A 144,179-nucleotide genomic window follows, 5' to 3' on the forward strand; every position below is an offset into this window, starting at 1 on the left:
AAAAGAAAAAAAGAAAATAGGATAAGTAATTGAATAATGTATTGTTATTAAACACAGCACAATTAAAACATTATCGCTCCAATGTCCAGCATTTTAAAATTGTTAGCTTCAGAAGTTGTGTTCCAGAGGCAGCCACAGTTATACCTCATGTTGGCAGTCAAACTTGGTAGTGTAAGAATCACCAAGTGGTACTGGCTTTGAAAGAATGAAGTAGTTATGGAGGGCAGGAGAGGCTTGTCACTGAGAAGCCAGGAGAGGCCATTGGCCATGGGGTACAGCCTCATAGCCACTGAAGGTCTAGTATTGAAGGGGCCATGCAGAGACATTGAGGCTTGGGATAATTAAGAATATGTCTGACAGTGCAGCCAAGTTGCAGAAGAAGACCTCAGCATTTTGGAGATGCGAGTACGCTGGAATGACCACTAAGGACAGCAGCAGCCTTAATGTCGATCCTACCTGAGCTTAGAGGAGAAGCTCTGTGTGCTACAGAGGGCAGACATGGGGAAGTGACCCAAGCCTTTTGGAAGAGCCCAGAAGATGGTGCATGAATCTCAGATAATCAGACATTGAGATATTTATACTTCATAGGAACACTCTGTTTAGTTGTTCACACATACATCCTCATTATTTTATTCATGATGGGATGGAATACATGGACTGTAGCGGGGATGCCAAGGTCAAAACAAAAGTGAGTGGTAAAACCAATGTCTGTCTGAACCTGAAACCCAGTGTGCGAAAGCCCCACAAATCATAATGTAAATCAACAGCATCTTCTAGATGTGGCTAAATCAGATGTTAAAAAGGTTGTGCATCTCTACTCAGGCAAGTGGAGGTTTTTTTTTTTTTAACAAATATGGCAGGTGGATTTTCCCTAAGTTTCCACTGCTGCTGCCTCTGCCATTACAACCCTCTTCCTCCTCCCTACACACTCCTTCACGCCATTCCTTTCTCTTCTGCTGCCTTCTCCTCCTCTTTAGCTCCGCCCCCTCTACCCCCTCTCCTCCTCTTCTCTTTCCTTCCATTTTTGGTTAAGGTTTTTAGTTTAGCTCTCATATTGAGATATAGCCCACCATAGTGTTGAAGTCATGGCAGCCGGACTTTATAACCCTGGGTTAATTTGCACCTACCTTCAGGAAGCAGAAAGATGAGAATGTTGCTGTTCAGCTTTTTGGTTTTATTCTTATAAGTATCTTTCACTTATCCATGGACAATCTCATACATGCATACATTGTATCTTAATCATATCTACCTCTATTTCACCCTCCCTTCCCTTTCCACCCCAAGCATGTCCCCTCTAACTTTCATGTTCTCTGTTAAATCTATTTTGTTGTGACCCACTGAGTTCAGTGAGAGCTGCCTGCTGGGATGTTGACTGATCTTGTTGACTTGACCTTGTCTAGGTATTGGGTAAGTCATCATAATGATGGTGAGCTCATGAGTGCAATGATCATCTCATGTGCTAAAGACAGCATTTCCCTCTATTCCTTCCTACCCTCTGGCTCTTCCTGCCTGGCCCCTTTCTCCCAACCTCCTCTGAGCCTTGGAGAGTGAGCGAGATGAAATAGAGGTCACATTCAGTACTACGCTATCAACAGTCCATTATAACAGCACCTTGATAAGAGCTATGAGTCTCTGTGCAGCTTCCCAGAGCAAAACAGGTTCCTTTGCCCAAGACTGGAAGTACCTCTAATCTATGGGTATAAACATAGAATTAAAAATGATAAGCCGGGCGTGGTGGCACACTCTTTTAATCCCAGCACTCGGGAGGCAGAGGCAGGCAGATTTCTGCGTTCAAGGCCACCCTGGTCTACAAAGTGAGTTCCAGGACAGCCAGGGCTATACAGAGAAATCCTGTCTCTATAAACAAAACAAAACAAAACAAAACAAAACAAAACAAAACAAAACAAAACAAAACAAAACAAAACAAAAGAATACTCGACTCAATGAATGCAAATATGAAGGAAATAATCCAAATAATGTTAGTTAAATTAAAACTGAATAGTGAATATATTGCTGTTCATTTAATTTCATTCTTTTTTTAAGATTTTATTTATTTGTTGTGTATATAGTGTTCTGCCTGCATGTATGCCTGCAAGCCAGAAGGAGGCACCGGATCCCATTATAGATGATTGTGAGCTATCTTGTGATTACTGAGAATTGAACACAGGACTGTTTGGAAGAGCAGCCAGTGCTCGTAACCTCTGAGCCATCATCTCTCCATTTCATTTCATTCTTAGTTTGAAGTTGCCATTTTTTGGAAACCTTTAATATTCAAAAGAGAAAGTGGAGATTACCTGCATAAAGTTTTCTATGTTAAGTTTTACATAAAGTATATCCAAGTATCCGGCTAGATTTTCAGATCCATTGTCTTAGTGCAAGTAAATGTTTCCCATTGCTTGCGCATTTTACATCTAGATGCAGACAATTTAAATCGTGATCGAAGAAACTGGGGCACATTGATCAGAAAATGCATATGTTCAAAAGTCAGAGAAATTTAGACATTTTCATGAGAAGGAGATTATTCAGAAAATAGGAGAAATGAATGACACATTGAAGTGCATACTGCCCTGGCAAACTAGCCTGCATAACTATGTTTAAGAAATAGCTAAACATGGTGCTTAGGACATGGTGTGACTGGCTTGTAAGAGATCATAAGGCAGTGATGTGTATTGAATTAAGAGTAAAATAAAAAAAAACATAAGTAGAATTCTTAAAAGAATTGCTTTCCTGGCCCTGGTATTCCTCTGTACTGGGGCATATAAAGTTTGCAAGAACAAGGGGCCTCTCTTCCCAATGATGGAGTGAGTGGGTAGGGTAGAAGAGTAGGGGGAGGATATAGGGGACTTTTGGTATAGCATTTGAAATGTAAATGAAGAAAATATCTAATAAAAAAATTTAAATAAAGAATTGCTTTCCAGCACTGTACCCCATGACATAATTAGCTAAGGAGCAGTGTAGAGTCCTTAGAGATTGTTATCATTCCAGGGATGAAGTCACAGGATAGGAAGATGATGGTGGTGGAGGAGAAGATGTGAGAAATGATCGAGATTCTTTAACAGTGACAGTAAAGTCCTGTGCTCAAGCAGCTAGTGTGTCCCACAAGGCTTGGTTATAACTGCCCCAGGTATTTCTTGCTCCTTAACCTGCAGTGTTAACTTAGCTATTAGCTCTGATAACCAATTATACCAGCTCCTCACCTTCCAACTTCTGTTTGGATTTTCAGAAGTGGCCTTTGCTTCTCAGTAACACTAAGCTCACTGGTTTATTTATAACTACTACCCCATTGAATTTTAGCAATAACTATGGCAGGTCATATGCCAACTTCTGAACAGAGACTATTCAGCATTTGTATCTAATTCCTGCCTCCCCAACTTTGCTTTTGTGTCACTGTTACAAAACTCCTCTGGGGGTGGGAGGTGAAGAATGTTCTGTACTCTAGCTGAGATTCTGCAGGATCTAAAAAGAGAGTCCCTTGCAAAGTTACTGCGACTGTCACAATGACCTTGTCAGCTTTCTCTCTCTCCCATGCTTTTCCAACCCTTGCATAGACCAGTTTTAGCATTTTTCTCCAGTGTTCCTATTATTCATCTTGTTTTCTTGTCATACAAGTTCTTGCATATGTGAACTAAGATGTTTTGACCTTTATTTATTTGCACATATGACTCCTGCTGAGAAGGTAACCTACAGACTTCGGATGTTATATGGTCTATCACTTCTTGATAAGAAGGTGCTTGGTGCTTGATTTTGTTATCCTATCTGCTTCTATTTGGGTCAAAACTACATGATTTGGGGGTGGCTCCTCGCTGTAATCATTCACCAGGGTTGCTCACACCACAGATTTCACAACGTTCTATGAGGTTATTCAACTTTTCTCCAGGTAACATTTAAAACTTTCCTTTTTAGGACAAATATTTCATCCTTTCACCACTAATTACCAAATAGATATCACTCCTACATTGAGATGCCAGGGGAACTGTCTGGATGCTGGGAACCAGTGTGAAGAGTTGGTCACCAATGTCCTTTCGGAATAGTATCTTCCATGTCAGGGTGTGTTAGTTCTCATAACTTTGCTCTCTTGATTATCTAGCAAGGAAGTGTGAAGGTGCCACATGGTCAGGAAGGAAAGGCAACCAAACAAAACAATTGAAAGAATGAGGAACTAGATCCATTTCGTTCCTGAATTGATTTCAAGCCCTCAGACATAGTAAGCACAGGCTAACTGAACCAACACCACTATTGTTCAGTGTATTAAAGAAAGCTTTGTAGCAATTCACCATCGAAGGAAGATTCTGAGTTTGAAAGTAGGTGATTGCTTAAAGCATAATCAGTGGAATGGTTGAGTTTCTGTCGAGATTAAATAAACACATAGAAGTATCTGGAGGAAAATGCTGAAGTGCTGTGCAGTCCCTCTATACCACAGATCCAGTCCATTTTCAATTAGGCTTAATTTATGAATCTGCCTGTACAGAAAATACAGACTCCTGCCCCCTCAAGCCAGGTACAATAAAACCATCCAGAAGAAAGAAGAAAAGTACTATGACTTAATGAAAGTAAAAATTCTGAGACAGTTCATAAAGCATGAATTATGTCTCCTAAATGGACAATTGTCTTGAGTACCTCTTGTTCTACCTTGGTTTTCTTCCTATGATAACAATACCATCATGAAAATAAACTAAAGAAAGGTTTATTTGACTTAAAATTCCAGATCACAGTCCACTTCTGAGTGGAAGTCAAGGCAGTACAATTTGAGGAATCGCATCTGCAGTTAAGAACAGACAGGGGATAGGCAGGAATCTGGGTCCTGGCTTGCCTGCTTGCTGATTTAAGTAGTTTCCTTCACTCTCATGCAATTCAGGGCTCTCCCTATGGAAGAGTGTTGCCTATACTGAGTTAAGTCCATTGAAAATCAAGATAATCCCCACAGATATGCCCATGAGCCAACCTGAGCTATGTAATTCTTCAACTGAGGCTCTATTCCAGTGACTCTCAACCTTCTTAATGCTGTGATTCTTTAATATATTTTCTCATGATGTTGTGAACCCCCAACCATAAAATTATTCACACTGCTACTTCATAACTGTGCTTTTGCTACTGTTATGATCATAATGTAAATATTTGTGTTGCCCAGTGATCTTAAGTGACACCTGTGAAAGGGTCATTTGACCAAACAGAAGGGGTTGTGGCCCACAGTTAAGAATGGCTACTCTATTTCCAGGTGTCTCTAGAATGTGGCAGGTAGACATTAAAAAATTAATCACAGCCATATACAGTTAATTGGGTGTGATTAATGTACTTATATATAAAGATTTCCATTAATTATTATAAGAAGATTAAAATATGCCTACCATGTAATTGTTACTACTTTAATTGTTGAAGCTACAATAGAAAAAATAGACAGTACAGAACATTTTAAATAGACAGAAAAGTAAAGTGTGTGTACAGAAATGGGAATCTTCAATGATTTTTATTAGACTTTCCAAACTGTGACATAAAGTCTCATAACAGTGAATAAGCCATTATAATTAAATGTAGTATGAAAAGAAAACCAACACTTTTATTTTAATAGAATATTCATATTCTTCTAAACTGCCTGAGGTGGGGAAGTCCGCTGGATCGTTTCAAGTATTTTCAGCAAAAAGAAAATGAGTACCCAGTAGAAATTGGTGAAAACATATTCAATAATTTCTATAATTGTAATCAAACTAGCTCCACAGAATAGTCCCAGCTGACCGCCAACATCTGCTGTAATAAAAATTCATAAAGAAATTACATTTTATACAACAAAAAGTAAATATTATTATCATATATAATATTTGAATCCAATAATTTTATTACAACTGATATGTGATGATACATAAATTATATTATTATCAAATTTAGTATAAACAAAATAATACACACTAGTAACATGAAATAATAACATTCACACAAATCATTTCCAAAAGGAGATGGTATAAAACTATTTCCAATAATTGATTTAAAATTTGGAAGACTAGAATTCTTTGGAATTCTAGAATTAACTACAATGTAATGTGCACTCATGAAATGCTAAGCAGAACTGGAAATTGGTACCAAATGGCCTTACAGTGATTATGCTGTTTTCCAACAAGATAATTTTCATCATAAATATTAAAATGGTTCATTTAACCAAAATATATATTTATAACATTGCATTTTAAAACATGTTTTTAACTTACATCGAAACTCAAAACATTTCCATCTGAACAATTTGTAAGTGTGTGCTTCTAAGACACTAAGGACCCTCAGTTTTTGGCCTTCATCATGACCATCTCTAAAACCTTTCCATGTTCTCCAGAAAAACTCTGTTGAAAATAACCTCCTCATTCCCTCCATCCTCAAGAAGCCAGCCATCTCCCTTTTGCTTTCCCCCATAGATGTCCCTGTTCTAGTACTACCTTCTAAAGGAGATTACTCTATTAATCATCTGCTTGGACTCATCTTTAGAAAAGTGGTGTTTGCTAAATGCACCATGGAAGTCTGTTTTCTGCCAGAGATTTGAAGAATTTGGAAAATACCTCGCTACCCAGCTCTCAACTGCTTGATCTGACTAGGCTTATGCCTGCATCTAATGCTCTCCTCTGATTCCTGTGTGCCTTCCTCGAGTGTGTAACTGCATCTAGAAAATCAGTAGTTTGTTAAAGATTCCGTGCCACAATAGCAGAAGCTAAGAGCAGCTGTAAAGGAAATCAATAATATTGCTTGCTTAGGACCATTTTAATTTTCCCTGGGATGAAACCCTCTGTGGAAGTTTGAAGTAAAGTACTGTAGAGTAGTTACATAGGACATGTATGTGTGTGTGTATGTGTGTATAACTGTGGACACACACACACACAACATACATATAAATGTATATACATACTTATATAAATTTGGATATATACATATGTATACGTGTGGAGATACAAACACATATATACATATATGAGTGTGTGTGTGTGTGTGTGTGTATCATGATAGGCAGATTGAAGGGAAAGCAACTGTGAGTGAAACATCTTTTTTGGTAAATTCCTGTGGGGTGAGGTCACAGTGACCAGTGTCTCCTAGGGAGTACAAACACTGGTAGGAGACAAGGACAAATGGCTCTTCTTCCTTCACTGACAACCTGAGCTCTGTACAGAAAAGTAGTCTGACAGACAATGAGAGTTGAGGGAGGGGTTAACACACTTACCAAGTAACTCGGGCACACTCACGGCCTTTTGTTGCTGCGTAATCTTGTAGTTTAAGTCGCTATAGTTTATTTCAATGTTCACGAGATTCTCCCTAGGGATAAAAACAGAATGAACAAGGCCTGCAAGTGTCACCACAGTTTTTCATCTCCGTTTTAGATTCAGGAACCATTTAACATTGCAGTGGACCCAACATGAACTAGCTCAGTATTAATTCCATTAGCATTATCTTGCCATGGTGATATTTATAAAAACACACACATGCACCCCACACATACACACACATGCACACAACACACATGCACGCACATGTACACACGCACGAACACGTGCACACATACACACACACATACACAAAACCAAAACCACCTCTTTCCTCAACACCTCAAAAAGTTTCTATGCCTCATTTTTGAGAAACTGAAGAAAGACAGAAAATGTGATTATCTAACTGTGGCCCAATACATCTACAAACTTTTGGATTATAATCCTAATTCTAGTCTTGACTTTTCCAAGTTACTTAGATGATCATGAAGAAGTAGTGTTGTTTTCCTTGTCCAAGGTCAGTATAATAGAGCTGAGCTTACAGGGTTTAGTGAGAAATTAAATATGAACCAGAGTAAATATAAACCAGCTGTCCTACTGATAAATGCTGTCTTGTTTATTGTTGACATACTTGAACAAAGACTCTATTTTCTTAATGTACTCTATAGATCTTCACATGTGTTCAGAGTGGCTCAATGCCATCTTACAACCACAATTCTTTGTATAGTTGGAGGCCACAACTCTCTCTTTTCTCTACCTAGACCTCTATTTTAAATTCCAATCATGTATTTGATTGATTTTTGATAATTCCACCTGCTTGTCTAATAACTTAATGCATTCCAACTCATTCTAAATCAAACTCTTGATATTTTCCATTTGGCATCACTAACCAGTCTAAGAGGAAATCCTGTGTGTGGACCCATCAGTGTCTATATAGAGTCCCATTGCTTCATACCCATTGTCTCACACTCATTGCCTCACACTCACTGCTTCACAACCACTGCCTCACACCCATAGCCTCACACTCACTGCCTCACACCCATTGCCTCACACTCAGTGCCTCACACCCACTGCCTCACAAACATTGCCTCACACTCAGTGCCTCACACCCATTGCTTTAACTATCTCTCACCCATTGCCTCACACCCATTGCCTCACACACACCCACTGCCTCACACACTACTCTCCTCAAGATCACCCAATACATCATAATCTCACTAGGAGTTCTGTAGTAGTTGTCTGGCAAGACAAAATGCTTTAATTTGAGGTACCCCACCTCAATAAATACCATCTGTTCTCCACACCATAATCAATAATTTTTCAACCTGCTAAATCAGGACACACGGGCTTATTCCTCTGACAATCCTGTGGCACTGTTAGTGAAACATCTGCATGGACTTTTGTAGAATTCTGTTCACTTCTGCTCTAGGTCATTTCCACTCACAGTCCACAAACCTAAAGACAAGCCTTTTTTACTCTGGCTACTCTAAATGATTTTCATCCATCTTTTCTGTTACAGCCCATAACACTATTTAATACAACTTACATATTTGTCATCCACATCCTCCAGAGCAGAAATATGTGTAATAAGGCATGACTTTCATGTTTTATCCATCAAAACATTCCCATGCCTATCAGAGCCAGTGAATCCAACAACCCAATACATGTTTATTGTATATTTTTAAAATCACAACAACTTAAAGATGAAACCAACAAACCTGTGGCTAAATATTAACCTGCCTGTGCTGTAAACTGAAGTTGAAACCAATTACCACATGATCTTTAGATAGCAATAGAATTTTAATGGCGAATGAACCCTACTAACAATGTTTCCTGAAATAGCATAGCATTCCTCTAACATAGCTAAGAAACATGGATGTAAACCACTTTCCTTATTGGTTAAAGTCTGGGGAATCAATACTCTAATGTACTTAATTAAAAATGCTCCATTAATGTGTGTAGTCGATTTCCATTAATCCTAATGCCCCGTAACAGGAAAATGTTCAATCGTCACACAGATCCTCCTTGGCGGCTGTAATATTTATGAGGGATGAAAGAGTTACCAGAGTGAAAGACGTAACAGTGTTGTCATAGGAAGTCAGAAATTTTAGTGACACTCGCATCTTTGTGTTCTCTACTGTATTCTGAATTTGCATGCACACTGCTAATATTGTTTGACTTTCTGAGCTAAACATTAATGATCATTTACAGAGACTATCCATCTGTGTTTTCTGGAGATGATAAATTCCTCTTCTACACAAGTATTGTGATATTTATGCAACTTTTCTCTGTTGGTTGACTCATCCACCTGTGTGGGCCTCTGCAATGGAGACTTAGAGTAATAATTAAAAAAAATCATTCTATTAGTACAAGAGCACTTGCTTGTCTTAGGAAAAAAAACATTGTTATAAAATAAAATCAGTTTTAATAACAACAAAGAGGTAAAAGAAAAGTGATTATGTGTCTATATTACTAGCCTCTAAGGGCTTGAGTAGAATTAGTATAGCATTAGAGGGAATGACCTAGGTATGCACAAAGCAAGCCATTTTGTACAACTATTATTTCAAAAATTCTCCAGTAGAACAATTTAAAACACCCACTGTTATGACCAATACGATCTGCTCAAACTCTGTCACAAATGAACGTGAACTCCCTGCTACACTGTGGCCGTCCTCAGGTAAGTTAAACCTCCCTTCATCTACACACCAGTGCTCAGCAATAGCTGTGTGGAAGGCTTGCACAGCCACAGCCTGCAGTCCATTTCTGTTCCAGGAAGAAAGATGTGTAGTGTGCTTCGTGATTTCCTGAGAGGTTGTTTCGCTTTACATCTTATTGCTAATTCCATAGATACTACCTGGAATATGTTTCCTGACACTGTGGTAGAATCCTTTTAACATCTCGCTAGCTGCGTCTGGCAATCCCTGTGTCTGGACACATTCGGTCTGCTACTTGCTTTTTCATCCTGGTCATAGCTAGTCCCAATCACAAATGGTCACTGCCATGTTGATTAAGAGAGGTTTATTAGTAACAATCAGTGGGTTAGAAAAGGAAATAGTTAATGGTGTATATTTATGTGGGTTGTATTTCTAATTCATCAGTATGTCTCCAGTAACATACCTATATACCTTACAAATAAAATAATTCTGAATTCAGAAGGCATTTAAAAATGGTCTTCTATATCGTGCTTAAAGATATTGACATAACAATTCGCTCAGAACAGTTTTCCACATTTAAAACGAACACAGATGTATTTAAAAAAGATATAATTGTGATTTTTTTGTTTTTCTTTTTTATCTAGTATATGTTGTGATTTATACCTCAGAAGGCATGTTCTTTTGAAATGCCTTTTAAATTTTTCTGATTAGTAGAGATATCATCTATAATTTTTACAGGATTTTTAAAACTTTATTAAAACAAACCCTAAGGTAAACTCAATCAGAACATGCTTTCAGTAAGGTACTTGGCCATGCAAGTATCATGCAGTGAACGTTAACTTAGTCATTGTATTTTTTATTTTAGAAGTTATAAGTACTAATGCCAACATACTACTCCTGCTGGCCCTAAGTCTACAAACAAAACTGAAACACACACACACACACACACACACACACACACACACACAAACACACACACACACCACCTTAGCTTTCTGAGCTATAGTGCCTTTTGGTAAAACACTAGATAACTGTCTCTAAAGCCTGGCTAGGGGGTTCCCTGGAGTGGAGACCAAAGCTTACTACAGGCTTGGTAGCCTGACCACTTGAAAAGCAGATGTACCACATCTTCTGATTTGAAAACTCTCTTTCCAACTTCTTTTAAAAATATTGCTCAGTACCTCAGAACAGATCTGTGCATTTGTAGCACTGACCTTGGTTCCTGGTGCTTTCTACCTGCTTGGGTTTTCTAGAGATCACAACCTGTGTACGATGTAACAGTTACATTCAAAGATGAGCATCCTGTATGCATGGAGAGAGAGCTTGCTTAACAATACACTATGGTGGGAAATGGTTCAGCCAAACAAAGGGCTTCTTTTTCTTGTCATCAATAATTCTGAAGGCTTGATCCCACTCCATGGAGTCAATAATCTACATAAGTAAATTATTCCAAGTAGAAAAATATGGGCAAAAATTAGATCCTGGCAATTGTCTTTTTTCCTTTGTGTGTGACTATGAATATAAACTCAGGAAGACACAGCAAGGAATGAGAAAGTCAGCATTTGTCAGTAGGATAAGTCTCAGCAGTTTCTCTTGGTAACAATGAGGAATGAACCTGTTATAGGTGTTTTGGAGAACACACCATTTAAAGTCCTTGTCAAGGGCCACAAGCCAATATGTGTAGCATTGTTACCATACAATAGTTCCAGGTCCCTTCTTTTCACCATTCATTTCTGGTTGAGTAGTATTTCAGATAAGCATAGGCTTTTCAATGTTCTCTGTCTATGCCAGTCTGGAAAGTTTGTTACTAAAATGTGGCAAAAAATATTTTTAAAATGAGATGTGTTTGGCTTCCTTCCTCTAAAAGACATTAAAATTTCATTACAGCTTTGCTTTTATAATTTTCCAGGAGCAACATGGTGTGGAAAAGAGGAAACTAATTTGACACTAAGTGTTGGAGTTAGAATCCCATGCCATTGAAACTTAGTGAGCAGAGACCAAGTTCCTTCCACATCATTGGCTACCTTGGTAGTCAGTTATTTAAAACTCAATGAACTTCAATTTACTGTGGGAAAATAAAAATAATTTCTTCTTCACTTCCTTTATATAGTTATTAGGAGACTCAAAGCACAGAAGGAACAGGCAAAGGCTTGTTATACTTTAAGCATTAGCTAATATTAGTTAGCATTCACATTTCTCCAGCCAAGTTAGCAAAGGAAAAAAAAAACATGAATAATGTCTTCAGTCAGCATCCTAAGATTCGGTTTAAAAGCTAAAGTAGGGGGCAAGAAGATGTGATTCTACCTGGTTTTAAATTCCTATTGTTTTCTTTGTTAGCCCAATGACATCTGCATGGCCTTCTTCAATCGACTACCATGTCATTTCCTGAGACTCCAAGTGTTCAGTAAAGAAGAATTAGCATTAATCATGAATAATTTATAAGACTAACTTGATTACCGGATATATTCTTGGCTTTGATTCAATTTCTTGGCAAGAAATCTTGTTGCTCTTTGACTTGGGAAAGTAGAATAAGAAACAGTAGCTGGGTATTCTGTTTCCTCACATGACACAGGGCAGCTGGAGTTGTGTGTTCCCATTGTGCATAGTCCCTGACGCTCGATGTGATCTGAAATAGAAACCAGAACAATGGGCTCATAGAAGACTCCACAATGGAGGATAAAATTCATGATTTCTCCTTCTGTATTTAAAATGTAGTTAACTATGCTTAATATTTTGTAAGCCATGCTTATATTTTACTGTTAATAAAACCAACGAGGCAGAATATAAAAGTATGACTTTGATCCCCAGAGTCACTGGGGCCACATCTTCATTAAGAATGTGAAAGTCTAGGAAGCTCCTGGACTGTTTCCATGTCAGATCAACTGTTTGGACAGACCAGGATGGAGAGTAGTGTGTGCCATGCCATTTTGAGAGGAAGTCACAGATATAATTCTAGGCTACACTTATCTTTAGACTTATCTTAAATCAGAGTGAAATACTCTGTTGGCTTAAGGCTTCTTGTTTCTATGGTCCCTTAGCTTTTCAGATGGCCCCGAGATTCTCTGTCTACCAAGTTGTCACCTTTTAACTGTCACACTACGCATTCCTCTACCTACATACACACAATCCAACACACATAACTTCAACTGCTATTTTCACACAGACACTCGCACACATGTACTCTGACATACTCCCACACTCATACCCACTAACCACCTACACATGCAGGGATGTGCACACTCACACACTCACACTCACACTCACACACTCTGACACCCTCATGTGCTCCTAACACTGTTCTCACAATCACAGGACAGCTTTGTGACCCTATTTTATTACAGCAGCCCCCAAACTGCTACATGTGTAACTTTTCCTGGGCTCTCTCTGCAGCTTTCACCAGAAATAGGAAAGCATCAGTTTGGCAACATAAATCTGATTCATTTTGTTTCTGGTATGACATTTGCATATTTGGTTGGGCAACTCAAGACAATATAAATTCTACTTTATCAATAGACCTTGAAATATTTTATAACAATTGAAAATAAAATGTTAATTCTATTGCTGCTGTCTTAAAGATATTTCTAGAATGGGTTGGAAAAGAAGGCTTTCATAGAAGACTAGAATGGTTAGTTATGTCAACTTAGAAAAACCTAGAATCGTCTGGGAAGAGAATTTCAATTAGAGATTATCTAGATTGGGTTGGCTGAGGCCATGCCTACAGTATATATTTATTTTGCTATTAATTAAGGTGAGAACAGTTACTAACTGCGCGTGGGAAGATTTAAGACACAGTTTCGCAACCCATGGGTTGTGATCCACTCTCTAAGTTAAGTAATTCTTTTACAGGAGCCACCTAAGACCATTGGAAAACACAGATATTCACATTATAATTCATAACAGGACAATTACAGTTATGAAGTAGCAACATAAATAATGTTATGGTTTGGGGCTGCCACAACATGAAGGTATTAACAGTCACAGCACTAGAAATGCTGACAACCACTGATTTAAGGGATCTTGAAGATCTTGAAATGCATGAGCTGGGGAAGTAAGGTGGGAACAGGTGTGCATTCACCAGCTCACTCCTCCCTGCTCTTGACTGTGTCTGTAACATGTGATGTGATCCGCAGTCCCTGCCTCTCACCACCTTGTTCTCCCACAGTGAGAAACTGTAGATAGGCTAGAATTGGGAGCCTTTCTCCTTTCTCTTATGGTTGTTTCCATAAGTTCTTATGTCCCAACAACAGAAACAAACATATATAAGATATTACATTTTAGGAGAGCGACCAATGATGTCAAAAACCTTAATATGAAGTTAATTATATGGCTCAAATTATATAAACATAGAATATAACATTGGGATCTATGAAAATATGTAGGCAAAATAAATCCATTTAAATTGTTGTCAATGAATAAGACAGTTGTGTTTATGAGTCTATTTACACAAAATGTTATGTGTGACAAGTGTGTGTAAATAAAAGAATGGTTCTTAGAAAATAGAAGTGATTTTCAAACTAACAAGCTTTTACTGAGTATTATGTGTTTCATTTTCTAATTTGGAATATTTCATCTAGTGGTAAAAATGTTTTAGTAATGCCATAAAAATCCAGGATATTTTGATAATATAGAGAGCAGAGGTTATAAACAACATAACAATTTGGAAATAAACCTGCCAGCTCTTGCTGGTACTTTGTTATCATGACCTCTAACCTAGAGATAACTTGTGGTCAGAGGGAATTTTCTTTTACTATCTATGTTTATGTAGCAAATAGTAAGGAAATTCTAAAAAATCTTTATGTAGCTTTTTTTTTCATTTCTGGTATGTCTATAATGTTTCATGTCTTATAACTAAATAATCTTATATAAGCTTTCAAAGTAAAAGAGTCAAGCCACTTACCAAGGATGGGAGACACACAGTTGTAGTATTTTAGTAGGTCACACTCTACACCATTTCCTTAAAAACAGCAAGTGTAACATATAAAGAGTTTTCTGGAAGTAAATTTCTCCCATTAAAGATGATAAAGTTTTGCATTGTACACCTATCTGGAGAGGTACTTCAGGGATTGATTCTGGATATGGTTACCTGATTTCACTGGAGTCTTTACTTAAAAGGGTGCAGTTCATTGAATTGAGGACCTTATACATGCTAAGCACACTTCCAACACTGAGACACCTCACCACTGAAACAGCCACCCCCTCTACTGACACAGTCACCCCCTCCACTGACACAGTCACCCCCTCCACTGACACAGTCACCTCCTCCACTGACACAGCCACCCCCTCTACTGACACAGTCAACCCTCCACTAATACAGTCACCCCTCCACTGACACAGTCACCCCCACCACTGAGACACATATGGGCCCCATACTTTTGATAAAATTAGCAACCTAAATCAAAAGAACATTTCTTCCCTACATCTTCCTGCCTATTTATCCCTCGTGGATGCTTATTCCTTGGAATATGAACTCACAGACATACCAAAATCCAAGGAAATTGATTGTTAAGAAGAACACTGTTTGGATTCTTTTTGCTCGTCTCTTCAAATCAAGTCTTTGTGTTTATTTTTGTCTAATTTTATCCTGTTCCATAATCTTACGATGTAGGAATTATCATTTTCCAGATGAATAAATAAATTTCAGAGTGGTTTGTCCTAGACTATGTAGTTAGAGAGGCTTTGGAGTACTCTATCTTATATCCTGCTCTGTATATATATTAACATTATTTTTTTGCTATTAGTACTAATACATAAGTATATATGCAAAATGTTCTTATCCACAATGATACACACAATGTTGAGGTTGTATAAGTGCCAATATTCATCATGCACCTCACATAGATCTTGAGACAAAGAAGAAAAATCAATTTACAGTATATATAGGTTTACTCCCTGGTCAGATTAAAACAAAAAAAAAACAAACATGGCCTTTAAATCTAGCAGGGTATTTGTTTATTGGTATAGCACATGTGGTTTCTGAGATTAGCCACAATGCTTACTCAATAATCCTCAAACTCTAAAGGAGACCGTCCTCTGAGAATTGTGGACAATTGTAAGAATACTTTTGAGAGTATAGAGGAGAGTTATTCGTGTCTCAAGTAGAAGAAATTTAAAAGAGTAGGAGGAGGAAGAGGAGAGGGGAGGAGGAGGAGGAGGAGGAGGAGGAGGAGGAGGAGGAGGAGGAGGAAAAGAGGGAAAGAGGAGGGGAGGAAAGAGAAATAATGTGCTAGTGCACACTTCCATTTTTCTTACTTTTTAGTGAAATAATATTTTTGTGAGGCTTATTGAGAAACATATAGAGATAGAAACTGATAGATAAATAGAAAGAGAGAGCGAGAGAGCTAGAATGAGAGATTATGAATGATTTGGCTAGGTCACAGCAGCGAGGGAAGTCATCAAACTCTTCTTCGGTCTTTCCATTTTCAATGGTGTAATCGCCTACATCTCTTTATGAATACCCCAAGGAAAGGCAGCAGAATAAATATCAATTAAATTGTTCATCACTTCTTGGTTTTTTTTCTTACAAGGACCCTGCCCCTGAGGACACAGTTCTCCTATTCCACAGAAAACAGAAAAGATAATTTTCTCTTCCAAAAATCTCTGTGATGTTTCCCTGCTTTCAAATGTACCCGCTGAGGTTATCTGGGAATGGAAAGCAACTCAAGGACACACTAACTTCCTCCTTTTCAAATTAAGCAGTGTGGGAAGAACTTATCAGTCTCCATCTACCTGGAAGCAGGAAGGGCAGACATCCACATAGCCTTTGTATATGCCAGGCTTTGCACTCCTTCAGACAACCATAAGTGCTGTAGGTAATGAAGTTTCTCAGTTTGATGTTGGGATTGCATTCTCCCCATGGGTACTCCTGGTGGACAGTCTGAAGGCAGAACAGATGTTTGTTAGGGGGACTGAACTCTGTTGATCCATGTATGCTGTAGACTTTTGCTTACCTCACAGTTCTTCCTTTATTTTTTTGATACACTAAATTTACCCATTTGTCCACACTTCTATCATGAAAGTCCCTGAAGACCACTATCAATAGCAGCCTTTAAACATGTAAGCTAAATGTTAATGAAAACATATAGGCCAACCATTTGAAAACTTAATTCATATAAGAACAAAAAACATTTATGCAAATATTATGTCCTGGTTGTACTCAGGGTACTCACGACTCATTCATCAATATGACAGAAGTCTGTCCTTTACGGAGCAACCACCATCTAATGTGCAGTAAGTAGGGGCCATTTTATGTTACTTCACTTAAACTTTCTAACTCTGGAAAGGACAAGCTGTCCATATGCCAAGAGAACAAGGAAGTGGATGCAAATTCAGAAAGCTAATTAGTGAATTTCCTGAGTAAAACAGCCACGTGGAAGCCTGCCATAAGGGCTAGCTGGTCTCAGTGGCTGCTTCTCTTCCACTTTAATTTTTTAGGTGACTTCTTAAAGGAAGCATTCAATTCTAAAGCTTACTTTTGGTCCTGTTTTAAAACAGATCTGAAGTTACCTTGGATTTAATAGGCTTCTGTGGGATTTTTCTCTAAATAGGCTAACTTAGGTTGGACATAGAAATATACTGCCTAGGAGCCTACAGTTAAAGGAAAGGGGATCTGTAATGTAATGCTGGCCTGTTCAACCATGGTTAAAAGCACTGGAGAAAAAGATGTCCCGTAAGAAAGGTCGTGTGTTTAATGGATTTCATCACCAGCTAATTCTTTCTGCCTCCACATCTCTCAAGTTCTTACCTTCAGTTGGCGGATGGTCACCCGTGCATGCATTCCCACAGGAGAAGACAAACCTAAGCCATCAAACTGTGGCTCCTTCTTTGGTGAGTGAATAACAAAGATGACCCCAGCATCAGCAAAACCAGGGACTGGGTTGTCAGTGAATTCCTCCTGAAATGAACACAGATGTGGTTTTATCGATTCATATTGAATTCGATTTCCTAAAGTTAGTTATACCATATTAGGCTTCAAATCTATTATGTGTGAGAGATGTGGAAATTTGTTGTCTAAAACACCCCTTTTTCAGGCTGGATCATATAGGTTCCTGCTTCTGAGTGAGTGTACCAATGCTCCTGTGTCAGTTGCTCCTGAGTGAATCCACATTGTTTTCCCTGATGACCTCCTTTCCTCTGTTCTTCTCATCTCCCAAGTGACTTTCAGAAATTCCTACTTGCCTGTTCTGTTTTGCTACAAATGCATTAGAGAACCATTGGACTCTCTCTTCTCTCTAATTAAAGCCCAGACCTTATTTAAAATTCAAATGTATTCTTTAATGATTGTTGAAATTAACACTATTTCTTTAACAATACTTTTTTAAAAATTATTTATTTGATGTATATGAGCACACAGTTGCTGTCTTCAGACACACCAGAAGATGGCATCAGATCCCATTACAGAAGGCTGTGAGCCACTAGGTGGTTGCTGAGAATTGAACTCAGGACCTCTAGAAGAGGAGTCAGTGCTCTTAACCACTGAAGCATCTCTCCAACCCAACAACAACTTTTGTTTTTTAAATATATAAATGCATATTAGGTAAAGATCCAAGTAAATTTCTAGTGATGCAGTAGTTTCGGGCTATAAAAAGGTGGGTGTGTGCATATAAGAATTCTGCAGTGAATCAATCCACTGTTGTGCAACCATCCTTAAGGAGCATACTTTAGGTTCCTGTAATTCAGAGACCCATTTCTACTGGATATTTTAAAACACTCTAAGAAACATTGACAAGGTTGGTTTAGAGAAATAGCTCGGTGCAATTTACTTACAGAACATTATATTGCATTTGTAGATTTCAATTGTATTATATACACTTATTTTGGATTATCTCCTAATAAAAATTCATAATTAATGTTTAAACTAACACTAGGGCTATTATCTAAATACTTTAAATATTGGTCAAATATTTGCTGAGTGCAGGGTTGCAGTTTGACCTTAATATAATTATTTTGAGTGGGACACAGGAGGAAGTTGTAAATATATTAACAGAAAGCCACGCCTTTATTAATGTTTATGGGAATAGAGTAATTTGCTATGATTCAAAAATGAGGTGACCATTGCTCTCTGATGTTCATTGTCTTTGAATACTTAGTATATCAGAATGGCAGAAATCATGTATAAAGCATAGGGCAGGGCTGGGAGCTAGTCATCTAGTGCCTTTGTAGTAAGTGCAATGCAATTCTTAGATGTTGTAATACCCGAGTCCCAAGTCAAAACTAACTTTCTAGGCCAATCACCAAGCAAAAAGAAACCATTGATCGATGAGGCTTTAAGTAAAGTACACTCTTGTACTATTCTTACTGAGTATGTTTTCGTCTTTTCAGAGAATTCTATGACTAATAAAGTACACACAGAGTTATTCTAAAAACATACTTCAATGTTTCAATGTCCAGATGAAAATCCTACTACAATTATGTTTTTAAACTGTCATAAGCTATGTACACAGCATGATAGAACTTGCCATTTCTTTATTCTGTTACACGAACAGTCCCTGGAATCATGATAATAGAAGTGAGTAGAACACTGAAAATGTCTAGCTTATGCCTGGATGATCTCCTTTCTGAAACTCTAAGACAACAGTAATTCACAATCCATGGGGCATTTGGAAAATGTGTCCAGGGGTGAGATAAACTCTGCTGGTACAAGTTATTTGACAGAACAGTAAAAGTGGAAACCTGTGCCCTCTCTCGTTGCTTTTCCACGCAGACAGAGATGAAGCAAAGTGGATACCTGGTGGACATCGAGGAGCAGCTTCAAGCCTCTTCCGGACAAACTCACTTTATTCTTGCTTTGGATATTCTCACCGTAGTTAAAAGTGAAGCAATTCCCATATTCAGTAAAGACGTGCTTGAAATCCTTCAATATGAAAATGAGCCAAATAGAGAATAATCAGTAGGAAATTCCTCAGGGTTCCCAAATTCCAATTACTCTATCATTTTTTTATATTTGCAAATGTTTATATGAGGAGGCCTATATTAGCAAGATTTGATAGTTTGGCAAGTTTTGCATGTATTTGATGAACAGTTTTCACTTGTATAATGAACTTTTAGGTAAATTTTCATGTTATTTTAATTGATACAATTTTACATATGATTAAGCTTTTTTCAATTTAAAATGACTTGTTTCAGTTTTTTGGTAATGATTCACAAAAATCATGTTAGCCTTTGATGAGTGGCTTCCGCACCCTTCTTTTGAGCACTCAGGGCTCCCTCCTCATGTTCCCTGGAAGCAGTCATATTTTGCTTCCAACTGATCTCTTTTGATAATCCACTCCATTCTCAGAGATATACTTGTTATATAAGCTTGATGATCTGCAAGCCCCAACCTCTTTCCTCTGCAACTGGTTTAAGAACAAAAAGAGACTTCCATTAAATTATCATCTTGATTCTTGAGTGTCTGGATTCTAACGTGTCACTGTGAGAAAAGTATTGGCGGCTGAAGTTTTGGCTCTCTGTGTGAAGAGAGCATATCAAAAGTAGACCGGCAAAGTTAGGAGATGGAAAGTTGGCTCATGGGTATAGCATTTTCTAAAGCCAGTTCCGTTTTTGATTACCCACTTAACTAAACCAATTAATATATTTTACTTCACAGATTACTAAAATTCCATTTCTGTATTAGTGAACACAAAGTGAGGAGGAGACCTGTTTACGTTAAAGGTCAGGTCATCTCCACTGCTTATTTTCATCCCCATCAAGTCTCTCTTGGGGATTTCTCTTATATATCTGTTATATCATTAAAGAATGAAATTGATATTAATTTTGAATCTATCTCATAACGTAGAGACATGGAGATGTAGAAAATAAGAGCTCAGAATCCAGGCATGTTGTACTTTATCCTAGGCTAATTGTGTAAAACAGAATTTTAGATGTTACATGTTCACACAAAGCTCATTCAACATCTCCTGCATGTGACACAAGATAATATAATTCTTAGTTGAAAGCTGGAAGGCTTGCTTTCTGTGTATTCTCAGAAAGTGCTTCTAACTTAGATATAGTGTGATACCTGCTTAAGATGGACAGAAGTGTTTTCCTCAAATACGTTGTTGAAGGATGAGGAAAATTTTGAAGTATTCTATTGTGTTAAGCTGTTTTATTCTTTTAAATACTATGGTTCAATTAAATCTTCAAAACCATTGTCATTTAACATTTTTATATAACCTGCCCTCTCCTCTTCCCATTCTCACTCTGTGTGTGTGTGTGTGTGTGTGTGTGTGTGTGTGTGTGTGTGTAACTGTGTATGATGTACATATATGTGCAATGGCAAAGAACAACTCTGATTGCCCTAATGTCCTTATGTCCTTGAGTTTAGCTAGTATCCAGCCCAGACAAGATTCTAGTCTTTGCTTTCCACAGTGCTGAAGCTATAGGCACACACAGACTACCAGATATTTTTTGTAAGGGTCCTGGATCTGAATTCACACCACTATGCCTGTACAGCAAGTAACATTCTTACCCTTCAACCATCCCTCCAGCCCCTTATATATAACTTCTTGAAAGAAGAAATGTATCTCACATGGATGCCACATCTCCTAATATTATAAAGCAAGAGGTAGCAGAGCTAATGAAAATTTAAGTACATAAACTTAGGTTGCTTTCTCAATGGATTGGTTTTATTTGAGCATAAAACAGAACGAAGTGATAGTCTAGTATTTTGATTATATTTGGAGAAATGTTCAAACATTACCTTTGGACTGCATGTTTTGCCAAAGAACTCACAGTGCACCAAAGTGTCGTTATTGAGATAAAAACCACTGTTCTTGACAAACTCTGTAATGCTGAAGTTTTGGTGATTCGTAACAAAATCTAAGGTCTCTGGAGAGACAGTGTGGTTGGCACTTGTTTCCTGAAGGCGGAGGACTTTGGAGACTATGTCCCACAAGAAGAAAATGATGCCAAATCTAGATACTGCTTCTGTTTGGAATCTATTAATAGGGATGAAGGCATTGGTTACATTGATAATACTTAAATTTTCTAGAAGACAGAAACAAGGCAAAACTACATCAGTAAAAGGTTAGATTTGTTAAGCAATTTCCACTGTGCATTGTGTTCAGATTTTTATTTGCATGCCTTATTCCTTGCATTTCTCAAAATGACAGCAATTATTTCATATTTTGATCTATCAACACCAAAGTGAGCAGCTTCCCTCTCTTCTCTTTGACTGGCAGTGGAATGTGTGGTCCAATGTTGGTAGGGTTCCATGCCATGCAGCACATAGTTTACATATCATTCTAGAATCTTCTTATATTCTAGACTTTGCCATTTATTTCTTTGTAAAACTATTATGAATTTGGCTTAACTGATCATAAAGGCAGAAATTAGATATTCATTAGAGTGATGTTATGAATATACTATGTAGTATCTATGCCAGTTGAGCATAGTTGTGTCACATGGTTTAGCATAATGCTCTCCAAACCTATCCGTGGTACAGACAAAAGATTTTCAGTTTTAACGCTTAATATATAAGGATGCATATTGTGCACATGTTCTATTGCTTCGTTATCCATTCATCAGCTGATGGCCTTTCATATCATTCCTGTCTGCTGATCACTAAATGGTGCTGTAGTCATTGTTGGCATCTACATACCTGGATGTGAATATTAACATTCTTTTCTTTAAATAACTAGCCAGCAGTCAGCTTTCTGGATGTTGAGTTCTAGACTTAGTTTATTGAGTAAGCGTAGTCCTACTTTCACATAGTTGTAAGAATTTAACTCCCAGCAGTGTGTAAAGTTTACCCCTTTCCCACAACCTCACAGGTGCTTGTTAGCCGTTATATTTTTAGAAATAGGTATTCTTGCATGGGGGGATTGATGGCTCCTGGTGGTCCTGACCTAGATTTTATTTTCATTCATTTTTCCTTTTCGGGGGGGGGGGTGTTGTTTATTTACTTAGTAGTTTCTGTTGAGCTACTTATGAAATGATTATCACAAAGTTCTACTGAATATAATTAAAACATTTTATATATTTCTCAAGTTTTTATATCTACAGATATTATCCTAGTGATGATAATAATTACCATTACATGTCTGTTTTCACTTATTTAAATGTAAACTTTTATGTATCGCCCCCACCACATCTGCTCCACTTCCAACCCTTCCTGTGTCTACCTCCCAAATTTACAATCTATTCTTTAATTTTTATTGCTGTGTGTGTGTGTAAAACTATAAAATGTTTTTTGTTTTAAATGTTTTCTTTGTAGTATAAGCCATAGTGGATGAGTATGAAACAGATGCAAAACAAAGAAACAAACAAACAAAAAAAAACCCTAAGCCAATATTAGGTGACAACTCTAAACATGCCAAAAAGTGCAGTGGTTTTCATGGTCAACATCTAGTATTCTCTTGTGTCTGATTCCAGCATCTCTGGTCCTCCCATGCCAGCCTCCATCCTGACTCTGCAAGCAGTCTGCTTGTCACTCTGAGACCCTCCTGGCATTCATTATGTCCTGATGCCTCATAGCCTCTCTGATCTTGCTCTAAATAATTTCTGGAAACTATTTTTCGGGAGTTAGTAACTGATTTGGATATAAAGCACAATTTTTACCCTGAATCCATGGCCACTCTCCAACTTTTGATACCCTATAAAGACTAAGATGAAAAGCCTCTCACAAGATTCATTTCTATAGTCATTTGAAGTTAAATGAACTAGTCTTTCAAAATTAGCCTTCCTGTGGATGGCATAAGTGTAATGAATAAAGTTATTAAATTTTATATGTTTTAATAATTACTATTATTTATGCCATTCAAAATTTTTTCTTGAACTACATGTGTTACACTAACAAAGTTTGAGTCTACAGTGATATTTTACCATATTAAATAATGTAATTAAAGCCTAGTTGCACACATACACACACCTGCACACACACGTATATATGCACACATGAACACACATACACACACTCATAAATAAACATGCATATACATTTACACAGATTTGGGGAACATAAGTAAGCACAATGGCTGTAAAGACAGAGACACAGAAGAACGGGAGCCATGGGTTTTGAAATAACAGTTAACCACATGAACTCTTCACCCATAAGGCATGAGCTCTACTTTTAGTAGAAGGAAAAAAATATGGATAGTTTTGGCAATATGTAATGGAAATTTGTGATGACTTCTATAATGATGATATTTAGCAGGAATTTGATACAGAGCTATTAATAATTTACTAAAGTGGTTCCAAACAAAAAGCCCATGAATAATAGCTCATTTTCCAGAATCTATTGTACAACTTAATTTTTATGACTTCGTGCCAAATATACCTTTATGAGATTAGCTCTTCTTGTCTGTACAATGCTTTGTGTAAAGAAACTTTTCAAATTTTAAATTAATGAATATTTTTAATAATTTATAAATGAAGCAGAATGACAACCCCAGCAAGCGTCTACTAGGTTTAATATATGAATATATGAATATATGAATATATGAATAGGTTTAATATATGAAGGCTATACTGAATGCGATATTGTATATACTAGACACTAATGCCCTAAGAGGCTGATTTTGATGAAGTCATTGACAAGCTTGCATTACTGTTTAAATAGAAATGTAATATTTCTATTAAACACTGCAATGGATAATAATGTAGTCCTTTTCTAAAAATAAAATGATAATAATAGTATTATTACTACTTTTTTTCATAAATTTTTATTTTTTTCCCTTTTGTGTTCAGCATTTTTACACACTCATAATTTTCTGTTTTATAACTAGGTTATTAGTGAAAAGAATTGTGTCATCTAGGTCAGGATAGGGAAAGCCTGCAATTCGCATTCTAATCTCCACACATACCTGGCCACCAGAGACTTATTAAAAATTTTTGAACCTCTTGTAGATATGGTCATGAGTCTCTGAACAGCATTTTCTCAAATCAGCTGTCAGTTTCCTACTGATAAGTAGCTCAACACAAGGAGATGCTGAAAGCAGAACCTCCAGCACCTCTCTTCCACCTGAACCAGGGAATCGAAGAGATTCAGGGTATCCTGAATGCCCTACGTTACACTCATCTAAAACTTAGCCTCTGCCACATGGACCTCGCTGTAGATAACACGTTGTCACCCACCCACCCTGAATGTCCCAGGACATGGAAAGCTCTGGCTTGGAGGTACAGCAGAGGAAACTTTGGTTTTCTTGCCCCACACCACTAGGGAGCAACTTTTGTCACTCTGAAACAAAGAAGTATGGGAAAGGAGAAAACTTGTCTAAGTTGTACAAAGCTTCACATTTGGTGCTGACATTCATTTCTGAATGAAAGTATCCCTGATGGATCATGTCTTCTTCGGCTGTATTTCCTTCAGAAAAAAAATAGTTTCTGAAAATATTTTTGCCCACCAGTTACAGTTGAGTCCCCAGGAAGAACTGTGACTGCGGATCCACTTGCACGATCCTTCAACTACATCAGCTCCTTTTAATCAAGGGTGCCTGCAAGCTAGCCTTGCCTTGGCCAGCACGCATGCCGTTTGAATAGTGTGAGGCAATGAATACAGAAAAGGCTGGCTTATCTTGGTCTTCTGACACCTTAATGCATACATTAAAGCTTTGAAGGACTAGAGTCACACAAACCTCTCAGAGCACATACAACATATCCTAGTTCTAGAATTACCACAGAAACTAAGAAAACTGCATTACTTGAACTAATATCACAGAAAATATGTAAAATGGATGAATATATTATGTATAAATAGATAGATAGAGGTATGCCTTTTCTCTCTCCACACACATATATATGCATATATGTGTGTATATATATGTGCATGTATGTGTGTGTGTATATATATATATATATATATGTATATATGTGTGCGTGTGTGTATTCTCAAATGATAGTGGGATCTGCCCATAATTATGTCATTAATAAACTATGAGTCTTAAAGAGTACATCCATTCTGCAAAATTCCTACGTATGTCTCATGATAGACAGTCCCAAGACTTTGCTGTGAAGACTCCACGGAAGGAAGATGACCTTCTCACTGCTGGCCTGGTACAGTGACTAAAACTTCTACAGTGGAGTGCAGTCCAGAGCTTGAGAGTTGCAGTGAGAACTCAGCTGAGTGTAATGTTCTTCAGAGATCAGGGCCCTAAGGCACCTGACCACAATACAGAGCTTTTGGTCTCTAGCTCTCCTGCCTCTACCAAGGCAGACTTCACATCTTAAAAACAACTAAACCTCGAATCTTCATGTGTTTTACATTAGATCCCTTGTTAGTTCTTTCTCAGTGCCACTCTACATAGAGAGCCTGGGTATGTAGCTATACTGGGCTTAATAATTATTCACTGACTTAGGGATACTCCCTATCATTTGCATACTTCAGTTCAGGAAACTAGATTATTTAACATCTACTTAACCCTGGAGCTTACTCCTAACCTAGCATATTGTTGTACAAAGTAGCAAGGGAAAGGAAAATGAATGAATTAATGAAAAAAAAATTAACACGCCTCTCTACTTTTTTTATCTTTGTACATTATATTCAATTTAAAGATTCCAGTGCTCTAAATACTGCATCAGAAAATCTTATGATAATCATCCAAGTAAATTTGGACTTAAATTAATTTTTAAAAAATCATGAAAACAATACTGATTCATACCTGTTCAAGTTACAGAGTGTCACAGCTGGGAACTCGATTTTTTCCACATACTGAACTTCTATAGATGTTGTCGTTGGCCATGTGAAGTAATTGACCAAACGACTGTAGATTTGCCAGACCAAGAGCGAGACAGAGCCCAGCACCACAGACAGCCAGATCACCTTTCGAACTTTGTTCTGGTTCTGGGCAATATTATGTATCCCATGAAAGGAAGTGGACATGGCAAAGTCTTGATCGAACTTCTTCCGGTCAGTTGGAGATGGCAGTGGTTTCTTTGAGAGGCAACGTTTTATCTTTCCTAAGAGTCCTAGTGCCCACAAAATAGAAACGTACAAATAAACAAACAAAAACAAGTAAATGGGTTATCAAAAGCTATTCATAAAACCTACAAGTCAGAAGTGACTGAACGGGTTATCTTTCTAATATGAAGTTTGTAAAGGCCCCCAGAATCATTTTCCAGTAGATGGTTTATTCAGATATCAGGAAAAGCACCAACTAGGTAAATCTACTGCTAATAAGCTAGGGCCATCTGATACCAGCCCTGGTTAAGAAAGAGATACCGATAGCAGAAACATGTCGGTATGTCATTAAGTCCAGCTTCTAATGAGTTGTTCGTGACAGCTCATAACTTCTAAAAATAGTCCTAGCTTTTAATTAGTCTTTCACCCCAGGAAACCACAGAGTTCCTTGAGTTGGATTAGGCTTATTCTCCCAAGAGTCCTATGTGAAGTCACACACCACAAGTTCCATAGCTAATCTTTGTCACCGTGCTGTTATTTTTGGTGTTGTGATGTCTGTGCATTGTATGTTTTGAGCAAAACTGTTTTACTCCTATGTTGGCTCATCAGAATGTCAGGTTTGTAGTTCGGTGACTTGATCAGCTTCCTACCTTCTTAGAAAATGAACTGGTACTTTTGAAATTCCTAGCAATAAATTAAATAATGATTATTGATATTGGTTTGTAAAGACCAGTGAAAGTTTCACTAAAATATATTTGATGATATAGAAAATAGTCATCCAGAATTTCCCTTAGGTTACTATTCTTTTGATTTGGTGATAGCAGATGCAAAGCCTCTCTGTCAAGTTAATGGGATGAGGTCCATCTGCAATTGGAGACTTCAACTTCTGCTCTAAGTCTCCTCTCCCATAACCTAGGCAACTTCAGCCATGTCTGCATTCTCCTTCTGCTTCTTCTATTAACTGGCAGCAATAACATCTGCCTTATGGCTTTTCATGTTAAATAGTGTAATGCTTAGAGAACATTCAGTGTGTAACATGGATCAGTAGAAGTACTCAACATTATTCAATATTTTTACTTTTCTTGTAGTGATGCAGGAAATGGTTACATAGTCAGGGGTTTAAGGAATGATTTAAAGTTCCTGCTTCCAAAATGAGTGCTTGGACAAGCAAGATGACTAGATGGCTGTCTCTTATTGGGTAAAGGAGTAAGCTATGCAAGCTTCATGAGCTAAGTCACATCTTTGAAATCCATGGAAAGGATGAAGGAAAGGATGAAGGAGAGAATCCCTTACCTAGATTTGTCCTCTGAGCTCCATACCTGTGCAGTGGCACCTAGGCAGCCAGCTCACATCTTACACACACACACACACACACACACACACACACACACAGATAATACTAATAAAAATAACAACGCAAATCTCAGAAACAAAAGAAAGAGATGAGATCTTTAAAAGCCAATAAATTCTCACAATGAAGTTATTTGAATTTTAAATCCTTGTTTTAATTCAGTAAATATCATTTTGTCAATTATGCAGTATTAACATTCTTCCAAAAAAAGTTCCAATCTTTTCTCATCATTAAGTTTAGTTTAATACCTTACTAGTTTCTAATCAATATGGTTTTTTTTTTTTCAGTTTGGAAAAGCTAATGATATAAAATGCATTTTCTAAAGTTTCCCATTTCGTGCAATGTACATGAACATCCACAAATACTGTTACGCTCTTAAAGCTAATTCAAACTATATTATCATGTTTATATCATCCTGACTTTCTGGAATTGTGCTATAGTCTATAATAGCATTATTTAATGTTTCTTTTAGTATCAGGTTAATCAGCACATATTTAAAAAAAACTGTCAAGGCTTCAGATAAAATCAGAAGGCTGAAAAAAACAATATTACTTAACAAAATAAGCTTAACTGTGACCTATTCTTATTCCTTAACCATTGCTTGGAAGCATTTATGAAGGCTTTACCCTGATTAAAGAAACAGCCCAGTCCCTAGCAACTCTCACCTTTCCTACTGAGGGGACATGGGCTATTAGTGAGAGGAGTAATCTAGGAATAAGTCCCTGGCCAGACACAGTGCAGCTGGCTGCAAACACTACCCAAATAATACATTTCGGATGTCAACTCTTTAAATTAAGATAGAAACATTGACAGTTGTGTTAACCCTACTGAAGCATTTCCTACTATTTGTTAGAAACATAGTGTTTTTTTTTTCTTTTTGAGTATTTCAAATTGAGAACCTACAGAGTGATATGCCTGTCAGGAAGCCCAAAATGGGCAGTGCAGACCACCAGTCCACACAACTGAGGCTTTGAACTTCCCTCTTAGAAGTACATTTCATCAGGTGAATAAACAAAAAGTTTCATTAAAAGGTTGGTCATTATAGAAACGTTAGGAAAGCAAGCACTGTATAGAAACAAAGAAACAACAAAAGTTGATTGTAACATATAGTAATATTTTTTGTAGTATTTTGAGTCCTCATAAGTTATTCTTTTGCTACTAAAACTGTATTATTCATTTTAAAATTCCTATTTGTTACTGTGAACATAATACTGAGAATCCAGTTTTCCAAGGATGAAACCTACCCCTGCTCTCTGCTTATTTCCGGTATTTAGGAATGGCGGATATTGCTGTTTAAGGATCTCTTACCTTTCTCCGTGTGCACGTGTGATTTCTCAGTATGTTCCATGTTTTGCTCTCAGTGATCCCAAGTCCTCTGGTGCATCCAATTTTTTTCAATAACAATATTCATTTTGTGCCTTTTATATAAAATACAGCACTTAAGGTTGTAAAGTGTAGGGGCAATTTAAATATTTGTGTTGCTATGTTAAGCCTCATGAAGCACTTAATCTGTAAATCAAAAAACACGGACAGAACCAGCTATGGACATTTACAGACTGGCAAGAGGCCATGATAGATTAAAACCCAGAGAGCACCGTTGAAACCCACTTTCTGAAAAAGAAAGAAGGAAAGAAACAAAGAAACAAAGAAAGAAGAAAAGCTGTGACCTCACAGTGGCCTATGATCATACCAGTGGATACCCAGGTGACAGTCTCTTCACGTTTTACTTAACATTCAGCTTCATACAAATCAAATTGTGATTGTGATTGTGTGTGTGTGTGTGTGTGTGTGTGTGTGTGTGTGTGTTTGTGGACGTGAAGTATCATTGTTTTGAAGTTTCTTTCATAAAAGAGATACAACTGTAACAAAGTGACCAGGGGAAATAGAAGAATAATAAAATTACAAAAGAAAAAAGATACTAACTAAAAAAGAAATACTAATAAAATAATATAAATTTTCCAAATCACAAAGGCCACCTTTTTTATAGTAACACCTTTGAGAACTTACCATTAATATTATTAATAAACCTAGATATGCATCCACGTGTATAAATGCTGCCATCTGTTGACCATACACAGTAATTACATGTTTCTCCACTAGATCCTGATGCCTTTGTCATGGTAATATTTCACAAGCAATTTTTCCCTTCAACATTGGACATCTATTGGGAAACTCCAATACCATAACTTGAAGCTGAGCTAACGTGGTTTGGTTTTGTCAAGAAGTCACTCTTGCTTCTGCTCCTCCCTCTTAGTGACTGAATTAAATTTGAATTTCAACTTGTGTAGTTATAATTCCCTCTCCATTTTTCCTCACTTTCTTGTTTGAAATCAAGACCAAGGATTCTCCTCACAGATATAACTTGTTCTTTTGTAAACCTGGCCTTTTCACTTTCTAAGATACCCAATTAAAATTAAACATAGATGCTCACACTTTCTTTCTCTGATGGTGATGCTATGTGGAATAAGCCTATGTGACAGAAGATAGATTTGTAAGCCCCTCTTCCCTGCCCCACCCCACTTCCCAGTAAAGGTAAAGAAAGCTACAGAATAGCCTAATAAAGCCAATCCCAGGAGAACTAAGAGAATTCTGAGTCATCATTATCTCCCTTTATGCACTTGTAGCACCAACAGCAAAGGATGACTTATTAATGCAGACAAATAATAAACGATTAAATAAAACATGCTGGACAGAAAAGTAGACAGCAAACCCAACTGCCCTTTCACTTAGATTCTGGGCATGAGTGATCCTTAGAATCAATGAACACTGTCTAGAGGACTGTATTTACTCTGGCCCAGCCCCAGTTACAGAGATACAGTTTGTGTTAGCTATTTAGTTATTGAAGGATACTTTTGCTAATTCTACTTTTGACATATTCATATGTTTTCATTACTCTTTCCTGTTGTGAGTGTGGCAATGGAACCCAGGCTTCTGCTAAAACTAAGCAAATGTTTCACTGCCCAGTCAGGTACTCTGTCATTTGGCTCCTACTTTGCAATTTTAATTTGAAGTAAAATTTTATGTTTTATTTTCTCTTTGGGAGAATGCATGTCCCTTCTTGTCCTTCTTTGCTCCTTCCCCTTCCTCCTCCTGCTTACTCTTTCTCCTTGTCTTCCTCTTCTTTCTTTTTCCCTGCCTTCATCTTTTCTGTTATATTCAGAGCATGTATATGTTTTTTTTATTATACTTAAGATAGATGTTTGGTTTGTTCTTAATAACTTTGGAAAATAAGTTATCAGCTTACCATGTATGTAAGAGAATAAAAATTTAACAGTGTATCTATCAATTTGGGTCTGAAATACTATTAAATTAAAACTGTTAGAAATAAGTGTTTTTTAATTGGATATTTTATTTATTTATTTATTTATTTGTTTGTTTGTTTGTTTATATTTCAAATGTTTATCCCATTGACTGTTTATCCTCAAATCCCCTATCCCATTCCCCTTCCCCTGCTTCTATAAGGGTGCTTCCCCCACCCACCCATTCACTTCTGCCTCCCCACCCTGGCATCCCCCTACACTAGGGCATCGAGCCTTCACAGGATCAAGGGCCTCCCCTTATTTTGATGCCAGACAAGGCCATCCTCTGTTACATATGCAGCTGGAGTCATGGGTCCCTCCATGTGCACTCTTTGTAGAATCAAGTTCTTATAGCTGGCAAGTACAGGTGATGTTTTTGTTACAGCATTCTTTATATAAAGACCATTTTAAATTAAAATGAATAATTTTCTTTTAAAAGCTTAAATTGCATGTTAGTCACAGAGGTTTTTTTGTGGCTTGTTTTATACTTTGTTAGTTGCTATTCTTGAAATGTCAGTCTGATGGGTCATTTTTCTTTTATTGATTTTATTTTTATAGATGCACATACTAATTTTTGGTACCCCAGTTCCTCAGTTCCAATTTTTCCTATCTTCTCCTCACCATTTTTCCCACTCAAGTTTATGTATACTTTTCTAAACCCAAGTCCACTTAGTGCTGACAGTTTATGCATGGGTGTAGGGATGTCCATCAGAGCGTGGGTAGCCCACCAGAGCCCACCATCGCTGAATAGAGCTGACTCCCCCTCATCCAGGAGCCACCAGTCGCTAAACGTTTCTTAGCTGGGGAGGATGTGGACTTCATGAGCCCCTCCCACATCTATATTGGGATTGGGCCTGGCTTGATCTTTCTCAGGTCTTGTTCATACACACTTAGCTGCCAGAAATATCATGTGCATATTATGTTTACTTTTATAAAGCACAAATAAGAAGAAATTAGTCAATATGTCATATCATATATAATTAAAACCAATTCACATAAAGTAGAGAGTGACCTTAGTATTCAATATCAATCAGCCCTTGTGTCCTGGCACAAGCCTAGCTCGTTTAACAGAGGAGGCAGCTCAGAAACAGGGCCAGACAGTGAAAGGTCTATGAGGCTGGACATTAAGCCTGCTTAGTTTGCTATCTACTATACTCATTAGAAAAATAGATAGCAAGTAGGAGACAATCTGAAAACACTTGATGCATGACTAAGTGATTTGTTCCAGTCTTGTACTCTCTTCATTTTTATACCAGAAGACAACTCGTGATATTTTCAACATTTTATTTTGAAAATGAAACTCATAGTAAATTGCCTTATTACAGGAGTGGGATATAGGGACACTTGGGTTAGAACATGGCAGGTTTGGAGGCTCTTCCTATGGCACAAGAGCAGGGAACATTTACCATAGAAAACTACGTAGTGAACAAAAAAGTGGAAAATTTGAACAAGTTTTCAATAAATACTCACACCATCCTTATGAATGAAATGGCCTCAAAAATTAACAACAGCAGTGTTGCAGGCTTCATTCAAGAAACAGGGAGACAAATCCAAGAAAGTAAACTGGTCCTTGTCAGCAAATAACAAAGCTCAAAGCCAGCCTGTGCCTGAGGCTGGCGCTAAGGCTGAGCAGTCTCAGAAAAAATGTGCACATATCCCGACCCATGTCCCTGTGCTGCAGCCCTACAGTATACAGTCTATGTGGTGTCCTCATACCTTCTCATCAAATGTCCCAGTGTAAGGTTCCCATAGGTTCCTGGCTACTATGAAGACTCTCACAAAAATTGATTTTCTTAGTTTGGAATCTCCAACCTTCAGATGTTTTCTTTCAACTCATTACCTGTACAGATGAAAGAGAAACTAGAACCGAAGATCAATTACCTTGTGATGATTTATAATGAATGCTGTAACAGAGTCTTCCAGGAATAAGGAATAAAACTATGTAAGCACATATAAAATTGTGCATCACCTTCAGAACTCAAGTGAAAGCAAACTAAGCACAAAACACTGCTTCTTAGAACACAGCTACAGAAGTGTGGCATGCTGAGAGATTTATTCTGGAAGGACTTAAAACTCTTAGAGCCCGCCCTATTTCCTATCCTTCTAAGCCACACTTGAATCCCCCGTTTCTTAGCTTGCTGCAAATTTCCCTTATCGGGTCAAAAAATTTCAGAACTATCAAAGGAAGACTCACTTGCAGTAACTACTATGAGTTTCGTAAATACAGCTCACATCATACCATCAAAGCACTTGAAAAGAAGTTGCCTTGTACCTTGGTGTATACAGTGCAATATGAAACAATCATCTCTGCATCTTAGCCACTATCTCTTCTGTATCTCAAAGGTATTTAGCCAATGTCATGGTCTACTCCTTAAATACTTTGAGTTCTTCTAAAATATCACTTACCAAACCCTTGAAATTCCCTTTTCTGTGTTGCCTCTAGAGAAAGGGGATTGCAATGTGTTTTATTTGATTTGGCCAGTGGCCATGTTTGGTGATGGAACCATTAGCCTGTGCTTACTTTGACGTGTTAATAAATGTATATGCCTTTGGTCCTAGGAAATTATACAGTGAATACACAGATAAGTGTTTTACTTCAATGCATCATCTCCTTCATTAAGTTCACCTTCATTCTTAAATATATTGGATTTCTTAAGAACCAGAACTCCATGGAATGAAGAGAAAATGTGGAGCTCATTCAGGATGCACAGCCCTGGTGCAGCCCTATTATTTGAGAAGCCATGTTCACATGTTCTGTAGTCTCTCCCTAATCCAGGATCTAATCAAGGACCATAGATTGCAGGTTTCATGTGTGTTTAAGTAATGTTGAGTCCAAAGAGACCTGAAGTCATTCTTTTACCTTTTATTTCATTGGTATTTATTTTCAAAAACTCCTGCTTGATGCTTTGCACAGTACATCTCCATGCAGAATTTTCCTTTCTCCTTCATTGTAGCTTCAGGCCAAATATTCATGATCCACAGACATCATAGAGAGAGACCCAAGGTCTCAGTTTCTCCTGTATTCAGTGACTGTAGTTCTTCCATTGGATGGCATATTCCAGGGGAGGATATCTCTTCCTTTCCAAAACTGGCAAGCAAACTGAAGCAGCAGCTGATTTCGGAAAAAGAGTGTTCCCTTCCAAGTCATGTTATGCCATGGCTTTAATGAAAGCCAAAGAATCTTATTGGTAAGAACTATTCCTACGGTGTTTATAAAAGAGCCATATTTAATTTCTATTGCTCTTTTTGTATGTGTCGACTGGGATCCTTTTGTAATGATATGATTGAAGATATTTGATTTCTCTTCCTCCTGATTAAAAGAAAATTGTGTATGTAAATTCAAAGATGGCTCTATAATTTTATACCTTAGACAGTATTTGATAGGTATTGAATACAATTTTTTATTTTCAATTTTTCTGGAAAATAATTAAAATGAGTTTACTGTATGATTTTCCATAGAAAATTTCTACAGAAAACATGTTATGGAAGAAAAATTCTGATCATTTGATAATTCACATTTGTAATGCTTAAGACATTGATGAGCCATCTCAGATACTACGATCCGTAGGTGTAGAAAAGGAGCTATCTTAGAACCATTCCCACTCTCATTTATTTGAGCTTTATGAAGAGATGCATGAGGCAATGCATAGGTGACAAACTTTTGGATGTTCCTTTTAAATAACTCAATGATTTTATTCATGCATCATGTATACATTTTATAATTTTATATCAAATATATTGAAAATAAAATTTCCATGCTTCCTGGGTCATAAAAAGGCAAATATCATAATTTCTATTGCTTATTATGTGTCTGTTCTATGACTGTAGCTAACAGGATGCGGAATTTGTTTTCTGAACAGAATTGCTGATTTTTATTCTCATATATTGAACAAAATGCTGTTACTTAGATCTCTAAATGTGAAAAGTAGCTTTTATTTGCATTATACACAGGAGCAAAGAAGGCAGAAAAGATATTGTATTTGTGACATCATCATTAACAAACATGACTGAAATGCATATCTTAATTATTTGTGCATTTGAAAACTGCACACCAGGGACACTATGCTCAGTTTTCTGAAAGCAAAAGGCACTTGGGAGAATGCTAATGGGCTTCTAATTCTTCTCTTTCATTAGTCCCTGGTGGCCTGCTATTGGCTCAGCCCGTGGGAGGGTTCTGTTTGTCACACAGCTACATCTTGGCCGGAAGGACACAGCTCGTCCTTAAAAACTAGTAGGTATTTCATACATAGTTATCAAAAATGTTCCTGCCATTGGTCAACAGAGGGGGAAGGATTCCACTAATGCTTAACTTGCAGGCTCACAAGATTGCAAAATGATGTGTCCATACAGCAGACGACACTATGGGTCAAGGTTACCTGAAAAAAGTTTCTCCAAATACTCACCCAGAAATTTTATGTTCCTTTCTGCTTTCTCAATTCTGAACTTTTAGTTCTGTACAATGGAACATCTGGCTAACAGTTTCCTATATTCCAACACCCTAGAACAAAAATATGTATTTGCTATTATAGTAGTACATTTGAACATTATTCTAATGAAGATCATAAATTGTGTACTTAATGTTTCTTTTGTAACACAAAGCAAAACAAAAGTAAAGATGACAAGGCAAAATCTAAAAAAATCTAAAAAACAAAACAAAACAATACAAAACAAAACAACAACAACAACAAAAAAAAACAACTTCATTTGGGTAGGGTTTTTGAGTAAGGTTTTTGCCAGATAATTCTTCAATGGTGTTGTAATAGATCTTAATGAAGTTATGACAGTCCTAAGTCTAAACACTGGTGTCCTTGTGGGAGACAGAATGAGAGGCAATGTGAAAGGACAGAGAGAAGGGAAGGCACTAGAGATAGAAACAGGCACAGAGATTAGAGCTGTCAGGCTAAGGAATGCCAGACCTGACTGAAGCTGGTGGATGCATGCCAGAAAGGATTGTATGTAGGCCCATTGCAGGTAAGAAAACAGAGACTGGAAAGATGACTCCGTGGCTGGGGATATTTGCTGCCTTTTCAGAGTCTGTTTCCCAGCACCCATGCAGTGCCCGAGGTTAAAGGGCTTAGATGAGTTTGCTCCTCCCTCTTTGCTGAGGGCAACAAGCTTATCTGTTTCCACTTCCTGACTAAAAACTGGCTTCTGCAGCTCTAAGACTTCCAACAACTCAGGGCTTCAGAGCTTCTAGAAACATCCTCTTAGGAACTTCCTGCCACATGCCTGGCTTAGTGGCTTTCTTAAACTGGGCAGAGAGGAATAGACAACTCCTTTAGTTGTGTTTTCTTCATGACTCTAAAGCCAGAATCACATGACTGATGCCACACCTGATTTTGCTGTGCCCAGAAATGGAGATTGACCCCTTTTTAAAATTACATTTGCTTAATCTTTTCTTTGTTGTTGCTTTTCAGGAGCATAAAAGTCCCTCAGGCACTTCCTTCTCACAAGTTAGAATCTTTGGTGAGTGGAGTCTTGCCCTGAGGCCATCTATCCCTTTAGTCTGTTTCATATTAGGCGGCTTCTTATCTCTTTCAGCACAAGCCTTGCCTCCAATATTACATTTCCTTTGGATATTTTTCTCCCCAAATTATGAGTTTCCCCTGGATTCTTTTCATTGTAGATTTGCAAATCTGTGAGAAGGAATAACAGTGGGACAGAGTCAATACTAAGCTATCTTAAAATATCCTTGCCAGTGAAATTAATCCAAAGGTTTTTAGTTTGGTTTCAGGTATATTTTTAGGAAAGGGGCAGAAAGCAGCTACATTCTTTGCCATAATATCAGAAGAGTAGTTTTTGCTGCTGCTGCTGGTGGTGGTGGTGGTGGTGGTGTGTGTGTGTGTGTGTGTGTGTGTGTGTGTGTGTGTGTGTGTGTGTGTTTTAGCTCAGCTGCTAATATTTTTTCCCCTCTGAACCCTTTTGATCTGGGTTCTCAACATGAATGTTTACTAACCTACTGCTAGGAAGGCCTACTAAGTCCGCTTAGAATACTCAACCACTTCCCTAGTCAAAAGTCCAACGTCTTCTACATTCCTCCAAAAACCAGCATGGTAAAGGTTGCTGCATTAACAGCCCAATCTCTGGTACCAACTCTTAGTCACTTTTCAGTTGCTGTGACGATACAGCATAGCCAAAGCAACTTATTAAAAGAAACTTTTATTTTGGGAGTTATCACAGGTAACATGGCGACAGCAGCTAGGGATGGTAGTGGAGCAGTAGTAGCTGAGAGCTTAACTCCTTATCCACAAGTAGAAGGCAGAGAACACTAACTAGGAATGGAATGGGCTTTAAAATCTTCAAAGCCCATCCCTGTTACACACCTCCTTCAATAAGGCCACACCTCCTTATCCTTCCCAAGTCTTCCACCACTAATGACCAAGAATTCAAATGCACGAGTCAATGGATGCCATTCTCTTTCAAACTACTGTAAGAAACTTGTCAGGATGGATATAAACTGCTCTCTGGAGCAATGCTGCTAAATGAAGCAATGTAATGGCCCTGGAGTGGAAAATGTAATCAGTCAAAGTCTTCGCAAGCTACAGAAATAATATTGCACATATTCGCAGTTACAGAAATGATCTGATCAAGTGGCTTTGAGGGGAAAGTAGGAGAGAGTGTTAGAGCAGAATAGTACGTCTGTCTGTTTGCCTTTCCTTTGGCTTTGCTTTTGCTATCATGATGTAGCCTTGCCTTGCCTGGACTTGTGGAACTCCTGACCTGGCTTACCCAGGACTGGAATCACAAGTACATACCACCATCCCTGGGATAGGGCACAGTTTTTAAGGTGTCTAGTAGTTCAAGATGCACTGTTCTAAGGGGAGAGTTTGAAAAGTTAGTACCTATGCACAATAATGAGCAGGATACTGAAATATAAGTATTTTGGGGTAGCTGTAATAAAACACACTGACCAAAAGCAATTTGGGAAGGAAGCGATTATTTCCTTTTCTTCAGCAGGCAACAGTTGCTTGTAACTCCCAGTTTAAATTCCTGAGTTTTAAATCTTTACTGAAAACAATTTAGTTTTAATTATCTTACAAGAATGTGTTTATATATTTGAAAGTTTCATCATTCCAAGAATGCTGTAACCATTCTGCTGTTTCACAACAGTGCAGGAGGGCAATGGGCTCATTAAAGACAATGAATGCACGCAGGTAGTTCAGTCAACATATGCTTATTCCTTCTTTGTCTATAAAGGGAAGTGTGTACCTTTAAGTTCTTAACCCATAGGGCTGTATAAAATGAACATACAAACATTACATGACTATAGAGATGGAGAGGCTTAAATTTAAATGACTCTCATTGAAATGTTGCAATCATTCTGTCAAGGAGCTAATACATACCTAGAACACAATATGGGCAGTCCTGACCTAGAAAGACTGAGCACCACCCAGTCAGTGCTCACCAGAACCTAAAGGTCAGATTTGCAGGTTTACATTTTTCTGAATTGACCCAGTTAGATAAAGAGGAAAAACAAACATGATGAAGAGTAACTTGAATGAGAGATATCCCTCACAGGTCCCTGTATTTGAGCAACTGGTTCCCAGTTGTTAACACTGTTTGGAGAGTTCATAGAACTTTTAGGATATGGAACCTTGATGAAGGAAGTAAGTCACTGTAGGCTTTGAACAATTATCATCTCCCATTCCCAGCTGAGTATGCCCATTCATCTCATCCTCTTTCTGCCTATGTATGAGATGTGACTGCTCAGCTTCCTGCTTCTGCTGTCATGTCTTCCCCACCACGATGGCATCTAGGTCCCTGGAACTGTAAGCCAAATTAAACTTTCTTCCTTAAGTTGCCTTTGGTCATAATACTGTAGAAGGCTACTGAGTTATAGTTTTGTCATCTCATGAAAGTATTCTAAACATTCTTAAAAGTACTAAGCTAAACACAGAAGTGGATGCTCACAGTCAGCTATTGAATGGATCACAGGGGCCCCAATGGAGGAGCTAGAGAAAGCACCCAAGGAACTAAAGGGAACTGCAACCCTATAGGTGGAACAACAATATGAACTAACCAGTACCCCAGAGCTCTTGTCTCTAGCTGCATATGTATCAAAAGATGGCCTAATAGGCCATCACTTGAAAGAGAGGCCCATTGGACTTGCAAACTTTATATGCCCCAGTACAGGGGAATGCCAGGGCCAAAAAGGGGGAGTGGGGGGGTAGGGGACGGGGGGGGGGGTAGGGGGGACTTTTGGTATAGCATTGGAAATGTAAATGAGCTAAATACCTAACAAAAAAATGGAAAAAAACAACAAAAACAAAAAACAAACAAACAAAAAAAGTACTAAGCTAGCTTTTGTAAAACTTGTCTCTGGACCAGCCCTAAATTTCTATAAATTGTGACCCCAAGATAAAGGTTAACTGCTTGACCATTTAACAGCTCTCTCTCCATTTCTGTAAACAATGCTTACTCTCTACAGATGTCCAGAGTTGCCTTTCTGTATACAACGCATTGTATATTTTGCCCTTAAAAACTCGAACTAACTGGAAAAGGATTGCTTGCCACTAATCTGGGCTGGTCCCACCAGCAGCTAATGAATACTCCATTTAATGTATGCAAGCCTCTTGGGACACTTTCTTTTCAACACAGAACAGTACTCTATTACAGCAACATCAACAAAATACCTCATACAACTATACAATGATAACTACTGAATTGTTTTAGTGTTGTAATTTTTCTCAAGAACCAAGAGGAAAGATAGGTTAGAAACATTCACTAGAGTCCCTGGTGTTAGAATAAGGAACTTGAGTTTATTGGGTGTTGTCTCTTTGACTGTCCTAAGGAACAAACTCAATTTCCTAAGATGCTGTGGTGTGGCTCAAAATTCCAAGGGCAGCTTAAACATTTCCTTAACTATTAATGCTTGACTGAAATGCTTCTGCTATCATGTTGTACTTTTCCAGTGGCATCTGTTCACAGTGAAGCGATCTCCTAACACCTCACCGCAGTCTACTCATGAATCTCATCCTGCAGATGTTTGCTTTGCCACTGCATCCACAGCTTTTGCCTATCTCAGAGTGAGATCTTGTGTTTGCACTGTTTTCATCAAACACTCGGAATTGCTACTATTTACCCTGTTTGGTTGTTCTTTGTATTAATTATTGACTACTTGTTAAAAGTACACACAAACTGTCATGGAGATGGATCAGTGGGTAAAGACACCTGTATAGCGAATAACTATCTGAATTTTATTCCTAGAACCAACATGGTAGAAGGTCTTTTGACCTACCCAGGCCTGCAAAAATAAATTAATAAGTAAGTGAAGAAGTTTTCAAAAGCACAGAGGAAGAGAATAATACCGTCCATGGAACAGTGTCTTTTAGAAAGACAAGCCCTTCTGAAAACCACATGGTTGGACTTTCAGATGAGAAGCTACATCAGGTCAAAAGATGTTAGGAAAACAAACAGGTCATTGACTTTTTCTAACAAATATACAAAAAATATCAAATTACCTATAAAACAGTAAACCATTGTAGAAATGCTGGATCTCAGAGCACTGGATCCCAGAAATAACAACTATCAAATTAAATAATACCCTTTCCAAATTTAATGAAATGATTGTTTTAAAGATAATTTTAGATAAAATTTCACTAAATTTTCTGTACATTTGATTTGGAAATTTGTGTGCATCTCAATCTCTGCAAATCAGCTTCCTAAGAGTTATAAGCAGCCAGATGTTGGTGGTGCACACCTTTAATCCCTGCAGTCAGGAGGCTAAGGTAAATGGATCTCTATGAGTTCAAGGCTAGCCTGGTTTACAGAATGGGTTCCAAGACAGGCAGGGATGTATAGACAAACTCTTGTTTTGGAAAACCAAAACTATAATAATAATAATAATGATGGTGATGATGATGATGATGGTGGTGGTGGTGGTAGTCATGGTGGTGGTGGATATAATCATATTCACTGACTCTATAAAACCTCTCTAAAAGCATAGGGCTTCCTAGAGCATCCCTCACGTGCTGGCTGGAGAAGAAAGTACAGGGATGGTTGCTGCATCAATTCTCTCACAGGTGAAGATAGAGACAGCCAGGGTTGTACTAAGATATCTGGCAAGTAGAGTTAGCTAACCATTTTTTCTTGTAGTCTTTGTTGTTGTTTTGCTTTGTTTGAATCCCTTGCTGTTTATTAAAATACTCAGGGGGGAAAAAGCAATTTAAGGGGACATGAGTTTATTCTAGTCTATCATGGAGAGGAAGGCAAGACAGCAGAAGCTCAAAGCAGTAGGTCACATTGTGCCTTCTGTCAGAGCAGAGCAGTAAGGATCTGCCTTCTGGTGCACAGCACATGTTCTTGTTCTCCACCTTTATTCTGTCCAGGATCTCCTGCCTTGGGAAAAGGGATCATAAACACTGGGCAAGTCTTTTCACCTCAATTAAGCCAATTAAGATAATATTCCATAGAGATGCCCAGAGGCTGTCTCCTAGGTGATACTAACTTCTGCCAAATTGACAGTTAACATTAATCATTGTTTATCTTATTAGGTATCTCAGAGAGAGTGACATCTTATTTTATTTTAGGGGCTGTAGAAGAGAAAATTTTATGTAATCAGAATTACTTTTAAAACAGATTCATACTATAATCCACTTTAATATCAGAAGTAAAATAAAAACTGAAAATACCTACATGTTCCACCTTTATTATTCTTCTGTATTTTATATTTTTCTGAAACCAGTGTAAAAGGAATAAAAAAATGAAATTTAAAAAATGGTTTATTTATTCCAGTGGAGCAGCAAGGATTCACATTATTTCATATCAGAATTTTTGCTGTTTTGTACCTTTTAACATTAACATAGTTCAATAGTAGCAACTGGAACTAATTAGGAGTCTTACTCATACCCTCTAGCTCTGAAGATGCTGGGCATGAGAGCTCTAGCTTTATCCCTTAGTAACAGCTAGGCATGGACTTTGGTACACACTTCTTTCATCATGCAGAATTTCTGTAACTGAGATAAAGGAGACAGAAACACAGGGAAACGTGTGCATCTGACCCCTTATTCCAAGGAGAAAGAGGAGGTCATTCGTGTGTTCTTGTGAAAAACACTCTTTTTTCTCTCTCTTTTTAATATTAGATATTTTCTTTATTTACATTTCAAATGTTATCCTCTTTCCTATCTTTTCTTTTTATCTGTTTTCCTCTGAAAATCCCCTATTTCCACACCCCTCCCCTTGTTCCCCAACCAACGCACTCCTGCTTCCTGGCCCTAGCATTCCCCTAAACTGGGACATAGAACCTTCACAGGACCAAGGCCCCCTCTTCCCATTGATGACCGACTAGGCCATCCTCTGCTACATATGCAGGTAGAGCCATGAGTCCCACCATGTGTTTTCTTTGATTGGTGGTTTAGCCCCAGGGAGCTCTGGGAGTACTGGTTAGTTCATATTGTTGTTCCTCCTATGCGGCTGCAGCTTCTTCAGCACCTTAGGTACTTTCTCCAGCTCCTTCATTGGGGACCTTGTGCTCTGTCCAATGGATAACTGTGAGCATCCACTTCTGTATTTGCCAGGCACTGGCAGAGTCTCTTAGGAGACATCTATATCAGGGTCCTGTCAGCAAAATCTTGTTGGCATCTGCAATAGAGTCTGGGTTTGCTGTTTGTTTGTGGGATGGATCCCCAGGTGAGGCAGTCTCTGGATGGTGTTTCCTTCAGTCTCTGCTCCAAGCTTTGTCTCTGTAACTCCTTCCATGGGTATTTTGTTCCCCCTTCTAAGAAGAGTCAAAGTAGCCACACTTTGGCCTTCCTTCTTCTCGAGTTTCATGTGTTTTGCAAATTGTGCCTTGGGTATTCTGAGATAAAAACAATCTTACAAAACAGATTACACAGAATGACTCAGCGAGTTGAGTTGCCATGTGACCCTGTGTTCATGTGTGAGCAAAGCTTAGAAGCACAGGTGCTGGGGCATGTGCTAGCAGTGTCTACAGCTCCTCTGGCCCCAGTAGAATATTAATAAGAGCTGTGAATTAGAATACCCTGGAAAATCAGTTTTATCACATGACTTTTGTTTTTTGGAAATAAGCACCCTCAGTCTGGTCTCACATTTACACTGTTCGGTGCCCTGTGAGTCCTTGCTTTTCAGCTGGTGTCTCCTTTGCACATGCGCCTCTTCCAATCGTCTTTGCTTTCCCCTGTTCTATTTTCTCATGGCCTTTTAAAAGAAGAGAATTGGCAAAGATAGAACAGAGTCTGACCATTGAGTATTATGTGGCAGTCTGCATAAGAGGAAGAACACAGATGTCACAGGAGCAAATGCTTGATTTGCATTCAGGCTTTTTGAATAAATAGCTAATGCAGCCCAGGAAAAAATCAGTTCTCAGAGGGCAGAGTACAGTAGCAAGCTAGTGGAGGAGCTATAATTCCCTATTGATAAACTCAGGAGACTGAGTCAGGGAGGGGTTCCTGGGTCTAGAACTTTCAGGATAGTCTAGAGAGACAACCCACTTCCAAATCAAACACAAGACATAGCTGCTAGATAATTAATAAGCTAATTAACTTAGTGAGAAATAAAATGAACCCTGTAGAGTGCCTAGCAGAGGAAATGCATTTCACATTCAGTTTTGTTTTGTTTTTACACTTCAGGAAGTGTTTTGTAATTATTTATACAGGTAACTCTACAAACAGAAAACAGTGATAAATTAATCATGAGAATTAACAATAGTTATGGTTTGGATATGAAACGTTTTCCACAGGTTCCTGTGCTAAATCTTTAGTTTCCAGCGCACAGTACTATTTTAGGAAGGGGTGGAAACCAGGGGCAATGGACTCACTGAAGAGGAAGGTCACTGAAAGCTTGACTTTGGAACTTTTATCTATTTCTGATTCCTCGTTCTGTTCTTCTTCTGCTTTCTGTCTACCAGGACATGAAAGTATCTTCCATCACACACACACACACACACACACACACACACACACACAAACACACACTAGTGTGCACACACACGTGCATACACACTCCTGTTACCATGGTGTTCTGCTTCGGCCCAGATTCAGTGAAGCAACGGACTGTGGATAGGAACTGCTGCAACTGTGCTAAAATGAAGTATTCCTCTTTTGTTCTCTTGGGTATTTTGGTCAAAGTGACAATCAAGAAAGAAAGAATAGTGAGAATAACAGCATCAACCAACCAGGCAGGAATAACTGGGTCCCAGCCACAGCTTTCACAGAAAAGACAGTTGCAGACTTACTGTCATCCCTGTGGACAAAGATCAGATGTAAATAGAGCGTGGGAACTTTAAACTTGCTCACTGACTTCCTCAGCTCCCCATGTCTCTTTCTTCCGGGCTTCCAGCTTTTGGTAAGTTTTTCCTGTGCTTCACCCGCTTTCATCTGTGATTGCAAAGAGCAAAGGACAAAAGGAAGGTTCTGTGTTGTTGACAAATGCACGCTGTGTCCTTACATTCCGGATCTACACTGAGTTCAGAAGGTATAAAAAGAGGTGACACACAGTGCCTGTCTACTAGAAATGCAGCCTCCTGAACAAGTCTGGTACAGGACTAGATGATGACAAGCAAAGTTGTTGAGGGCTAAGAATCTGATAGGAACCAAGTAGGTGAAATTACAGAGGAGGAAGAAACCATTTCTTCTTGGAAGCATCTTAGAAAACATCCTCTGGAAAATGGTCAGGGCAATGTTTAAAAGGCAGAGCCCATGAGTAAAGACGTCAGGTAGGGGGCAGGGGAGGAGGCCCATTGGCATGGAGACAGCAAGCATAATGTCTCTATGCTCACCCTTCTTGAAACCTAAAACTCAAAATCTTAAGTGTGTGAAGTCTTTTTTTTTTAATAATATTTTTATTAGGTATTTTCTTCATTTACATTTCCAATGCTATCCCAAAAGTCCCCCATACCCTCCCCCTTTCCCCTACCCACCCACTCCCACTTTTTGGCCCTGGCGTTCCCCTGTACTGGGGCATATAAAGTTTGCATGTCCAATGGGCCTCTCTTTCCAGTGATGGCCGACTAGGCCATCTTTTGATACATATGCAGCTAGAGAAAAGAGCTCCGGGGTACTGGTTAGTTCATAATGTTGTTCCACCTATAGGGTTGCAGATCCCTTTAGCTCCTTGGGTACTTTCTCTAGCTCCTCTATTGGGGGCCCTGTGATCCATCCAATAGCTGACTGTGAGCATCCACTTATGTGTTTGCTAGGCCCCAGCATAGTCTCACAAGAGACAGCTATATCAGGGTCCTTTCAGCAAAATCTTGTTAGTTTATGCAATGGTGTCAGCGTTTGGAGGCTGATTATGGGACAGATCCCCAGGTATGGCAGTCTCTAGATGGTCCATCCTTTTGTCTCAGCTCCAAAATTTGTCACTGTAACTCCTTCCATGGGTGTTTTGTTCCCAATTCTAAGAAGGGACAAAGTGTCCACACTTTGGTCTTCGGTCTTCTTGAGTTTAATGTGTTTTGCAAATTGTATCTTATATGTCAGGTATACTAAGTTTCTGGGCTAATATACACTTATCAGTAAGTACATATCATTTGAGTTCTTTTGTGATTGGGTTACCTCACTCAGGATGATGCCCTCCAGGTCCATCCATCTTCTGGATATATGCCCAGGAGAGGAATTTCTGGATCTTCTGGTAGTACTATGTCCAATTTTCTGAGGAACCACCTGACTGATTTCCAGAGTGGTTGTACAAGATTGCAATCCCACCAACAATGGAGGAGTGTTCCTCTTTCTCCACATCCTCGCCAGCATCTGCTGTCACCTGAATTTTTGATCTTAGCCATTCTGACCAGTGTAAGATGGAATCTCAGGGTTGTTTTGATTTGCATTTCCCTGATGATTAAGGATACTGAACATTTTTTCAGGTGCTTCTCTCCATTCCGTATTCCTCAGGTGAGAATTCTTTGTTTAGATCTGAGCCCCATTTTTTAATGGGATTATTTGATTTTCTGGAGTCCACCTTCTTGAGTTCTTTATATATATTAGATATTAGTCCGCTATCTGATTTAGGATAGGTAAAGATCCTTTCCCAATCTGTTGGTGGTCTTTTTGTCTTATTGACGGTGTCTTTTGCCTTGCAGAAGCTTTGCAGTTTCATGAGGTCCCATTTGTCAATTCTCGATCTTACAGCACAAGCCATCGCTGTTCCATTCAGGAATTTTTCCCCTGTGCCCATGTCTTCCAGGCTTTTCCCCCTTTCTCCTCTATAAGTTTCAGTGTCTCTGGTTTTATGTGGAGTTCCTTGATCCACTTAGATTTGACCTTAGTACAAGGAGATAGGAATGGATCAATTCACATTCTTCTACATGATAACCACCAGTTGTGCCAGAACCATTTGTTGAAAATGCTGTCCTTTTTTTCACAGGATGGTTTTAGCTCCCTTGTCAAAGATCAAGTGACCATAGATGTGTGGGTTCATTTCTTGGTCTTCAATTCTATTCCATTGGTCTACTTGTCTGTCACTATACCGGTACCATCCAGTTTTTATCTCAATTGCTCTGTAGTAAAGCTTTAGGTCAGGCATGGTGATTCAACCAGAGGTTCTTTTATCCTTGAGAAGAGTTTTTGCTATCCTAGGTTTTTTGTTATTCCAGATGAATTTGCAGGTTGCTCTTTCTAATTCGTTGAAGAATTGAGTTGAAATTTTGATGGGGATTGCATTGAATCTGTAGATTGCTTTTGGCAAGATAGCCATTTTTACAATGTTGATCCTGCCAATCCATGAGCATGGGAGATCATTCCATCTTCTGAGATCTTCTTTAATTTCTTTCTTCAGAGACTTGAAGTTCTTATCATACAGATCTTTCACTTCCTTAGAGTCATGCCAAGGTATTTTATATTATTTGTGACTATTGAGAATGGTGCTGTTTCCCTAATTTCTTTCTCAGCCTGTTTATCCTTTGTGTACAGAAAGGCCATTGACTTGTTTGAGTTAATTTTAAATGCAGCTACTTCACCGAAGCTGTTTATCAGGTTTAGGAGTTCCTGGTGGAATTTTTAGGGTCACTTATATATATATATATTATCATATCATCTGCAAAAAGTGATATTTTGACTTCCTCTTTTGCAATTTGTATCCCCTTGATCTCCTTTTGTTGTCTAATTGCTCTCGCTAGGACTTCAAGTACAATGTTGAATAGGTAGGGAGAGAGTGGGCAGCCTTGTCTAGTCCCTGACTTTAGTGGGATTGCTTCCAGCTTCTCACCATTTACTTTGATGTTGTCTACTGGTTTGCTGTAGATTGCTTTTATCATGTTTAGGTATGGGCCTTGAATTCCTGATCTTTCCGAGACTTTTATCATGAATGGGTGTTGGATTTTGTCAAATGCTTTCTCCGCCTCTAATGAGGTGATCATGTGGTTTTTGTCTTTGAGTTTGTTTATATAATGGGTTAGATTGATGGATTTCCATATATTAAACCATTCCTGCATCCCTGGAGTAAAACCTACTTGGTCAGGATGGATGATTGTTTAATGTGTTCTTAGATTCAGTTAGCAAGAATTTTATTGAGTAGTTTTGCATCGATACTTATAAGGGAAATTGGTCTGAAGTTCTCTATTTTTGTTGGATCTTTCTGTGGTTTAGGTATCAGAGTAATTGTGGCTTCATAGAATGAATTGGGTAGAGTACTTTCTACTTCTATTTTGTGGAATAGTTTATGAAGAACTGGAATTAGACCTTCTTTGAAGGTCTGATAGAACTCTGCACTAAACCCATCTGGTCCTGGGCTTTTTTCGGTTGGGAGACTATTAATGACTATCTATTTCTTTAGGGGTTATGGGACTGTTTAGATTGTTAACTTGATCCTGATTTAACTTTGGTACCTGGTATCTGTCTAGAAATTTGTCCATTTTGTCCAGGTTTTCCAGTTTTGTTGAGTATAGCCTTTGGTAGAAGGATCTGATGGTGTTTTGGATTTCTTCAGGATCTTTTGTTATGTTTCCCTTTTCATTTCTGATTTTTTTAATTATGATGCTTTCACTGTGCCCTCTAGTGAGTCTGGCTACGGGTTTATCTATCTTGTCAATTTTCTCAAAGAACCAGCTCCTCATTTGGTTGATTTTTGAATAGTTCTTCTTGTTTCCACATGGTTGATTTTGCCCCTGAGTTTGATTATTTCCTGCTGTCTACTCCTCTTGGGTGAATTTGCTTTCTTTTTTTCTAGAACTTTGCTAGTGTGTGCTCTCTCTAGTTTCTTTTTGGAGGCACTCAGAGCTATGAGTTTCCCTGTTAGAAATGCTTTCATTGTGTTCCATAAGTTTGGGTATGTTGTGGCTTCATTTTCATTAAACTTTAAAAAGTGTTTAATTTCTTTCTTTATTCCTTCCTTGACCAAGGTATCATTGAGAAGGGTGTTGTTCATTTTCCATGTGAATGTTGGCTTTCCATTATTTATGTTGTTATTGAAGATCATCCTTAGTCCATGGTGGTCTGTTATGATGCATGGCACAATTTCATTATTTTTGTATCTGTTGAGGCCTGTTTTGTGACCAATTACGTGGTCAATTTTGGAGAAGGTCCCATGAGTTGCTGAGAAGAAGGTATATCCTTTTGTTTTAGGATAAAATGTTCTGTAGATATCTGTTAAGTCCATTTGTTTCATAACTTGTGTTAGTTTCACTGTGCCCCTGTTTAGTTTCTGTTTCAACAATCTGTCCATTGATGAAAGTGGTGTGTTGAAGTCTCCCACTATTATTGTGTGAGGTGCAATGTGTGCTTTGAGCTTTATTAAAGTGTCTTTAATGAATGTGGCTGCCCTTGCATTTGGAGCATAGATATTCAGAATTGAGAGTTCCTCTTGGAGGATTTTACCTTTGATGAGTATGAAGTGTCCCTCCTTGTCTTTTTTGATAACTTTGGGTTGGAAGTCGATTTTATTTGTTATTAGAATGACTGACCACTCCAGCCTGTTTCTTCAGACCATTTGCTTGGAAAATTGTTTTCCAGCCTTTCACTCTGAGGTAGTGTCTGTCTTTTTCCCTGAGATGGGTTTCCTGTAAGCAGGAGAATGTTGGGTCCTGTTTGTGTAGCCAGTCTGTTAGTCTCTGTCTTTTTATTAGGGAATTGAGTCCATTGATATTAAGGAAAAGTCATTGTTGCTTCCTATTATTTTTGTTGTTAGAGTTGGCATTCTGTTCTTGTGGTTGTTCTCTTTTTTGTTTGCTGAAGGATTACTTTCTTGCTTTTTCTAGGGCGTGGTTTCCATCCTTGTATTGTTTTTTTTTTCCTGTTATTATCCTTTGAAGGGCGGGATTCGTGGAAAGATAATGTGTGAATTTGGTTTTGTCATGGAATACTTTGGTTTCTCCATCTATGGTAATTGAGGGTTTGGCTGGGTATAGTAGCCTGGGCTGGCATTTGTGTTCTCTTAGTGTCTGTATAACATCTGTCCAGGATCTTCTGGCTTTCATAGTTTCTGGTGAAAAGTCTGGTATAATTCTTATAGGCTTGCCTTTATATGTGACTTGACCTTTCTCACTTACTGCTTTTAATATTCACTCTTTATTTAGTGCATTTGTTGTTGTGATTATTATGTGTTGGGAGGAATTTCTTTTCTGGTCCAGTCTATTTGGAGTTCTGTAGGCTTCTTGTATGTTCATGGGCATGTCTTTCTTTAGATTTGGGAAGTTTTCTTCTATACTTTTGTTGAAGATATTTGCTGGCCCTTTAAGTTGAAAAATCTTCATTCTCATCTACTCCTATTATCTGTAGGTTTGGTTTTCTCATTGTGTCCTAGATTTCCTGGATGTTTTGAGTTAGGATCTTTTTGAATTTTGTATTTGTTGTGCTGATGTTCTTTATGGAATCTTCTGCACCTGAGATTCTCTCTTTCATCTCTTGTATCTGTTGCTGATGCTCGCATCTATGGTTCCAGATTTCTTTCCTAGGGTTTCTATCTCCAGCGTTGCCTCACTTTGGGTTTTCTTTATTGTGTCTCTTTCCGTTTTTAGTTCTTGGATGGTTTTATTCAATTCCATCACCTGTTTGGTCGTGTTTACCTGATTTAAGGGCTTTTTGTGCTTACTCTTTAAGGTCTTCTACTTGTTTAGCAGTGTTCTCCTGTATTTGTTTAAGTGAGTTATTAAAGTCCTTCTTGATGTCCTCTATCATCATCATGAGATATGCTTTTAAATCCGGGTTTAGCTTTTCGGGTGTGTTGGGGTGCCCAGGACTGGGTGGGGTGGGAGTGCTGTGTTCTGATGATGATGAGTGATCTTGGTTTCTGTTAGTAAGATTCTTATGTTTGCCTTTCGCCATGTGGTAATCTCTGGAGTAAGTTGTTATAGTTGTCTCTGGTTAGAGTTTGTTCCTCCAGGTGATTATGTTAGCCTCTATCAGCAGACATGGGAGACTAGCTCTCTCCTTAGTTTCAGTGGTCAGAGTACTCTCTGCAGGCAAACTCTCCTCTTGCAGGGAAGGTGCCCAGATATCTGGTGTTTGAACCTGCCTCCTGGCAGAAGTTGTGTTCCACTCACCAGAGGTCTTAATATCCTGTGGTGAGTCCTGTGGGGACTTGTGGATGTCCGCAAACTCCGCGCCCAAGGTACCCCGGTGCTGGCGTGGACTGGAAGGGACTTGTGCCCCTGATCAGGCCGGGTTTTCTGCTTCCCTAATTAATGCAGTCTCAGGTCCCATGGGATTGGATTGGACCAGAGGTCTTAATATCCCGTGGAGAGTCCTGTGGGGACCTTGCGGATGTCCGCAGACTCTGTACCCAAGGTACCTCCGTGGTGGCATGGACCGGAAGGGACTTGTGAAGTGTGTGAACTCTTAAGTTCCGTGTGGGTGCAGCACAGTTCATAAAGGCAGAGTCCAAACATCTTCTGTCTGAAGTTTGCACTTTCCACTGGAGTGCTTCACAAGTTTGCCTGACTCACAACTTCTTATTGTATGTCTAATGTTTAAGGTTTCATCATATTTCAATAGCAAAACCAAAAACCTTTGATATTACTGGCATTCAGTCAGTAAGTCCCACTGAACAACTGGGCTTGAAACTCAGTGTTTCAAACTGTGTATCACAGCAACAGCCACAGAGGTTTCCATCGTTCTGTTGTTTGTAATACAGCAAGTGATCATTGTGCTTCTTAGAGTATTCCAAGATTGTACACTGTGAATGAAATAAAATCTTTAAGGAAGTTTTTTTTATACAATGAATATTTTATCAATTTTAATATTTTCTCAATTCCATGTAATACATTATTTTTAAAATTCCACTGAACTGTATACCAAGGAATTAATTTTGACCAGTTTTATTATTTCAGTAATTATTTTCTTCATTCATTCATTCATTAATTCATTCACTCATTAAGTATGGAGACAAAGCCCAGAATCTGATATATAGTCTAGGCAAGCAATCTACCAATGAACAAAAATCTTAATGACTAATGTATCATCTCAATCTTAGGAAAACTTATTGTCAAATGTTAACTAGAATTTGGCCACAAATTACATCAGAAACAAAAAAAAGCAGGTTTCATAATAAGTTTGTGTCAAAATAACTGAACTTTTATTTCAAATCTTAAATGTAATTGTGCTTGTAAAAACACGTTTTAATAAACAGAGAAATACAGTAATAGTGGATTTCTAAGTATTTCTGCAGAAGCACCCTGTTCTCTGAAGAAGAGTCCCAGGGTCCTGGTTGCTTGGTCGCTGGTGTAGACCTTTGTTTTCTTATTTACAGGACTGGTAGAGAACATACAGCTGACCTCACCTTCCCAGCAGGCTTTGCTTTCTCCTTTGAAAAATAATAAAGAAAAAGTCCTTCAGTTACTCCTTGATAGTTCCTTTCCTGCTTTTTCTCCAAACTGACACAATTACCATTTAGCAAGCCTATTCTTTGGCTTAACAAAAGAGCTGTTGGAAAGCTGGGATTTGTCTGGTTAAGTTACAACCTAGTTAAAGCACACTTACTTTCTAGACTCCCATCATTTAAAAAAAAAACAAACACTATCGAGAGAAAGCTACTTCAATACAGTGATTCAACCTGTCAACTACATTGAATGACTGACACTTCTTTGCCTGGAAAATGATTAAAACTTAATAGCAAGCAATTATTTCATCTCTAAATGTATTAGACCTTGTGGTATAAGTATACAGGAGTTTGCCTTCTTCAAAATCATAGCCTCAGTAGACCTGGGGAGCTCTTTGACTGGTGCTTTTAGGTAAACATAGTGAAAGGGTATGGAGGTGCAGTCACTAAGCAAAGAGGGGAAATCAGAATAAGTACTTGGTGGGGGAGGGGGACGCTGGAGAAATGGCTTACTGTTCTTCAAAAAGGCCTGAGTTAAGTTCCCAGCACTAACATAGCTGTTCAAAAGAGCCTGTTCCATGGATTCTGGTGCCCTCTTCTTCCTTTGTTGTGTGCTGGGAATTGGTGTGGTACACATACATACATGCATGCAAAAATCTATACATATAACAAAAGGAATAAGCAGTTAGGCAGACATTTCTGTAATCCCAGCACTCTGGAGGCTGGTGTATTTGTTTCTCCATTCTTAGACATCTTAGATTATATAATCAGACCCTTCCTCAGACAGTCAGTGAGTCAGACTGATAAAATAAATCAACCAATCAATGACTCAATCAGTCAAAAGACCATACCAAAGATCTAGGCAGCAATGGAGCATTGACTCATGGTAGTACCCCTACGAGATCAGTGGGTTCATGCCTCCTGCAGTATGGAGATGTTACATTTTAAAAAGTGAACAATTGGCTTGGAAGGTGGGAGCAGTCAATGGAAGACAAGGACTCATGTACATTAGAGCAGATGGGCTGTTTGTTGAAGGAACACTATCATGTCTGGAAACGTTGCATTTAGCAGTATTTAGTGTCTCATTGTGGCCCAACAGAATTCCCTGCATATCCTTTTCCTGGCTCTACTCTCACAGGATGGTGTCTGCTCGCTAGAAATCTAGAAAATATAGAGATAAACAAGCTGACAGAGACTGAAGCAGCAAGCCCTGGGCTGGCACAGGTCTGGACCAGGTCACTGTGTATACATTAAGGATTCCAGTTGGATGTTTTTGTGGGATTCCTGAGTGTGGGCTTCTGTTTCCATGCCTCTTTTCTTGAGCTCTTTTCGTTCTGTTTGTCTCATGTAAATCCGAAGTGTTAGTTTTTGTTTTATTACATTGTCTTTTATTATATTGTATTTTATTATTATCCTTTAGAAAACTTTTTGTTTGTTTATTTGTTTGTTTTCCAATATGAGGCAGAAGGGAATGGATCCAATTGGGAGGGGAGGTAGAAAGGTACTAGGGTACACCATAATGAAGGTATGTGAGAAAAAATATCTATTTTCAACAACAACAACAACAACTTATCCCTTCTTCACATTTCAAACCAGGATAAAATAATGTTTTGCCTCGAAGATTTCCAGTAGATGGTTTTGGGGGACCATTTTTGCCTGATAATTAGTTATAATTTGAATCTTTCAATTGGGGGCCTCGGTAAGTTTTCCCTCCAGGACAGTTCCTTGGATATCCATGTATATATAATTACATGCATTTGAAATATGAGTTCAGAATATTACTAGAGGACATTGCCTGTGCCCATGTATTCTTTGGATCTTCCATAATGCCTAAATTAGATCTGCTACTTTGAATTAGAGTGTATTTTCTCAAGAGCTGTGGGAAATTCCCAGTATAAGAGTGGAGGCATAGCTTGGGGCAGAGAACTTGCATAGCAGGCATGAGCCCCTTGCTTCCATCCCTGGTGCTGAAAAGTGAACGGAGGAGAGATGAGAAAGGAAGGGATGGAGAAATACAGAGGGCGATGGGGAGACCATAAGATTTATTGGGTACCACGTATGGATAGTTGTAAAACTTTGCAATACAGTACTGAGGAGGGCTGGGCATGTAGCTCAGTAACAGAGAGTTTGCCTAACATGCTCGAGGTACTGCATTCTTACCCCCATATGGAAACGAACACACAGAAACCAAAAAATAAAAATAAAAAACAAAGGAGAAATAATTTACCAGTCTGAAACAAACTTCAAATCAAAAATTTTTCCATGAAGAAAAATAATTGCATATTGGCCAGACTCTAACTACTTACAAATTTTATTTGGTTGTTATAGCAAATACTATCAAGAGTGAATGTATTTAGGCTCTGCAACAGCAGTTGCTCACCCTGAGTGGAGGAGGCAAATTACTTTCCATAAGTTTAACCCATCCTCTGATGCGTCAGCTTTAAATATTTGGATGATTTGTCTGGAATTGGGAAAAGAAGCCACTAAGTAGAGACTTCTTAGGAGATTCACGCAGAATGCAATGTTACAAAAGGGAAATTATTTTGTTCTTAAAATATCTACTTCTCTATCAAAAGATGGCCTAGTCGGCCATCACTGGAAAGAGAGGCCCATTGGACTTGCAAACTTTTTATGCCCCAGTACAGGGGAATGCCAGGGCCAAAAAATGGGAGTGGGTGGGTAGGGGAGTGTGGGGGTGGAGAATGTAGGGGACTTTTGGGATAGCATTGGAAATGTAAATGAGGAAAGTATCTAATAAAAAATATTTTAAAAAATCTACTTCTCTAATTGATAGAGAAAAAGTCCCTTTCTTTCCCTTTGTATTAGTATAATAATCCATAAATAAAGAGCACTTTGCAGCACAAAAGCCTTAAAGAAAGTCAAATAAGTCATTTCCCTCTCTCCTGTAAGTACCTACCTAGCTGAAAATACAAGTCAATAAATGGAGTCAATCAAGTGTTCTCTGACCCAGACCCTCTGGGCCAGGTCATCAGGAAATGGAGCAGTGAGCATAGCCCTTCCCTAGTTAATGCTCGGTCTCATAAATAAGTAACGACCAGGCCATTGCCAGAACACAGATTGTGAGGCTGATATGCCAGAGGAGTTTGGTGATTTCCAAGTTCTCCAGGAACACAGCATTTCATTATCTTATACTATTTATCGATTAAACATTTAAATTTATTAAGCTGTAATAGCATAAAGAATTAAATGTGCATTGGATTCTACCAAATTACAAAAATTAAAGGCTTAGTTTCTTTGGGAAGTTACTATAATTTTTTTGTTTTTGTTTTTGTTTTTGTTTTTGGAGACAGGGTTTCTCTGTATAGCCCTAGCTGTCCTGAAACTCACTTTGTAAACCAGGCTGGCCTTGAACTCAGAAATCCACCTGCCTCTGCCTCCCAAGTGCTGGGATTAAAGGCATGCGCCACCACCGTCCGGCTACTATAAAATTTAAATCAGTTTTTTTTTTCATATTACCCAATTACAGTTAGAGCAAAGCCTAGAAGCAGATTCTGGCTTCTGATTACTCTGAGAAACTTGAGGCTGAAGTATCTCTTTTAGAGTGGAATAAGTGGGCAACACTGTCTGTGTCAATTTCCTAATAGCAGTGCAAATTGTCTATGGGCAGGGTGATGGAACTTCTGTCTTGGCTCAACAGAACTCAAAGCCATTATTTATGAGAGCAGGAAGTTTATAGAAAGGCCATTGTATTGCTACTATCTTTCAGAACTGTAGACAAGTGATAATTGCTTGTTTTTTTGCACCAGGCACGGGCGTGGATGGGTCACTCCTTGTCACTGGCATTCCTCAGCTGAGTATAATTCTTAAGGTTGGTACAGTGTGCTACTGTTGATTATGAGAAAAGAGCTAAGCCAGATGAGCTAATATGGACTGGATGTGGCTTTAAGCAGCAACAGCTTGTTCTAGAGAATCTCATTTGCCAAGGACTTTCCAATTCTTTTTACATTCCAAATGTTAACCCTCTTCCCAGTTTCCCACACACACAAGTCCCCTATCCCCTCCTCCCTTCCCCTGCCTCTATGAGGGTGCTCCCCCACCTGCCCACCCACTCCTGCATCAATGCCCTAGTGTTCCCCTATCCTGGATCATCAAGCCTCCTCAAGACCAAGGGGCTCCCCTCCCAGTGATGCCAGATAAGGCAATCCTCTGCTACATATCTAGCTGGAGCCATGGTACCTCCATGTGTACTCTTTAGTTGGTGGTTTAGTCCCTGGGAGCTTTAGGGGGTCTGGTTGGTTGATATTGGTGGTCTTCCTATGAAGTTGCAAACCCCTTCAGCTCCTACAGTCCTTACCCTAACTTCTCCATTGGGGTCCCGACACTCAGTCCAATGTTTGAATCTGTACATCTGCATCTGTATTGGTCTGGCTCTGGCAGAGCCTCTCAGGGGACAGCTATACTAGGCTCCTGTCAGCAAGCACTTCTTGGCATCAGCAGTAGTGTCTGGGTTTGATGTCAGCAGGTGAGTTGGATTCCTAGGTGGGGCAGTCTTTTGATGACCTTTCTTTCAGTTTCTGCTCCACTTTTTCTCTCTGCATTTCTTTTTGAGAGGAGGAATTCTGGATTAATATTTTTGAGGTGGGTGGGTGGCCCTATCCCTTAACTAGGGGCCATGCCTATCCATTGGATATGGGCTCTACAGGTTCTATCTCCCCTTTGTTGGGCATTTGAGTTAATGTTCTCCCTCTTGGGTCCTGGGAACCTCTTGGGTCCCTGACATCTGGGACTTCCTAGTGGCTACTCCCAATTCCCCTTCCCCCACTGCTACATAGCTACTTTCAAACTCCTGACCCTCTGTACTTCTCCCCCATCTCCTCCCATATCTGAACTGCCCTCCCTTTTCCCTACCCCTCCTCTCTCCCTCCTAGATCTCTCTCTCCCTCTACTTCCCAGAGATTATTCTTTTCCCACTACAGAGTAGGGCTGACATTTCAATGCTTGTTTCTCAGAAGTTGGGAGACTACCCTACTGGGAGAAGTTAAACTTTTGCCTATAATGCCATTCTCTTTAAGGATTCTTATGCTAATAGAAAAGCTTTATTGGAATTAAGTAGTTAAGTGTAAATGTCTATGGACTTGGCCTCTATTGATTTATTTGATGTCTTCTATGTTGGATATAAAAGCTCAACTTGGCAAGTTAGAGGGTTCGATTTGGCACGCCCTGCTAGCAAACAAGCTGTGCCCCAACAAAAATCCACCCTCAAGTTACAGAGGCTCAGTTCTGAACCAGTAAGAATGAGATCCTGGCTAAGAGTGTAAGCTGGATGCTGATTGGCTGTGTCTGGTAATCAGGATACATAAAAGGCAAGCACTAAAGTATCTGGGAAGGTTGATACTATTCCTGACCTAGCAAACCTGTGTGGTCCTGAGACACTTCAGTACTATGAGTGGGTGCCCGTTTGCAGGAAACAGTGTAGGGTGAGTGTTTATCTCTGTTTAAATGGAAGGGAACTTTCCAGCCTTAGCCTATAAACAGTCAAATTCCTGGACTTCAAAGTTAATTCCTTGCTTCTTATTAGTTTCTTCATTTATTAATAAACCAGACAGAATTAGTAACAGAATTGTACTTTCTTATTTTATGGTCACTCTGCTTTTGGTTTTTTGTTTGTTTGTTTTAATTTTTTTGTGTGTCATTCACTCAAAATGCAGATACACTTTGAAAAACTTATCCTTGGAAGACAATGAAGAAGACAGAGCTCAAACTGGTGTAAACAGAGCCAGCAAAGGAGGACTTATCTATGGCAATTACTTGCAGGTAGGTGCTGGCAACCCCTTGCTGGCGTTCGCTGCTGTCATCAGCCACTAAATTGTCTCTAAGTGGCCTTTCACTTGACTGTATTTTTTTCAATCCCTAGTAGTTTTCTGTGCCTATTCAATTCTGCTATAGCAAGTTGAGCAGTGAAATGTACCTTCCTAGAAGAGGTTCCGCAAGAGCAGAAAGTTTTGTATCTGGACAGGAGATTGTGAAAGATAAAGCATAGGGCAGATAGCAGACGGGCTCTGCTCAGCACATGTAAAAACATGGGGGCAGAACCCCAAGTCCCCATAGGAAATCTGCAAATTCCACATTACAATGTAGAAACGTTAAAGGTACACAGAACCTTCTCAAAACCATTAGGAAACAAAAGACAGCTTGCCATCGGGAATTGGGAGGTGATTTTGGTTAGCTTTCAGATTAAAAATTTAAGGTGGGAAATAGTTAAAGTTCTCTTACTTCTTTGGTAGTTTTGTAAGGATGAAGTGATAATGAATGTAAAACCTGCCAGAAGCCTTTGAGTAGGAGGAAAGAAAAGTATTGCAGACTTGAAGCAAATGGTTGGCTTCCCACCATACTGTCCTGGGAACACTGGCATTTGAGAGGACAGTGCTCTCACTGAGTATTTTGGAGAAGAATGGCAACTACAATTATTCTTAAAATCGCAAATTTAACCTACTTTTTTGTTGTTGATGAGGGAACTCATTTACTATTTGTTTTTAAAAGACAGATCACAGTTTGAGAGTACTGGACTTAGGGGTACTTTTCCCAGAATTGTAGTCTGCTTCTTGTAAATGTCTGTGTGCACAACCCAAGAGCTGAAATCTTAAGATCCATCTTCTCGTTTTCTTATTTAAAGTTGGAAAAGATTTTGAATGCACAAGAACTTCAGAGTGAAGTAAAAGGGAATAAAATCCATGACGAGCACCTATTCATCATAACTCATCAAGGTGAGCTTTAAGGCTGAGCAACGAGCAGTGAGTGTTGCAATTATCCGTCACCAAGAGTGCAAATGTGTCTTTATCTGTAAGGTCATAAAAGACTGAGAAATTGTCCATAGATACTCATGAGGATATTTTGTGTCACATAAAATCTCCCAGAAGCCTCTCTGAACTTTGGTCCTTATCTTTGTGGTCCTTTCAGTGGACAAAAGATTATACTTGTCTCCTAGCTTTGTCCTTAATTCAAGAGAGACCTTTCAGCTCTCAAAATTTCACAAAGGATTTGCAAGGTAAAATGCCACTTTTTTTCACGGAGTACTGAAAACCCTGCATTATAGAATTATTTTTTTAATTTTTTTTTACAAATTCATATAATTTTATAAAAATGGGATATTAAGCAAAAAATGTATAGTTTTTATATTTGGTAATATTTTTCAGATTCCTTGTTTTTGGATAATGGTATTCAGGCAAGCAGTCTGTGTTTTCAGAAGGGCCTTGTTCTCCAAGATATCATGAACAGTTTCACACACGTTAAGAGTGCTTGCTGTGTGGTTGTCAAGTTCCATGTGGCTCTGTGTATTTGTCCAGGAGCTCTCCTCTATTCTACACACTCAGATTCTTTTTCCTTTTGATGAGTTCTTGTCCTTTGTCCAAATGAGTTCGTACTTCCCTCAGTTACATCAGAAACCCTTTTAGTGAAGAAAGGAATGATTGGAAAGAGTAAGCACATTGTATTATGTCTGTCTTTCATTTGTTTCTTTGTGTTTTCATTTTTGTTGGGTTGTACTAAAGCAAAATCAGTAAGAGAGGAATCCTGGACAATCAGCATAAATGGAGCTCAAAGCAAAATTTGAATCGCATCTCTACTGTGGCAAATTACACAATCTTCGTCAGATTACTTAGACTTACAACCTCTACACCAAATGACCAGTTACTCTTTATTCATACTTGTTTCCATACCAAGGAGATGAAATAATTCCCAGTAAACACTGAGAGTTTAACACACAGTAAGCTTCTAACAGACTGTAGTCACCATGATTTAATTGTCTTCTGCACTTTAGTTACAGTATGCTGAGAGTGGCTCATAGAACTACCCACACGAAGTTAGCCCTGGAAAGAGACATGCAAAATAATTAGCAAGCATTTGATTTGTTCATTACCTAAATATAAAAAATTAAATCTCCTCCAAATATTAACCATAATTGAAAAATTATAGTTGAGCTTACTTTCCTGATTATCACAGATACAGGCTTTATCTATTGAATGGAACCACATGTAGTACACCAGGGATAGCCCTTATGCTCATCTACTTATTACACTGATGACTTTATTTGCTAATTCATTATGTGTACAGTCAGTGCCAAGCATTGTGCTGGTTACTGAAGGAAAACATAGGCAACTAAGATGAAATTTCTTCTTTTGTTGGGTTTATACACTTCAGTGAAGGACAAACTAGTGGAAAAGAATCATTTCACTTTCCATGAGCAGTCTGGAAACACAGTGAATCAAACTGTCTTCCCATGGCTGTCATGTTCTTACTATAAATCTTAATAGTGTGAAACAAGCTCCCACTTACAGAAAGATAACCCTTTGGTCACTGTACAGAGGGATTAGATAACTGACACTGAAGTACATTCAGTTCTTTATCCCAAAAGATATTTTCATTAATCTGATATTATGGCCTTCACTATGCACTTTCTCCTTTGCTGAGTTGTAGGAATTTTCAGTACCAGTTGTATTGTTTTGTGGCCCCGTGGAAGTCAAAAGTAAACTCTCAGGAACAAATCCCCCTTATGTTCTTCAGAGAAAATGCTCTCACAGAATTCAGGCTTAAGGGGGGCCTTGGGCTGAAGCAGGAATTCTCAGACTGGTTGACTCACTTAGAAGACAGGGAGGGGCCTTTGAACTCATAATGTGACTAGCATGAGACTTCAGAGAGCTGTCTGCTCTCTCTTCTGGTTTGAGACTACAGGCCCCTAGAATTGTTTAAATAAAGCTGGAGAGATAGCTCAGCAGTTAAGAGCACTGACTGCTCTTCCAGAGGTCCTGAGTTCAATTCCCAGCAGCCACATGGTGGCTCACAACCAACTGTTACAGTATCTGATGCCCTCCCTCTTCTGATGTGTCTGAAAACAGCTACAGTGTACACACACATACACACACATACACACACTATATATATATATATATATATATATATATATATATATATATATATATATGCCAAACTCAACAAATCCCAAGCAAGCAAGCAAGCAAACAACAGCAGCAACAAAACACTACTTTAGACCTTACAATTTTCATCTAGGTGGGAAATTGTTCATCTCTGTGGAGGGGTAACACTAAGGAGTATGTATCTGTGCAAGAAGTGAGAATGGGCTATCCTAAAAGATCCAAAGAAATATGTTCCTAAGGAGGGAACACTGTAATAGTAATGTATATACCAGTTAAAGTTAAATATACAGTATATTAGAAATTTAAAAATTAGAGATGATTAAAATACTAATTTCTAACATAAATGAGTTCATGCTCACATTTATTATTTTTAAAGTTAATTTTTTTATTTGTTATATGTATCTGTCCTTTACAGTCAAAGGGGTACTTTCTAACTGGCTTTTTAAATTTTACAGCTTATGAACTTTGGTTTAAACAAATCCTCTGGGAACTAGATTCTGTTCGTGAAATATTCCAAAATGGCCATGTAAGTTTCAATGTCATTGAACTGATTGATTTTGTATAACTTCTAAAAGCATTTAGAAAGTATGAAGTCAGCATTTCAATTTCTATTTAGCTAAATACCAAAACAACTCAAGAGTTTTGGAGATTTTTTTCTCAGAACTTTCAACATATTTCACATCTACAAATCGCTTTAAAAGACACATTGGTGGTCTCTTTAAGTTGCTATAAATGGGGTAGATTGCAAGCCCAAATAGTGAAGATCCTATAACAGGTAAGAGAACACTATCTCTACTTAGTATTACCTATGGCAAGATAGGTGGAGGAAGGCAAGATAGACTAGATGAGGGAAATGAAAGAGTAAGGAAAGAGGGGAAAAGGGCAGGAAGACAAAAGAGGAGAGAAGACAGAAGAGCACCCAGGGACTAGAAGCAGCTGCTTCCTTCTCCTTCCTTCCCTGAGCTCAAAATACCATCATAAGTCCCATCTGTGAGTCTCTGCTCCAAGAGCAGCAGTTCAAATTCTCCCCCCCTCTCTCTCTGTCTCTGTCTCTCCCTCTCCCTCTTTTCTACTCTCTCCTCCCCTCTCATGTGAATACAAGATCTTGACTTCTCAGTGGCAACCTAGGCTTTCAGTGAGGAATAGATGAAGAGATTTATCTACGTATCTCATCCTTTCCTAGAATGGTTTTCCTTCAGCTTTCTTCTCTGAAACAAAAATAAAACAGAAACATGCTTTGAAATCAGTGAAAGCTGTTCTCTTGGATAGCTCCTTGTTGCATGTAGTGTGGCCACTCTGTACGAGATCTCACATAGTTGGTAACCTTTCCATCAAAAGTATGGTGAACTCTTCTCTCCTCTCCTTGCATCTGTCTGTTTGCCTCCAGGGACCTGGAAGTTCCACCTATACTTTCTACCTAGCAATAGGCCCATGGCTTCCTTACTAACAGATTAAGAACCAATTGAGGAACTGGACCATAGCATCTGCACCACCCCTACACCTTCTACCTTGTATCTATGTAATTTTTAACTTTTTAAATTTTTATTATTTTTTTTTGTTTTTGTTTTTTGTTTGTTTGTTAGTTTGTTTTTCCAGACAGGGTTTCTGTGTAGCCCTGGCTGTCCTGGAACTCACTTTGTAGACCAGGCTGGCCTCAAACTCAGAAATCCGCCTGACTCTGCCTCCCAAGTGCTAGGACTAAAGGCATATGCCACCACCACCAGGCCTATTTTTATTTTTTAAAAATCCAGTTTGTATTAATCTCTTTCATGCAACTCAAAATTGTTCTTATCTTAAAATATTTATGGCAAAATTCTGTTCCAAATTTCTCTGTTAATGTTAACACAAGACTGATAGCAGTACATTGTCACTCCCAATCTATTCTGCATCTTCTCTAAATCCAATTGGCCACTCAGCATTTTATCCCCCAACATTCCAACATCAGGTCAGGGATGAGAGGAACATGCTCAAGGTGATAGCTCGGATGCATCGTGTGGTGGTCATCTTCAAGCTCCTGGTACAGCAATTCTCGGTTCTGGAAACAATGACTGCTTTGGACTTCAATGACTTCAGGTGAGTACTTCCCAATTTAGAGTGCAATGAGGCTCACAATCTCATCCTGGTTCTCTAAAAGAAGAACAGGTGTGGGATGAAAGGAGAAGCCTGTCCCATTAGGGCTTAGAGGATACTGGGCCCATTGATTACAAGTACTTCAGAAGTGGTTAAAAACATCCCATGACACACTTTTAGATTCAGAACTAAGAGGATCAACTAATTTCAGTCTCTGTGTCCTGTTTTTCACAACAAAGGTTATTATATGTGAATCAGCTTAAGTAAACTTATGATATAAATATATGAGAAATAGCATGAGTATATAAATAAATATGACAACTAAAATGTCAGTGTTCACTATATACTGTCAATTTTGGCTCCAACCTCCTAAACACACAAAGCCATCTGTATATGTCTGTATGTTTATATCTGCATCTGAATATAGACTTACATCTTTAAAAAGTATACATGCAAGCATTTTTTTTCTAAAACTAGATAAAATTTCTCAAGAAATTGAAAAGGAACCCATCATATTGTATAATAGGCAAAATTTCAAATAAATTTCAAAGTAAAAGAAAATGGAGTTGAATTATTTTTGGTTGTGGCTAAGAAATTAAAGTCTCAGCATCACTTGGGGATTTAGAAGATATAAGAGTTTTGATGGTTTAGTAGCATTGCTGGTCATCTTTGAATGAACCAGGCAGCATTTCATTGTTTAGTGCTATTTTACCTCACTGATAGCTGTCTAGGTAGGAGGATGAATAATAATATCCATGATTAGAATTGGTAGGTAGGATTAAATAATATTTGTATACAATCTTTGCCACTGTAGAAAAACAAAATTTCCTAATATTCACCTGTCTTTTTCTTAGGAAGGAAAAGTGTTACACAAATGCACAGTTAGTGATGTGTATATTTAATCAACTTTTCCTAGTTGGAAATTTATATATTATTTCTATATATTACTATATACTAAAGTATATATTATATATATTAAAATATCTGACATTTCATAACTATCAAAAGTTCTAACTAACTTCAAATTGGTCCACAGTGACAATGATGTTTAAGTACCTCATATTTCTTATTTATATAAGGAACTTCTTATGTAGAATCCAGGTGCCTTTCTGCCCCTGATAGCTATTCTGACAAAATATCTTTTTAGAAGAAAACATTACAAGGATAAAAAAAATCTCATCTTTTCCTTGTTTTTTTCCTTCCCTTCTCAGAGAATACCTATCTCCAGCATCAGGCTTCCAGAGTCTACAGTTCCGGCTGCTAGAAAATAAGATTGGTGTTCTTCAGAGCTTGAGAGTCCCTTACAACAGGAAACACTATCGTGATAACTTTGGAGGAGACTACAATGAGCTGTTGCTGAAATCAGAGCAGGAGCAGACACTGTTGCAGCTCGTGGAGGTAAGAGCACCTGAGCAGCCCCTCAAGTAGTGCTCCAACCTACTTGTATCATAGTGTCTGTTGTATCAGAATTCTAACACTCTTATCAAAATGGTGTTACTTTAACGATAAACAAAGACAGGAACAAAGCAACTAAACTTGTAAATGAGCTTGCTGCAATATTTAAAATATTAAGATCTGACTGATAAATTCAACAAGATTTATATAATTGTATGTCAATGTCTAAGAACATGATCATCTCATTAAATTATTCTATCAAATATTCCTACTGAGAAATATGCAATTAACTGATTTCTTGCCTTGATTGTGCTTGATTATTCAATCAACTTTGGTTCTCTGAAAAAAATTGCATAATTGAAAAATTGTACTGAGAATTTTTACTAATTAAATAACTATAAATGTTCTCTTCATAAAAAAATCCCTTATTCAAATTTTCTTGGAATTTATAAACACTGTTTATGGATGGTTAATTTGATTTTTATGATAGCATAATACAAGACTTGTCTTGATTTTTATCACTAAGCTTTGCTCTTAGAAATTAAAATTTTTCTCTAATGAATTGGTTCTTTACTCTCCTGGGTATTGTAAGTGTGGTTTGGATTATTATTGCCTACATACTATTAAAGAACTTATTAAGATGGAGAAAAATGAATAAAAAGGTGATTCCAAAACTAAATGCATGTTAAGTAAGAAATAATAGGTTTTTATAAAGTCAGTTTGATTTCCAGGTTTCCAGGTCATTTGTAATCTTAGAACGATTACAGGAGGAGGTACAAAGATAGCTCAGAGGTAAAAGGACTTAACGTCTTCCCAGGGTTAGTAATTTAGTAAAACAGTAAAATAGTAGACAAAATATACTGGTATTAATTCCTAAATTAACAGAATGAAGGAAAAGGCAAAGTTTTACAAGTCAGCTAACATGTTTCTCAAAATGATGAAGATGTTAAAAGTTTAAGTTTACCAGGTATTAACCTAAATAATTCTTTCCCTAAGGCATGGCTGGAAAGAACACCTGGTTTAGAGCCACATGGATTTAATTTCTGGGGAAAGTTTGAAAAAAATATCTTGAAAGGCCTGGAAGAAGAATTTCTAAGGATTCAGGTAATTATGAATTGATGCCATAAACTTACTGAGAAAGAATTAGAAATTTAACCCAAAAAATTGTCTGTTATTCTCATAATTTTCTTTTAAATTTTCCTTTTATAAATGTATCTTCTTGGACTATATATTACATGACTGAATTACCTTTCTCCATAGGTATAAAAATTATGCCAAAATAAGACCTTCATTATAAAGAAAGATTTTTACTTGTTGTAATCACATATTGTTTACACGGGATTGATAAATTTTTGTTCTAATTGAAAATTGTATATGTTGATCAATTCAAGACCCAAGTGGCACAGAAGAAAGAAACTAGGAAAATATATTTAACCACATATGTTTTCCTTTGCTATTATTTTTGCTAGGTCCTCTCCATTGGCTACAGACAATACCCATTTGATCCTTACTTTTTAAATGAAATTGTCTCCAAATATTCTTCGGAATACAGGTCTTGCACCTTGTCTTCATGGTTTAACTTCTTTAGCCATTCAACCTTGCCACATTGAGAATGGGTTCTTAAACCATGTACTAAAAAATCATGTGATATAGGTTCCACTTTCATTTAAATGGTAGACCTCTGTCACAATAAATATTACTTCCTGCATAATTTTTCTTTAAGGGCAAATGTAAAGTAAGGATGTCTATTCCAAAGGATTATGATTGTGTATTCATGTTTTAAAGCATTTTGATAGTTACGTTACTTGTAGCTTTGTCTCCCACGAAACTCTCATCACCCTGCCTTCGTACTTTCTCATTTTCAATTGACATTCATATGCATTAATCCAACAACCTGTCTCAATGTTATTAACCACTCAGGAACAGGCATTATTCCCACAACAAATTCTCTAACTGTTCTCTCCCCAGCTCTTTACTGCTTACTTCAACTTCTGCTTCAACTCTAGGTATTCACCAGTGATTCTCAAACATTTATACCCAGCTTGGATGTCCCCTTAGATTGCAGATCATGTATTTTTACATTCTACTTGTATCCTCTCCTGATTCTCTTAAAATAAGAAAAGAAAATTGAGTAGAAGAATTTCCTCCCAGGAGTCCTCACCTTGACCCAGTCTTGTCAGAGTTAAGTATGTTTTCCTCCCAAGAGCCTTCAACTGTCAAATAAGTCACCTAGGAATGGTCCTTGTTCCTACTCCTTTTCAACCATGATTTTTTAAAAAAGATTTATTTACTTTAATTTTATACCTATGAGTATTTTGTCTGCATATATGTGTGTGCCCCAGATGGTGTCCACAAAGGTCAAATGAGAGTGTTGGATCTCTGGGCCTTAAGTTACAGAGAACTGTGAGTGAACATGTGGGTGTTAAAACTGAATCATGGGTAGCAACAAGTATTCCTAACCACTGAGCAATCTCTCATCTCTCCAGTCCCTCAACAATATTTCTTAGAGATGGCTATATCAGCTTTGTATCTTACAATAGTTCTTACACGTCTTTTTTTTTACACCTACCACCAAAACTAAAACTAAAGTCTCTTGACTGTCCTATCCCTTCCCTACCGTAGGCTTTCCAGTTTATTCTCTGTGCTGCAGTAATAGTTGTCTTTCCAAAATGAAAACCTGATAGTCTCTGCCTTTTGCTTAAAACCTCTCGTGTTCCATTGCTGTTTTTAATAAATAGATAGATATCTCTAACACAAACCCTAAAGCTTTCCCATATCACATGGGCCAACCTCACTGTGCTGTTCCCACTAGCTGAGTTAGCTCAGTGTTCTGAATTCTCTCAGTTTAAAATGTTTGTCAGCAGGCAGAACATTCATTCTATCTTTGCCAACCTTCTGGCTGCTGTCACCCCCTATGGTGATTTTTCTATTTTTGTATAGTGCTGTTCATGGTTTTAATGCTGTGCATGGGTGACTAAATGTATCCCATCTTATTCCTATAAGAGAACGTTTTTGAGGTGAGGTGATTTAGTTTTTGCTCACATTTTTTATGTCTGTTACTTTCCTGTGAGCATTTCCTTAATAAATGAGTAATCCTTAGCAATAATATTGCACCCAGGCTCTCCCTGCTGCTGTACTTGCTCTGACACATTGAGGCTAACTGGGCTGGCTGCTTTGCCACCATCCAGATAACCAATTGAAAGTGGAGCTGGAGTGTAGGCAGATAAAACAAGTTTCTTTAACCAATCAAAGAATTTTAATGAATTTAAATAGCATTAGTACTGGTTCTGATTAAGAAGTAACATTCGTTAAGACCGACATCTCTATGTTAAATGATTATTATTTAAGATCAGTACCTATCACTTATTATTCATTTTGGTCCATCTCTAAGGAGTTCCCTCAAGAGTATTCGGCATTATTAAATTTTTTAAACATAAAGAAAATGAGAGACCAGCAAGTGTATGAACTTTTCCTACTTGGAAGACGTATCTTCCGTATTGTAGTATTGGGTACTAAGATCAATACTTGAAATACACACTTGTTATACGCTGAGAATCTATTTCTTCTGAAAAAAGTAAATGTTAAGCAGCAGTCTGCTCTCTGCTGGGGAAGATTAAAGCAATATTTTCCCATAAGGCTAAAAACGACTCTGAAGAAAAAGAGGAACAGATGGCAGAGTTCCGGAAGCAGAAGGAGGTGCTGCTCTGCTTGTTTGATGAGAAGCGTCATGACTACCTTCTGAGTAAAGGTACATGTGCTGTCCGGGGGTCTTAGACCTCAAGGGTATATGCATGAAGATAGAGATATGCCATAAGCTGGTCTATCAGGACAAACTTGGGGGCAGTCAGGCTAAACTGTTTGCCTACTCAGCGAAGTAAGAAATGGGTTACTACTGTGTCTGACAGCCCTACATTGACCATTTTGATTGTTCAGTGTAGTTACAAGACACTAGCAAACATCTCCATACTATGTGCTACACACAAGGGTACCAAGGTAAACTGTGATTGTAAAGTACTTCGGTATAAGCTTTTAGGAATATGCAAAACAGACTTATTTTTTTTCATCATACAATACAGAGTGTAGCAGTGGAATGAGGTGAGCATCAGTTGCTAGCCTCCATTATCTATAATTATCAGTGAACCATAGCTAATCTTTACTTCTCACCATGATGGGCAGAACATTTTCTTAACTTATATGCCACACTCTAGAAAACGAATTTTACATAAATTAGAACAAACAAACAAACAAATACAAAACCAAAACTACAATTTTCAGATAGGATCTTAGTATGTACCCCAGGTTGGCTTTAAATCCGTAGTCCTCCTGCTTCAGTTTTTGAGTATTGGGATTACAGATGTTCACCACCACATCCAAAACAAACAAATCAAACATAGACAAACTGCAAATCACTTTCAAATAGGGAATGAAGTGAATCTTGCTTAGTTTTTGAAGTAACTGAAAAATACATGTATCACAGGAGTTACTTATTCTTTATATCAGACTTTTCTAATATAGCACTTAACATTTGAGAATATAAGATAATATATATGCACTAAAATTATACTAAAAACACAGATAATACTAAAAATATAGATTAGTATATTGATATTAAAAATATAGATAATATATTAATTTGACCTTTAAAACTATAGATTACTAAGTACAAGCTTAGGAATAAAAATCTAAACTAAATGTTGGCTCTTTTCTCTGAAAACACATAGTACATTTAACTCAGATGATAATTCAAATTAATATGATTGTCTTAAATTTCCTATTGAGTTGAGACTTGCTGTGAACTCCAGATCAGTGCTAAAACTCCTTGGCTCAGGCATGCTAGGGCCTTGGATTCCATCACTAGCACCAAGAAGAAATATTAATGTTGAAAATTTCCTGCATATCCTACAGGTGAACGACGACTGTCATACCGTGCACTCCAGGGAGCACTGATGATATATTTTTACAGGTAAAAAGAAAATTATAACAAAATCTGGAAGTAAAATTGAAGAGTGGATATGGAGATGACAAGGATATGGTCTATAAGTTGCAATCAAAATTTAATTTAGTTTTTGGGAAAAACACTGAAAATTATTACTTTAAATAACAAGTCTGTCTTTACTCATGCCGTGGGCTGTTTATACACATGTACAGACAAACAAACACACATTGTATTTTACTTATTGAAAGCACTGTGTGTCAGTCATTAAGTGACCCAAAAGATCAAAGCAAATCTTTGCTTAGAAACCCAATTGTGAAATTATTATTTTATTAGAAAATAGTTTCAGAGATTTCTCTATTTTAAAAAATGGAAATTAGAAGTCAGTTAGATCGGTGGGTGGGGAAGGGCACTTGCTACCAATCTGGACAACCTGAGTTTGATTCCCAGAAACTACAGGGTAGGACAGAGCTCATTTCCTCCAGTTGTCTCCTGTCCAAAGGTTCTCGAGTCATTGCATGTACATGGCCTGCATAAAGAAAATATAATGAAAACTAAAATTAAAAAGTATGTCAAGGAAAATATCTTATAAACAGTTGTCTCCTTGGTCAGTGGTTTTATATAAAATCACCTTTAGTTTTTAAAATGTTTGCAGATCCTGCTGAGTGTTTACGCTTTCCTTGGGTCCCATGAATGTGTGTTCAGGCAGTGAGGATTCCCGTGGCAAACAAGCTTCAAGGGGGAGTTTGTAGAATATTTTATATGTATAGTCTAATTTTGCAAATTCTATTGGACCTATTTCTTCAGCAACAAAAGAAACAAAATCTTTTAGCATTTTCTTTCTCCTCTCAAAATAAATAGATACCCTAAGTACAATATGTATCAAGAATGTTTATGGCTTCAATGGAAAAAGAAATCCCAGCACACCAGGGGACATAGAAATTGTCTTTGTTTGCACAGTTTAGAATCTGCTTCGAACAATTTGATAGCTGTTAGAATTTTATATAAGATACTCTAGCATATCTCCCTCTCAATAAGTCCATATTAGGCATGACTCTTTGGATGGTTACCTCATATATATTACGTATAAATTACATGGAACTGTCTACACATCACACAAATACTGGGCTCTGACTAGTGACTGAGAAGACAATCTTGAGGTAGTATAGCTCTTAAGTACCAAGTTGATCAGGGCCAACACACACACAGACACTCTGGCCTGTCTCGATGCACTGGATTTTCTTAATCAGAGAGGACTTCCTCCTATTGTTTCCTGTAGGGAGGAGCCTCGATTCCAGGTCCCTTTCCAGCTGCTGACCTCACTTATGGACATTGACACGCTCATGACCAAATGGAGATGTAAGTCCTCCTCCATCAAGCTCCCTCACCCGCATCCTGTGCCTTTACCACAAAGACATTTCAGGGGGAAACAAAGTATTCTAGAATGAAAAGAAAATGAATGTTCTGTCAGTTTTAATACATAATATCTCAATCCCCATCCCAATTCCTTTTAAAGTGACATTATTTGCTTTATTTTGTCTCATGACATTAGCCTTTAGTTAGTTCTTGGCTGGTAGTTAAAATAATGGGTTTCATTGTGTCATTTACATACCCAGCCATCATTGTACCTTATGTTCTCCTGCCAACACCCTCTCTTTCATTCCATCTCTATCTGATGCCTTCTTCGTTGCTCATGGCCCCCATTGTATGTTCACATGTATGTTATTAAAACATGGCCCAAATGAGAAAAAACCTGCAGTATTTTCTATCTTACTCCTCAGGACTCCCTCATTCCCTAGTTTCTCCATCTGTCCTGGGTCATGGCTTGTATAAGTTAACATGATGAACTTCCAATGCATAACTTTTACTGTTTTTTTTTTTTTGGTTTTGCTTTAATTTTTATTTTTCCTGGAAGAGGGATCCCGCAGAGTAGCTAATGGGAAGGGTTCATGAAAGCCACATTGTGGCCCTTCCTCTCAGTTACTGGGCTCACAGGCCAAAAGCAATGAAGAATGAATTAAGATGTGTATAGCCTAAGCCACAGGGATGCTAGGCAACCTGATGGTCTCATCTGGTGCTCATATTTGACCTTTCCATCTGGCTAAGAGATAAGGTGTCAGCCTTTGCTGAAGCAATTATCATTACCAACCCTTTGGTTTCAGAACTCTGTAAAGCTAATGGCAGAGAAATATTCATGCAGTAAATTTGTATGTTTGCCTAGATAATCATGTGTGCATGGTGCACAGGATGCTGGGCACCAAGGCTGGCACTGGGGGATCCTCAGGCTATCATTACCTGCGTTCTACTGTGAGGTAAGTTGGGCTTCTCACCAAGGTCTGTAAATCTTGGCATCTCTAAGCCTATGCATATCATTTCTTGCTTCTGTCTGAGTTGTTAACAGCACATTCTAGTTAGATGCCAATAATCCTGTGGAAACTGAAGGTAATAATATAAAATCCTCAGTCAAAGAACTTCATCATTTTCAGCCTGTGTGGAAGAGTGGTCTGGGATGAATGGCTTCTGAGTCAGCAATGGAATAGAGCGGTGATTCTCATCCTGTGGGTCACCACCCAATGACCCTTTCACAGGGGTCACCTAAGGCCATACAGGAAAAGTTAGGTATTTACATCTGCAAATTCATAACAGTAGCAAAATTACAGATATGAAGTAGCAACAAAAAAACATGGTTGGAGGTCACCAAAACATGAGGAACTGTACTAAAAGATAACAGCCTTAGGAAGGTTGAGAACAGTGGCATAGAGGAATCAGCAGGCATGCCATCCAGGAAGAAAAGTCTTCAATTAAATCCAGCTCAAGTTTTTGCTTGTTCTGTTTGTTTTTTAAACAAATTTATTATTTGCATTTTCATACATGTATTCTGATGATTCTCATCTTATTGCATCTTTATCTCATTAATCCTCACACCATGCTGGCCAGAGGAAGGATATAGGCTTACTTTAGAGTTCCACTCTTTAGCTTCATATTCATGGCCCCATCTGATGTGTACAAGTGACCGGAGCAGGATTCCAAGCCAGATTTAGTTGACTTCAAATGCAAAGGGTCTTCCTCGATAAAAGTTTACCAGGGTGCGCTACTTTAAAACTATTCATTCAAATAGCTGCCTAACAAACAGAAAAGCATTTTTCATATGAAAAGCAGTCTATAAATATTTGCAATGAAGCCAAGATGATCTTTAAATTTATAAATACTTCGTAGAAGTTATCTGATAGCTATTTTGCAGTTAGAAAATATTTTCCAGTGAGTAACTAAGAACTCTGTACTTTAAATGTATAACTTTAAATACCACCCTTTTACAATGAAAAAAAAAAAAAAAAAGAAGGACCTAGTGCCATATCTTGGCAGTTAGAAATATTTACTGTTCCTCTAGAGTTTGATTCCTAACCCTCATGTAAGTCAGTTTACAACTGCATGTAATTTCAGGTTCAGGGTAACCTGACACCTGACACCTCTGTCCTCACCAATACCTATAAACACATGCACATACTTGCATCCAGACATACACATAAATATATTTTTAATTATAAAATTAAATCTTTAAACAAATAGGAAATAAGGACACAACCTCACCTATATGAGTATAATAACATAATAATTAATCTATATCACTCTGGTCTGAATCAAACACATTACTGTCTATAAACATTAATCTGGGAAGTGATTAACATTTACATAATATTAATACTGATGCTATGTAGAAACTAACCTATACACAATATATATGACATGTAAAATATAATGTTCAATATTAGCTATTTGTGTGAAATATTTTTGAAGAAATATGAAGTAAAACAGCTTTCATATCCACCATCTAACATGTCTGCATGTATATCTTTCCAGCGACAGGTACAAGGTTTTTGTGGATTTATTTAACCTCTCAACATACCTGGTTCCCAGACACTGGGTGCCAAAGATGAATCCGATCATTCACAAATTCCTTTACACAGCTGAGTACAGTGACAGCTCTTACTTCAGCAGCGATGAATCGGATTGAGTTCTTCTGAACATCAGTGAAAACTACAGGATTCTCAGTCAGCTTTTTATAAATTTTTATGAATACATGATTGGTGTAGTCTATTTATATGTGTAGTTCAGTGTTATGATGTTTTGGTCCAATCCTGGAAAAAAGTTTATGATCTTGCATATCATGATGATGAGCGATTAAGAGGATTAAGCATTATGATACATGATTTAGTAAAATGTTAGCATCATCATACATATGATAAATTCTTGTTACAACTCAATTTACCCTGACATTTACCTCTGTAGAACCATTTCATATAATTACTACCTTATTGCTTTATACCTTATAAAGCTTGTTGAGCAGTTACTTTGTATTATAGATACAATAAATACTACCCTTCTGTACAAAATTTATTCAAACAAATCTTTGTGTAATAAATTTAGTTGTTGGATGTTCATTGCTTGTAAAAACTCTGGAATCTTATTTTTTATGGGCATCTTGATGAGCAGTGGCAGAAATATATCTGAGGCTTAGCCTGAGGGATACTATAATATTATTTCACCTGCTCCCAGAATTCAAAGGCACTTAAGAAATATATCACAGGAACCCAGTTCAGCTCCCAGAATATTTTAACCCTGATACATTTTGAAGATGCTCTTCTTTCTTCTGTGTCAGTGGTGGCTGTCGTAAAGCATTTTGTTCCTTACACTGTGGACTCTGACACTTTTTCCTGCTCAAATGCTGAAGACGTGGTCAGTGCTAACACAGAAATGCTTCAGAAATAAGTACCGCTTCTATTGGAAAGAAAAAGATCTTCCCAACCCACTAAACAGGTCAACTGATTAAACAGAAATCATGTCCATTTGTAACAAGAACATGATGCCTACAGTTTATATCAGATTTGAGACTTAGTCTTTGTTGTCTAGCTTGTTTTGGCTATTGACAGCATTTAGCTGAGTTGCTGATATGGGAAAGCCTACAAAATACTGGTAAATTTTCTAAAGATTCAAAATTAGAATTAAGAAGTTATTTTGAAGAAACAGGAAGTTCTTGAAAGAAGCACACTATAAATCAGTCTCAACTAAACACCATAAGTATCATTCTTCGATGCTCTGTAATATGCATGTAAAGTGGGACCATCTGTTCACTAGGTTCCACATTGTGGATCTATTGGCTTTCCAATTTTTAATATGTAAAGGAAGAAATACAGTATTTTTGCAGACTTTTTGTCAGTATTCTCTACATAATAATAGCATGCACTGTGTTATTTTATCACAGCTAACCTAGAAATGACTTAAGAGTATAAAGATGCCTAGATTATATCAAAATAAATGACACTTCACATGTAAGAATTGAGCATCCATGGACTTTTGGACCTTTGGTGCTCCTGGAACTGGTATTACAGGGTTATAGAAGGAAAATGACTATGGATTTCAACTACACCACTTGTGTGTATGTAAGGTGTGCATATGTGCACACTCACATATGTACTTACATAACACACAGTGAGGGTTAAACAGATATAAATACAGAGGAAAATACCATGGGCTAACAGCAAAATCTCAGAAATCAGTAGGCTAAAGAGTAAATGCTGAAATGGTCCTTTGTAACTATCTGTGTGGTACACTTCTAAGGAAACACCAGTTCCTGTTTAAATGGGGAATACTTATTTTGTAAGCTTCATTTTCTCTCATCATATAATTAAAAAAGTCTTGTAAATAGATGTTTTATGACTTGAATGCCTTAGAATCCTGGAGTAAGTGCTACCTGTCAATGTTTGGCTTTCTCCAATAGACTCAGTATTGGAGTTCTTTGTATCTATATTTCTTGATGACTAAACTATATAAACCATTACAGCAATTCCCCCTCCCAAAGGATCCTACAATTTTTTAGTGTAAATATCACAGCGCTGACTGCACTTTATATTTACAGTACATAATGCAATGTCATATTTGTACTGATGACTCTTCCACTGGACCGTGTTCCCCTTTGCTCTGGGGACTGAGAAAAGGGGGTACTTTAAATGATAATTCTTCTTTTTTGTGTGTGGTTTTTCGAGACAGAGTTTCTCTGTAGCCCTGGCTGTCCTGGGACTCACTCTGTAGACCAGGCTGGCCTTGAACTCAGAAATTCACCTGCCTCTGCCTCCCAAGTGATGGGATATTTCAAAGTCACTGCAAAGTTGACCCATTTAACAGTTGCAATGGGGACCTTGTCATATCACTTTCAGGACCTGTTGGTGATCTTCAGTATGAAGGCTGTGTAGTAAGGAATACATTTGGCTGCTCTGTCTCTGGTTTTCTGGGGCAGGAGCATCCATGAGCTGGTGTATATGTATCATCACTTATTTACAGGGGATACAAAGGTAGAGAGAGACCTCTCCATAATGCTTATTTGAAAAAAATTGCATGTTATCTTACAGATTCCCAGTGGTGTAAAACTTGTGAGTAAAATGATAACATCATTTTAGAAATATAAATCTGGGAAATATAATAGACACATTATAATAGCATCTTTCAAAGCCATCTGTTCTGCTCTGGAGATTACTGTTCAGGACCTACTGTGTTAAAGGTCATATAGTTTAGTTACTAATAAAGGTTGTCAAAATCATAGGGAGTTACTTATACCAGGCACTAATAAGAAAACAAAAGGAAAAAAGCTAACAAGTCACTGAAAGGGGGTATTTCATATAATTGATACATAACAAAAACTATCACAAAAAGTGTTTGAAGTGCATCACATCAAAACTCATCATAACTCTATACAAAAATAAAAGACAAAACCAAACAAACAAACAAAAAAACCCTAAGCTTTCATGAAGATATCTCCCGGGTGACTACCTAGTTAAGCTTGAGTGTAGATCTCTGAGGCTCTGGGTAGTCATTTTGTAACAGAACACCTCAATGATCTTTGTTTTACCAGTAAAATCCCGTCTCCCTTTACCTCTTAGACACACTCATATACATCTCTAGCTGGGTTCACTGTGGAACAATAAACTCATTATCACCACATAATCTGCCTTAGCCTTTTATTTTAGGTTGGCTGGAAACAACTGAAGAGTGTAGATAGGAGATAATAAAAAGTGTACCTCCCAGAAAGGATGCGTGAAAGAGAGGATGGAGACAGATGTAGGAATGGGTTCTAAGGAGGAGTCAACTTGATTGAGTGTCTAGAATTCCTTTTGACTCTCTGGCCTGCTTATACAATAGCAATGCTGCTGACAGAAAGAAAAGGTAAGGAGAAGAGGACCACTGGGCATTGACAACAGATATGGGAGGATGATGAGAGGAATCTTGGACATGGTGGAATTAAAATCATCTATGGAGAAAACCACATTGGATCTAAGGGTTCAAATCCAAGAAAATGTAAATATAAAGCTTATCAATACTAATAAATATCTATTAGTGCTCATAAATAATAATAAATCACAGACTACATATTTAAGAATAAGTTATTTTTAATTCAAAGTCAAATGTAGGTTGTATTATTATAAATGTTATCAATCCAGAATACTTAAAGAGTAACAGTGATTTTGAAAATTTCAAGTTTATCTGCATTTGAAAGTGGGTATTAGAAATATTGCTGATAACATAATGAAAGTCATTAAGAAACACTATAGCTGAACTAAATTCCTTCCTGGATTCCTTCGATAATTAGACTACTTTATTCAAAACATTAAGAAATGTCTTCTGCTGTAAACCTTTACACTCCATGATCTGCACATTCGAGATTGCTTCTCACTGGTGCAGACAAAAGAGTAAGGAGCTTTGTTCTTGATGCTGGTATTCTAATGAAGGACATAAACAAGGAGCAATGTGAGCCTGTGTCAGAGATTTTTTTTTTTTAAGTAAGAGATTGGGTAACAGAAATGGAATACAGCCAACGGTACTGAGTTACTTTGGACTGGAAGGTAAACCACGAGGAAACCATAGGACTTGTACCATAGAGGACAAGAGAGGGAATAAATGTGGACAATACTTCATTCTCTACCTCAGAGGGAAGAAGGCGAGAAGCTAAACATTTTGGATGTTTAACAGTGAAGCTTTACAGACATTATGACTCCCTGGAAGTGGCAGAGTGTACTCCTTATCACACTGTTGTCACGTGTTTATCTAACTCCAGTTGGAATATCTCTCTGAAGATGGGATTCTCTTTGTGCCTCGTTGTTTCATCTTGGTGCACATTTGTTCTACTGTCTAGAGTAAGTGCCATTTGCTGAAATAAAACAACTGATATTCCAAATCTGTCCACATGGAACAGAAGGCCATTCTAATTGTGAGGTACCCATTGCATCAGGTTGAGAGTTCGTGTAGATGAGGTAATCTAAGACTGGTGATTATAAGTCACAAAGGAAAACAAAGGCTCATCATATCTTCAATTCACCCTGATCAAAATACTTCATTAAAGTAGACAGCCAGAAAGACAACAAGCAAGCAAAAGTCCCAACTGCTTCCAGATGGAGAATACTATGTGACTTCTGATCCCACCAAACTCTCAGAGGTGCACACTATCCCACAGAGTCCGTTGATCAGTCAACATCCTGGGGATTTCCTATGAAGTTTGGCTGTCCATCTCTTTGCAAAAACTAGAATGTTCTAGGTTGCTTTACAAAATGCCAGTTTGCTCTTAGAACCTCTCTGTAGACAAATTGTTGGAACTTGGAGGTGCATAATGCTTAGAGTTGAGTATTATGTTGGATCACACTATGAAGTGCATCATTTTAGTAGTTGTCTCATGGTGACTCCAAGACATTTCATGATCACACAAAGACAGCAGCGACAGAGTCTGCAATGCCTAGTACAAAAGATAAAAAAGGATAAAATTTTAAGAGAAATGTCCTCTGCACAATTTGCTTGACAATTTGAATTTTCACTTATGTTGAAATATGTTAGTATCCACTACCAAATTAGTAGTTATGCTTAGCTGCCAGTATAAGAAAGGCAACACTAAATGCAAACACTAGAAGAACACTTAAGATTTTTGTTCTAAAAATCAAGCCATAATACACGAACATATATTAGATCTACGCTTCCATGATATGTATTTCCTAAGGGATATTTATACTTAAAATATCTTATGGAATTTATTTTAAAATGTTTAAAAATGTAAGCTCTTAGATTTGAAGTTCACTACAATTTAATACCACATAAGTGTTTATAAGCTTTCTTAGTGCATCAGCATATAGAACTAGCCATCACAGTAAGAGCGTTAAGAGCCCATTTGAAACTGAATTTCATTTTAATGACCAATATTTTTTTAATTTGCTTGGATTATGGAATAGTCTCTGCCTTTTGTTCCTGTTCATTGTAATACTGTGGGCAGCACTGGGTATACAATGTTCAGGAAATAAGCTTGGGAGGCATTTGGATCCCAGGGCAATCAGTAACCAGGAGGCCTCTGGAGACACAGACCGTGGAAGCAGGTAGAGGGAAGAAGACATCTGGGAGGTGAGAAAAAGCAGAGCCGTGAAGGCAGTTGTGAACCACATATTCACTGTGTGCACTGGACTCACCAGACTCACAGTCCTGGCAGAGCTTTGAACACAGTCAACTTTTAGAGCAAACTAGACACAGCTCCCTGCTGCGTTAAGAAGCTATGTGAATCAGCAGCAGAGGCTCCTGGGCAGCTGACTCTCAGCTGTGAGTTCCAAGGGCACAAAAGAAGCCATGAGGATGATGGAGCAGCAGGGGCCTCTGCTCTGAGAAGTTGGCTATTTCCAATATGGAATCCATTTGGCTGTCTAATAGGACAGGTTAATTACTAATTTTCATCGCTTCTATGCCCTGGGGTAAGTGAACATTGATCACTAGATTGCAGCAAAAACACCTACTCTCAAATTTTGCTGTAACTTTTACCTGTCTCAGAGGGATAAAGGGCCTGCAAGTTGTGAAGATTTGTGTGCCCCATTGTTAGAACTCATTAAAATGAGAAACGAGTGTTTCTCCATGCAATTCAGTTTAACTCAAGGATTTAGAAAATATGCTGATTTTCCAGACCCAATCTTACACTACAGTTCTGAATACAGGTTTCAGCATCAGTGGTAGAACCCTGAACCACCTCTTTCCATTTGCCTTTTTGTTAGGTTTGTTATACACTATAAAGGCATCTGCCTATTTGGTAAGTCTTACGGTTTCTATGGGCATTTTGTAAGCCTTTTCCAGGTGACAAGGTCCAAATTAAGTAAAAATAAGTGTGCTGTACAGATTTTCGACTTTAACACAAAGAAAACTTGATTCCTGATTTTTTTTTTCTTTTCATGCTTCCCTTGCTTTTGCAACATCAAAGATCAACTCCAGGGCCTTGAGCATGCTACTCAAATGGCCTCACACCGACCCATAGCCTCAGCTACTCTTAACCATCTTGAACAATTAGGGCAAGTCATACATTGTAAAAAGTCAATCCGGAGCAGGGGCATGTTCTGGGGACGTTTAATAACCTAGATGGAGTAGATAATCTGTTTTTTTAAGTAGTTGTTTTGTTAAATTATTGTTTTATTTTGTGTTTTAACACATACGCACATATAATATATTTTTCATTTTGTATGTGTGTTTAATAGTGTATTATGAAAAACTTCATTTCTCATTAACAGGATAAGCAATGAGCTTAACACCACAAAAGGGCACTGAGCCCATAGGAAGCACTCATGTCTGTCATGATAATATATTCAAAAAGCCCTTCATATTTAACCTGGAGTTTTCAACACAAATGTACGACTTACCACAAACATTACCTCCCATTTTCACGTGGGCATAGCCTTCTACTCCCCAGGAGGATCCCCAGGAGTTTCGTACCATCCAATATGGAGTATTTCCTACAAAGATTAAGATGCTAAGATGCACTGATAAACCCATATTGATTAGGAGCAAATACTTTCCATATTTAAATTGAGTATGCCATCAATGTAATTGCTGCAAGAGAAGCATACTATAAATATACAGTGATAAAGTGCATTGACTTTCTGCAAATTATTTTCTGCAGGCAGCTCCATAAACTTGAACTGTTTATTCTGTCATCCTATACGGCAGACTCTGTTATTACAGAAGCAAATAGGCCAAGGCAAATGCGTTCCCATGGAATTAGCAGGTGGAGTGTTAAATACATTTGAGAAACTATCAGGTTTCTCACTCCTGCCAACACTTACCCTAAATATCACAGATAAAACATTCACTTTATGTGAATAAAATTATCATTCACAGACTAGGCTGTGGCTCAGCGCTGGTCCTGTATATGAAAACCACAGGATTGAATGCCTAGCACCACGTGTACACACACACACACACACACACACACACACACACACACACACACACACACACTCAGGAAGGGGGAGAAGGGGATGGGGAGAGAGGGAGCTGTCAAAACGTGATTGATCTGTCGAGACAACTCCATGAGGGCAATCAGAGACAAGCAACTTGTGAGGCACAGCAGAACACCTCAGCGGCGTCCAGTTCAGGTAGCCTTAGTTATGAGCCCCATCTGGAGAGAAATTCGGGGAGCTAGTACTTACCTGTTCTATCAAAGCCTGTGATGAGAACGGCATGGTTGGCCTCCCCACTGGAGCAGTGATGCTGGATTATGCCCCCCAGATAATCCTGCCAGCTTATCGCATCAACTATCACAACCAAAGGGCCGAAGGACAGAAGTGCTCTGGCCATTTCATCCTCTTGGCCACTATTGAAAGAAGATATAGACACAGGTCAAGAATTTAGCTTTTTAAGGCAAAAGTAAAACACGACATTTTAAATCTGTGTTGTATCAGTATATGTTTAAAAGCAATCACAAAAGACTACACACAGATATTAAATGCAAGAGAGTTTGACAGTTCAGGACTGTACCGGACTCAAGGACGTTAGGAGCTCACCCTCTTTCCATATCTTTTGCTATGAAATATATCTATTTTACAGTCTTGTCAGGGACCAAGGTTTTTGGCCTTCCAGATATTTAGCACATATTCCAATCAGCATGAAACACAAAAAGAGAAATTCTGTATCCCTGTTGAGAAGATTTCCAGGAAATAACACTTTTGGGTGTATGAATCTCATTGGCCAGAACTCAGTTATAGAACCAGCTCAGGCTTATAAGGAGATATGGACAAAAGTTTGTATTTGGTAAACAAAGCATTCCTTTAAACTGCAGGGTTCAGTTTAATAAAAGAAAGAAAGTGTAAAGTTTTGATATTTGTACATACTTCGACACCTCGAGAGATGAATATCTGAAAACAACAGTACCCACTTTTGTCAGCGAACATTAATGCCCGTATTACAAAGGAGCTTCCCGCAGAGGAACACAACCAAAGAGGAGTCCAAAAATAAGAAAACTTCAAGATGCTCGGAGAACTGGGTGCTAGGTTACCAAGATTGCAAAGCAAACAGTTGTTACTTTTACAATTACTGGTTTATAGCAAAATCTAAGCTTACCCAACATTTGGCTTTCGTCCATCCTAAATGTGTATGATCAAAGCACTATTTACATCTTTCAAAGGCCAGCCTGTGGGTGAAGGATACTGAAACCATGGCACTGGTAGTTAAGGCCGTAAAGATAGCATGTGGTGGTTTATTGCTACCACAAGCTATGAAGGATTAGGGGTTTTCGGAGTAAATGCTTCCTTACTGTGCCTGCTGCGGCCCGTTTCCAGCAAGGGGACAGTCTGCAAATGAAGGTCTTCCGACAGCCTGTCAGTGCAACTGACTACAACAGAAATGGTGACCTCGCTGTACACAAGGGGTCTTCCCAACTATTACCTGATAGTCAGCTTTTACACTTGGGATTTTTGCTCTATTAACATCCTACACAGAAGCATCACAAAAAATATGGGGAGGGAAAGGAATATAAAATTTTAAAAGGTTCCATACCCAAAGGCTGGCTTCAGATTTCTCAAATGCTGGGTTCACATCCCACCTGTATACTATAGTTATACCATCTTAACATCCATACACTACACAAGTATAAAATTATAGAATTGAATAGACGGTATGTTGTGTGGCATGTCTAGCACGAGTTATCATCTTATATAATAAATCTATAATAAATCTTATATGGTTTACTCAAATCTTATAATCTTTCTCTGCTTTCTCAGTTACCCAAGAACAAATTCAGTTCAGCATAAGTTGTAATATACAGCACAACCATTTTGTTTTAAAATTCTTTGAATATTTTGCAATTCATATATATATTCTCTATATTTACCCGAATACAATAGTGCCCATCTGTGTTAGAGAACAAAAGACATATAATAAGTTCCTCTCATCAACAATCCACTTTCAAGGACACAAGGCAGAGAAGCTTCAGAATGTACCCATTCTTCAGTGCCAAGTACGAGTCATTGCAATAATTTAGTACCAATCTCCACCTAGAGCCAACCGAGGGAACATGGAGAAGGTGCTAGCTAGATATTAGGTAGCCCATGGTCATGACCCTCAGATAGCTGCTCCATTTGATCTTTGATATCTGAACAAGTGACAGTGCCATCATTTCTTCTGCAGAGAGCATGGCTTCCTCCAAGTTAAACCCTATGGCCTGCGCTATCTGTGTCCCCTCAGTCAGTCCCAGATGAACTACATTGCTGATTTCCATGTGGTTACATTTTATTCCACAAATCAACAACTTATAAAATCTATAGTCCTCAAAGAACATCCTGATTTTTTTTGTCACAGGGTTCATTGTTTAAGGTCAATACTTTCTGTTACTGACATCTGGATATTATGTCCTCTTCCCGAGAGCTTGGTGTGATAATATGCCCTGTCCTGTGTCTGGATCCCTGCAGGGCACAGTCACTTCCTTCCCTTTGGTTATCAGTTTGAGTAGTTTAAGCCCCACATCTGAGGAACAAAACTTCGTGGAAGACAGCTAGCTTGATAGTGTTTTGCCTTAAGTCTAGGTGATGTTTGTATTTCAACTCTACCCTCTTTGTTGATCTTTTCTGTTTCTGCACAGTGTTTTGTGGAGGATCGGCTGACTCACTCTGCCTTGAATGATAGGATTTGAAAATTAGACCATGAAAACTAGAGTCCATGATCTCAGAACTAGAGAGTGCTATGAACAGGCTCAGAAGTGAAGAGGCACGTTTTTCATCCCAGCCTTATAGTCCGTAACCCAGTGATCCCAAGTCGTAGGCTAAAATCTGGTGCAAGGAATGATACAGACATGCTGGAGATCTGGACTCTAATCAGTGAAGCAGATAGCAAGGAAGACCCTCCAGCCCCAGCTCCCAGCACAGTAGTCCACACCACTACTTCCCAGAATAGGGGTGACCTTCTAATAAACCCAGGAATCATGAGAGCATGGCCACCTCTACCTCAGACGCACCCTCATCTCTTACAAGGGTCTTACAATGTGATTGATAGTATTTTTAATGAGGCTTAGAAGTGTGCATCTCTGAGGAACCGCCAAACTGATTTCCAGAGTGGTTGCACCAGCTTGCAATCCCACCAACAATGAAGGAGTGTTCCTCTTTCTCCACATCCTCGCCAGCATCTGCTGTCACCTGAATTTTTGATCTTAGCCATTCTGACTGGTGTGAGGTGGAATCTCAGGGTTGTTTTGAGTTGCATTTCCCTGATGATTAAGGATGTTGAACATTTTTTCAGGTGCTTCTCTGCCATTCAGTATTCCTCAGGTGAGAATTCTTTGTTCAGTTCTGAGCCCCATTTTTTAACGGGGTTATTTGATTTTCTGGAGTCCACCTTCTTGAGTTCCTTATATATATTGGATATTAGTCCCCTATCTGATTTAGGATAGGTAAAGATCCTTTCCCAATCTGTTGGTGGTCTTTTTGTCTTATTGACGGTGTCTTTTGCCTTGCAGAAGCTTTGCAACTTTATGAGGTCCCATTTATCGATTCTCGATCTTTACAGCACAAGCCTTTGCTGTTCTATTCAGGAATTTTTCCCCTGTACCCATATCTTCGAGGCTTTTTCCTACTTTCTCCTCTATAAGTTTCAGTGTCTCTGGTTTTATGTGGAGTTCCTTAATCCACTTAGATTTGACTTTGGTACAAGGAGATAGGAATGGATCAATTCGCATTCTTCTACATGATAACCGCCAGTTGTGCCAGCACCATTTGTTGAAAATGCTGTCTTTTTTCCACTGGATGGTTTTTGCTCCCTTGTCAAAGATCAAGTGACCATAGGTATGTGGGCTGATCTCAGGGTCTTCAATTCTGTTCCATTGGTCTACTTGTCTGTCGTTATACCAGTACCATGCAGTTTTTATCACAATTGCTCTGTAGTACAGCTTTAGGTCAGGCATGGTGATTCCACCAGAGATTCTTTTATCCTTGAGAAGAGTTTTTGCTATCCTAGGTTTTTTGTTGTTCCAGATGAATTTGCAGATTGCCCTTTCTAATTCGTTGAAGAATTGAGTTGGAATTTTGATGGGGATTGCATTGAATCTGTAGATTGCTTTTGGTAAGATAGTCATTTTTACAATGTTGATCCTGCCAATCCATCAGCATGGGAGGTTTTTCCATCTTCTGAGATCTTCTTTAATTTCTTTCTTCAGGGACTTGAAGTTCTTGTCATACAGATCTTTCACTTCCTTAGTTAGAGTCATGCCAAGGTATTTTATATTGTTTGTGACTATTGAGAAGGGTGTTGTTTCCCGAATTTCCTTCTCTGCCTGTTTATCCTTTGTGTACAGAAAGGCCATTGACTTGCTTGAGTTAATTTTATATCCAGCTACTTCACCGAAGCTATTTATCAGGCTTAGGAGTTCTCTGGTGGAATTTTTAGGGTCACTTATGTATACTATCATATCATCTGCAAAAAGCGATATTTTGACTTCTTCTTTTCTGATTTGTATCCCCTTGATCTCCTTTTGTTGTCTAATTGCTCTGGCTAGGACTTCAAGTACAATGTTGAATAGGTAGGGAGAGAGTGGGCAGCCTTGTCTAGTCCCTGATTTTAGTGGGATTGCTTCCAGCTTCTCACCATTTACTTTGATGTTGGCTACTGGTTTGCTGTATATTGCTTTTATCATGGTTAGGTATGGGCCTTGAATTCCTGATCTTTCCAAGACTTTTATCATGAATGGGTGTTGGATTTTGTCAAATGCTTTTTCAGCATCTAACGAGATGATCATGTGGTTTTTGTCTTTGAGTTTGTTTATATAATTGATTACATTGATGGGGGGGTGTATTGGGGACTTTTTGGATAGCATTGGAAATGTAATTGAGGAGAATACCTAATTAAAAAAAAAAAAAGAAGTGTGCATCTCACCTCTGAGTCCAGAGTTCCTCAGTCATTGGCCTCAAGTCATAAGTAAGATTCTGGCTGAAGAACAGAACACTTTGCTCTGTTGTGTCCTTCCTCTCCCTTGCTGGGGTGTCTCGTGGTCACTGCCCACATCTCTCAACTGTGCTGATAGTTCCTTGCCACTCTCCTCTTGCCTGAGACCCCTTTGCCCCATTCTGCTAATTCAAGTGTTTCAATTTTTCAGTCTGAAAAGCCTAGACTTTCCCATCAAGAAGTGTGCAGTACCAGGCCCTCATGAGAAGCATGAACTCTGATTCTCACCTCCGTATTCTTCTAGTCCCCTGGCAGGTCCTCATATGCTGGCCTTGATCTTTTGTTCTACCGGAGACACATTGGTCTCCTTCTCGCTCTGCAAGCTTTCTAGGCAGGCCTCTGTCTCGGGACCTCTGCACTCCTTTCCTCTGGTTGGAGCAAGGATTCTTCCTTCATGAGCTCATTAGCTCCAACTCCTTTCTCAGGAAGGCTCCTCTAGGCAGCCCTTTCTTGGAGGCATACTCTCCTTTCCCTGAGAGGATGCTTCTTTCAAATCTTTTACTTTGTTCTTTTTAGAAGCTCATTCACCAAACACACCGTGTTTCTCTTTGTGTTATTTGTCTGTCTCCATCACCACAGCATGAGCCTCCTCAAGGACAGGACTTTGTCTATGCTCCTTGTTGTCCAATCCCCAACAATAAACACTGGCCAGTAGTCATCAGAATAAAGGAATGAATACATAAATTCATGGTCTTTCTGAAGCTTCATTCTTACAGTTTGAGGTTACTAGGACATGGTTTTTTTTTTTTAAATACAGAAAATGGCTGCAGGGATTATATAGTACTGGAGTGTTCTCTTTCTCTATCCTCATTCATCACAAGCCTCCCCACCCCCACTCATCCAGGTGAAACTATTCTTCTGTCTCTTCCCTATTATCCACTAACGATCATGTTCCCTGGTAACAGTTATCCCTTGATTCCAATTACTTACATGTGGAAGGCTGGGTTCTTCTGTGAATAGCTTTACTTTACCCTCCAGGAAGGGGATTACTTTCACTCCCTAAGGAGACAGTGGCCAAGGTCCTTATAGCCAGAACCCTGTGCAGCCAGCCATGGAGGAAAGTTCTACTGCTGTTCTTAGGGCCCTTTTCATGTCCTTTGCAGCAGGAGCTGTGTTGACAATCATTAGTGCTCTGGGCACTTATATGTCTATTTAAAGGGCCATATTTTGTTCAAAGATCTAATTTCACCCCTGATTGCAATTATGTCCCATGTAGATGGCACTGGGTCCAAGCAACAGTAGCCATAAGATAGTCTATGCCCTTGTCTGAATTAAATGATTTTATTCCTGATGATGTTTTAACAATGGCACAATAACCCAAAAAGCATTTAACAATAGATTCCAGAGTTGCTCCCTTCTGTTGTCTGACTTCTTATTCTAACGGTGCATTTTACTCATTTGTGGGACTAAATGGCCCAAAGAATTCTCTGGCCAGCTTTGACTTTTTTCATGTGACTTTAAAGGTATTTAAATGATTGTTTACACTTGAACTCACCCGGAGTCGCCCTGCTTTTCAATGTCCAGCATTCTTTCTTCCCTTTTGACACCTTTACTCATCCTGCATCGCCCTCACACTCACACTACAAGCATGCTATCTATTTTATCTTCAGTACTACAGTCTTAGCTCTAAGTTTTAATACATTTGTCTTGAGTTTTTGCAATAGTTGCTTACTTGAAAACTACAAGAAATATTATGGGTTTCTTGGGTACGTAATCTGGGAGTGATTATCCAAATCATTTGTATTCCACATTCAATCCAAATCCATTATATTCTATACAATGTGAATTTGGACAGACTCAAATATTAAGACTGCAAAAAGGGCTCATGGTTTTAGCATCTGAATTTTGTGAGTGGTGGTAGATATAAGTTGCAGCTTTAAACTCAGTTAAAAGCTATTCATTTTAAATTTATTTATAGTGTGACTGTATATAGAAGAACACGTAGATTAACTTTAATAGGCTTCTTTGACACACCACTGTGACCATCAGTTGAACTCTTTAGTAGGAAGTTGGTTCTAAACCGAGAGTATGGAAGGGTACCTTTATCAAAGTCATTAATTCTGAAAACAGATCGTGCAGAAATACACACACACACACACACACACACGTCAGTTACCTGAAGTCATATGCAGAAAAATCCTTGACTGAAACTCCAGCTTGTGATTGAGGAAAGTAGTGACACAGGCCATTTTCTGCCTTGAATGGGTACTGTGAATCTGCCACCAACTTCAACTGTGTCTAGAGGGAACATTGACAAAGTGTTCACTGCCAGTTGTTGGAAAGGTGAAGTAGAGCTTGCTTCTTCAATGCAGCTGAAGAAGTCAGGCCTCACCAAAGCTGCTCATAGGCAGTTTGATCTTAAAATTCTAACTGATAGCACAAGGAGGTACTTGTACTAAACATCCAAGAAAATTGGAATCCTTAACTTTTCATTTTTTTATGCCTTCCCTCTCTACAATCTATCTGTCTGTCTATCTGTCTATCTATCTATCTATCTATCTATCTATCTATCTATCTATCTATCTATCTATGTATCTATCTATCTATCTTAATAAGGTCTTGTCATCCTTTTTCCTGAGTGCATGCTAGGGGAACACACTTTTCTTCCAGGGCTCCTAAGATCAAGGCAGCAATGCTCTGTGGCCCGACAGTGGCCAAATATTCTTCCTTGATATTATCAAAATATCTCTTGTTGTGCTGCATTTCTTGTGGTTGTCTGTACAGGTCCACGGGCTGAGCTTCTTAAAAGGGAGGAGGCTCAATTACTGTTATCTATAATGTGTCTACAGCAGTCACTGGCCTATAAAGTGAATTTGGAATGGGAGGACACTTGGGTTTGGACAACACTGATTTGATGACTTTTACAATGGCCTCTTGTTTTCTCATTTCATGCCACAGGTGCTGGATGTGGAAGAGTCAGAGAGAAAAATGACAAAACTAGACTGTGACAAAGGGCTGAAGTGGGAGGCTGGGGGCTTGGTGACAAGATTCCAACTTCCAGTGCACATTTCTTCATCTATAGTTATGAAACTAGCTGACCTGTGGTGTCCCACCTAATGTAATTCAGGACAGCCATGGAAACTAGTAACTGCATATCCTCATCTCCCTGAGAAATGATCTGAGTGGTTTCCATGTGAAAATTACCTACTAAGAAAAGTGAGGAAATCTTTCCAATACCTTTCTGCAAATGTGTTTAAGATGTCTTCAACCCTTGATAGATTGATAGTTAATTTACCTGGAAGCCATTACTTCTAGTATCTTCAGGGCATGTGATGTAACACACTTGAACTCTGGCCTAACACACGCCTGGCTTTGGCTTGATTCCCTACAGTATATCTTCTTCCTGATTAAGTCATTCAAGCTTTGTCTACTTCCCTTTCTGAACATTGAACTTTGCTTAATATAGGAGTGATTGGATTCTGTGAACACAGTACGTAAGAGGAAATCTGGGAATAGAAAGCAGAGATGATTACCTCATTTAGCCAGTGCAAGGCACAGAGAGGAGAGCCACCGTGGCAGCCATCATTACTAAAGGAGCAGTCGATGACCTGCTGCACGCTCAGGTAATCCAGAGATTTCCCTTGGATTGCACAAGCTGACTCTATTGCACTCACCACGCTGAAGGCCCAGCATCCTCCACACTGCTCAGAAGACAGGATTACTGAATGCTAGCACACAGTATCTAAGTCAAATTTATCAGTATCTATAGATACAGCCATATAAAGAAAATAATAATAATAAACAGAAAGTTTCCAGAAAGCAGAAACCTATAAAATAACTCTTCATTCAAAATGAAATTAAAATTCTCTCTCGAGCATGGGCACCTTGTTAATTTTTTTAATTTTTAATTTTATTATATTTTACTTAAGTATTTTCTTCATTTACATTTCCAATGCTATCCCAAAAGTCCCCCATACCCCCCCACTCCCCTACCCACCCACTCCCCTACCCACCCACTCCCACTTCTTGGCACTGGTGTTCCCCTGTACTGGGGCATATAAAGTTTGCAAGACCAATGGGCCTCTCTTTCCACTGATGGCCGACTAGGCCATCTTCTGATACATTTGCAGCTAGTGACACGAGCTCGGGGGAGGGGGATACTGGTTAGTTCATATTGTTGTTCCACCTATAGGGTTACAGATTGGGGGCCCTGTGATCCATCCAATAGCTGACTGTGAGCATCCACTTCTGTGTTTGCTAGGCCCCAGCATAGCCTCACAAGAGACAGCTCTATCTGGGTCCTTTCAGCAAAATCTTGCTTGTGTGTGCAGTGGTGTCAGGGTTTGGAGGCTGATTATGGGATGGATCCCCGGGTATAGCAGTCTCTAGATGGTCCATCCTTTCATCTCAGCTCCAAACTTTGTCTCTGTAACTCCTTCCATGGGTGCGCCTTGTTGTTTTTTAAGACTAAGTCAGTAATGTCACTACTACAAACTAAGCAGGCCAGGCTAATGAATTAGGGGAGGTCAAGAGAACACTTAGAGGGATGAGTGTTTTATGATTAGCTCATAACTTCTGCTTGTGAACCACTGCTTCTCGGAAAACAGAGAAGGGGTTCTAAGGAAAAGAGCTGCCCCAGGAGTGGAACAGGAGCCACATGAAAGTCTGTCCAATCCATAGAAATTGCAAGAGGGAGAGGAAAGGAGGGAGATGGGGCAAGAATCCAAAAACTTGGCATAATTTCAAGACCACACCATATCCTGCAGAACTAGCACAGGGAGTCTTGGGTGTACTTGTGGGGTGATGCTCTGAACAACACTGTGGTTTTCAAAGGTCTTACTTAGGTTTCTAACCTCAGTCCCCACAGCAAAGGAAAACAGTCAGCAACTGAAGATGGATTGATCCCCAAATCTACGTGTGAGTGTGACTGGGAACACCACATCCACAGCTAACATTAGTTAAGCCACTGAGGCAGATCCTACAGAATCCCACTACCCTCTGGGAAGGACTGGATTCATGCACACACACACACACACACACACACACACACACACATACATACACACACACGCAATGGTTTGGTGGCAAATTATAATGACCAACTATAAACATTGAATCTGAGAGTGAGGAAAGAACATTTTAACCAGATGGGAACCAGGGAGAGGGGGAAGGACATAGCTGCTGATGCCACCTGGGAGTACCGTCTGTGACTGTACACCTGATCTTCTCTGATTGGCTACATAACCAGTTCTGATGGTGGAATACACTGCACTAGGAAATGTGATTTAAAAAGAAAACAGGCATACTCTTTAAACTTGCTCAAACTAGACGGGTCCCTGTGAGTCCTTTTCATGCTATAGTCCATTGTCACTTTTATATCTATTGTTTTTCTTATATATTTGTAGATCCTTCAGCAAGCAAAACCAAAATGTATTGCTTTGTTTATTAGGGTTTTTTTTTTTACTTGTTTTAAAATGTTTCACAAAGCTTTTAAACACTATGACATAATCTGGTTGTTCTATTATCCACTCTCCCTTTACCATCAAATCTTGGACATAGCTGATCTTTAACAAGCGTATGCAGGCTTGAACTACACTGAAGGCATTTCTAGGGACACAGGTTGGATGATACAGGATGTTATAGGGAGTGAGCAAGCAGACCTTGTCTTCTAAAGCTCATAGGCTGAAGTGAAGGTTAAAAATCCAGACACTGTGTGACTAGACTCATTTCACTCTCTGGTTCACTTTCCTTTTGAATCACACAGCCAGAAATGGTGTTGACCTTTCAGATGTTCGTCCCCAGAATTCCTGGTTTGCATCGTGGTATGGCTACTGGGATATATCCTTGAGGTGTACATGCAGCGAGTGCAATGGTCATAGATAAGTAAGCACACCCAGGCAGGTTTAAAAGTCAGAATTACATCACTACCTCTCCTCTATCACGGAGCCTTCTCTTCTGTTTTGTATAACTGAGGTGTGATTCTATGTAGAAAAAAAAATCACGGTTTCCTTGAATTGACCATTAGGTACCTTCTAATGCTTAGACAACAAAGAGTAAAATGCTGTCATGCTTACCATCTTCTGGTTCCTTACAGGATTCACAACATGCTTGTCCCTCCAGTCAAATCTCAATGGCAAAGACACATTGGGGATAGGTCTCTGTCCTTCTGCTGGGTATCTGGGAGCCCAGGCAGATTTGCTGCCTAAATACAAAGCTGGACAGAAGGAGGAAGACATCATGGAGAAAGTATTAGATGAAGGGCTACTTTGGGGACTTGTTTTTGGAATATCTTATGAAGCAAAACAGTCCCTACCTAGCCAATCTGTCACATGAGATTTTTCCTCGGTGCTTTTCTGTAATAGGAAATGCATTTTACTGAAAGCTAGGAATGCAAATTTCAGCAATGGGACAGGAGGTGATGTAACATGACTTGCTTGGTAGAATTGGGCCACTCATGAAAAATGTGTATAATTGACATTGTTTCCTTTATTATTACTCACACAGACATGAATATTCTAAACAGAAATGGTGCTAGACAACTTCCAGTATAATGAGACAATTGATGATTACAGCTACGTGGATGTGCATAGAAATATAGGTAGTTCTTAAATTCACTTCCATTATGTTCAGCACATGGCACATACCGCAAAGTTGGCATTTTAAAAATACCAATCATCACACAGTTTACAACACTTTCAATTAAACCACTCCTTAATTATCCAAACAGTTAAAATTGGGAAATTAATCAATAGTACTGCCAGATCTTACCTTTAAACTCTTCAGGAAACAAATAAGAAAACTGATTTACTCCGTAGAAGGCAGTGGAGTTTTCATGAGGAAAAGAGTTCAAGTATCGGTGTCTATTTAGGCTTTCCTAAAATAATGAAAACAAACTTTATATATCTACTATTGCAGTTCCCAAAGTCATAAAGGTATAACTAACTTGGAGATTATTTTGGGGGGGGGTGGTGCAAATGTCAAACTTGATTTTCAGGCAGGGCAAAATTTGCCGTATGCATCTGTAATTCTTCCATGACTCTCCACACAAGCTGAGAATATCACATTCATAGTTTTTAAAGTGTTGACAAGCACTAGACACTGGTGACACACTGTAATTAAATAATTACATATAGGAATTGTGTCCCCATGCATTTACTTTTCTCTGTGCAGAGTAGCAAAGCCTGAAAAAGGACAAAGTTGATAAACGAATTAAGAACCCCATTCTCTTAAGCATTTTTTCTACAAGATTTTTATTTGGGACAAAAAGATTTTTACAAAAGATTCAGTCTTAGGGATCTCCCAAGAAGAAGTTCTGGTTTTCCTACCAAGCTGGAAGAAAAAAATAACCATAGCTCTGTACTTCATCATAATTTATCTCAGGTTTGCTTTTTCTATAAATATTCTTACATTTCCTAACACTGGCTCATCCTGTGTGCTGCATGGAAATTCAGGGACCATTTTTCTCCATGCTAGCTTGCGTACATATTGACTTTTGCACTTAGGTGTTTTTGTTTATGACTTAGAAACCAGTAAGCAAAACTGGGACAAGTTTATCAGTCTGAATTATCACTATGTGACCAGCACTGAAGACATGGCTGTAAAAACAACAGCTCCACAAAAGCCATCTACTTTTTAATAATGATATATGTGAAATTTTCATAGGGTCTCCTCTTAATATCCTTCATCAGTTGGTTTTCAGCAAGATCACAGCTGAGACTCAGCAGGGTCTTGCTTAATTCTCTCTAACTGAATGTACCTAGAAGGACTGCTAACCAGTGAATTTTAGAAGTCCTTTTGAGTTTCAGGAACTTGCTCCTGGAGAAGCAATGCTTTGAATGTAACCAACAGATATACAACCAAAAATAAAACTAAATTTAGAAGTTAATTTTGCATAACAAGAGTGGTAACACAGGCCGCCGAGGGGTAGCTGCAAAGGAATGTACAGGAAACATTCATAAGATGGTTGATTTACTTTTCTAAGCAAGGGAAGACAGGGCAGGAATAGAGAATGCAGGATGTTTGGAACACTTCACACTTCGTAGCCATGACCACATGCAGCCATGAGAACCTGTGTGGCAGACCTCCAGCTGTGGGTCTTGAGCTGCTGGTGGCTGAATTGTCAGAAACCCACTGCAGGAAGCTGCAGTTGCCATGGTGGCAAACAGCTGATGCCTGAGTACTAAGGTTGGCTATATAGGGCAGACCAGAGAGTCTTCCGATAGATTGCTATTAAATTACAGCCACTTGGTGACCTACAGAGAAAAGAAAAACAGCAACTCTCCCAACAAACAAACAAACAAAAAACCCAGGACTTATGTCACAACTCTCTCTGTTTCTCTCTCTCATTCAAGGTCAGTGTTAGGCTGCAGTAGACAGCTGATCCTGGTTCTCCCTGTTCTCTCATAGGTATGTACCTAGGATGAGGTTAAATGTGAAAACAACACATAAATGACCATATTGGGCAGGAAAAGCCCAATGATTACCATGCTTCTGGCATTTGGAAACTAATTATTTTGGCCAATAAATTTTACAACTTGTATGAAATGGGAAAACCACTTAAGAAGCAGATTACTAAACATGAATGGAATAGAAAACACGAACCTTTATCAGCTCACAGCATTACCATTATGATAGAAAACTGACCCAGAAAGAAAACACTAGTTCCAGATGGCTTCAGTGATGAATTCCATACAAATAAGAAAGAAATGACAAGAGTATGATAGAAAACAAAGAGAAAGGATACTTCAGAGCTTAAACTGGACCAATGTGACCTTGAGTCGAAACCAGAAAGGGAGCCCAAGAAAACAGGATGACACATGAATAACTCTCTTGAGTACAAATGCAAAATCCTTACTGAAATACTAACAAATCAAGCCCAACAGTGTTTTAGACAGAAAATACATCATGGTCAAGTGGAGCAGATACAAAAATGGTACACAGACTAGCACAGGAAAACATGAACATAAGGAATCACTTTAACAGAATAGGGAATCAAATGACATGGAGTTCTTCTATAAGATGGTGTATGTTGTCTGGGATCTTCAGTGTGCTTGGGGTTTGTAAAGATCAATCTATCTGTTTGCCAAGTAGTTAGAGCAAGAGTATTTTAAATACTCGTAGACCTAATTGTAAATGATTAGAAGATGATTGCCAGACCTTCTCTAAGATATGGATCTCACAGTGCCCCCCCCCCACCCCCCGCAGCAGCCGCCCATGTAGGGCTCCTGTGAAAGATGGTCTCTTTCACTTGCTAAACCAGACACTGGTTGCAGGCTTCCAAGTGTCAGTGTTATCACCCCTGCAATCACTCCTGCCTTTCACAGCCCTCTAGCACTCTGCCAGGAACAGTTTACTTATCACTGGCTGATGTCTTGCAAAAAAACAAAATGTTCTGTCATTCCCTAATTTCACCTCCCTCTTTTAACTCTAGCAACACTCAAAACTCCCCACTACCAGATTCTGAGGAATCATAATTCTCTTAAATCCCTGTGCAAATAAATGTGTACAAGCCTGATTTTAAAAATAAACTGAATATCTTACTATTGAAATGTAATATAAAGATAAATATTCAATCTCTCTGTACCCCACTGTCTTAATTGACAAATTTGGTTACTAGACTATAGGGACTATCTGTAATTCTGTTGGGAATATATATATATATATACATATATATACATATACATATATATATATATATGTATATATAATAGCAGGATGAATGTCCAGTTAAATCTCCCCAAGCTCTGCCTTCATTCTTAAAAGCAGAATATTATAGGAAACCTCATTCGAAGACCATGCTTTCACCTTGCATAGGTTAGAACGCAGCAAGTATTTCTTGCTGTACTACAAATGAAGACTAGCTAGCTATAGTAAACAACCTGCTATTGTACTCATAATGCAGCAATGCCAACAGAACAGGCTACCTCAGAGCATGCATTCCTTTACTAGAACTCAATGTTAGTTTTCACCTAACATGAGGCTCACATTGTTTGAAACTGTTGTTCATTTCTGGGATTTTTCTGTTCTTTCCAGTCACTGTATTTGTGGCCTTCAATTCTGACTATTGAAGCTAATGTCTTGAAGCCTTGGTGGCTGCGAGTCTGCATATGTCTCCTCTCCCTGCATCAAAACCCTGTGTATTAGGATAGATAGTAGGGGAATGATGATTAGGGAGTTCCACTGTAAAGCAGAAGAGGCTATGATGATGTGCAGTCACATGGTAACCATCTCTAAAGCTACATGCAATGCTCAAATGAAAGACCTAAGCCTTTAGTTCTTGGCATTGGGGTAAAACATGGGGTGTTACATATGTGAAGTACATATTCTACCACTGAACTGCACCTCAGCTCTTAGGTTTGAATCACAACTGCATTTAAGAGGGAAAGCCATGAAGAGGAAGTCAGACAGTCCTTATGTAGGAAAACTTACAGCTGACAAACAAGAGCCTTTTAACAGACAAAAATGGGAAGATAACTACAGTAACCTACTTTCTATATTGTTTAATTGACTGATGTACAATTAGATATCTGCTGCCTCAGTGGAAAAGAATTTAAGGACAAAGAATTTGAGGAAAATTTCCAGTTTTTATTAAAAAAATATAGGAGAAAACTTGCGTCTTTGATTTTGATAGGTACTATACATCTACAAACCTCTCTAATCAACACTGCATCTTAAGATCCCAACTCTAGAAAACCCTGTCTTGTTACCCTTCCCTTCCAATGACTTCTGACAGCCAAGCTTCTTCTACCCCTGCCAATTACTTAACCTTGCTTCTGTATACTTGTATGCATTCATGCATACATTTATAAACATGTATATATGCATAGGCATGCATGCACCTGTATATATGTGACAGCATGCATGTGTATATGTGTGCAGTTATGCATATATATGTGTGTGTGTATATACATATATATATATATATATATACATACATACATGCATACATGCTTATATAGCTCACACGACAAAACAAAACTTTAATTGTATGATAATCCTATGTACTCTTGTAATCTCTTTCTTATTCTAATTTGCTTTACTGGCCTAGCAAAGTTGTTTTAGTATTGCTTGGAAATGCTTCCAACCCCATAGTCAGAAAAAACAAAAACAATGTTTACTGGAAGTCAGAAGCAGAAAGGGCTGTTTGCATCTGGTAGACATAAAAGATAGCTCTGCAGATAAGAGGCCTGGACTGCTCTCATGTGGAAATTAGGCTGGAGTTGTAACATTCCTCAGAAACCAATATTTTTCTGAGAAATCAGAAAGCCTCTCACTCCACCTCTGGCATCCTGACTCTGCAGACCTTTCCAAGCAGGAGAAACAAAGTGGCACAAGATAGATTTGTTTATGACAGTTGATGGTCACGGATATCTTCAACTAGAAACCTATGGGTGTTGGCAAGGTCTTCAATCTACCCCCTTAGAGGAGAGCAGTTGGGGAATTTTTTTTCTTGCTAGTTGTTAATATAAAGAACAAATTAGATATATACATTTTTTCTTTTCATGTGTTCAATAATATCTGGAGAAAGAAGCAAATCTGAGGATTAATTTCTTGGGCTTTGTGTTCTCTAAGAGGAATGTTCATAGCTACCAAGCACAGTTGAGGGATGGGAAGGTTAGCTAAACTGTAGTGCTGTTTTAAGTATGTTCTCTGAACTACTACTTCTGCATGAGGTACTTGCTCACCTCATCTTCTCACCTCAGATTAATGAATTGATGAATTAATGAATTGAGGCATAGATGGGTATGTTTTTCTTAAAGTCATCCAACCAGCATGGGTTCAGCCATCCAACCTGTAAGGCACAGGCGGGGGGGGGGGGGTGGCAGGGGACATCTACATTGTGGGTCTTTATGTTGATTTTATTAGGGGAGACGACCATGGAAATTAGACATCTTTTCTCCATTGCTAGCTAGGCTTTCTTGTATTCACTCTGGTTTATTGCTTTCTACCAATGTAAGCGAAGATAGTCCTTTCTGATGATGATTGTGTTTGCAGCTCATGCCCTTCATCTATTCATGCTTCAAAGTCAGAGATAAGTGTTTCATCATGTATCAAGGCTGGTCTTGAACACCATGTCTCCAGTGACCCTCCTGCCTTAGCTTGTCAAGTAACTAGGGCTGGATGAAGTCAACCCATTGCCCATCTTGTAAGGTCACTTTCTTTTACCGTTCTGAGCTCATTATTTGTTAAGTTTTGATCTTATCAGCCCTCATTGGCAAATGCTAGAGTGCAGTGGGTAATAAGTCAGTTCCATGTATGCATGGGAAATGTTCTCTCTGGAAGGTCTGGTAAATCTAAGCAGGGACAAATATGCACAGATTATACTCAGCATGGAATCATTGCTGAGAATCTCTCTCAAGACGTGGGAATTGTAAATCTCACATGCAGAATTCCCAGGTGAGAAATATGTTATCCCTTATTAGAAGGGGGACTTTTTACATGTGCATTTATGAAATGAGAGAATCTATTTTCTAATGTACAAGATTTCATACTGTTTTTTAGCAATGAATGCTAGTCCCCCACCTATATAATATGCTGTTTGTTTTCAGACAGGGTACATTGGAGGAACTTGTTTCCACCTTCTCAACTACTGTAACTACTGGGGTGACATGTGTCAGTCTAACGTAACTTCTTGGAGGCCTCCAGAGACACTATTCTTCACATGTCACCAAGGACATCTACATCAGTTTCTAACACAGGATAACTGATAAATCGTAGGACAAGCAGATAGTCAGAAGGAAAAACGAACGAACGTGATCTGATCTAAGGTTTTTACAAGTTTTACTTTATTTCCATATAGACAATGTGTGCTTTAAACTAAAAATCATCCTAAAATCTCTGTGGAACTGGACTGACTACTCTCAAAGTCACCTCCTCATGGAAGTTCCCAAGCAGCCACAGATGAGGTAGACTATGGAGGAGATAACCCGGATATCTGTGGCTCATCATAAGCACTCATTTAAATAATCTACTTATAATAATCTGCTTATATAGAAATGAGCTCGGACACATACACAACATAGTGAAGACATAGCATGAGCCATCACAGTATTAAGGCAAAGCTCCTCATTGCATGTGAAGCCACCAACTAGGTGACTTCTCAAGAGTATTCTGAAGGGAGTCTGAAGATCAGCTTTTATTGAATCCATTGATGCATCTCTAGCCTCTCACGTCCTCCTAGGCTAAGAACGCAGACTGCTTTGGGTGACTGGTGGAGGGCAATTAGGGCCCTGGCATGTCCCTTTTGATTCCCAGTGTCAGAGAGACAAACAGGTCTCCTCTATTGTGTGCTCCCCAGAGCACTATGTCCCCACAGATTCAAATCTACCACCAAGCATGGTCAGAAACATTAAGTAAACACAAAGCTCTCCTCTATTTAAGTAAGCCACCTAAGGTTTTTTTTTTTTTTTTGTCACAGTATTAAAAAGTCTCATCTGCCTTCCACAGGAAAAACAAAGAGAAAGTGAAGAGCATCAGCCAACAACCAAGAACCAAGAGACCAAGAACAAAGAGCCCAGTCCACCATTCAGGAGTGTGACTCCCATTCCTTTCCGTTTCCTTCAGGTAGCACATAAGATAATCCATAATAAGCCATTGAGGAGTCTTGTCTCATTGAATAATAATATAATGACAGCTAGCAGGGCTGCTGCTTACCTTATTGGTTAAGGAATATTCAGTGGGATTTAGAGTGTTCCGTGGCTCAATTTTACTTTATAACCTACTTTAAAATGTTTCAGTTCATTGCGAAACAAATGGAATTTTGTAGATTCTGTACACAATGTGCCATGTAAGAAAACAGCATAATCTCCAACCAACTAATTCTACAATGGAAACATTCCTTTTTCAAATGACGCTTTTTAGACTTATAAGCTGAGTTTTACTTACCATATATTTTAACCCATACTGTAAAGCCAGACGAATCCTTAATACTTTTAGTCACCAAAGAAACAAAGCCCACTGCTTCCAACTCTCCAGCTGACACTCTCCAGGAGGACTCACAGTTTGTAGCTATCATTTAATGACTACGTGCTCAGAAAACGGGTCACCGGACTTAACAGCAAATTCCTGCCAACAGGAACTGCTTGCAAAGCAGTTTCGGTGTTTTTAACCCTAAGTTTTAAGAAAAGGTACTAAGATTTGAAATGTTTTCTTCAGCCTCCAACCTTTTACCTCCCTATATGGAACCTTGGTTGCATCTCTCCTCCAAAGAGAATCTAGACATGTGTCTGGGGATTGCAACCTCCTCAAGAGTAAAATACAAGTAGGCATGGAAATTATAGTTCACACACACAAATTCTATTTTGTAATAACTTTTCAGTGACTTTGACTATAATCTTGATTGTACCTTTACTAGGATTGGGAATGCCCATGGAAATAAACCTTTGAGTATATTTCGGAGGATGTTTCTAAGTGGGTGTAACTGAGGGAGGAAGGCCTTGGTAAGCTTAGGAGGCACTGTGTCTCCTGCTGGGGTTCTGGACCAAATAAAGATGAGAAAGTAAGCTGGGATACAGTATCCATGTCTTCCTCTTCCTGGCTGTTGATGTAGTGTGGCTGTCTGCTCCACACACATGTCATTATGACATCCCTATCATGATAGACTGTCCCCTGAAAGTGTGAGCCAAAATAGACCCTTTTTTACTTTCTTTAAGTTGCTTTTCTTGGCAACTTTGCTTTATTTCAGCAAGGAGAAAAGAAATTATACACTTACATTGTTAGCTTTCAATATTCAAGATTAGAAAAAAAAAAAAACCTAGTTAGCCAATAAACATCTTATCAACAATCTGTGACACTGACTACCCCACCCTATCGGGAGTCAAGGACAGGTCTCAGTAACACACAGGCCAAGGACTCCGGTGAGAAATAGACACTGAGAAATAGACTGGTAACAAGAAATGAGCTCAAAAGTAACAAAAAGGAGAACAAAAGCACAGCATTTTGATTTGAGTACAACACAAGGGTAGCTGAAGCTAAAGAAGGCCGGACTGAATGAATACTGGAGCTTCTCAGGCCAAAGTGGACAAGGAGAAAGGGGCAGAGCTATGGGGTTCTATGGAAATTTCAGAAAACATCAGGAAACACTAGTTAAATGGCCCAAGAGCAGCATTCCTTAATTCAGATAGACACTGGGTCGAACAGGTGAGTCCTCCTCTAATAAAATCGTGATGGCATTTTCTTTTTTTCAGATTTAAAAACCTTTCAGAGAGCATTAAGTATAGCAACTGAGGCCAACTGTGAATCTGCATTTCGGTCAGTTTCCCTGGTTACTGGGAAAATATATCCGTGGTCAGCTAACCCGTCCACTTCAGAATTTTAAGGTTGGAGAGCAATTGAAGGATTATTATGAAAACTTTTAAAAAGAAATCCGAATTTAAGGCAATGAAATGTCTCCTTCTGTTCTACATCAGTCGTCTCCACCAAATCAGAGAGAACTTTCTGGTGGTAGACAGTTCCAGGACTGAGAAATCAATCATTAACTTCCAGTTATAGGAGGAGAGAGCCAGTGCCCCCTGCAGGCGGCTTTCTACGCGACAGGTTTGGTGTGGGAAAGGCTTTAGGATTCAGGATACTTCTTTCCCCTTAGCTTTGCTTTGGACATCTTTTGGTGCTTTGGGATATAGCACAGAAATCCTTGCCCTGGGGAATCAAACTTTTAGGAGGCAGCTCTACTGGGGAAATGAGCGCTTGGAGCTTGGGTCCCTCCCTAGGAGCCCCGGGACAGCGAACAAGTAGAGGGAGAGAGCTTGGTACCCGCAAGGCGGCGGCCTCCCGCTGGTGGCTCCAAGGCCAGGTCCTGGCGACCCTGCGGCCGAGACAGCAGCAACACAGTAGCAAGAGGTTCACCAACTGAGGCTTCATCCCGGTGCCCGAGGTCCTCTGCACCCAGCCTGCTTTCTCTTTCGGTTTCTCGGCTCCGCCCACTGCCTGTGTCCTGTGCACGCCCAGAAGCAGAAAGCTGCTGGGGTCCCAGCTGTTTTGTTTGTTTGGTGCTTCTTAGGATTATTATTGAGCTTTTGTGCTGTTATTGGGTATCTGGGATTTCCCTCTTACTTAATAAGAAAGAGAGTAAAACCTGACTTACACAACAGCATGAAGATACAAACTATTGTGTTTCCTGCTGTCTGAGATTCAGCACTTCATTTTTCTTCCTGCTGTTTAAATTGAATATGTGTTCATTGAGTGTGTGTACATTGAATCCAGCAGGTTGTATGAGGATGTATAGTGTGTGCGAATTTACACACTTCCCTCTATGGATGCTTATAAATACTTGATAAAATTGTTGCTGCACAGAACTGCACAATATCTTGTGGCCATTTCTCCACTTGTAGAAAGCTGCACCCGCTTCCGAAGTTTGTAATGAAATTTAGCTAAGTAATTCTAAACACTTCATTATATGCTGAGCACGTCCTGTGCTTTTCTTTGTTTCACTGTTAAGGTTGCTTTAATTTTTCTTATTATTTTATTATGTTTTTTTCTTCTTGCTTAGCTTACTTCATAATCCATCCACCTCACTTTCTATCCCCGGCTATAATTGACTGACGTAATTTTTAAAAATCTGGTTTCCTTTTACCACGGTGCCGGTATACAGAGTGTAAAAGGAAAGGGGGAACATGTTCAAACCAGTCAATATGTCTGCTCACTCACATCTTAGCTAAAGAGGTTTCTGGTACAGTGCTGCAGAGCTCTCCTTTAAGGAGACTGGGTGATTTAAGATCTGAGATCAAATATCACAAATCGCTGGTTACCCTTGGGAGAAGACAGCCCGCTGCTTCTTAGAAGGGCCTATGCACACAAAATGCAAATTATTGTTTTAGAACGAGTCTTTACTCTGTGTTTCTTTTTTACCCCTTCTCTATTGTCCAAAAGCAGATCCTTTGTGGACAAACTGTAACCAGGTTCCCAGAAATCGGAATGTCCTGAATCGTTTCTTAGCTTCCAACCTGGCATGTATCTGAATAATCATAGTGTTTATTTCTTTGTTCCCTCACTCCCAGGCCTACCTACTCCGACTGCCCTACTTAAAACCCTAACCCTCTCCCCCTCTCTACCCTATTCTTCTAATACTGCCCCCATTGCCTCTGGTGTTTAGTCTGTAGCCTTTTGATCCATAGCACTTTTCTGTAATGCCAGCTTCGTGGGAGCGACAATTTCATTTCTTTAGTCTCTTATGCACCAACAACGTATAGTGGGTATTCAATCAGTAAATGTTTGTTGATATAAACTTATTAAATTTATTCCAAATAAACTTTCTTTTGATCACAGCAGTTATCTTGCATAAATGTTCTAACTCAAAGGATTGTCAAAAGACATAAATTGTCATCAGAAAAATAACTTCAGTTTAGTGATAGCAGGAGAGAATGCATAGAGATGAGTAGGCTACAAGGAAGGGCCACTTGCAGAAGGAGTGCTGAGATTAAGCAGGAATCTGTGGGCTCCTTGCTATCTCAGTTACGCCTGCATTGCTAAACTTTCCAATAGGAACAGCATCTTATCACTGAGGGACTAAAGGACCTCCCTGGTCTCTTCACACCAGGTCATATTTTTTATCATCAGGTTTGCATCAGAGAACAGTTATCCCTTGTACCTAATAAAAACTAAAGCTATAAATCAGATAGATGTTGGTTCTGCAGATGTAAGAGGGCAACGATATCTATAGTGAAGGCATCTGGAAACATTATTTAAAATAGATTATAATGGGCCCCGGAGAACCAGGTTCATGCATCGTGGCAGTGATAAAGTGGGCGATAGAAGTCACTATCACTGGAGGTAAAATTCATAATACTTCATGAGCAAAGAGGCCTCTATTTTCACTTTACAATGATGACCTCTGTAACCATGTCTGTAGCCCTAAGAAGGGAACATTCTTCTCAGGCCATTGCTCACCCAACAGAGATAAACAGAGATGAAATGTGCAGAAAAGCAGACAGAATTTTCTCTGAGATGGATAACCTAGCCATATCAGCCAGCTTCCTATTACTATAACAAAATAGCTGACACCACCAATATACAAAGAAAAACGACTTGTTTAGGCTCTTGCTTATGAAGGTTTCAGTCTAAGATCGGGCAGACTCGTTACATTCCTTTGGCAATTTGTCACAGATGAAAGAACAAGGCAGAAGTGGCAATGACAGAATTCATGAGCCTGAAGTCAGAGAGCCACTTCAAGGGTGTGACCTGAAGAACTTTCACTGGGGTGTTCATTGTCTTTCAGTAGCACTGCCCAGAGACCAAGCGTTTAACAAGCGGGCCCCAGGGCAACTCAGCATCCAGACTACAGGATCAACTCTGGGTTCCCCTTGTTTAGAGGGATCTGAAAAGAGACACTGAAGACCTCTTCGTGCTACTCACAGTTTGGTGCGTGTGACCATTAGTGAAACATCACATTCAAAAGCCTGCGGGTAGAAATGCAGGCAGTATGCTCCACAGACCTAAAGGCAGTAAATGCAGACATATGGAGTTTAAAAATAACAAGGATGGGTGTTTGAGATAAATACCAAGCAGAGATCATGTAGCTCTTCAGAGGCCATGTAAGACTGTAATTAGAATTATATGTTATAGAGTAATTACACAATTATTTTAGGGACCTTGAGAAGGCTTTTATCTGGGAGTGAGTTTACACATAGAGGAGAGTGGCAGGAACTACTAATATTTGTTGGTGTGTGGATGGAGGTGGTGGTATAAGGTTTCCTTAAGGATACAGCCACTGAAAGATGGATTCAATAGATAGTCTAATAACCATGAGTTTATGGCATGCACAAATTGAACTCCTTGGATTTTGAAATTTAAAATCAACCATAAAAGAGGGGACAGTCAAGTAGAGATGGGATGAGAGTAGGTCTTCAACGAGTGGGAGATGAATATGATAAAATACATGATATATATGACAATATCAAATAACCAATGCAAATATTAAATGTATAAAATACAGAGAATGACATTGCATAGGAGAAGGTAATTTCATCAAATGTATAAAATAATGTTGGGAAGTTATTTCAACCTTGATTTAGTTATCTATACTATATATAAAAATAATCTCCAAATATGGGAATTTACAATATTAAATCCTGTGTACTCATTTGTGCCAGACACAAACAGGGCTTTGATGGCTCAGGGTCATGGCTGAGGTCTCAGACACTGATGAAATGTGAAGTTACCAGAAGTTCATAGGACTTCCTTCTGATCTGTAAGCATGACTTCTCAGCTGTGCTAACAGCTGATTTCCTATGGAGTGGGTCAGTGCGGATGCAGAGCACAGGCAAGGGAAGGAGAAAGGGACCAGAGCAGAGATGTTAAATCCATCCTGGGCACATCAGCTCTTCTGTCTATCAGGGAATAAGTCTAGAACAACACTGTAGCTGGGAGACCACAGACTTAGGTGAAGTGTTAAGTGAGCCACCATCAGCTGCCATCTTAGAGGCCGATTACACTCCCTCTGTTTTTGTTTTATGTTTGCCATGAGTGTGTGTGTGTGTGTGTTTACATAATGGCATTAGTCATTATATACTCATAATTGTCATCTCCTTGATGCTTCCTCAACCTTTATGGTATTCAAATCCTCATTTCCTGTGTTTTCATTTTTTTTTTTGGAATCTTCTAAGTTTTTTTTCAGTCATTAATCATTCTGCCTTAATCATAAATGACTTCTTTGGGAAGTTGTGTTGTTTGTTTTTGCTGTTACTTAAAAAGTATAGGTATTTATGATTTGTGAACCACTGAGCATTATAAACATTTCAGAAATTCTAACTTTTCTTATAAGAAAAGAATAAGACTTTTTCACATTAGATATCTCATAGCAAGGTCCTACTGTAGTTAGCATCACCATTTCCACTTGAAGATGAGAAAATAGAAGCACTGAGACCATCAGCTACATGCTCAAGGTTGTGTGTTTAGTCACACATGTCTAAGACTGGAATCTGTGAACTTGACACTAACCCTTCTCATATCACCAATCAGCTCTTCATTGTCACTTGGGACATAACTTATCATAAAGTTCACGTCTTCTCAAGGCATACAGCATACTTGGTTATTAATAGCAATAATGAATTGCATGACATACTCTGGACATCATGATAAAATAAGACAAAACTAACTCAACAAAACTAAAGATGGTGGAATAGTTTGAGTCTCAGACTGAGACAGGGTAGAGCTGGGGCTATTCACACCTCTACAGAGTGACGTGAGATTTGCATGTTTTCACATCACTTAGAGACACAGCTGACATTTGAGAATGCATGTGAATAAATAAATTCTCCACACATTGAATTGTTTTCATAATGTTTAATTTGTCAACCTACATTATGAGGAGAGCATCATTCCTTAATGGAATTAATTACTGAGAGCCTTATGAAAGATTTCATTTTTATCTTTTTTTTTTCCTGCTAACATTGTTTTTTTCAGACCCAGTTTCATGTTGTAGCCTAATGCTGCCTCAGAATTCACTATATAGTCTAAACTGGATACAAACTCATGATCTTCTATACTCATCACTTAGAGTGTTGAGACTGCATGCTAACCCAACACATAGGTAAATTTTGCATCTGTATTTTGGTTTGTGTCAGGTATCTTGGTTTCTTTTCTAACAGCTTTGAGAAAGGGACCTAAAAAAGGAAAAAGCAGCTTAAAAGAGAAGGGGTTCAGATTGGCTCACAGCTCAAGGGTTCAGTCAATAATGATGGGTTGGGGAGGTGTCAGGAAAGAAGAAGCTTGAGTGAGCTGGTGACATCACATGGTGACATCACATCTAACTAGGAACAGAGAGCGATGATGGATGCTGCTCTCCAGTTCCTCTTCTCCATGTTTACAGTCCAGTATCTCAGTCAAGACATTCTAGAGAGCAGGTCTTCCCAGATCCATAGCATCACACCATGACAGACTCCCCCCAGCCCCCCACCCCCACACACTGTTTAAATCTTTGCTGTTATTGGTGTTAATTGGGTTTTCACAGTCATTGCCGTTGTTTTTAATATCTTACACTGATAGCGTTCCAGATGGATGGTAAAAAAGTCTGAACAAGAAAGCATGTCATGTGAGTTCCTATGGAAGTAACATTCGCATTTCCTTGCTGATCAGAAGGGAGGAAAATGCAGTCAGAAATGGGTAGAAGTCGCCAACCTTCTAAAGTGGCTTTGTGCCACTTGGGCACAGCAAATGGCAATGAGAAAAGTTGCTGGGAACACAGGCCAGACCAGGAAAACATGGGATTCCTGCAGCCAACCTCTAACAAAGAGGGAGAATGGAGTTAATGAGAAGCCACGATGCATACTTCCCTCTCCACCCAGTTAGTGGAACAAAATGCCCCCGAAAAACACCTGAAATCATGAGCAGTTTCTATGGCAACCTCAGTCTGTTTTTATTCCGAAGGCATTTGAGCAAATGTGCAGAGATGAATGCTTTTGACCTGCTGTGTGTGTATGTGGGGTGGGGTTGGTGTTGTAAAGGCTCTTAGTGTTGTTATCCACTACAGAAATGTCAACAACTCTCCTTCTCTCTCAATTTAAAATAGCAAGCAAGCCTAATTTTTGTTGTCTACAGAAATACTTCTGTTTTTTTTTTTTTTTTTTAATCTCATGGTTGCCACTTACATTAATGCTGTATGGTGATTTAGTAAGTATGTGTTTCCCACACGTTAAACAGACCCTGCAAGTATCATGCTTTTGATCTTCTGTGCAAATATCATATTACTCAGAAGGAGAGATGTGAATAAATATAGGCTTCCTCAGGGAAGAAATATATGGATAGGGAGAGACAGTCTAAGGTGGAACTTTTCACAATCCTATAATGTAAAAGCTGTCTGTCTTTAACACAAGGGAATATGATTCCTGACTTTATCTTATTTTTACTATTATTACTATTAGGTATTTATTTCATTTACATTTCCAATGATATCCCAAAAGTCCCCCACACCCTCCCACACCCACTCCCCCACTCTCCCACCCACCCACCTCTTGGCCCTGGCGTTCCCCTGTACTGAGGCATATAAGGTCTGCACGACCAATGGGCCTCTCTTTCCACTGATGGCCTACCAGGCCATCTTCTGATTCATATGCAGCTAGAGACACGAGCTCTGGTGTGGGGGTGTGTGGTTACTGGTTAGTTCATATTGTTGTTCCACCTATAGGGTTGCAGATCCCCCCCAGCTCCTTGGGTACTTTCTCTAGCTCCTCCATTGGGGGCCCTGTGATCCATCCAATAGCTGACTGTGAGCATCCACTTCTGTGTTTGCTAGGCTCAGGCATAGTCTCACAAGTGACAGCTATATCAGGGTCCTTTCAGCAAAATCTTGCTAGTGTGTGCAGTGGTGTCAGTGTTTGGAGGCTGATTATGGGATGGAGACCCAGGTATGGCAGTCTCTAGATGGCCCATCCTTTCGTCTCAGCTCCAAACTCTGTCTCTGTAGCTCCTTCCATGGGTGCCGTGCTCCCAATTCCAAGAAGGGGCAAAGTATCCACACCTTGGTCTTCGTTCTTTCTGAGCTTCATGTGTTTCACAAATTATATCTTATATCTTGGGTATTCTAAGTTTCTGGGCTAATATCCACTTATTAATGAGTACATATCATGTGAGTTCTTTTGTGATTGAGTTACCTCACTCAGGATGATGCCCTCCAGGTCCATCCATTTGCCTTATCTATTTTAAGTATAGCAGTTCCTCCCTAATCTGTTCCTTCTTGAATATTTGCATTGACCCAGAGAATATTGAAAGGTTTTGATCATTATTCACTTTTATAGTCACAAATAAATGGACAGAGGATTTGGGCATTTAGAATAGAAAAAGTAAGCAAGGAAGCTAGCAAGCAAGCAAGCAAGCAAGGAAGGAAGCAAGCAAGCAAGGATGCAAGCAAGGAAGGAAGAATAGGAATGAAGGAACTGTTATTTGGTCCTGGAGTATGGGAAGGGAGAATACTATATGAAGGTGCCTATATGCCTTGCTGAGAACGTCTGATGGCAGGTACCAAGACATGGAGTTACAGTGGGGAGGAGAAAGTTGTTATTCTGGGTCTGAAAGAGGAATTGAAATGATCAATTTAGGTTCAAGAGCTTCATGAAGCACACAGCCTCTGACTAGGGGGTTTCCAAATCCTTCCTGCAGCTGTGGTATTTGGTTGCCAGATGATGCACGTCCTTCAGATGACCTCAGATGACCTCAGATGCATCTCAGGCAGCCTGCAGGGCTCCGAGCCGCAGAGCCTCCCCTGATTCTTAGTTCATCTGACTCTTGGTTTCACCCAGTTCTTAGTTTCTCTAAGACATTGTGCTTTTAAAACCATCACTGATATTTTTTACAATCACAGCCACTGCTCGCCTGTTTCATGAAGTGATCACAGAGTAACTTCCGGTTGATAGCTTTACCCTTCAGTGAATTGATAAGAAGAGTGTCATTTATTGGAGGCCTAAGACCATTGATCTCTATCAAGTTCTCATTACCTTAAATCATCAATATTGGTCACAATTTGATAAATGGATTAAAAAAAATCAACTCCCTTTGCATTTTAATTTCAGGGTGGCTGTTGTGTTAGTAGAGTTTCCACATAATATCCAGCCAGAGTTTTAAACATTTTATGCCTATTTCCTCAGAAATGTCTCCTAGACACAAAGGAATATGAAAAAAATAGAATGTTTCAAAATTAAGGTATTGGAAGATAATACAGTGTTGAAATATTTTAAGTTATGGAATCAGACAATATGTATCACAGCCTCTCAGAACATTGTGAAACTGTTAATTTTACCATCTGAATATTACAGATTTGAAAAAAAAATGTGGCATGTATATTTATATTACCTAATGGGTTGGTTTTAAATACCATTAGTGTATTCATATTATTTTTGATATGTGATAATTCCTACCTTTACTGTTTGTCAAAGTATTAGAATTTGGGGGATATATGTTCCTAATTAATTTTGTTATTAAGGATTCATGAACTTGAAGACAAAACTGGCCAAAAAAGATTTACTGATTTGTGTGCATCCTCATATCTGACCACATGAGGGCAGCATAGTACCTCTTAAGACAGTACATTGGCGCCAAGGATAGAATCTGGTATAAATGGCGTGTAAAAAAATCATGAATATAAGGTTAAAGCTAGAGGACTCTATAATGGTCTTTTTATTCAAATTTTCACTTTCCAGCTGAAGGAATTGAGGTCCAAGGAGACAAATTTACAAGTCCCCTCACACAATTGATGTCTTTGAAGGTAGACAGGAGAACGAATTGACATTAAAACAGGTAATAATAATTACATTAAGCAAGCACCTAGATATTTTAAGAGACTTCTTATTATGCTGTAATATTATGTGTGGAAACATTTCGGATGAAATTGAACATTTCTAATAAGGATTTAGCCTCAGAAATGTTCCTTTCTGCAGAGCTAGACAAATAAAATGATAGAATTAACATTTCCAAAAAGACTTTTAGGATAAACTTGAAGGAAGAAACGTGAAGCGTGTAATTCTTAGGGTATTCATTAGTACTTTCTTCACAATCATGCACTCGTGAGTTCTTCTCACACTCCATCATTGTCTCCGAGAAAGAACGGCAACCTCGGGAACAGGGCACGGCGGTGCTGCCTTGACATTTCTCATTTTTATGTCTTCACACCCACACCTTGTTATATAACATACAAATACATGTTCATTTCGTGAGAATTATTATGTAACACACAAATACACACAAACCTAGTGAGAATCGTGAAAGGCCTGCTCTCCACCAGTGGCATCATGGCCAACAGACACGCGGAGGGGTGGGGATGCTTCGTTCTGCCTCAGAAACTCCCCCTCTCCAAACTTCTCAGGTAAGTTAAAAATTGACTGGAAAATGTAGGTAAATAGAAAAGTCTTCCTATACAGCTGAATTCTCCCCGCCCCTCTGCCTCCTGCAGGTCTTTACCTGTCTTCCCAGGTTCTTTTTCTTCCCTACTGCTATTATGGTTGCTCACCACAGCTTCGTTCCAACAACCTTGTAAAATGGACCCTGTGATAGGTGATGTATGCGTCAACCTGCCAAGTCAGGGAGGGTGACGCTGTTTGATTAAACATGATGCTAAATGGTTTTGTAAGGATGTTCTTGGACAAAGTGTTTTCAGGGACAGAGCTGGTAAAGACACTTGCTGTCCATAATTGTAGGGGGACGGGAGCTGGCATCAGTCAGTGGTCAGTCTGAAGAACAGACTCTCTGGGCATCAGATTTCTCTGCACGTGGTTGCCTTTAACATTAGACACTGGCTGTTTCCTGCTCCCAGACACGAATGGACACATTTGCTTTGCCAAGATGCATGCTTTCAGGTTTCTGGACCCGAATTTCCCATCAGCTTTCCTGGTTCACAGAACTTTGGAACTGGGGCTAGTCTTGATCTTCAAAGCTTCCTGCTTCCTGACTTACCCTGCAGATCCTGGGACATGCCACCCTCCCTAACGAAGTGGAACAATCTCTTTAACCAGTGTCTCTCTTTGTATATATGTTGTTGGTTGTTTTTGTCTGAAGTGTTCTGGTAATGGAAATTCATATTGTCTTTAATGCATTTTCAGTTAAAATCAGAGAGCAATTTGACAGTGATTGCTAGCTGATACTATATGTGAGTTCAGTGCATAACGTGTTAAATAAGAATCTTGATCTCATGTTGACAATGACCTGTGAGTCCCAAGGAATCTTACTGTATTGGGCTCTTAGCAGGCATTTAACAGGTATGTGCTGGATGGATGGACACACAGGTTCTATCATTTCTATTGTGAAGGAATTTTCACTTCTATCAGAGCACCAGACCTTTTCCTTCCCTTCGTATATGAGAATATTAAATTATTAGTTGACTGCAAAGAAAGTACTTAGCATTTTGTTGCTAGGATACTACTTGGCTCAGCTACAAAGCTGTGCATCTTATAATTTCCTCTGAAAGGACCATGTGAGCCTAGGAAGCTTTGAGTGGATGTGTAAAGAGCCAATGAAGTCCTGCCTGGGTGAATGTGTTTTGTCTGACATGGGCTTGGCAATGACTCATGAGAAACTGATAAAGCCTTCCCCCTAAGGGTCAAGCTCAGGAATGGCAACGCCTTACTCTGCTCTGTGTGCAAGTATTAGCAAAATGTGCAGAAACAAGCAACCACAGCTTCCTCCTGGTTGTCTACAGCCTGACACTGCTCAGACAGACACCTCATACTTAGCCTACTAACTCCGCCCCACTGTGCTGTGTGTATTAAAGGAGCTGAGGTGCTGCTGGGTTTCTGAAGAGTTGGTGCCACTTCCTGCAATGTGCACACTCCACTTGACCTCAGATTTTCTGCATCCATATCTGTCATTTCCTTCCCATCTCACCTGTCTTCTTTCCTTCACTCAGCTCCTTATGATGTCAAGGCACCAAACCACACAGGATGTGGAGGGGAACAGCAGATTCCAAATGTGTTCAGCCTACTGTGAGGATTCTTAATATACATCCTAGTTTTTAGTTGCTGTGTTAACTCATGGTTTGTTTGTTTGTTTGTTTGTTTGTTTGTTTAATTGACTCTGCTAACATATATAAGTACTTTGAAAACCTAGCTTTCAATATGGTGCTACCCATACAAAGGAAGAATGGCTTAGTTTCCAAGTTTGTGTGATGAGCAGAGAGGTAGTATTTTTTATTCTTCTAAGGGAAACTGGCTACTGTGGGTAGTCTGCACAGATTGTTCCTGGACACCATGATTATCTTTGTCAGAACTTTTCATTGGCCCGACCCCTGCCCACTGCAATGAGTCTCCTGGGTACCATGTTCTCCTTTGCTTACTTGGCATCCACATCTGGCCTTTCCCTTCCTGTGACAGCTGAAGGACATATACTCATTCGCAAAGGAGATTTGCTCTTTCACAACACAATATTGCTGGCTCATTTTACTCTTTTGATTGTCTTTCTTACTCTCTCAAGCAACACACATACTAGGAGCTATTTTCTTCATAAAATTTTTACAGCAAAACTACAATTCTCTTTTGAATTTGCTTGGCTCACTTATCTGTGTCCCTACCATATAACATCAGGGAATTTACTATGGCAAAACCTTGTTGGTATTGTTGGCTGGTGTATTTTGTTGCATGTTCCATGCTTTATCCAAAACAAAGTATCAATAAATGCCTTTAGAAATAAATTACAATAAAAATTAAAATTAAGATTATGAGAATTAAAGTCAGATTCGAACCTAAGTCTCTAGTTTAGGTCAAAATGTTTAAGTAAAACTTTGGATATTGGTTTTCTATTAGAAACACAGATGTATAGAATTTCTAAATTTTAATGTGTATTACATTGTGATCAATTTGAATAAAAGGGCTTGTATGTTTTAAGTTAAAATAAAAAATTCTGGGATATTGTTGGTATTGCTTAGGATCAACCAACCAGGATTCCACAAAACTTCAAAGCCCAAAGCTTATGCTTGAATGAGGTTACCAGGAGATCAAAAGCAGGGCATGTATTATGTGTTCAGAACCTATAAATCTTAATGACAGAGGTCAGGATGAAAGCATGAACTGTCTGTCCTGCCTTACTGTATTTCATGAGCTTGCTGATACTTAAGTGGGTTTTTTTTGTTTGTTTGTTTAAAATAAAAATGCAATATATAAAACCTAATGAGGTTTTAAGTCTGTTAAATAGTCTAAATTCATTATAGAGTTACATTGATTTATAATTTCTATATCTGAGGAATAATTACTGCTCTTCTAAAGAAACGGAATTATTTAATGGTAGGAAACAGAGATTGACAGTTGAAGTCTGCCAAACTCTAATGATGAACCTTGGATCTAATCTATGATGGGTGATTGAATATTTGAAGCAGTTCCCTTTGGTTGAATACATAACAATAAAGACTTGATGAGATTGATTATGCAGAGACCAGAGCTGAATAAAAAAAATAAGAAAATGCTGTTTGGCAAAGCATTATCAAGACAATAAGGCAAATGGGGCAAATGAAAGTCAAGGCAGTTTGTGCAGTGTAGCCAACCCAGGGAAGCATCTGCAACAAAATGGGAGGAAATGACAGGACAGAGATACAGCTGCTCCTGCTTATAGTACCTGTGATGTTCCAACCTTGTGTTTGTACCACAGCACCAGACACTGGACTGTAGCAGCCATCTTTTACTTGCATGACTGGCTCAGTGGTGCCATTTGGCTTTGATCTTTACATTTCTGCTGTACCTCCATAAATTCTCTATAGATAACATTTTTTCCCTCACTTATTTTGGACACCAGCTCTCTTGTTAGACAGTCAAATGATGCATTCTTCTGCCGATCAAACAGTACCTAGGAATGATGGAGTATGAGTTACAAGCTGAAGCCTCGATTTGCATATTGAATTTCATCAGCTTATGTTCTTGGAGCCTGTGCTGTTTGCCCTGAGAAAGACACACCTTCAGGAGCATCCTTCAGCCTGGATACTGAGATAGAGACCTGAAATAGCTCATTCTAGTGCAGGAGAGCCTAGGCAAGTGCTGATGCCATCAGATAATCCACAGACTGTTCATCACCCGAAACATGGAAGGAAAAATGATTGTTTCTCTGGTCCGTTAAAATTTAGCAGGGGTGTCTGTTACATAGCATTACCATAACACTGATAAAGGACCACGAAAAACATAGCAAATGTATTAATGAGGAAAAAAAATAACAGAAAAAATACTTGTTTTATATCCATGATGAACAAGTAAAGATTTGCCTGTGTCAATATGTAAAAGCAAGTCGTTGGAAAGAAGCCATTCTGGCCTGTGAGGTGCTGGTATCATCTCTTCATACCAGAAAGTATTCCTGAGGTGAAACTGTGAAAAGAGACACGAGTACCTGCCCAGAGAATCTTCCCAGTGAACTTGCGGAAGAGTTTAAGGAAACTGTATGTCATCTTTACAGTTGCATATGTCATTGTTGATTCTTCTAATGTGGGAAGCCTGTCATAACTCCCCATCATTATAAGAGAAAATTTTTCTATTATTTAGCATTCAGTTCTTCTTTATTAGACAGTTTCCATTCCAAACAAGGGGGGTGGGTGGGGATGGTGGGAACACCCTTTTCACTACAAGATGTGTGTTGAAGATTAAAACACTGACTGCTCATTTGTATGTTTTAAAAATGCTATCAGGGCATTTAAGTGTAATGAAGGTTTTTGCATTTTCCTCCTCAGTTTTCAGCACTTTGAAGAGAATGTTGTTCCCTTTAATGGTACGGTACTGGCAGGCACAGACTCTCAGTGTTTGTGAAGAGTTGAGTATTCAGTAATTGTTGCTAATTGCCTCTGCTCTACACTTCACATTGCTACTATAGAGCTGACAAAAGACTCTTTGTTGCAATGAATTCCATCTTTGTTTTCAGATACTAACCAATCTTTTGGAAGGAATGAACATTGATGTTAATGGCAAGCAGCAAATCCATATCACACTTTGAAGCAAAGTTCTAGCTGATACGTGCATCACCACGCACAACCCTGCGATCTGAATTAAAGGCCAAATTATTTTTCTCCTCCAAATATTCAGAAAATTCAACTATGAGAAAATTTCATGTGATTAAGTGTATATATATATTTTTTTCACTCATGATCACATTAATAACTCTTATTTCTATTATATTGTATAACCATCAGAAACAAGTGTTAGTACAGTTACAAATAAATCAGCTAAGTAAACATAAGCATATTTTCAAAGATAATTGAGATAGAAATACTTTTACATTATATACTTAGAAGTATTGGTTTTGAAACTATGAAGTTACAGCATGTTCTATTCAGTATCTCCAGCCTTAGAGGTCAATAGCAGTAGATGTTTAATGAATAACTTCTATGATGAATGAGATATAATTGTTGACTAGGATCATCTTTTCCTCTGAAGTGATATTTCCTAATGTTAAAGATAACTGTATACTCAAGTGTCAGGTTAGAGACCCCACACTTACAGGATCTAAATGAAATTAATGTATGATTTCCCACAAGGAACAAGCAGCATAAGCTGTGGAGATATTAATTAGCCATAATGAGTGGAGTTACTGCTTGTTACCATTTATAATCTTTGTTCAGCAAGACTCCATAGCATACACTAAGAAATACTTTTCTGTCTTCAGTGGGTTCAATCATAATGCAACAAGATTTTGTTTGTATTAAATTGAAGCAATAAGTAATGCTAATCTATCAAAGTAACTAACAAAAAATGGCTCTTTTCTTCTGACAGCGACTTTGGAGGTATTGAACTCTGGGATAGCTCATGGAAAGAGATGGTGGCTCAGATTTTTAATTCACTGGTGATTAAACTTTTCCAAAGGAGACTGACAGATACAAAGAAAGCACATTTAAACCATTTATGGAGAACAGAGAGGCCTTATCATTTAGAGCGCCAAAAGAGAGACCGTGTAACACAGCTCTTCATGGTATTTCATGTCTACAAAAAAATTCACGTGCTTTCTAGATTCTGTGTGGAGGGCCTGCATGTCTGCTGTGGCTCTTCACGGTAGAGGTGGGGTCAACTTGTCTCAGAGGCGATTGAGGTTAGAGGATATGATGGAGAATATGAAGTCGCTAGCTGCCTACATGCCAGGGAAGGGCTTAGTCATCAGGGAGAGGCAGCTGATCCCAGGCAACAGAAGCACTCTTACATGTCTCACAGCCAGCTGCAATTCAGCCAAGAGACAGAGCTTGGGGATTAATAGGACCCAAGAGCTATCAGCTAAGATGGACTGGACCTCAGGCAGCCTGAATGAACTTGACACACTTTATATGACTCTTCCCCAGCTTCCCGTGGGTGACCTTGAACTCACGACAAGCACTGTTCATCAAGCATCAGAAAGAAGAGATGACAGCAGGAAGAGTAGAACACACTTCCTTAATCCTTTAAAAGTGAGTTTTTGAAGTAAGCGAGCTCCATGATTGACATTCCTTCTGATATGACATGTGCTGTGGAAGGTAAATAAAACCACATACAGACAAATATCTGTACTTTTGACACTTATTCAACTCTAAAGTTTAATGGGATTTTTGTTCTCATTCTACGTACTACAATGGTATAATCAAACACGGGTGAGGATTTTTCCCTTACTGTGTGTATTGTAGGTGTCTGTATCTGAGAGCTAACAATAGCTTCCAGCCACATATTAAAAAACACCATGAATCATTGTGGCCAGACATCCTCAGAACCAGACCAGGAAAATAACAGCCCTGTGCCTGAGGCCTGTCTGAGGAGGGATTTGAGGAAAGGAGGAAGGAGTTCTTAGTCTTCAGGGAGGGCAGCCCTGAGTCATACCAACCCCAACAGAGATTACAGCACTAAGGTCTTTGCTAAACAGCAGCCAGGGTAAAGATGGAGAGTATAAACATTGGAAAGGATGGAGAGTCAACAGGGAAACCTAGCATTCTGAGCCACACTGGAATTCCCATTCACCAACACAGCTGCCTGCCTGCCTGCCTGCCTCCGGCTTTCTACACAAGGCAGATGCAGGCCATAGAAGATGAGGAACTGACAAGCAATCCTGGTCATGTGGGTGTAGCAAGACTGAATACCTTTTCCCAGCACAGTGGAACTCTCCAAAGGTAGCCTTAAGGTGCCCTGCCACGGAACCCCAGGGCGTGGTCTCAGGTGAACTATTAAGGGCTAGAGTTGTGGGAGACTGGAGGGTTCAGATGGCACCATTCCCTGGTATCACTGCAGAGAATTATGAGGGGAATCTATAGAGCATCTCCTACCTGTGTTCATGCCAGTGACAGCACTGATGTCATTTCACAGCAGGTCTGCCTCGGATAGAGGCATATCAGTGTCTCCCATGGTACAGCAGTGGATTTCTGTTGCCCAAGGACACCTGCCCCTGTTCCCTACCTGTCTGTCGGTTATTGTCAGGTAAGAGCATAAGGTTGAAGTATGTGGAAGAGACAGTGACTGAGATACCTAGGTCTTTCATTAGATCATTTCATAAGCATATTAAGCACAGGCAGGAGGGGCAGACTGAATTAGGTCTGAGGCTGCAATTTTATCTCGCACAGGATTGCATTTTAATAACAATAAATATTTATACCTTATGAAAATCCTGCAAGATGACATCCAGTGGTTGGAGTAGAGCATGCAAATGAGTGTGTCTGGGAAATGTGGCTGGAAAAATGTAAATTCATTTTATTTTCATAGTAGCAACAAACTACTTATAGTGACTAGTATGGAGCTTGATGAAAGCTATATGAGATAATTGCTAAGGAAGGCATAAAGAAACCTTGCTTTTACTAGTAGGTACATATTAGTACATAATTTGTCTCTGCTCTAGATCTAGTCACCATGAATCCTTTTAATAAATAGGACATTCTTCTCTTTATTTACACAGCATGCCGTACCCAACGGATGTGAAAAACCTTACCCAGAGATGAACAGCTAATAAGTGATGGATGTGGGAAAAACTTAGGTAAATAGCATGTCCAAGCCAGCCCTTATTCTACTGGGACTCCACTGCCACCAATGGAGGTGGCCAGTCAGACAGGCTTCACACTGAGTGTCTGCTTTGTTTATTGTAGCTAAAGGGATATGAAGGCATCCGTTCAGCATGGGGATGCTAAACAGACATGTCAAATGTCTATGATCATTCCTTGTCAGTTAGCATCCTGATTCTTTACTTTAAAACTTAGAAAGATGGTGCAGCCCTGGCTTCCCTGTGGCTCTCCTTTGTTTGTATGATGTGCTTTGGTGCCATGGAGACTGCCTCTGCCCACTGATGTTAGCACGCCATTACAAACATTGCCTGTTCTTGCTTTGCCCAAGATGAAGAGTTGTGTTAGCCTTGTGTGGCACCCTGCCATCTGGACCCACTCAGGCTTTCTTTCTTGACACATGTTCACCAAGTGACTCACTTCCTCTTTGTGAGCTTCTGTACAGACTTTCCAGTGGCTCTGTCCATTTCCATTTGGAAGAGTAAATGACAAGAGAAGGAAGAGGAAGAATTCAGGACCAGGCACAGAAAGTGACCTTCAATATTTTTTTTTAATTTTGTAGATACTGGCAGAACTCTGAAAACAAGCATTAGCTGGGAGCTTTATTAAGATTTTCTCATTTTAGTTTTCCAGGATCTAAAACCACAGATTACATTATCTGATACATATCTATACTCCTAGCCTCTTAAGCTTCGAAATTTAGGGAGTCTTGAGAATTAATACTTGGTCTGGACTCAGTATTTGGTTGAATATTCCTGGTCTATTCACAATTTCTGTGGGTCTGCTTAAAACTACTTTATCATTAAGCTATGGCATACGTAAGTTTGATGCTTCCTATATATTATATACCTTAACTTTTACCAGTAAGGAACATGTTTTCTCTCATTGATGCTGCAATTATTCCATAGATTAATATCTGAGGACTTATTTGAATCTTAGTTTTTATACTTGTTTTGAATTTCATTCCTATATATAATGATTTAAATGACTTAAGAGCTAGGTATTGGTTCCTGCATATAATTTCAGCACTAAGGAAGCTGAGGCAGAAGGAATGCCATTGCCATAAGTATGGGGATAACCTGGGATACAGAGTGGGTTCCAGAATAGCTTAGGCTATCAACTGAATCCTTTCTAAACGACCTCAATCAAGGCAAACAAACAGAAACTGCAAAATAGCTTGAGCTTGATTGGCACCACTGCACAGCTGAGAACACAGGCCAAACACCAGTCTCTTATCCACACCCTGGAAGCTATTTCTTAGCAGATGAGAAAAGAGTAATGGGACAAAAGGGAAGATCTGTAGAGACGATTATTAATGTCATAGAAATCGAGAGATTTGGCTCAAGCACATTTTGTTCCCGAGACCCATTAAAAGCAGAAAAATGTAAACACAATATCTAACTCAACTTGAAATTTTAAGGTGCAACTATTCAAAATATATATCTAGCATACCCTAGGGTCTTAGACAAGCTAATGCTTCGCTAACTGGAGACCAAGTCTATGCGTGGACATATTGATTTCAATGATCAGCTCCATGTTATCCAACTCTGTTGAGGTTTGGATTCTTTTTTTTTAATTTTTATTAGGTATTTTCCTCATTTACATTTCCAATGCTATACAAAAAGTCCCCAACATACTCCCTCCCCACTCCCCTACCCACCAGAGGACCCCGAGATACCTCTCCTGGGCATATATCCAGAAGATGTTCCAACCGGTAAGAAGGACACATGCTCCACTATGTTCATAGCAGCCTTATTTATAATAGCCAGAAGCTGGAAAGAACCCAGATGCCCTTCAACAGAGGAATGGATACAGAAAACGTGGTACATTTACACAATGGAGTACTACTCAGCTATTAAAAGGAATGAATTTATGAAATTCCTAGGCAAATGGATGGACCTGGAGGGCATCATCCTGAGTGAGGTAACACAATCACAAAGGAACTCACACAATATGTACTCACTGATAAGTGGATATTAGCCCAAAAACTTAGGATACCCAAGATATAAGATACAACTTGTTAAACGCATGAAACTCAAGAAGAACGAAGACCAAAGTGTGGACACTGTGCCCCTTCTTAGAATTGGGAACAAAACACCTATGGAAGGAGTTACAGAGATAAAGTTTGGAGCTGTGACGAAAGGATGGACCATCTAAAGACTGCCATATCCAGGGATCCATCCCATAATCAGCTTCCAAACGCTGACACCATTGCATACACTAGTGAGGTTCGGATTCTTATATCAAGCATTAGCTCTTCTGTTGTCTTCATAAAAGCTAGAAATATCCAAATGGCAACACAGACCTTGTTTTATTGACAAAGAAGGTGATGATATTTTCTGATGAATTTATTGGCAGAGGTCATGCAAAGAGGTAGCTCAAAATATTTAGCTTTTAGATGCTGCATGAATGTCCAAATCTCACAAAAGGAAGGGGAAGCCATGGCTGCCAGTGAATAATATATATGATGACAACATGTATAAAAGTTGAACTGAAGAGACATTTTAAGTTTTATATTTACATTTCAGCACATATAGACAACACTTTGATATATATATATATATATATATATATGCATGCGGATTACATCCAGATTGTTGTGACTGGTGCTACTGTTTGGGTCATGGGCCCATTTGGTATCTTTCCTGACTTCTTTCCTAAAGAAGAGAGATGGTCAGTGGTCTAGAGACAAGGGCTGTTATTAGTTTAGTTGCTCTGAGATCATGGGTTTGGTCATAGCAGAGAGCTGGCTGGCTGAAAGCACACAGATTCTACCTTCACATATCTAGTTAAGTGGCCCTGTAAGCAGGCTGATTACCATATGCTTGCTCTTTAGAGGTGGAAGGACAGATGAAGTACCCTGGAGTCACTGTTAAAATGATGATATCTATCAGTTTCTTTAGTATCCCTCTGAGCCTTCCCTCCAAAGCAATACATCCATTGTACTGGATGGTTATTTCAAAAGCTCAGTGGGTAAAAACTCTTTGAACTGTACTTCTCTCTTTGGCTGAATGAGGACATCTGAAAGCCCATCTCCCATTCTCTTTCATTGACACTAACTCAGTTTCACAGTCCATACCCAGGAGAACTATATATCACCATGTGAACTGGAGTTGGCCAGCCATTTAAATGCTCTCCTGGACTGAATGTACAAGACAGTCTCTAACTTCTATTTTGTTTGAATCCTGATATACAAGGAAAACTCAGATATACAATGACTGCTTTTGTCCTATGTAGAATCTACATAGGACAAATTATTAGATAAACAACCTATTATTTAGTATTTGTTATATGGAAAGGTACTCCAGGTGTCCCCTCTCCAATAATCTTTTTTATTTTAATGTTCAGTCATCTGTAAATTTATAACATGCCAGATGTCTACTATGGCCACATAAACCAGATAGTTATCCATAAACATAAATTATGCACATAAATATAGGTATAGCTCTAGCTGTGCTGTAGACTGCACATTTGAGACATGCGTTAGATCAGTTTCAATTGAGGGCATAATTTTTGTCTATGACTTTTTCATGCTTTTAAAAGCTGCTCCAAAATTAAAAGCATCATTATAAAATATTACTTATGTTATGAATATAAACCTTAGAACTCTGATTATGCTTGGGTCACATCATTTGAAGTGCTGAAGAGAATATCACTGGACATCTTGACATGTGCGATCTTCCATCCGAGTTCAAATGAAGCTCTGTACTCTAACAAAATCACTCTTGATCTCAACATGCTTTAGCACCCAACATTTGGGAGTTTATTGTAGTGGCCCGATTACTAAAGCAATTGGGGATTTTGCTGTAAAGCTCACTTAGGGTTTGCTTGTTCCTAAGAAAAGCCTGTGACTTAATGTATAAGATTTGAAGATGGATGCTTTGTGATATTGACTTAGTTTCTTGAATGGCATGCCCAGGTGCACAATTCACCAAGTGTGGTTCTCTGGAGATGTAAGAAACAGTGTGGGAGGGCCCAGGAAAGAAGAGTCTCTCACAGGACTCTTCAAATCTAAGAGAATGCGACACATCTCAAGATAGCTAAGAATTTTATATGCATAAATGCAGTGGAGGTAGGAAGTGGGCAGGATGCCACCAACATTCCAACGGTTTGGCTTTTCTCTTAGAATCAAATTCAAACTTGTTCCTTTACCACAGGCCTACATCAGTGTTTTTTTTTTTTTTTTTTTCTTTTTGGCCAAATGTCAGCATCTAATGCCTGCCTTTCAGAATCAGATATTCAAGCTTTACCCCCAGGGCTTCTTTAACTTACTCATCCGATGGTGATCCCCTTGTAGCTATAGAGCTGCACCTTCAAGTTGAGAGTTGTTGCATACTACATTCTACTGTGTTCATTTAGCTTCTCCCACCTGCCCACTGCCCTCCCCTCTTCTGCCCCTGTTCCTACCCCAGTATCTTTTGTCTTCCCAAGCAGGTAACTGGTAGCATCCACTCCTGGGTACCATTTTGCATATGGATCCAGTGGTTGGTATTGTCTATATTCTTCCAGGACCTTTGGCATGTTAGATAATGCCTTGTGACTAAGGATAACTTAGTTAATGCTCCTGTAAACTGTGGGTGGTCTTCATTTTATAGAAGGAACCAAATGCATAAAACATCAGTGAAATGTACATGTGGATGACAGGGCTGGAATTTGAGCTGATTTAGTTGCTCGTCATTAGTGCCATGAAGTCCAACATTGACAACCATCATTTCTTTTACATCATTTATGCCTTTATCTAATGTTATCTCTTCAAGCCCAACTCCCTCAGCTCAGTCCCATTACTCTCTTCCTCCCTCTAAAATCAGTATGTTCACTCACATGCTTGAGTATATGTTTTTCTTTTTTAAGTGTAATTACATATGTTTATTTCTTACCATGTTTCCAGTACTATAAACTATTAGAAAGAAAGTTTCAACAAACATCCATGAAAGAAAAAAGTGAATTCCCTTTGTGCCAACTATCCAAAGGGTTGATGAGAGTGCTTAGGCCATTGTTCTTTTCTGATGCTGGTCTGCATAAAATCTTCATGGTTTGAAATGCTGAAGGGATATAACAGAGGTTAAGGAATATTTGATTTTATGCACCCAGTATTTCATCAATCCATGCATACAGTATGAGTTGTGTCTGCTGTACTGAGAGAGAGAGAGAGAGAGAGAGAGAGAGAGAGAGAGAGAGAGAGAGAGAGAGGAGAGAGAGAGAGAGGAGAGAGAGAGAGGAGAGAGAGAGAGAGAGAGAGAGAGAGAGAGAGAGAGAGAGAGAGAGAGAGAGAGAGAGAGAGAATAGACAGTCCTTGTTTTCCTTCAGCCTGGCTGCATATGGAACATCACAGAGGCCCTGAGCCATTGACCTAAGGATTAATAAGGTCTGAATGTCAGAACTCTGCCAGAAGAAGAATTGGTTAAAGTCTTAGAGGGCCTAATGTCAATGCTCTTGCCCTGTGAGATGAAAACAAAGGGCTGAATTCCTCTGCCCTTAAGACACACAGAAGACACATTGTGTCCTTAGGGCATTTTCATCGATGTTGTTCTATATTGAGACAAGAATCTTGAATGGCTTAAGGGATAAAAATATGGGTTTCATAGTCAATAGGCTGGTGATGGTTTTCAAGTCTGCATTCATCACTTGCCAGAGCCGTGAACCTGTGACTATTCTCAAATCTCTTCTTTGTTTCCATTACTTTTTAATGGAACAATAATAATGTATATTGGCAAAATATTATAAATAAGATGCATTAATATTTACCTCAAGGTCCCTCATCTGTGAGAATGAAATAGTAAGTCACTTTTTTTTGAAGTATACATATCCTAAAAGCACATTTGAAGCACTTGCTGAGACTGGCTCCGTTCTAGTAAGTGTTAGCCATTAATCAAATAATGTACCATGAAAGCAGTTCCAAGATAGAATGGAGGCATCAGAACTTGTCTGAATGTGGAACCATGTTGAATTTGAAAGTGTTTTTGTAATGCTGGCCTCAAAAATGCCACTAGATTCACAATTTCTTGTGTCCTCTGGAAAAAGCATTCCTAGATTACTTTGCGACATATGGAAATAATGTAATTAACATCTACTGTATCAGAGACCCTGGAGCTTTGAGTTTCTTTTGTAATAAATTCTGATTTGCGCCCATCTAGCAAGAAGGGAGAAACATTGAGCACTCTGCTGTCACCAGGATAAGTATGACTATTTGGCTTTAATCCTTGACATTTACATGTTCTCAAATATCATGGCCAGGAGAGCTAATGACAAATATTGGATCTGATTCTGCCCTGGGCATGCCTCAATACCCTAGATTCTTGTATGACTCAAAATACCATCATCACAGGCAAGGTAAGAGCATGCGTTTCATTTTCTTCCAGATCGAGCTCCCATGATTAAAATTCAAAACTCCAGAACATGCAGTGCTTAATTACCCAACAACCACTGAATCTCATTCGAGCAAAAACAGTTTGATCGATGGGTCCAGCTGTGACCATTGTGCGGCTCGAATTTTCTGATGGCTTTAAAGTGTTGGCTGTGCAGCTGTCATCTGGAACTTTATAATGCGCTAGCATTAAAATGCCAAAGCTATTTTACAGTCCTGTCGGCATCCATGAGAGAGATGGCATTCTTAAGAAGAACCTCAATGTACAATTTGTTACATATCTCAGTGATGCTCTAATCAGCACTAATGTTTTTGTTTCTCTTAAATCCCCATATTAGTGTAATTGAGCAGTTTTGAATAGAGTTAACCCAGGATAGTTTTTTCCCCCTAAGTGAAGGGCTATTAAGTACTGAGATCTCATTTTGCTCCTGCCTGCACAGTGTTGCTTATGATGTCTGAGACCATGGAATGGGCTTCTTGCTTTATTCATTTCCATAAAATTTGCAGTTTATTAGAGAGACTTGAGAGAGGAGAATGAGTTCCGAATTTCTTTTCAGCAGGGCTGTCAGAAGGAATAGGGAACAGAAGAAGCTGCACACACAGGAAAACTCACTCTTCTTTTAGCAAGATGGCGCAGAGAGACTGAGGCAGCAGTCTCTTATTTTGTTTCTGATCTATCTGCGAGCACAGGATGTGATTAGTTGGAATCAGTCCCAACTGCTATGGAAAACACTCAGCAGTTCATCCACAGAGGTCCTGAGGTGGAATTGAGAAACCATCTATATCAACATAAGCAAGAGTGAACTGGGTATGCAAATAGTGAGGAAATGAATAACAATGTTTTCATGCACTGTGACTTTGAATGATGTTTATAGTCTTTTCATGAAGCAATGACAAGCCTGTTCTGCAGAACAAAAGGAATTTAAATATAAGTATCTTGATGTCCAATCTTGAGTAACTAGATCACTTATTGGCCTTCAAGGTCATTTTCCATAAAAATGTCTCGTTTTACATCTTAAAAAGTGAGCAAATTTGGTTCATAATATTTTTCATGAAATGTATAAACTGGTGTGTGTGTGTGTGTGTGTGAAAGAGAGACAGACAGACAGAGAGAGACAGAGAGACAGAGAGATGTTGTCTTTTTTTCTTTTTCATTTTTAAGGGATATTTCTAGTTAATCTCAAAGGGTTCTCAGAAAATGCTTGTTGGGGAGTTTCAGTAAAATTGAGGAAGAGAATTAATTGATGAGTGGAAGGCTTGCTAATGTGTTTATTACAGTATGCATTAAGACATTGCTTGGAGACTATTGCACATGAAGTAGAAAATCCTTTGCAGCTGTCAATGTTACTTATCCACCCACATAAAATATCTTAACCTCTGTTTGCTTTTAGCTGAACTGAATTTTTCAAGTTAAACTTCCTTCTAGTGACTGGCTCCACTTCTCGCATTTAACCATTAAGGTTCTCCAACTCTTTAGTTCAAAGAATAGAACTCACATTTGGTGCTTTTGGGTCCTAAAAACTAAAGGTGTGAATGTGTTCTTGTTCTCCTTTGATCATTACCTGGGACTCAGTCCTGCTGTCCTGTAGCTCATATTGCACTATCTGAGGTCTCTGAGTAGAACAGGGATGGAACTTTGTGTCTGTAATTGAGGACAGCACTGGTCCTGTGGGGAAGTTCAGCTGGAATCTCAGCATTTGGGTTCATAGTGTTAGGAAGGATGGTAAGAATAGACACTTTCAAAACTATTCATGTCTTCGTTTACATTTATTGATTTATGTCTTCAGGAGGTCACAAAATTGAAGAAAATAACACATTTTATAAATGTCTATTGTCTATTTTTATAATAAGCATCCAAGTTAAGCTCAACTATTGCAGATGGCATATTGTTAGCCAAACGAAAATAATCACATGTAAAATGCATCTTATCTTATTTGTTCAGGCAAGATCTTTCTTTTTTTCTTTTTTCTTTTTTTTTTAAAGTTGGATATTTCTTTACATTTCAAAAGTTATCCCCTTTCCTGGTTTTCCCCCATGAAAATCCCCTATTCCATCCCCCTCCCCCTGATTCTATGAGGGTGTTACTGCACTCATCCACCAACTCCTGCCTCCCAACCCATTCCTCTACATCAGGCATCAGGCCTTCACAGGACCAAGGACCTCCCATTGAGACCCTACAAGCCATCCTCTGCTACAAAAGTGGCTTGAGCCATGGGTCCCTCCCTGTGTATTCTTTTGTTGGTGGTTTAGTCCCTGGGAGCTCCTGGGGGTCTGGTTGGTTGATATTGTTGTTTTTCCTATGGGGTTGCAAACGCCTTCAGCTCCTTTAGCTCTTTCTCTAGCTCCTCCATTGGGAACTCCATGCTCAGTCCAATGGCTGGCTGCAAGCATCCACCTCAGTACTTGCCAGGCTCTTGCACAGCATTTCAGGAGACAGCTATATCAGGCTTCTATCAGCAAGCACTTCTTGGCATCCACAGTAGTATCTGGGTTTGGTGGGATGGATCCCCAGGTGGGACAGTCCATGGACTGCCTTTCTTTCAATATCTACTCCACATTTTGTCACCATATTTCCTCCTGTGAATGTTTTGTTTCCCCTTCTAAGAAGGACTGAAGCTTCCACACTTTGGTATTCTTTCTTTTTGAGCTTCATGTGGTCTGTGAGTATTTCTCAATTGTATCTTGAGTATTTGAAGTTTCTGGGCTGATATCCACTTATCAGTGGGTGCATACCATTTGTGTTCTTTTTTGAATGGGTTACCTCAAGCAGAATGATATTTTCTAGCTCCATCCATTTGTCTCAGAATTTCATCAAGTCATTGTTTTTAATGGCTGCATAGAACTCCATTGTGTAAACATCCCACATTTTCTGTACCCATTCCTCAGTTGAAGGACATCTGGATTCTTTCCACCTTATGGCTATTGCAAATAAAGCTGCTATGAACATAGTGGAGCATGTGTCCTTGTTATATGTTGGAGCATCTTTTGGGTATATGCCCAGGAGTGGTATAGCTGGGTTCTCGGGTAATACTATGTTCAATTTTCTGAAGAACTGTCTGACTGATTTCCAGAGTGGTTGTACCAGTTTACAATCCCATCAATAATGGAGGAGGGTTCCTCTTTTTCCACATCCTCACCAGCATCTGCTGTCACCTGAGTTTTTAATCTTAGCCATTCTGGCTAGTGTGAGGCGGAATCACAGGGTTGCTTTGATTTGCATTTCACTGATAACTAAAGATGTTGAATATTTCTTTAGGTGCTTCTCTGCCATTTGATATTTTACAGTTGAGAATTCTTTGTTTAGCTCTGTACTCCAATTTTAAATAGGGTTATTTGGTTCTATGAGTCTAAGTTCTTGAGTTCTTTGTATATATTGGATATTAGCCTTCTACCAAATGTAAGATTTGTAAAGATCTCCCAAACTGTTGGTTGCCGTTTTGTCCTATTGAGAGTATCTTTTGCCTTACAGAAGCTTTGCAATTTTATGAAGTCCCACTTGTTGATTTTTGATCTTAGAGCATAAGTCATTGGTGTTCTTAGAGCACAAGCCATTGGTGTTCTGTCCAGGAAAATTTCCCCTGTTCTCATGTGTTTGAGGCTCTTCCTCACTTTCTCTTCTATGAGATTCAGTGTCTCAGGTTATATGTGGAGGTCCTTGATCCACTTGGACATGAGCTTTGTACAAGGAGATAAGAATGGATCAATGTGCATTCTTCTACATGCTGATCATCAGTTGAACTAGCAGCATTTGATGAGAATGCTGTCTTTTTTTCCACGGGATGGTTTTCACTCCTTTGTCAAAGATCAAGTGACCATAAGTGTATAAGTTTATTTCTGGGTCTTCAATTTTATTCCATTTATCTGCCTGTCTCTATACCAATACCATATAGCCTTTATCACTATTGCTCTGTAATACATCTTGATGTAAGGGATGGTGATTCCCCCAGAAGTTCTCTTATTTTTGCTATCCTGAGCTTTTTTGTTATTCCAAATGAGTTTGCAAATTGCTCTTTCTAACTCTATGAAGAAATGAGTTAAAATTTTGATAGAGATTGCATTGAAACTGTAGATTTCTTTTGGCAAGATGACCATTATAACTCTATTAATCCTGCCAATCCATGAGCATGGGATATCTTTCCATCTTCTGAAATCTTCTTCCATCTCTTCTTCAGAGCCTTGAAGTTCTTGTTATACATATCTTTCACTTGCTTGGTTAGAGTCACACCAATGTATTTTATATTATTATGGCTATTGTGAAGGGTGTTGTTTACCTAGTTTCTTTCTCAGCCTGTGTATCTTTAGAAGAGAGGAAGGCTACTGATTTGTTTGAGTTAATTTTATATCCAGCCACTTTGCTGAAGTTGTTTATCAGATTTAGGAGCTCTCTGGTGGAATTTTGGGGGCCACTTAAGCTATCATACTATCATATCATCTGCAAATAGTGATATTTTGACTTCTTCCTTTCCAATTTATATCCCATTGACCTCCTTTTGTTGTCTAATTTCTCTGGATAGGACTTCAAGTACTATATTGAATAGATAAGCAGAGAGTGGGCAGCCTTGTCTAGTCCTTGATTTTAGTGAGATTGCTTCAAGTTTCTCTCCATTTAGTTTGATTTTGGCTACTGACTTGCCATATATTGCTTTTATAATGTTTAGGTATGGGCCTTGCATTCCTGATCTTTCCAAGACTTTTATCATGAAAGGGTGTTGAATTTGTCTAATGCTTTCTCAGCATCTAATGAGATGAGCATGTGTTTTGTTTGACTTACTTTATGTAGTGGATTATGTTGATGGATTTCTGTATATGGAACCATCCCTGCATCTTTAGGAGGAAGCCTACTTGATCATAATGGATGATTGTTTTGATGTATTCTTGGATTCAGTTTACAAGAATTTTATTGAGTATTTTTGCATCATATTCATAAGGGAAATTCGTCTGAAGTTCCTTGTCTTTTTTGGGTCTTTGTGTGGTTTAGGTATAAGCACAATTGTGGCTTCATAGAACAAATAGGGTAGTGTTTCTTCTGTTTCTATTTTGTGAGATAGTTTGAAGTGTATTGGTACTATGTTTTCTTTGAAGGTGTCATAGAGTTCTGCACTAAACCCATCTGGTTCTGAGGGGTTTGTTTTTGTTTTTGTTTTTGTTTTTTTTGGTTGGGAGACTTTAATGACTGCTCCTATTTCATTAGGGGTTATAAAACTGCTTGGATGGTTTATCTGATCCTGAATTAACTTTGGTACCTGGTATCTGTGTAGAGAATTGTCCACATCATCCAGGTTTTCCAGTTTTGTCGAGTAAAGGCTTTTGTAGTAGGATGTGATGATTTTTTAAAATTTCCTTGGTTTCTGTTTTTATATCTCCATTTTCATTTCTGATTTTGTTAATGTGGAGATTGTATCTGTACCCTCTAGTCATTCTAGCTAAAGGTTTGTCTGATTTCTTGATTTTTTCAAAGAATCAGCTATTGGTTTGGTTGATTCTTTGTGTAATTCTTTTTGTTTCTACTTGGTTGATTTCAGCCCTGTGTTTGACTATTTCCTGCTGTCTACTCTCCTTTGATGTATTTGCTTCTTTTTGTTCTAGAGCTTTCAGGTGTGCTGTCAAGCTGACACTGTTTGCTCTCTCCAGTTTCTTTTTGGACGCACTCAGAACTATGAATTTTCATCTTATCACTGCTTTCATTGTGTCCCATAAGTTTGGATATGTTGTGCTTTAATTTTCACTAAATTCTAAAACATCTTTAATTTCTTTATTTTTTCTTGACCAAGTTATCATTGAATAGAGCTTTGGTCAGCTTCCATATGTATGTGCTCTTTCTGTTACTTTTGTTATTACTTTAGGCTAGCCTTATTCTGTGGTTATCTAATAGAATGCATGAGATTACTTCAATCTTCTTGTATCTGTTGAGGCCTGTTTTGCGACCAATTATATGATGAGTTCTGGAGAAGGTACAATGAGGTATTGAGAAGAAGGTATCTTCTTTTAGGATGAAAAGTTCTATAGATATCTGTTAAATCCATTTGGTTCATACCTCCTGTTAGTTTCACTGTGTCTCTATTTAGTTGCTGTTTCCATGATCCGTCCATTGATGAGAGTGGGGTGTTGAAGTCTCCCACTATTGTTGTGTGAGGTTCAGTGTGTGCTTTGAGCTTTAGTAAAGTTTCTTTTATGAATGTGATTGCCCTTGAATTTGGAACATAGATGCTTAGAATTGAGAGTTAATCTTAGTAGATTTTTTTCTTTGATGAGTATGAGTTGACCTTCCCTATAATTTATAACTTTTGGCTGAAAGTTAATTTTATTCGATATTTGAATGGTGACTCTAGCTTGTTTCTTGGAACAATTTGCTTGGAAAATTGTTTTCCAGCCTTTTACTCTGAGATAGTGTCTGTCTTTGTCACTGAGGTGCATTTCCTGTATGCAGCAAAATGCTGGGTCCTGTTTATAATCCAGTCTATTAGTCTATGTATTTTTATTGGGAAATTGAGTCCATTGACATTAAGAGATATTCAGGAAGATTGTGGCTTCCTGTTATTTTTCTTGTTTGAGGTAGAATTATGTTTGTGTGGTTATCTTTTTTGTGTGTTTGTTGAAAGAAGATTACTTTCTTGCTTTTTCTAAGGTGTAGTTTCTCTTCTTGTGTTGGAGTTTTCCATCTGTTCTCTTTTGTAGGGCTGTATTTGTAGTAAGATATTGTGTAAGTTTGGTTTTGTCATGGAAAAACGTGGTTTCTCCATCTATGTTAATTAAGAGTTTTGCTGGGTATAGTAGTCTGTGCTGGCATTTGTGTTCTTTTAGGGTCTGTATGACCTCTGCCCAGGAACTTCTGACTTTTATAGTCTCTGAGTCTGGTGTAATTCTGATAGGTCTGCCTTTATGTGTTACTTGACCTTTTTCCCTTACTGCTTTTAATATTCTTTCTTTGTTTTGTATATTTGGTGTATTGATTATTATGTGATGGGAGGAATTTCTTTTCTGGTCCAGTCTATTTGGTGTTCTGTAGGCTTCTTGAATGTTCATGGGTGTCTCTTTCTTTAGGTTAGGGAAGTTTTCTTCTTTAATTTTGTTGAAGAAATTTATTGGTCCTTTAAGTTGGGAATTTTCACTCTCTTCCATATCTATTATGCTCACGTTTGGTCTTCTCATTGTGTCCTGGATTTCCTGCATCTTTTGGGTAGTAGCTTTTTGCATTTTGCATTTTCTTTGACTGTCGTGTCAATGTCTTTTATGGTATCTTCTGCACCTGAGATTTTCTCTTTTACCTCTTGTATTGTGCACTTGATGCTTGCATCTATGACTCCTGATCTCTTTTCTAGGTTTCCAATCTCCAGGGTTCTCTCCCATTGTGATTTATTTTTTGTTTCTATTTCCATTTTTAGATCCTGGATGACTTTTTTCAAATCCTCCACCTGTTTTGTTGTGTTTTCCTATAATTCTTTAAGGGATTTTTGTGTTTCCTCTTTAAGGGCTTCTACCTGTTTAGCTGTGTTCTCTTGTATTTTTTAAGGGAGTTATTTATGTCCTTCTTAAAGTCCTCTATCATCATTATGTGAAGTCATTTTAAATCCAAATCTTGCTTTCCCATTGTGATAGAGTATACAGGCCTTGCTATAGTGGGAGAACTGGGTTCTGACGATGCCAAGTAGCCTTGGTTTCGGTTGCTTGTATTCTTGAGTTTGCCTCCTGCCATCTGGTTATCTCTCATGCTACTTGCCCTTGCTGTCTCTGACTGAAGCCTGTCCCTCCTATGATCTTGGTTGTGTCAGAAATCCTCAGATTCCAGCTGACTCTATGATCCTGTGATCCTGAGAACTGGGTTTGTCAGAGCTCCTGGGAGTCAAGCTGTCTCTGGGATTCTGAAATCCTGGTGTGATCAAGCTCCTGAGATCCTGTTGTGTCAGAGCTCCTGGGAGTCAAGTTTTCTCTGGGTTTTGCAGTGGTATGTGGGGAGCCAGTGTCCTGGGTTTGCTACAGCCCTGGTGCAAGATGGAAGGAACTTATGCTTTTAGCTGGGTGGGGTTTTGTGTTTCCCTGGTTCCTGTGGGGGGTCCCAATTAGGCTGGTTGTTGGGAAAGATGTTGTGGCCTTAGCTGTGATCTTAAGTTTGTCAGAGCTCCAGTGATCCTGGGTTTGCCTGATCTTCTGGGAGTAGAGCTTCCTCTGTGATCCTATGATCCTGTGATCTTGTGTGTTTTAGAGCACTTGAGATTCAGGCTCCCTCTTGGTCCTTTTCCTCTTCACGTACTAGTTTGTCTGTATTTATACATACTTATGCCATATATTAAATAGTTCTGTATGATGTTTCAAGATCTGTTCTGCCAGTGTTAGTTAGCAGAAAGTAAAGAAAAGGAAGGAAACATACCACCCCCTTCTCATCTTTGTACCTACCAGACATGGAGGAAGACATACATGTAGGTAAAACATTCATATAGTTCAAATAAAGCAAATGAAAAAATTCATAACAATGTAAGCAGTAAAAGTTTTTTTTTTCCACTGAAAGAGACCAAGGGCATTGGCAAGCATAAGCGTATCAAATGATACCATTTGGAACAGACTTATAAAAATAAAGAAATTTTAAGATACATAAAAGTGATGCTTTCAATTGGTTGTCAACTTGTGATTTGGACTCAAATAGAAGAAACATCTCTGTGTGTGTCTGTGAGGCAATTTTCCAGAGAATTAAAGGATGGGGAGACAAGTCTCTATGGTAATTTCTAATAAGTGGCCCAAGTGTCAAGAGGTCTAGGCTGAAGACAAGCAGCTCTCTAGGTAATCCCCAGGCCTTTTAGAGAAGATTGAAACTGCTAAGGCATTCAGTCCTTGGACTGAGCAGCTACCAGCTTCACAGCTTCTCCAGCAAGAGCACAGCCTTTATTAGACTTTCCATCCCCTAGCCTAGAAGCCAATCTATTAACTCTAATATATGCAGTCTATTGATTAGATTCTTTCAGAGAATCTTGCTTAATAAAAACAGCTTCCAGAAGGGCTTTCAAGCCATTGATTAATTTTCCAAAGGAAGAGAAGAAGGAAGGAAGTGGAAATTATTTGTGGATCTATGGAGCATATACAAAAGAAGGCAAAAGATTTGAATGTATAAACTTAAGATGTCAGATTTCAAAAGAGCATGTTGACATTTGTGACTCTTTTTCTATTCTCAAATACCTTTAGCTCTTTCCTATGGGGGTGGGGGGGAGTATTTCTCTACATAAATGGACCTTGGGCAAATCACATGGTCAAGCTTTTCTCAGCAACAACCCCACTTCCTATATCATTTTTGTGGTTTAGTTGCCTTACTCATTGTTGCGATAAGATATCTGACAAAGACAAGTGCAAGGCGGAAGGGTTGTGTTGGCTTCCATAGATGCAATCTATGGTGGAGGAGGCACCATTATTGAGAGCTGCACTTGCTGTGGAATCCAGAGCAAGAGGCCGCTGGTTCCATTGTATGTGTGGCCAGGAAGAGGAGAGGAATAAATCATCCACAGTTAGAGTAATCTTTGTTGAATTTTTAAATTAAGCTAAGCCTGGAATAGTAGTCTGTAGAATAATACCACCCACTTTCAGAGTGATCTTCCTTTTCTAAGTCTTGCATAAAGTGTATCTTCTAGATAATTCTAAATACTGTTGTGTTGACAGTCAAAACTAATCAGCCCCCCCCCATCTTTGTTTACTTCTCAGTTCTTTCTATTGATGGGTTTTTCTTTTTTAACAGACTTATTTTTTGTTCTATGTGTTTACGTGGCAATCATAAACTCTCCTGAAATACAGGACGCTGCTGCCCCATTCCTTCATTTTTTAATGCAAATTTTATTTTAAGTGATTTGTAAAAATTGTAGAAAATAATTGAGTCATGTAGTGGTTCTATACACTTTATTGTGCAATATCTAAATTAGGTTAAATATAACGATATCCTCAAATATTTACCACTTCTTTATGGTAAATTTTTCAAAATCCTATTTCTAGCTTTTTGAAATATACAGTGTATCAGTGTCAACTGTAAACACCTTCTACCTGTAGTTCATAGGAACTTGTTACTTTTGTCTAACAGGAAATTAGTACCTAACTCCAAATCATTTTGCAAAGAATCTAATTCATTTACAAATTCTATGAAGTCACTTTACATTTTGGAAGATTCAGCTTGACTGAAATCAAGGTGTTTGTCTGGGTCTGACTTATTTCGTAAGGGTCTCCAGCCACAAATGCTAAGAGTCCATTCCTTTCAATTCCTGAATAGTATTCCACTGTGTACGTGTTCTATGTTTTCTTTATCATTTATTGACTTATAGACATTTAGGTTATTTCCATTAATGAGTAACTATGGGCAACTAGACTTGCATGGCCTTGAACATGTTGATTATATTTGCTTTGAGTATACGTTTGTAATAGATTGTTGCCTCACGTGGTAGTACAGAACATTCATACCGATGTCTATGATGACAGTAATATAACACACACTAACAGCAACATTGTGCAAATCTTTCCCCTTATTGTCTGTCCTGTTGTTGATTGTTATCTTTAATCATTTTGTCACAGTTTTCCTTTTATCCTTGTGGCTTTGAATTTTATTGTTATGGTAGTTAGTTATATTGAACAGATTTTTATATATCTGTTGATCATTTATTCATTTTCTTTTGAAAATGTTGACCTATTTTAAATGATCACTGGATGATCTAGTGGGCATACTGGTCAAGAACAACTGGGAAAGTGGTGATTGGAAAGATGGTTCTGCAGTTAAAAGCATGCACTGGGCTGGTGAGATGGCTCAGTGGGTAAGAGCACCCGACTGCTCTTCTGAAGGTCCAGAGTTCAAATCCCAGCAACCACATGGTGGCTCACAACCATCCGTAACGAGATCTGGCGCCCTCTTCTGGAGTGTCTGAAGACAGCTACAGTGTACTTACATATAATAAATAAATAAATCTTAAAAAAAAAAAAAAAAAAAAAGCATGCACTATTCTTACGAAGGTCCTGATTTGGTTCCCAAGATCCATGTCAGGAAGTTCCCAGTTCCCTTTAACTCCAAATGTATTATACATCTTCTTCTGGTTGCCATGTGCATCTATATGCATATTTACACATATCCACACACATATACACATATAAATGAATATGGTTCTGTTGCTGTTGTTGTAGTCTAACTGAGAGACAGAGATAGTTTGGCCAGTTTACAAGTATAGTCAAAGACAGACTCTCATAGGAGCCAGTGTTTTATATAGAATTAGAATGATGAAGGCAGGGTCAGAGTAAGCCAGAAAAAGAGCCACCAGATAAAATTAGATAAGAACTATGGTGACAAGCTAGGGTATGAGCTCCAGAATTACTGATTCAAGGAAGAGTGAGAGATTGCTCTGTAAACTCTAAAGTGTTTGAAATGCACATGATATCATTTCAAATGATGGATCTGCCCAGGAAGAAATTGGAACATAGGGCAGAAGGAAAGGAATGTCCCAAGTGTAGAGGGACAATAAACTCAATGTTTTACCAGACCAGAAAGAACAACCTCATTTCATTTTGCATCAACATAAACCCCATGGAAGAAATGAACATTTATATGCTAAAGAATCAGAACGCTTCCAGTCAATGTAGAGAAAGGATTTGGGAGCTTTGCATATTTTGCAGACTCAGAATAATTAAATGTGATGGAAAACTAGCCATTGAAGGCATATTCAAACACATACAGTAAATGCCTTTTATCTTATATAAACAAATATCCTAGCACTCTCAGGAAATTAAACTTAAGCCATAATAAATTAGCCCTCATCTTATGCTAAATCTAAGTGATTTATGGGTGCTGGAGAAAAATTGAAGGTGAGCTTCATATTTCTACTCCATTTTCAAAATTTACTTGTGCTGAACCGCAGGAAGAAATGGGCCAGGTTTTCTTAATCCTGAGGACACTTTGCTTGCTCCTGTTACTAGACGATTAATTAAAATTGATTGGTGATTTTTAAAAATTGATTCCATTTTATTAGACTATGGTACAATAGCAACAATGGTTAACACACGTGATAAACTATTTGCACTTGTAAATGCTTGGCATGTGTCATTGTACATGTTGCATAGCCCTTTGAGACAGGTCAAATTACCATCTCCAATCTACATGTCAATCAACCGAAGCTCTACCATATTCAAGGGACACCTAAGGACATGGTTCTTTGACACTGCTAAGTTTATAGATATACATTTATGTTAGTGGCCAGTTCTTAGGATCGTGTGCTTGAATGAAGGGCTTGACCCTCTCTCTATGTTACAAGGTCTTTGCATTCAGCTCCCAGATTAAGAAATGATGATCAGACAGTTTATGAGAATTCTGCCAATTTTCCTGGTACATGTTCTTTCTGCTCATGTAACTAATGTCGTAAGCACCACAGATCATAAATGCCAGTAAAGAAAGGTTTTCCCAAGGGCTAACTTGATCTCATTTGTTAACATACATTGGTTACTTTGTTATTTGAGTCAGTTCCTCTGGGCTGTGCAGTTGGTTAAAAGCTAGCTGTGTGCCCTTTAACAGAAGACTTTGCAGGCTGATATTGCATTACTTTCAGATTAGTTGAGTAACAACCTACAGCACAACATTAACTTTGGTTCCTGTGAAATTATTCGGGCTAATAGGTTTCAAAGGTTGTTGTTCAATTTATCTGCCTATTAGAAGAAATCATTAAATAGAAGTAAACAGCTTTTAGAAGTAATGAGTTTTTCATTTTCTGGTGGGAGCACTTTTCTTTAAGAAGGCACAATGAATCACATAGTTAAAGCACTAATTAAAAATGTTTTCCTTTGATTTACCTTATTTTCTTCAACTATATTAAATAATAGTCAGTCATGAGGCTGGTATGGAAAGATCAAAGAGCCTTGTGCTCACATTTGTCATTAAGGAATTTATAATGATTCTACTCTGTACCTATTCTTGTCTGTGTGAGAACTGGGAGTTGGGGGAGGAAATCCATTTAATCACACACATGAGAAAAATATATTTTTCATTAACAGAAAAGCTATTTTGCCCCTTCTTAGAATTGGGAACAAAACATCCATGGAAGGAGTTACAGAGACACAGTTTAGAGCTGAGACGAAAGGATGGACCATCTAGAGACTGCCATATCCGGGGATCCATCCCATAATCAGCCTCCAAACTCTGACACCATTGCATACACTAGCAAGATTTTGCTGAAAGGACCCAGATATAGCTCTCTCTTGTGAGACTATGCAGGGGCCTAGCAAAGACAGAAGTGGATGCTCATAGTCAGCTATTGGATGGATCACAGGGTCCCCAATGGAGGAGCTAGAGAAAGTAATCAAGGAGCTAAAGGGATCCGCAGTCCTATAGGTGGAACAACAATATGAACTAACCAGTACCCCCCAGAGCTCAGGTCTCTAGCTACATATGTATCAGAAGATGGTCTAGTAGGCCATCAGTGGAAAAAGAGGCCCATTGGTCATGCAAACTTTATCTGCCTTAGTACAGGGGAACGCCAGGACCAAGAAGTGGGAGTGGGTGGGTGGGGAGAGTGGGGGGGGGCGGGGGAGGGACCTTTGGGATAGCATTGGAAGTATAAATGAAATAAATACCTAATAAAAAAAGAAAATATAGAAGCTAAGTCAAATATAGAAGTGACAGTATGCATATATGAAATATATTAAAATTAACTACCTGATCATTGCTAGAGAGTATGCTTGTATTTACATTGTTTTTTAAACTAGCATTATTGGAAGTTCAGTTCTCATCCCAGCCTTGAGTTTCAAGGTGAACTGAGAAGCTCCAGTTTTTGCTCGTGTTTTTTTACTTATTTTAATAGAGCAGATTCTCCTTTCTGCCACTGGCTTGCTCTGGAACCAGAATGTGAAGTTCTTTGGACCACAAATTCCCCAAACAGCAATCAAACAGAGCTGGACCTCACTAATTCACGTTTCCTGCTGTGTCTATCATTTCATTATGTTCAACTCCCATTTTGTGATACAGTGTCTGTACTATGTGATTATATATATATATATATATATATATATATATATATATATATATTCTCATTTTTGCCTGTCAAACTCTATAGCAATGAAGAAATAGAAATCTCCAGGTTTGTGGTGTACCACTTTAATCCATTCACATAGGAGTCAGTGACAAGTAACTCTCTATAAGTTCAAGATCAGCCTGGTTGACATAGAGAGCTCCGGGCCAGCCAGTAATGCATAGTGAGACCTGCTATTAAATTAAAAATAAAAATTTAATTAATATAAAAGAAATATTACTGGAGGTATAAGTAGACTATCATCAAATTGTAATTTACTTGAGTACAATATGTATTATTAGTATAGCTGGTAAGTCCATGGCTAACTTCCTATTGATGAGTGAGTTGGTAAAAGAAACCATGGCAACATAGGACACATAGAAGGGATAAGGAGTTGTGTACTTAGAACAGCATGGCACTTATTCATAAATCATTTTTTCTTTACATTCTTCTCAAAAGTTTCAAAGTTGATTTTCCCATTTGAGGTTTGGGAGACAAGGCTTGTTCCATTTGAAAATTTTGATTTATAGTTCAATCTTGGTGAATCTAATATATATCACTCATGAAAGGAGTCCAGCAGTGTCTTGTTCATGGTGTTGTTTGATAGCTGAGTAGGATGGGATCATTCATTCCAGAGAAATTACTGATCACTGATTACTCATTATCCCACCAATGGAATAGAGTGGAGAGTATGAAGGCCAAGGCTTCTCAATTCCAGAGGACCCTCAGAGTAGGCAAGGAAAGAAATATGTAATATAGTGGTCTTTTAAACTGGTAGTTGTCCAACCTCCATACAGCTTTTAATGAGGGTGATTTGATCTCTTTTGCATAACACAGGGAGACATAATATATATACCAAGCCACTGTCAGTACTTTGCTTGTGGTGACATGAAATTTGATCATAAAAGTCCCCTAAAGGTCAATCAGATAAAGGCTTGGCCAACCACATGGTGGAGGATGGAAGCACTGGAATGTATCAGGAGAAGGAGAACTTTTCCCAAAGAAGGCTCTTCTTCATCTTCTGTTGTTTCATCCCTGAGGGGAGCTGAGTGACTTTGGTCTGGTACATGCTCTTTGTCACAATGTATGGCCTTTCAATGATTTAAAGCAACAGGGCCAGCCAATCACAGAGAAAAACTTTCAAGTTGACTTGAAATAAATCTTTTTTCTTATAAGGTGATTGACTGCAGGTGTTTGTTGTAATGGTGCAGACTTATTACAGCACCATAGTAACTAGGCATTCTTTGAACTTTCTCCGGGTTATGAGACTCAGTTTGCTCTGTTCCTTGTAGGCAATGGAAGCTTATTCTGGACATGTCTAACAATCAGGATTCTTTTTTCAATGGAGCCTGATATAGAGTTTACAGAACTTATACAATATTACAGAATTGAGAGTCCATTTAATTACTGAACAATTATATAATGTCTGCATAATTTAAACAAACCAAGATGATATTCATAGACAATGTTTTGACTTCTTTTCTTTCTTTTTTTTTTTTCTAAAGATTTATTTATTATATGTAAGTACACTGTAGCTGTCTTCAGACACTCCAGAAGAGGGCGCCAGATCCCGTTACAGATGGTTGTGAGCCACCATGTGGTTGCTGGGATTTGAACTCTGGACCTTCGGAAGAGCAGTCGGGTGCTCTTACCCACTGAGCCATCTCACCAGCCCCTGACTTCTTTTCACTAGGATCAAGAACAATAACAACCGGGCGTGGTGGCACACGCCTTTAATCCCAGCACTCGGGAGGCAGAGGCAGGCAGATTTCTGAGTTCGAGGCCAGCCTGGTCTACAAAGTGAGTTCCAGGACAGCCAGGGCTATACAGAGAAACCCTGCCTCGAAAAACAAAACAAAACAAAACAAAACAAAACAAAAAACACAAAGAACAATAACAACAACAACAAAAACAAACAAACACATGAGTTAGTATTGGATGGTCTGCTTGGCTCTGCCCATAAGTCAAGGTTCATATCCTCGTGTGCTGGGGGAGGGCACTTTCTACATTCAAAGTCCTTAAAGCTTGTCTTTGCTTATGAATTCACCCAGTTCATTATTACCTGTCAGGAGAACACAGTTCAGAGCGGGAATTCCTCCCATCATCTTGGGTTGTCCAATCCCAACTTCAGAATTCTTTCCTTGTCTTCTAATCTTCTTTATCACCCTTGGTTATTCTTCATTTGTGGGGAACCAGGCACTGATGAGTCTTGGGGGTCCAAGGGCAGCTAAGTTCCATTTATTCATGGCGAGCAAATCATATGGCACTCGATGAGTTACCTCAGCCTCATGGCAGAGAATATGGATGTTTTTAAATAAAAGATTTCAGTGTTGAGGCTCAGTTTTGCAGTGTCACCTGCTGGAGCTAATTATTTGAATGACAAGCCATTGATGATAGCATGTTGAGGAAAGTTTCCATGCATTAAAAATGCCATTTACTCAATACCATAGCCTCAATTTCCTTCTATTTGAACAATATTTCTGGTATTCAGAAATAGAACAAAGCTCTACTGTACTCTACCTCCACATTAACAGAAGAAGCCCAGTTACCATTGATGTTCATTACATAATACTTTTAAGCACCTGCTCATATGAAGCTTAATTGACTAAATTAATGAAGATATTCTATTACATAAGCTCACTGTGAAGTTATACACAGAATGTATTTATTTCCTAAATATTCGTTTTGGTATCAGTATTTTTCCTAAGTTACCTATTTCTTTTAGAATTAATCTTTTTCTTTGGGAAACAGTCATTAATAGACAGCTATAATAAACAACAGAGAGATGTTATATGAATGCTTTCTTTTCTCCAAGGATAGCAACCATTAATGCAGTGTCACAATCAAGAAATTGGGAGTGATGAAGTCAAGATCTAGAATGTTTCTCTCTTCTCAAGGATTTCCTTAGGAATTCATGTATAGACACTCTCATGTCTATGCACTCACTCCTCAGTCTTATGCTGGATTTGAGATGCTGTAACAAACAGCATTCTACTTTTACAAGAAGTCATGCATTTGGCTACATTCTTCAAACACAAAATCTCTGACTTACCAAACACAGCAGCTTTGGGCTCAGGTCTCTGGGGTTACATAATTGCATGGTAGCACATGCTGAGATAAAACCAATCATTTCATGACCAGAGCTCAGAGGAAGTGGAGCCTCACAATCTGACCCAGGACATTGTACATGGTGTGACCTATCATCTTCCTCCAGGTTCTGCATCCTAAATACTATAGCACTTACTGTTTTCAAGAATTTATGTCTATCCTATGTTATCAGAAAATGGATGAGCACAAAGCAGAGTAACAGAGCATTTGCCCAATATATGTGAAGCCTTCACTATCACTCAAAACACTACCAAAGAAAATAAAGAAAAGGAAAAATAAAGAAAAAGACTAGCAGTAGTGAAGAGAAAAATGATGCTATTAAGAAAATGGACCCCTGTGCTTATGTGAATTCCATCAAGTTTTCATTTAGTCTCTACTTGTTCCACAGCTCAGCTCAAACCACATTTCATTTACTCTTCATGTCCTGTCTCCTTTGTTCTGTGACAGTTTCTCAGTTTGCCTTTGTGTTCTTAAAGGTTCTCCCCGGATTGTACTAGCAGCTTGACACGGGCTCCAGAGCACCTGGTTTGGCCTGATCCTTTACTCATGATTAGGCTTGAGCAACTGGTTTTTGGACTGTAACACTGGGTATGGGATGTGAAAGTCCTGTGACATCCCTGGTTGAAGAGTGTATGCCAGGATCTCCACTACACACTACTTCTCTGTGGTTTTCCAGCTCTGATAATAATAATAAAAAAAAAAGTCACTAGGCCTCACCCATCTTCAAGGAGTTGGTGCTTGGGGGAGGTGAGTCTCATACCCTGCAGGAGAGGGAATATTATTTACCAAAAGGAAATTTCCTTTTCTTTGACACTTACTCAACCATTTTTAATACAGTTATATTCATTGTTTATTTCATAATTTAGAGCAGAAGTGAACCTGTTTAAATGTCTTAAAACACCACCCTCCTTCTTTGGGATCAGAGCAAGCAGAGCCCTGGGCCAAGCCTTAGAGCTTTATGGAAAGGAGCCTGACCATGACAACCCCCAGGGAGAGGTTCGTGCCCCAGCTCAATCCCTGGATGATACATTGATGTAGTGATGACTTAGTCACAGGCATCACCTCAGACACTTTATGGCCAGCCCACACAGTCATTACCTCTGTTACTTGGGGCAGTCCACGGGCTGGCTGGCCTCACTTCGTAGTGAACAGGTTCGGATTACTCATAGAAACATATCTCTGTTTCATAAGGAAGCCTGGGCACATGCTTGGTGAAAAAAATCAAACTGTCATTTTTCTCCCTTTTTCTGTCAAGGACAGCAGGAATTTGATGACTGAACTCTTCAAGCCAAAATTACCTCTTTTCTCCATAAGAATCTTTAGCTACTTAAATCCTGACCGAACTGTCTAATTGCCTACTAGAATAGTTTCAAATGAATTGTATTTTTTTTATAATAAAACTGTGAAGGTTTAAAAAAAAATAAAATAAAATAAAGAAAAGGAAAAATAAAGAAAAAGACTAGCAGTAGTGAAGAGTCTCCACAAAACAAAAGTCAACAAAAGCAATTATAAGACAAAATATGAAATATTGAAAAATCAAAGGCCCTAATTTCAGGTGCTAGTTTATAATTTTGGATCCAGCATCCAGTGATTCTGAAACCCTCACCTCAGGAGGTGCTCCTTCAGTGTTATGGAAAGCTTAGCTCTGAGCATCTTTCCAGGGCCTCAGGACCAGAAATGTGCACTCTCACCACCTTTACATGTCTAGGTAGTTCTATTAAAGATGCACACCAGATATGATGGAACATTTTCTTCTTCCATAGTAGCTGAAAGCCCATCTCCAAATAACTCATCTGCTACAGCCCTTGTGCACATCAAAGGAGTTCTACATCTTAGTATCTATAAAGGCTGGCAGAATTGACAGTCTTTTTGAGCTCCAATTCCCTGAATCTTTTTCTGGTTATCATACTTTGCTATTAGCACCATACCTGTTTTTCCAGAAAGAACATCTAAATATTTCCATTTACTTACCTTGCCTGTATTGGAGCCTGCAAACAGGAACTTGAAACCCTTCCTGCTTCTTCAGTGCTATAACTCCAGGTTCTGTCTTGTCAGTTAAGGGAAGAATGACCCGAAGCCCACATGATGAAACACATAACTCACTGTCATCAACATTACTGATTATTGATATCAGTGTTTTGTCTTAATAACGGAATAGAGAATTATACCGTATGTATTTACAATAAGCATTTTATATATTCTTAAAAGCTTTCATTTGATCTATGTAAATAAAATTATACCAAGAGTGTTTACAATTTGTGTATTGAAAAAAATATAAAGAAGATCACGCAGCAAAATAGTAGCACAGCTGAAGTTCAAACTTGAGTTAGTTTTAGTGCATAGAAGTGGCTACTTTAAGGACATTGCTAAAGCACAAGATGATGCTACAATAGTACCAAGGGGAAGTTTGGGTATATGTGTGGATGGGAAGAGGACAGTAGCTCTTTGGGGGTATTTGAGGGTGTGTTGATATGGAGAAGGCAGGTAATTTTGTCACATACCTGGAGAGCATTGTGGAAACAGTAATTTATGTCATGATGTCAAGTATGCTGTAGACTTCTAAACACCCTGGACAGGAAAGGATAGCCCCGTGCTTCCTAGTCTTCCCATCTCTACTGTGAACTGGCAAGAGGCTGGAAACACTTCTGGACGCAGACCCTTCTGTCCCTGACTTTGCATTCTTCAAGTCTTCCCTGGAATTTGTTTCCCACTAGAAAGAATAAAATTGCACAATCTGTATTGTGTCTTCATTAGATTAACCTTGTACGTTGTAGCCC

General features: G+C 38.7%; 3 protein-coding genes across 8 annotated transcripts; 1 reads left to right on the plus strand and 2 right to left on the minus strand.

Annotated features, from left to right (window-relative positions):
- Nucleotides 1-5,511: 5,511 nt before the first annotated feature.
- Nucleotides 5,512-44,663, minus strand: Asic5 (acid sensing ion channel subunit family member 5). Of its 6 annotated transcripts, none has more exons than XM_085835814.1 (14): nucleotides 44,539-44,663; nucleotides 35,750-35,844; nucleotides 34,207-34,656; nucleotides 33,063-33,186; nucleotides 29,356-29,556; nucleotides 26,458-26,764; nucleotides 21,561-21,798; nucleotides 19,608-19,733; nucleotides 17,625-17,774; nucleotides 16,610-16,757; nucleotides 14,781-14,837; nucleotides 12,341-12,509; nucleotides 7,190-7,281; nucleotides 5,512-5,739 (listed from the first exon to the last, which is right to left on the minus strand). In XM_085835814.1, the coding sequence occupies exons 5-14, from the start codon at nucleotides 29,393-29,395 to the stop codon at nucleotides 5,582-5,584; spliced, it is 1,485 nt and encodes a 494-aa protein (XP_085691940.1). In that variant the 5' UTR covers nucleotides 29,396-29,556; nucleotides 33,063-33,186; nucleotides 34,207-34,656; nucleotides 35,750-35,844; nucleotides 44,539-44,663; the 3' UTR covers nucleotides 5,512-5,581. The 6 variants fall into 6 exon arrangements, with proteins under 6 accessions (XP_085691940.1, XP_029331499.1, XP_085691939.1 ...); XM_029475639.2 differs by having other exon boundaries at nucleotides 5,512-5,742; XM_085835813.1 differs by lacking the exon at nucleotides 44,539-44,663 and adding an exon at nucleotides 36,263-36,668 and having other exon boundaries at nucleotides 5,512-5,742.
- Nucleotides 44,664-57,379: 12,716 nt separating this feature from the next.
- On the plus strand, nucleotides 57,380-73,780 carry Tdo2 (tryptophan 2,3-dioxygenase). The gene is made up of 12 exons (XM_021157492.3): nucleotides 57,380-57,490; nucleotides 57,722-57,827; nucleotides 58,687-58,777; nucleotides 61,399-61,469; nucleotides 62,889-63,016; nucleotides 64,225-64,411; nucleotides 65,405-65,512; nucleotides 68,045-68,156; nucleotides 69,314-69,371; nucleotides 70,621-70,700; nucleotides 71,563-71,653; nucleotides 73,200-73,780. The coding sequence occupies exons 1-12, from the start codon at nucleotides 57,456-57,458 to the stop codon at nucleotides 73,351-73,353; spliced, it is 1,221 nt and encodes a 406-aa protein (XP_021013151.1). The 5' UTR covers nucleotides 57,380-57,455; the 3' UTR covers nucleotides 73,354-73,780.
- A 3,914-nt stretch (nucleotides 73,781-77,694) lies between these two features.
- Nucleotides 77,695-101,456, minus strand: Ctso (cathepsin O). Its single transcript, XM_021158022.2, has 8 exons — nucleotides 101,298-101,456; nucleotides 92,316-92,421; nucleotides 91,622-91,761; nucleotides 89,081-89,248; nucleotides 87,724-87,845; nucleotides 80,831-80,994; nucleotides 80,042-80,134; nucleotides 77,695-78,117 (listed from the first exon to the last, which is right to left on the minus strand). The coding sequence occupies exons 1-8, from the start codon at nucleotides 101,403-101,405 to the stop codon at nucleotides 78,083-78,085; spliced, it is 936 nt and encodes a 311-aa protein (XP_021013681.1). The 5' UTR covers nucleotides 101,406-101,456; the 3' UTR covers nucleotides 77,695-78,082.
- Nucleotides 101,457-144,179: the final 42,723 nt, after the last annotated feature.

The sequence above is a fragment of the Mus caroli genome, unplaced genomic scaffold, assembly GCF_978045245.1.
Source record: "Mus caroli unplaced genomic scaffold, Mus_caroli_1 scaffold_3, whole genome shotgun sequence".
Lineage (NCBI taxonomy): Eukaryota > Metazoa > Chordata > Mammalia > Rodentia > Muridae > Mus > Mus caroli.

What these genes read in the sequence shown, in the direction of transcription:
- Tdo2 (XM_021157492.3), top strand. Translation starts at nt 57,456, where the DNA reads ATGAGTGGGTGCCCGTTTGCAGGAAACAGTGTAGG. An exon ending in ATTCATCATAACTCATCAAG is followed by an intron (nt 58,778 to 61,398) that starts GTGAGCTTTAAG and finishes TAAATTTTACAG; the next exon opens with CTTATGAACTTTGGTTTAAA. An exon ending in CACTGTTGCAGCTCGTGGAG is followed by an intron (nt 64,412 to 65,404) that starts GTAAGAGCACCT and finishes TCTTTCCCTAAG; the next exon opens with GCATGGCTGGAAAGAACACC.
- Ctso (XM_021158022.2), bottom strand. Translation starts at nt 101,405, where the DNA reads ATGAAGCCTCAGTTGGTGAACCTCTTGCTACTGTGTTGCTGCTGTCTC. An exon ending in GTTTCCTGAAGAGTTTAAAG is followed by an intron (nt 91,762 to 92,315) that starts GTAAGATCTGGC and finishes CCTTCTGTCCAG; the next exon opens with CTTTGTATTTAGGCAGCAAA. An exon ending in CTGTAAGGAACCAGAAGATG is followed by an intron (nt 89,249 to 91,621) that starts GTAAGCATGACA and finishes TCTTCTGAGCAG; the next exon opens with TGTGGAGGATGCTGGGCCTT.
- Asic5 (XM_029475643.2), bottom strand. Translation starts at nt 29,395, where the DNA reads ATGGAACATACTGAGAAATCACACGTGCACACGGAGAAAG. An exon ending in ACACTCTGTAACTTGAACAG is followed by an intron (nt 21,799 to 26,457) that starts GTATGAATCAGT and finishes CCCTATTAATAG; the next exon opens with ATTCCAAACAGAAGCAGTAT. An exon ending in TGACCATCCGCCAACTGAAG is followed by an intron (nt 16,758 to 17,624) that starts GTAAGAACTTGA and finishes TTCTGCCTTCAG; the next exon opens with ACTGTCCACCAGGAGTACCC.